The 114,902-nt window shown below is 43.1% G+C and overlaps 3 protein-coding genes across 8 annotated transcripts; 2 read left to right on the top strand and 1 right to left on the bottom strand.

Moving 5' to 3' along the window:
- The first annotated feature begins 44,414 nt into the window (after positions 1–44,414).
- LOC143518339 (uncharacterized) lies at positions 44,415–54,241 on the top strand. The gene is made up of 4 exons (XM_077010775.1): positions 44,415–44,597; positions 44,909–46,402; positions 52,736–52,807; positions 52,911–54,241. Exons 1-4 carry the CDS (start codon positions 44,567–44,569, stop codon positions 54,239–54,241), a joined length of 2,928 nt encoding a protein of 975 aa, XP_076866890.1. The 5' UTR covers positions 44,415–44,566.
- Positions 54,242–64,670: 10,429 nt separating this feature from the next.
- LOC143518411 (uncharacterized) lies at positions 64,671–113,565 on the top strand. 4 transcript variants are annotated; one of them, XM_077010887.1, is made up of 12 exons: positions 64,671–64,832; positions 64,948–64,988; positions 79,871–79,905; positions 97,271–97,285; positions 98,965–98,979; positions 100,641–100,658; positions 105,942–106,046; positions 108,389–108,449; positions 109,307–109,843; positions 110,228–110,299; positions 110,407–110,660; positions 112,446–113,565. In XM_077010887.1, the coding sequence occupies exons 2-12, from the start codon at positions 64,970–64,972 to the stop codon at positions 112,461–112,463; spliced, it is 1,149 nt and encodes a 382-aa protein (XP_076867002.1). In that variant the 5' UTR covers positions 64,671–64,832; positions 64,948–64,969; the 3' UTR covers positions 112,464–113,565. The 4 variants fall into 4 exon arrangements, with proteins under 4 accessions (XP_076867002.1, XP_076867003.1, XP_076867005.1 ...); XM_077010888.1 differs by lacking the exon at positions 98,965–98,979; XM_077010890.1 differs by lacking the exons at positions 98,965–98,979; positions 105,942–106,046 and having other exon boundaries at positions 64,672–64,832.
- Positions 82,346–89,832, bottom strand: LOC143518409 (uncharacterized). 3 transcript variants are annotated; one of them, XM_077010886.1, is made up of 9 exons: positions 89,744–89,812; positions 88,229–89,020; positions 86,612–86,819; positions 86,204–86,303; positions 84,787–85,223; positions 84,082–84,278; positions 83,217–83,376; positions 82,704–82,821; positions 82,346–82,451 (listed from the first exon to the last, which is right to left on the bottom strand). In XM_077010886.1, the coding sequence occupies exons 3-9, from the start codon at positions 86,793–86,795 to the stop codon at positions 82,421–82,423; spliced, it is 1,227 nt and encodes a 408-aa protein (XP_076867001.1). In that variant the 5' UTR covers positions 86,796–86,819; positions 88,229–89,020; positions 89,744–89,812; the 3' UTR covers positions 82,346–82,420. The 3 variants fall into 3 exon arrangements, with proteins under 3 accessions (XP_076867001.1, XP_076866999.1, XP_076867000.1); XM_077010884.1 differs by lacking the exon at positions 88,229–89,020 and having other exon boundaries at positions 89,744–89,832; XM_077010885.1 differs by having other exon boundaries at positions 86,612–89,020.
- Positions 113,566–114,902: the final 1,337 nt, after the last annotated feature.

The raw sequence follows: 114,902 nt of genomic DNA, 5'->3' as shown, positions 1-114,902 counted from the left end.
GAACACATTCAGTAGAGCAAGCCACTAGTTCCAGTCCGGTTAAAAGGTCCATGTCTTCTCCCTGAAGGAGCTTATTTGGAGGGTCTAAAAGCTTCAGCAGCTTTTGTACAACACGTGCAATGAACATAAAGTTTGTTTCAGATATTTCTCGCAGCAGCCCGATAGCCTCCATCCTGATCTCAGCGCAGTACGCCCGGTCTGCTTCAATCTCAGACAAGAAAGTAATAATGTCCTGGTAAGATGCGATGATGGCAGATACTGTGGCGAAATGGCCAGTCCATCTCTGATCAAGCAGTCGCTTTAATCGCTCGCCCTTATACTGTGCTGCAACAGACGGCTTTCTGAAAAATCTGTACATGGTGTTACAGCTATCAAAAAAATCTGTAACTGCCTTTTCTGCTGTCAGTGCATGAACCACTACGAGGTGCAACTGGTGGTTTAAGCAATGCACATAGGGTATTTCTCTGCCAAGTTTTTCTTGTAATAACTTCTGGACGCCACCGTGCTTCCCTGACATTAGGGATGCTCCGTCATATACTTGACTTAGTATCTTTGACGTGCTCAGTCCAGCTTTTGTCAACTCTGTTATTATTGTGTCTGTCAGTGTCTTTGCATCTCCTGCATTGACAGTAGCTACAGTGAGAAGGCACTCTGTTGCTTCATTTGATTCAGACACGAAGTGAAGAACAACGGATATGTTTTCACATCCAGTGGGGTCTCGTGTTCCTTCTACCTTAATGGTGTACCATGATTCCCCTACTTCTTGTACTATGGCCTCCGTCACTACATTACTCAATGTGGCAATCAGTTCGTTCTGTATGTCCAGACTCGTGTATGTTGCGTTACGTGGAATAGTTTTAAATATTTCTGCCAGTTCAGAGTCTTTCTTAATTGTGTAATCTAGGAGAGATAAAAACAGACCACTACCTCCCTCTGCCATGTCATCAAAAGCATCAGCATTTCCTCTTAATGGTAACTGGTTTTCTGCTAGAAATCCCACAACATCAATAAGAGCAGACACGTAGTACCTGTTTTTTCTTAGCTGGTCTGCGTTGAGTAGAGTAGAAATTTCACTGTTATTTTTAATGCGCCTTCCATGCTCCATCCATAGCGTCATGCAAGATATATGCTCTTTCGAAGTGGAGTGTTTATGAAACCCTTTCTTTTTCTCTGTAGCGTGATTCCAGTCACGGTATCCCTTATGAGTGAAAGTTGAGTCAGTAGCACGGGCACCGCTGAACTTTCTGCACGTGTAACCTGGATTTTCTGAGCCCCAGGTTATTTCTGCTTTATTATTATTTTTATTGCTTTACGTAGTTTAAAAGACCATGGCCCTTTAAATATAAATTCATTATTTTTAGAAAAAAAAGGGAATCATTTGAGTAGAGATGCCAGCAGTACATATTAATGTCTACTTTAATTTAGATTTGTAGGTTGTCACGTGGGCATTCAGCGCGCGAATTGATAGGGATGATAGACGTCTGTGAGTTTTTTCTTTCTTTCCCTTCTGTCAGCGCATTGTGGATGCAGTTGCTGAACGCAAGAAAAGTTCAATATAATTTTATAATAGTCCTGAGAATTCGTCACACCTAGGAATTCGGCCATTTATCAGACGCTGACCCAGAGAAGGTGATCGATCTGTGACCAAATAGGACAGCGTAGGATTTTGGATATTTTTTTTTTGAGCTACAGATTTCTCGGTGAGTAATGATAGGCTATATTAGCAAGTTAACTCGCTAGCAAGGTGCTACACACTAAAGAGAGAATTAGAATTGGTTTCATTACTCTCGTTATGAGCATTCTCATTAAAACCAGTCGAGAAAAAAAAAAAAATGATGGAGTGATGGAGTGTGACTGAAGCCTGTGCTTTGTTAATTCTTCAAAGTCAAAGTCAAAGTCAAAGTCAACTTTATTGTCATTCAGACTTTACACAAGTGCACAGCTGAACGAAACTGCGTTTCTCCAGACTCCAGTGTTAAAGCACCAGAGCCCAGAGCAGCCGCTGCAACTAGTGCGCCGCCAGTTACGCAGAATGGGGGGATAAACATAGAGATAACATTAGGAGGAGACAAAAAAATATGACCACAGATTATTCTCGCAAACAGGACAACAGTCTGTGTGCATGCAAAAAATCCCCAGAGCACATACAGCATTGATAACACAGACAGTAAGCAGTGAGAGGCGTGATTCATTCAGAGAGGGAGGGGGGGAGCCAGAGGCCTGGCACACAGTTTTTGTGTCAAAGTTCGCGTTGGAAGGCGAGAGCCATCTCTGACAGTCTCTGTGTGGGGGTAGGAGCAGGTAACCAAGACGACGACCTTCTGGGAGAATTTGTTTGGGCGCCAATGCAGATAAGAAGAATGAAGAATGTAGCAAGGAGCCCGTCCTTGGGAATTTGAGCACGAACTCCTCTTAAAGTCGGCTGTCTCCCAACTGATCCAACTTCGCACGTAGAGCATTGATTCCATCCACGATCGTCTCCAAGCTTTTTCCAACAGTCACAGTCTGTGTTCCAACAGCTCTACCCACCGCATCAATCATGTGGGGCACTTGACGTGGACGCTCAATAGCTGACTCCACTCTTTCAGTTTTCCGATACACCAGGGCAACGCCTAATCCAATCAGCAGAGCCACTGCGATCAAAGTTCCAAATAGGTACACGTCCTCAACATCTTCCAGGGAGAGAGGCGCAAGACACAAACTACGCCAGGTCCCCCATGAGTCATGCACATATCCAGCTGAGGACGTTCCGTCCGGGCATGTGGGTTCTCCCGCACCATGACTCCTCGTGGAAAAAATAGTGTCAATTGCGTTGAGAGACCACCTGATCAAATCCATTTTCTTGTTAATATTCGAAGAGCAGCGTCTGGTTACTTAGACAAGACAGAGAATCTAAGCTGAGCAGGGCAGGAGGAAGGGAGTGCAGGAGCAGAGATAAAGTGCGACCGCCTCTCTTGAAAGCCGGAAGAGAAAAAAAAAAAAAAAAAAAAAACTTCAGTGTGGGTTATCAATTTATTTATGTTTAAACTTCATGTGGCTAAGTTCTAAGTGTATAGAGACCTTGAAATAGCGCTTTGCACTGTCACGGTCCGAGAAGTTAATGTAAGAGCCATGTGCGAAGGGAGAGATTTTATTTTTGAAATGTTAAATGAATCCATGTTCAATGTATAGAGTTATAGCGGACATTAAGAGTTATACGTTAAGTAAAGTGGATGTTGTGAAGCAGCGACTCGTCTGCTTGTGCATATGTAAATGGTATTGTTGTACGGCTTTAGGCTGGTTTTTTTTTAGAGTCCTTTGATTGGGTTCCCGGTTCTTCCGCCATTTTCTGCTTCCTTCAATCTGCATCTTCGCCGTTGCCACTCGCCGTTGGGAGGGAAGAGTCAATCCACACCTTCATATTCTTCCCCATTGCAATACCCATCTCGGACATTCACAGTGGAAAAGGGCGGTAGGAATTTGGGTACCCCAGGTGATTTTTTTTTAACTAAAGGGACTATTTTATTTCATTTTTTATATACCTGAGATCTCAGACATTTTTTTTGTTTCAAGAAAAAATACATTTAATTGGCCAAATAGGATCCAAACATTGTCATTATACAAATATCTGTGTATTGCAAATTTAACATTGGATAGATAATACAAGTGATGTGGTAATTCTGTTTTGTTTATTTACTTTTTTTTGTCCAGTACTCATTCTTAATTTGATTTTTAATTTAATTTTCATTGTGTTGCGAATGCCTTTATTAAGTCAATACATTTCTCTCAGGTTATCAGTCTATTGCGTATGTATGGTATTTGTGGTGGACCTTACAGGCCTAATTCAGTAATTAGGCAGGTAACTCACAGCAGTCTCCTCATTGAACCTACATGTGAAGCCAACCCTTGGTTCTTAGGTGATACTCGACACTGTCTTATAGTGACAGACGCAAGGGTGGGGTTACAAAGTGGTGAGCCAGCCAGGAGCCTGCTGCAGTTAAGCTAGGTCCCACCCCAAATAGATTTTTTCAAAAAATAATAATAATAATAATAATTAATTAATTAATAATAATTAAAAAAATTGATGTGCAGGAACACAGCAGGAGCTTAGACTCAACCCATTGTCAAAATATTATTGAGATAGACCCAAACCATTGTTAAACCTTAACACCTGATAAAATGGATCTGTGCAACCAGTTTGATGTACATGGACCTAGTAGCCTTTACATTACAGGCATAGATGAACAGTACACCGATGGTGAGATAATCGACTTCTTTAAGGTTAATGGAGATGTAAAAAAAATAGTCAGGGTTCCTGACGTGCCAGATCAGCCGAGGGCCAGAGCCCTTGTAGAGTATTCATCAGAACGGTCAATTTTGAGGCTCGATCCTGCAAACCTTGGCCAGGTACCTAGCCCTGGTGATCCCAACATTACCTGGCATGTTAAAACCATTCGCGAGATGTGTCAAGAGGAGCTTGGTAGAGAGTTAGCCCAGAGATGTTTAGCCGAACTGAGCACTCTCGCTGGGAGAAGTAAAGCTGGTTTTTGGCATATGCTTCAGCGGGAGTTAGGACCAGTCCAACCTGACGCTGCCCCCCTCCCGAGCCCTGACACTCACCTCCAGTTGTCAGATACTCCTACACCTAGTAGCGACAATAGAACAACTGATGGGGATCACCCTGACAATGCTGAGCCAAGCCGTTCTGATCCAGCTCCTAATGCTCCCTGTCTCAGCTCCCCTACAAGCTCTCCATTTCTGAATGCAAGTGCCATCAACCCACCTCAAGTCCAGAAAGTTATTGTTGAGCATTTCATTCGTAATGAAGCTTCACCATCTAACTTTAGTCAGAGCAGAGTCAGAACCTTTTCTGGGCGGCTTCCTAAGCCAAATGGCGAGGTTGACTATGATGCCTGGCGCACCCAGGTAGACCTACTCCTCAAGGATGTTTCACTATCGGATTCCCACAAGGTGAGAAGGATTTTGGAGAGTCTGCTTAGCCCTGCAGCTGATGTGGTCAAGCCACTTGGAACAAATGCACCACCTGAAGCTTACCTCGTTCAGCTTGAATCTGCTTTTGGGGTGGTAGAGGATGGTGAAGAACTCTTTGCAACATTTTTGGGTTCAAACCAGAATTCCGGGGAGAAGCCCTCTATCTACCTGAACCGTCTCCAAACGCTTCTTACCAAAGCCATCTCTAGAGGGGGGGTTTCACCTGGTGAATCAGACAAGTATTTACTCAGGCAGTTTTGCAGAGGATGTTGGGACCAGAGTTTGATCATTGGCCTCCAACTAGAGCACAGGAAAACTAGTCCCCCGTCTTTTCCAGAATTGCTGTTGCTATTGAGAACAGAGGAGGATCGGCGGGCTGCCAAGATGGACCGAATGAAAAAGCATCTGGGAAGTACAAAGGCTGCAGCACATGTTCACTCAGTCTTGAGTCTACCAGTGTTTGATGAGGAACCTATTGCCATAATTCCCACAAAGCCTGATGTAAGTTCCAAGATTGAAAGGGAAGTTGCAGAACTTCGGAAACAAGTTGCACAGCTAATACACAAGGAGACTAAAGATTTTAAGCGTGAAGAGCCCCTGAGTGATTCACCAAAGAAGGAAGCACCCTTACGAGGTGAAAGTTTGGCTGGCCATGTCACAAGTCCTTCGACACCCCAAACTCCCACTCAGCCAAAACCATGGTTCTGCTTTAAGTGCGGAGAAGATGGCCACATTGCCGTAAAATGCACCAATGAACCTAACCCTGGCCTTGTTCGTAAAAAGAATGCAGAGCTCCGAGATAAACGTAACAGGTTTTGGGCACGACAAGGAGGCGCCGGATCATCTTTAAACTTGTAGAGGCTCCTGCAGTGGGACGAGCGGGAGCTGAGGACGTCAATCAGACAAGTCCCGCAGCGATGATCCACAGTGTGGAAATTGAAACTGAAGCCTCTGGGAGCGGTAATGAATCTCCCAATGCCTTACCTTCCGGATTGATCGGCCCTCGCTGTGTCTCTACAGTCTCCATAGGGGACATAGAGTGCCGAGCCATTCTTGATACCGGGTCCCAGGTCACAACCGTCTCAGAGACTTTCTGTTCCAGATATCTGTTGTCCTTCCCTATCCAGCCCATCCGTCATCTGCTCGAGATTGAGGGGGCTGGGGGTCAGTCTGTACCGTATTTGGGCTATATTGAGATCCCACTAACTTTCCCACATGGTGTTACTGGTACGGAGGAGCGGCTAACCACCCTAGCGCTTGTTGTCCCCGAGTGCCAGTTTAACAGCCAAGTCCCAATGCTGGTTGGCACAAATGTTCTGCTGCAACTCTATCAGCGTGGGATGAATCATGACAGGCCGAGCCTCCAGAGGAGGTCAGACCAGTTCGCTTTGCTCCTTCATTATGTTGCCAAAATGTGCAAAAGTCTAAATCAACCTCATCCTGTGAAGTTGCATGGGAGAAATCCCGTCACCATCCCAGCAGGGCATAAGCTATGTGTGGTTGGGGATGTCAGGGTTGGGAAAGAGCATCCGAGCACGTGTTTTGTCCTTGAACCCCCCGGGTCTTTTTCCATACCTGGTGGGCTATTTCTTGAGTGTGCACTTATAAACATCACCTGTAAGGCCTCCAGCAAGATTCCTGTTACTTTTAGAAACATAACAGACCACAATGTCACTCTGCCTCCGAGGTGTGTCATTGGTGAGATATCTGCTGCTCAGAGTGCAATGCCCCTAAACTCCATGCAGTGTGTTGCCACTAATTCTCAGACTCCAGGTGAGCAGTTTGCGTTCAATCTTGATGACTCCCCTATGCCTGAGGAATGGAAACGACGAATTTCAGACCTGCTAAATTCAATCCCAGAGGTCTTTGCTGTTGATGAGCTCTCCTTGGGTCATACAACTGCTGTGAAACACCGTATACGCTTGCAGGACCCAACGCCTTTTAAGGAGCGCTCGAGGCCCATACATCCCAGTGATAGGGAGGCTGTGAGACAGCACCTCAGAGAGCTCCTTGATGCTGGAATCATACGTGAGTCAGAGAGTCCCTTCGCCTCACCAGTGGTGTTAGTAAGGAAGAGAAATGGGAAGATTAGGCTGTGTATCGATTATAGGAAGCTGAATACCCGCACTATAAAAGATGCATATGCCCTCCCCAATATTGAGGAGACGTTCTCGGCATTGAGTGGGGCAAAGTGGTTCTCAGTGATGGATCTCAGGTCAGGGTATTATCAGGTGGAGATGGCAGAGGAGGACAAACCAAAAACAGCATTTACATGTCCTTTGGGCTTCTATGAATTCAACCGCATGCCGCAGGGTGTGACCAATGCTCCGAGCACCTTCCAACGCCTCATGGAAAAGTGCGTTGGAGACTTGCATCTGAGTGAGGTTGTTGTGTTCTTAGATGACCTTATAGTCTTTTCAGAAACCCTTGAGGAGCATGAGGAGAGACTCATGAAGATACTACACCGCCTCAAGGACTATGGCCTAAGATTGTCACCTGAGAAGTGCCAGTTCTTTAAGTCATCAGTAAAGTACCTTGGTCACGTGGTGGATGCCCAAGGGGTCCACACTGATCCAGGAAAAATTTCTGCTCTCAAGGACTGGCCTCGTCCTGTGAATAGAGAAGAACTAAAGCGTTTTTTGGGCTTTGCAGGTTATTATAGGCGTTTTGTGGAGGGCTATTCTAAAATCGCCAAGCCCCTCAACTCTCTCACTGTTGGATATTATCCAGCCAAGAAGAGAGGTAAAGTCTACAAGAGGGACCGGCCAAAGAGCTGTGTCCATCCTCGCTCTCCCTTCAGTGCAGAGTGGACACCTGAGTGTGAGTCTGCTTTCAGAACACTTATTGACAAGTTAACATCTGCTCCGGTCCTAGCCTTTGCCAACCCCAAGCTTCCATACGTGCTGCACACGGATGCTTGCCGTGAGGGTCTGGGAGCTGCTCTTTATCAAGAGCAAGGTGGAAAGCTCCGCGTGATAGCCTATGCCAGTAGAGGCTTGTCAAAGAGTGAGCGAAATTATCCAGCTCACAAGCTAGAGTACCTGGCTCTAAAGTGGGCAATCTGTGAAAAGTTTAATGATTACCTCTACGGTACTGATTTCACTGTCCTGACAGATAATCCGCTCACTTATGTCCTTACCTCTGCTAAGCTCGATGCGGCAGGACACCGTTGGTTGGCTGCCCTGTCGACATACAGGTTCAATATCAAGTATCGAGCAGGACATAGTAACAGTGATGCAGATGGTCTGTCTCGACGTCCACAGGCCCCACCTCAAGATGACGAGGACTTCCTACAGGAGAAGGAGAGGATTGAGGCAATGGCGAAGCGCATTTTAGAGGGGGAGAAAAGGGAGATCCCCACAGATGTAATTCCTGCCCTCTGTCAACGTCATACAGTCATCTCACTGCAGCTCCCTGTTCTTGCAGAGTCGCTTGCCACAGATGCTTCGTCTGTGCCTGAAATGTTTACTGGCCAAGGCCAAACAACCCTGCCTGGCATGACAAAGGAATGCTGGTATAAGGCACAGAGGGAGGACCCATCAATTCAGAAGGTCATCACCTTAATGGGCGGTGCACAAAAGCCCAGCTTCAAAGCTGTAAGCGCCGAGCCGCAAGAGGTCAAGTTGCTCCTTAGAGAGTGGAAAAGGCTTGAACTTAGGGATGGCATCCTCCATAGGAAGTGTCTTGATCGAGGAGACGTGGTCTATCAGCTCGTGTTGCCGGCGCAATATAGAGACAGAGCTCTTCATGGGCTACACGATGAAGTTGGTCATCTAGGACCTGAGCGTGTGCTAAGTCTGGCTAGAGCCAGATTTTATTGGCCAAGGATGAAGGAATCCATTGACAAGAAGTGCCAAACCTGTGAAAGATGTTTCAGGAGGAAAGCTCAACCGCAGAGAGCAGCACCGATGGTCAACATTAAAACAACTTACCCATTACAGTTGGTTTGCATGGACTACCTGTCCCTTGAGCCTGACAGCCATGATATGAGGAACATTCTGGTCATAACTGACCATTTCACAAAGTTTGCTGTGGCAGTGCCAACTAAGGACCAGAAGGCCAGGACGGTTGCTAAGGCCCTGTGGGAAAACTTCCTTGTCCACTATGGGTTTCCTAGTCGCCTTCACAGTGACCAGGGAAGGGATTTTGAATCCCACACAATAAAAGAGCTGTGTTTGCTGATTGGGGCAGAGAAGGTGCGTACTACACCCTATCATCCCCAAGGAAACCCTGTGGAGCGCTTTAATAGGACCCTGTTAAGCATGCTCGGAACCTTGGAGGAAAAGAACAAACAACATTGGAGGGATTTTGTCAAACCCCTTGTACATGCGTACAATTGCACAAGGAATGACACAACTGGGTACTCCCCTTACGAGTTGATGTTCGGCAGGCAGCCGACCCTTCCAGTTGATCTCATCTTGGGCATTGGCCCTCCTACCGAGACCCATAAGACACATTCAGAATATGTGCAGAATTTGCGTCGAAACCTCCATGAGAGCTACTCTCTGGCGGCTGAAAACTCAAAGAAAGCAGGGGAAAGGAATAAACTGCGGTTTGATGTCAAAGTCAGAGCTGCTGAGTTAGTCGAAGGTGACCGGGTCCTGGTGAGGAATGTTAGTGTGCGCGGGAAGCATAAGTTGGCCGACAGGTGGGAGCGATCAGTTCACGTTGTTCTGAAACAAATCGATGGTGGCCCTGTGTATGTTGTCAAGCCCGAGAAGGGCAGTGGGCCGCATCGAACTCTCCACAGAGACCTGCTTTTGCCCTGTGGATTTCTGCCTGTTGAGGAAACTCCAGAGCAGGGGCCAGGGCCAAATAAAGCAAAGAGGGTAGGTTCGAGAAGGAATAAGCTAAAAAAACACTTGGCAGAATGTGATGTTTCAGAAGGGGATTTTACAGATGAAGAGGAGGTTGATTGTATTTCTGAGGCACCCACGCAAATTACTTTTCATGACCCTTTTATTCAGGAAATAACATATGTACCCAAGAAACAATTTCCAACCCCATTGAAACCAAATGTCCCTAACTTTAACGCCCCACACTCGTTTACATCTGAACAGTTAAGTCCTGAACAATCCACCGAACTGATTGAGTCACCTTTTGCCCAGTCCGGGGAGTATGTCATTGTAGACATTCCCGAGTGTGACACACCAGAAGGGGACAGGAGTGGAAGCAGTACACTGGGTCATAAGGGAAGTGAGGCAGTCCCCTCTGATCAGCAGCATGACCATGACCTTGTCCCTCGAGGACCTGAAGAGGACACAAGTGTCATTCAAGAACAGCACATCCCCGAGCCCAGGCGTTCTAGCAGAGAAAGACGTGTTCCACATAAGTTCACCTATGATGAACTGGGGAAACCCTTGATCCTTGCCCTTAGTTCATTTTTTGAGAGTCTGCAAGATCTCATTGGTCCAGTGTCTAGTACCCCCCATGAAGTCTCTTGTAGGGTTTAGTGTGCATGCAGGGCCTCATGCAGTAAGAGGGGGAGGGTGTAACCTGGATTTTCTGAGCCCCAGGTTATTTCTGCTTTATTATTATTTTTATTGCTTTACGTAGTTTAAAAGACCATGGCCCTTTAAATATAAATTCATTATTTTTAGAAAAAAAAGGGAATCATTTGAGTAGAGATGCCAGCAGTACATATTAATGTCTACTTTAATTTAGATTTGTAGGTTGTCACGTGGGCATTCAGCGCGCGAATTGATAGGGATGATAGACGTCTGTGAGTTTTTTCTTTCTTTCCCTTCTGTCAGCGCATTGTGGATGCAGTTGCTGAACGCAAGAAAAGTTCAATATAATTTTATAATAGTCCTGAGAATTCGTCACACCTAGGAATTCGGCCATTTATCAGACGCTGACCCAGAGAAGGTGATCGATCTGTGACCAAATAGGACAGCGTAGGATTTTGGATATTTTTTTTTTGAGCTACAGATTTCTCGGTGAGTAATGATAGGCTATATTAGCAAGTTAACTCGCTAGCAAGGTGCTACACACTAAAGAGAGAATTAGAATTGGTTTCATTACTCTCGTTATGAGCATTCTCATTAAAACCAGTCGAGAAAAAAAAAAAATGATGGAGTGATGGAGTGTGACTGAAGCCTGTGCTTTGTTAATTCTTCAGTGTGGGTTATCAATTTATTTATGTTTAAACTTCATGTGGCTAAGTTCTAAGTGTATAGAGACCTTGAAATAGCGCTTTGCACTGTCACGGTCCGAGAAGTTAATGTAAGAGCCATGTGCGAAGGGAGAGATTTTATTTTTGAAATGTTAAATGAATCCATGTTCAATGTATAGAGTTATAGCGGACATTAAGAGTTATACGTTAAGTAAAGTGGATGTTGTGAAGCAGCGACTCGTCTGCTTGTGCATATGTAAATGGTATTGTTGTACGGCTTTAGGCTGGTTTTTTTTAGAGTCCTTTGATTGGGTTCCCGGTTCTTCCGCCATTTTCTGCTTCCTTCAATCTGCATCTTCGCCGTTGCCACTCGCCGTTGGGAGGGAAGAGTCAATCCACACCTTCATATTCTTCCCCATTGCAATACCCATCTCGGACATTCACAGTGGAAAAGGGCGGTAGGAATTTGGGTACCCCAGGTGATTTTTTTTGAACTAAAGGGACTATTTTATTTCATTTTTTATATACCTGAGATCTCAGACATTTTTTTTGTTTCAAGAAAAAATACATTTAATTGGCCAAATAGGATCCAAACATTGTCATTATACAAATATCTGTGTATTGCAAATTTAACATTGGATAGATAATACAAGTGATGTGGTAATTCTGTTTTGTTTATTTATTTACTTTTTTTTGTCCAGTACTCATTCTTAATTTGATTTTTAATTTAATTTTCATTGTGTTGCGAATGCCTTTATTAAGTCAATACATTTCTCTCAGGTTATCAGTCTATTGCGTATGTATGGTATTTGTGGTGGACCTTACAGGCCTAATTCAGTAATTAGGCAGGTAACTCACAGCAGTCTCCTCATTGAACCTACATGTGAAGCCAACCCTTGGTTCTTAGGTGATACTCGACACTGTCTTATAGTGACAGACGCAAGGGTGGGGTTACACACGGATAACAGAAGGCTGCATCAGCGTGGACGCTGTACTCTAGCCATTCTCGATTATGGTACCACGAAGCTACAAAAGAGCGATTCTTACCCTGAAAAAGACGGACGGGGTACTGATGCAGGGCGACCTGGTTGGGTTTTTCGACCCCAAGATCGTTGTTGACTTGCTGTAAATGTCCAGAATTGTCCAAGCTGGATTCTTTACCGGTGATATTGCCTCCGCCTTGAACTTCAGGATTAGCATGACTGGAATTAGCATGTTCACTCCTGTCGAAGTCAAGCACATTTTGTTCAGCTTTAGTTTTTCCTTCGGCTCCTTGGGTAGTGACTGAAGATGGTACTTGAAACCATTTTCTTATATCCATTAGGCTGAAGCTTAAAATCCTAACCTAGCTAGGTTAACTCTCTGGATAAAAAAAAGTAGAGGCATCTGCAAGATTGTTATATGAGCAAGACCGTTGGAGACCGTTCGTTAGAGGCTCGCTTTTTTATTTTTGCCTGTTTCAGAACATACATGAAAATTAAATGTTCGTTTAAATAAAACAGTAAAATATTGCTAGATTAATATGTGTGATTTTTTCACATATAAATTATTTTATATATGAACAAAAATGTTGTGGGGGGGGCACGACATTGTAATTGGACGGGCACTGCCCCCCATGCCCGCCCTTAGCCACGGCCCTGCCCCCCACCACTGTAAAATTTTAGTCATCAAGTATATGTATATCGATGTAGCCTGTAAGAACAAAAATGTAAAATCTGAGAAACAACTGAACCTACCTTTAACATAAGGCTGTGTATCATGAGGACAGACAGGATCAGATGATGTTCCTCCTTCAATTCCCACAATGATGGGGCGTCTGCTGTTTTGCTCCAAAGCAAGGTCTTCTGCAGGAGTGAGGGCTGCTACAGGAGGCCCACCACCAGTAGCAGTTTTCTTTCTGGTTGCTAAAATATTTTATACAATTATTTAATATGGTGTTTTACCTTGGCTGCCACGTTCTCTTAACCCCGCTCATGTTACTTCTAAATCAGGAAATTATTAACCTTATTAATTTACTATAACACTTTTAAAATGCCAATGAATGGATTAAATTATATGCTCACGCATTTAATCTGTCTGCAATATTCTGCCAGGCAGTTTCTCTGGCTTTATTAAATGTTTAAAAATATGATATGATATGCTACATCCACAGCAATTTAATGCATAGAACTGCAGCGGAACCTTGTTCGTCAATTCAGTTTCCCGGATGGCGAGACTGACATCACGCTGCTCAGCCAATAGACGTGGTCCCGCTAAGCTAAGCCTCAACTCTAGCCTGGTACGGAGCAGGTTAGTTCAAACGTATATGTTGCTATAGTAACCAGGGTACTCGCGGGTCCTTAAAAAGTCTTAAAATGTCTTAAATTTAGTTTTCCATATTCAAGGCCTAAAAATGTCTTAAAATGTCTGGAATTTTATGAGGGGAGGCATTAAATTATTATAAGTGTGTGTTGTTCAGTTGTTCTGGCGCGATGTGAACTTTGCCGATTCTAGCGCTAATGCAGAAAATAACCGCTCCAGGGTCCTAGTGCTAGATTCCTAGCGTTGGAGTATACGGCCTCAACAACGTCAACAATTTTCGTTCGCCAACACCAACACCCCCCCCCGTCAACGATGTGGAACACACCTGCATCCCCGGTAATAGTATTATTTTTTCTTGTGAGAGGTATTAAAAAGGTCTTAAAAGTCATTGAATTTGAGATTTAAAAATGTGCAGATACCCTGAGTAACTGAGCGAGGCTCAAGTCTAGCCTCTTTCGTGGAACTGAATTTGAGCAAAATGAGGCAGGCTTGATTTAGCTCGCTTCGTGGAATACACCCCAGTTCTCTTGCATTACGTTAACAAATACAAGCCTCTTGTAATTCCAGGACAAAACATGAGAGAACGTGAAGACGTTAAGATTGGGCGTTTTGAAAATAAAAACCATTAAAATAATGTGATAATAAAGCGAATTATTTCGAGTATATGTATAAATATTTAACTGAAGTTTAACGTGCTGGGAAATATTGAAATGGACCTTGAAAGTGGCATACAAGTGTTTTATTTCCACCTTGTGAAGGTGTTTGAACCTGGCAAACGTGACTTTGTTCATCGCACATAAAGTTACAAAATTCGAGAGGTGCGCGACCTCGCGAATAGACAGCGCGCGAGGCCCTCGTGCACGGGCGGAGCCACTGCGATTACCTCATTTTCGGCACGCGGACCCTCGCTCCGCTCGCGACGCGTCAAGTATAAACCAGGCTTTACAGCAGGGCTGCCCACAAGTTTTCAGCTTGCGAGCTACTTATAAGATGACCAAGTCAGAAAGATCTACCGGGGTGGCGGCGAACGTAATTTGTTGAGGGGGGGGGGGGGGGGGGGTGTGGCGAACGTAATTTGTTGAGTGGATTGCAGATTGGCTACCGTGAATGTCAATCAAAATACAACCGTCAGTGCAGATGTGCGATTCATCTACTACTATTTTATGTGACGCGATCTACGCACATTCCTTCGCGATCGACCGACACTTCCTTCGCGATCGACGTAATGAGCACCCCTGCTTTACAGCAAAGAGCCACATCATAGGCACGCTTAAACATCACCTATCCCTTCCTCTCTCTCTCACACACACACTCGCACACACAGAGACCTCTGCTCAGAGTTATTGTAAATGTCAAACACAAACAGTGTTGAGGCAATCCTGGTGGTTAGGGAACCAGTCGTGTGACCAGAGGGTTCTGGGTTCGCTTCCCAGGCCTGAGGCCATGACTGAGTTGCTCTTAAGCAAGGCACAAGGTGCCGGGCAAGGGCTTCCTACTCTGCCCGCTCTGTTAAACACGTCCACTGTTCATCTTCATATTTTTCCTGCCATTGAAATCAGGATCTTGTCCTGACTGGGAAGCTTGGTGGTGTTTTCATGTCACGCACATGCACATTTGTCAAAGTCAAAAGTCAAAGTTAACTTTATTGTCATTCAGACTTTACCACAGAGTGCATAGCTGAACGAGATTGCATTTCTCCAAACTCCAATGTGCAGATATAAAAACACAACACAAGACATACAACTAACATGACAGAATAACAAAGTGACAGTGCAGATGCAGTAAAATGTATGTAACAGTAGTGAGGTATAGTATACTATAAGAGGTAGATTTGCTATAAAATAAATGCTTTGCAGACATATTGCACTTAGAGGGAATATATATATATATATATATATATATATATATATATATATATATATATATATATATATATTAGGGGTGTAGTCAACTAAGGATTTTCATAGTCGAATCTGATTCGTTAGCTTTTCCCTTTAGTCGACTAATAGTCGAATCGGGTTTATTTTTATTTTTATTTTTAGAGCACCTTAAACGGGATCCCGTTCTCATTCAGGACTTTTTTCCTCTTCACAGTAAAAACTTAAAACACTCAGATAAATGAATAAACACGGTAGGTTAGCTTTATTCAGCTTTTATTTATTTACTTATTTATTTTTTTATGAAATGTTAGAGAACATTAACCGTCAGTGCGCATTGCGCATATCGAACTGTCAGACAGACACTGTGCAAAATGTCAAAAATATTTTAAATAAAATATGCCTGCCTGAAAATATAAAAAAATTGCCACACAACAGCAAAAAAATACAAGGAAAGGTTCAGGTAACGGGGTTTAAAAGCAAACAACAACAAAAAAATGTTTATAGACCTACTTGCCGAGATGCACCGCGACGAGACGAGACAACACGACTGAAGCGACAAACGATTTTTTTTTCGCCTTACGCGTTTTAAATGGTATGCCATGTTGGTTGTTGTCGTGCGAAATGAAAGACGTTGATGACATAATTTGCACTTTACTTTGTTTGATTCATCTTTATGTTTTTCAAAATATTTTTGAAGTTTTTTAGTAGCCATTATAATCTCGGTAGACGCAGCGCGTATTCTGTAGCGTGTTCAGCTCCGCTCGTTTGGATTCTGCAACCGCAGGGTGAGATTTATTAATGTGTAGTAAGGAAGATGCCTATTGTTAATGCGCAAACATCATTTTAAAATATTTATTAACAGAAATTTTATTTGACAAAAGGCTATATATAACGAAAACAAAGACATTTCATGTAACAACTAATGCTTATCTGCATCCTTGGGCACCCCCACGCAGTTAGAATGGTACATTCGACTATGACGTTCATAGTCGACTAGGGGGTATAGTCGACTATAGTCGAATCAGCGACTATTGCAGGTCACTACTATACTATACCCGCCCAATCACAGAACAACAACAATAACACCCTTGCGACGCTACATTACCCCCTCCCCGAGCGTCAATCGTCCCGGTTGAACCACAGTCATGAACACAATTATAACACAAAGTCATTAAAGCGGCGCGGTTTGACCCTGTGCCGTCGCGGCCGTGACGGCGCGCCCGCTCGCCCAGTCCTACCTCCCGAACGTGGAGATCTTCCCCTTGTGTCCCGCAAGTCCTCGGGCAAAGACGCCGCCAGCGCCAAACGGTCCCTGTGGACCACCACAAGGCGCCGTCTAGTGCGGACCCGGTACACAACATCACTTAGCTGCTGAACAATCAGAAAAGGCCCCTCCCAGTCACTCTGAAGTTTCGGGCTCTTTCCTTTCTTGCACTTGGGGTTAAAGAGCCACACCGCTGACCCTGCAGCGAGTGGTTCCCCCCTAGCGCGTGAGTCATATGCCCGCTTTTGTCGAACGCTGGCTCCAGCCTGGTTCTCCCTGGCTGCGCGATGAGCGACTGCCATCTGCCGCTGAAGCTCGTTGATGTAGCCTGGCGCGTCGTGTTCAGGTCGTTCGTCCGGTGCCGTCCCGAATACCAGCTGTGTCGGAGTCCGGAGCTCCCGCCCGAGCATGAGGTGTGCTGGCGTAAACCCACTGGACTCCTGCACTGCCGTCCGACACGCCCAGAGTACAAGCGGCAGCTGTAAGTCCCAGTCGCTCTGATCAGCTTTCACTGTCATCGCCAACTGCGTTGCCAGCGTCCGGTTGAAACGTTCGACCAACCCGTCACTCTGCGGATGGAGGGGAGTCGTGCGTGTCTTCTGGATGCCCAGTAGTTGGCAGACCTCGTGCATGACGTCGGCCTCAAAGTTCCGCCCCTGGTCGCTGTGCAGCTCTTCCGGTGCCCCGAACCGGCTGAAGAACTGGTCGACCAGGCAGCGGGCTGTAGTGACGGCGCTCTGGTCAGGGACCGCGTACGCCTCGGGCCACTTTGTGAAGTAGTCGACCGCCACCAAGATGTATCTGTTCCCGCGCTCCGTAGCGGGAAACGGCCCCAGCACGTCCACGCCCACTCTCTCCATGGGCATGCCAGAGCGCAGTGACTGCAACAGGGAGCGGGAACGTTCCGGCGGCCCTTTCTTCGCAGCGCAGATAGGACAACAGCGCACAAATAGCTCCACGTCCCGATGACAGCCGGGCCAATAAAACGCCTGCCGCAACTTGCCCAGAGTCTTTGCGACGCCGAAGTGCCCCACACCAGCTTGACCATGCACAGAGTCGAACACCGCCTGCCGCAGTTCTCTCGGTACTACCAGCTGTAGCACTGACGCTCCCGGTGTCGGACTCTCCCACCGGCGGTAGAGGACGCCGCCCTGCTCTTTTAGGTGGGACCACTGTGACACTAACGCTTTCGCCACCGGACCGACCGGTGTCACAGCGGTCCACTCTGGGCGGACGCCACTCACCAGCCACTGGAGAACAGGTTGGATCTCGGGATCACTCTCCTGGGTGGTTCGGAGCTGATCGGGACTCCACGGCGTCACTGGATCCGGACGTATGGCAGCACAGGTTTCGGGAGAGCCTTCTAGTCTGTCGCAGTAAGCGCACGACAGCTCAAGGCAAGGGCGGCGGGACATTGCGTCTGCGTTTAAGTGTTTCTTGCCGTCTGGATGTATGGCCGTGAACTGATATTCTTGTAGCGCCGTCAGCCAGCGGGCTACCTGACCCTCAGGTTCTTTAAACCTCATCAGCCAGGTCAGGGAGGAGTGATCTGTACATAGCGTGAAGGGGACGCCGTACAGGTAAGGTCGAAAGTGTTTCAACCCCGCTACCACCGCCAACAGTTCTCGCCGCGTCACACAGTAGTTGCGCTCAGGTTTCGTCAGACCGCGGCTGAAGAAGGCTATCACCCGTTCTTGTCCCTCCTGCACCTGGGACAACACCGCTCCGATGCCGAAGCCGCTCGCGTCAGTGTCTAGGATGAACGGGCAGCCAAACTGTGGGAGCGTCAGTACCGGTGCAGAAACCAGCGCTGCGCGAAGAGATTCGAACGCAGATTCCTGTTCCTCACCCCACATAAACTTCACCTTCTTTTCTGTCAGCCGGTGGAGTGGGGCTGCCTGTGTTGCGAAGCCACGAATGAAACGTCTGTAGTATGAGGCTAGTCCTAAGAAGCTTCTCAGTTGTTCCAAGTTCGTCGGAGTCGGCCAGGGTTGAACAGCGTCGGCTTTCGCTGGGTCCGTAGTCACGCCGTCTGCCGTGACGACATGACCGAGGAACGTTACCCTCCGCTGCATGAGGTTACACTTCTTGGGGTGCAGTTTTAACTTTGCAGCACAGACAGCCTCAAACACTTGTCTCAGACGTTTAAGAGCTTCGTCAAAATCCGGGGCATGCACTAACACATCATCTAGGTACACCACACACCGGTCTTTCGGCACCTCTGCGAGCACGCGTTCCATGAGCCATTCGAATGTCGCTGGAGCGTTGCACAGACCGAACGGCATGACTCGGAACTGCCACAAACCTCCTCCCATGGTGAATGCCGTCTTCTCCCGCGCCTCAGCCGCCAGCGCTACTTGCCAGTAGCCGCTGCGGAGGTATAGCGAGCTGAACCATCGCGCACCCGCAAGTCGGTCAAATGTGTCGTCGATGCGGGGCAGCGGGTACGAGTCCACCTTCGTCATGGCGTTAAGTCGCCGATAGTCTACACAGAACCGCCAGTCACCAGTCTTCTTTTTCACAAGCACCACTGGTGCAGCCCACGGACTACTGGACGGTTCGATGACACCCGCTTGAGCCATTTCTTCTATCTTTTGCTCGGCGATTTGTCGTTTCGACCACGGCAGCCGATGTGGTCGCAGTTTGATTGGCGCAGCGTTGCCCGTGTCGATGCGGTGTTCTACCATGTTCGTTCTGGTGTACTCGGATTCGTCTGCTGCGAAGATGTCTGCGAACTCGTGGGGAAGTCCCCACAGATGTCGCCGTTGTATAGTGTCTAGTCCCTCGCAGCTCGTCGACCACAGCTCATGTATTGCTCTTTTAGTTGAGCTGTGGTCGTCGCTTCATCGCTCGGGTGCGCTGCCGTCAGCGTCTCGAGCCTTCTCCCGCTCACTCAGCGCTGCGTGTTCAGCTCCTCTGAGCGAGCGGAGTCCAGCCCGAGAGTGCTGCCGTGTTGCTCGGCTCGCATCGGGGTCCTCGCCACCACCCGGCGCTGCGTGTTCAGCTCCTCCGGACGGTGAGACTTCCCCTTTGCGAGCCGTGCATTGACACCGGCCGGTGTCATCGCTCAGTTGGTCCGAGGCCTCGTTGCGTCGCCCCCACAGTGGCACCGTCTCAGCTCCAATCTCGAGGGCTGGACATAATGTGCACACCTTGGCTCCAATCGCCGCCAGCAGATCGAGACCGAATATGCACTCCTCCTCCACAGCCGCCAACCAGAACTCATGGTATAACCTCTTCTTCCCCATCCGTACCGACAGCTGCTGTTTGCCGCTGATGGTGACGACCTGCCCGGTGATGGACCGCAACCTCGCCGTCTCGTTGCTGCTGTGGCTGGTTCTCACCACACCAGGCCTAATAATGGACACAGTGGAACCAGTATCGATTAGCGCAGAGAGTGTGTGTCCACCCACCTCACATCGGAGCCACAAGCCGTCACGCTTTCCCAGCCGGCCAGCTACGAACTCGACGTCGAGGGTGGACTTTTTCGGGACCTGGTCACCCCTCACTGACTGGCCCCATCGCCGTTTCCCGCCGGCAGCACCTCCTCGCAGTCGCATGCTCGGTGGCCACGCTTCCGACACCGCCAGCACACCAGTCCGCCGTCTCGCGTTGTCCTCTGTCCGCCGTCTTCTTCGACCTCAGCCGCACGGCACACTGCTTGGGGAGAAGAGGTGGAGAGGATCGGCTCGACGCGTTCGGCTTCTCTGACCGCCTCGTCCAGCGTCAACGGCGCCGTCAGCCGCAAGTGTTGTTGCAGCCGGTCGGGTGTGACGGCATTGATAAATGCCTCGAGCGTCAGCTCGTGTAGCACGTCTTCGGAAAACCGCGGGTATGCTTGGCGAGCCAGCGTCTGTAGCTCGACTGCCAGCACACCTAACCTTTCGCTGCGATGTCGCTTCCTCGCTCTCAATGCTAGTCGCTGCTGCTCGGTGGGTGGTGTCTGGCTGAATCGCCGGCGGAGCGCTGCCTGCAGCGCGACTAGGTTGCCGTGTTGGTATGCCGGGAGATCAATCAGCACCTGGAGTGCTTTGCCCTCCAGGGCGAGGCTCAGTTGTAACGCCGTCTCATCCGCCGGCCATCGGTAGTGCCGTGCCGCCGCGTTGAGTTGCGCCTCGTAGCACTCCCACTGCACATCGCCGTTGAAACGAGGGAGGCGTGCTGGGGGTGGGGTAGCATAGACTTGGTTGCTGCCGTCGCCGTCGCGAGCGAACCGGGGAGCGCCGTCTTCTTCGCGCCGACTGTCGTGCTGGGTCTCGGGGGCCACACCGGCAGGTTCGCGAGATCTCTTCACCCGGGGGGTGCCGCCTTGCCTCCGGCGCTCTTCCGCTTTGATCTCCTCCGCGACTTCGTCTAGGGCGCGTTGGATCTCTCCGGCCGGAGAGGTGCGCCTATCCCACTTCTGACACCAATGTGACGAAGCCAAGAAGGAGGTCGGGTGCGGGTAGCTCATTTTCGTGTCGTTTATTTGGGAAAATCAACAGTGCAGTCTTTTTGCTCTTTTAGTTGCACCAAGCACACACCACAGTACACACACACGCACTCCTACACTCCTACTCTCCTACTATATATATATCTCAGCTGCCTTTGATACTGTGGACCATAACATCTTGCTGCATCGACTCCAAACTACAGTTGGGCTTTCTGGGACCATCCTCCAATGGTTCCAGTCATACCTCACTGACAGAACTGAGTATGTGGCCCTGGGGGAAGCAAGGTCAACTCCCCATACTGTCACCTATGGGGTCCCTCAAGGGTCAGTGCTTGGACCAGCACTGTTTACCGTCTATATGCTCCCTCTGGGCCACATTATCAGGAAACATGGTCTATCATTTCACTCCTATGCGGACGACAGTCAGTTATATCTTAAAACAGATCCCATTTCCACCTCAGCCACACCACCAGTTCTCACTGCATGCCTGGAGGAGATTAAGGTATGGATGTCAAAGAACCTTCTTCAGTTAAATAGTGACAAAACAGAAGCCATTCTAATAGGTACTCCACATCAGACCAAGGCAGCTCTCATCAGTAATATCTCTGTCTCTGGCCATAGCATTCCCCTCTCTTCCTCTGTTACAAATCTAGGTGTCAAATTTGACCCACATTTATCATTTACTGAACACATCCGTCACCTCTCCAAAATCTCCTTCTTTCATCTCAAAAATATAGCAAAACTCCGTCCCTCTCTTTCCCAACTGGATGCTGTAAAACTGGTCCATGCCTTTGTCTCCTCCAGGCAGGACTATTGCAATGCCCTCCTCGCAGGAATCTCTGACAGGAGCCTACAGAAGCTTCAGCAAATTCAGAACTGTGCTGCCAGGATCCTGATGAGGAGACGCAAATATGACCACATCACACCGGTTCTACAAACTTTACACTGGTTACCCATCCATTACAGAATCCAATATAAACTCTGCCTTCTTACTCATCAATGTCTCCATGGAAACGCTCCACTCTACCTCAAAGAGCTTCTTATTCCGCACAACACCGCAAGACATCTCCGATCAACTAATACCTACTGCCTTCAGCAGCCCCGGACCAAACTACGCACTATGGGTGACCGGGCCTTCCAAGCTGTTGCCCCACGTCTCTGGAATGCTCTCCCAGACCCCTTGAGAGCACCACAGAGCGTGGAGTCTTTTAAAAGAAATCTTAAAACGTTTTTATTTTAAAAATCCTACTAGTATTTGTTGTATTATCTCTGATGTGTGAAATTTTTGTTGCTTTTATCTACTTGCTCTTACTTGTTTGTTCTGATTTTAATTACTATGTAGCACTTTGAGGTTTCCTTGAAATGTAAAGTGCACTATAAATAAAATGGATTCTTATTATATATATATATATATATATATATATATATATATATATATATATATATATATATGTGTGTGTGTGTGTGTGTGTGTGTGTGTATTGCACAAGGTCATAATATATAATATTACTTATATAAAATAAGTAAACAACACTGTAAACTTGAAATGTGTAAAGTGGTAAAGTGCTTAATTGTAAAGAACAATCAGTCTATTGCACAAAATTTGCAGCATTAAATGTCTATTGATGGCATTCAAGAGTTTAACAGTCTGCTCGTTGGGAAGTGTTTAGCAGTCTGATGGCCTGCGGAAAGAAGCTTTTGTTCAGTCTGGAAGTCCTGCACCGCATACTGCAGTAACGTTTTCCAGAGGGCAGCAGTCTGAACAGTTTGATGAAAATACCGGAGTGAACTCAAGCTAAGCGAACAGCACATAAAAAAAACAAACACAATCTTCGATATAAACATAAGGCGTGATATGATTCAGGACTTTGGCACGGTTGGAGGAGGTGGGCCACGGCACGGCGAGGTTGCTCATGCATGCGTGCTCACACATTACAAGCGTTATGTACGCAACTGTTGTTTTCTAGGTAAAAAGTGGATAAACTTCGTTATCAACACTCGTTACAATGCCACTGACCTGCGCTCACCTTTAGGAAGAAGAAAACAGACAGTGTCAGTAGTTTTGAAGTCTCTCTAAGTTGTCTGTGGTGCCTTTGCTGCACCTTGTATGTGGTTTATTCCGAAACGTGTTACAGAAGCGTCTCACCAACAAGACTCAAAGCAGAGTCACTTCATGTCACTAGTCTCCCGTTTTCCACTATGCCGGTTTTAAAAGTATTAGCGGCTTGCTAGGTTTGTAAACGAACCGTGCACCCCGAAGATGTAGCAGTGTGTGGCCCTCAGAGCTGATGAGGTAACCGGGCCGTAGCACAGACCGTTTGTGCAGGTGAGAGCACGGGTCGGCTGGGGAGCCGCATAAAAGCAGGCAAAGAGCTGCATGCTGTTAGCCACTCCTGGTGTAGAGGGTGAAAAGGAATGGGGCCAGGACCACAGTCCCTTGTGGAGCCCCTGTGCTGAGAACTGTGTCAGAAACACAGTCCTTAATCCACACGTACTGGGGCCTGTTTGTAAGTTCATGGTCCATGCTGTGATTCTTTGGTCCAGCCCGGCACCCTCCATCTTGTTCCACAGTGGGCCTAACTGTGTTGAATGCACTGAGGTCAAAGAACATCATCCTCACAGTGCTTCCTGCCCTGTGAGGATGAGAGAGGGTTCTTTGAAGAAGGTCAATAATTGCATCATCCACCTCAATGCCTGACTGATATGCAAACTGAAGCGGGTCCATTGATGGTTTAACTACTGGGTGGAGAACTTCTATTTGTGTATTTCCAGACACTGGTCTGTTCTCTCCACATAATCCTTCTCTTTAGAGTATTCTCTTTACAGCTTCCCCTGATGTCTCCTCACTACATGGACTTCTGTGGGGGAGGAGCCAGGGCTTTGTTAGTCAGGCTAGCTCCTCCCTCTCTGTCTGCAGGTGTGAGTGTGGAGGGCGTGGCTGTGGAGGGGGGTGTGGAGGGGGGTGGCTGACACGCCCTTTTGTTCCTGAGGTCACTCCATCTGCACACTTCTTCTCCTGCAGCTGCTCCCTTCAAGTGTGCAGCCCCGCTGGTTCTTGTATATCCTGCTCACCAGAGGGGGTTTGACCCACAAGCTGCTCACTAGAGGGCGCCACCTCCATCATGATCCTGCCAACCTGTGGGTGCTGTTCCTACTGCACCCTGTCCTCCGGAGGGCGCTGTCTCAGGGATGATGTGATCACAGGAGGCAACGCCTGTGCCAACATGTGCAGTTCACACACACACACACACACACACACACACAAACATTAACACTCACAACCAAGTGTTAGTCTAGTGTGGATGTACTGCTTCAGTGAGTTAATCTCTCTGGGTGTCTGAACACTACTGTGTGTATAAGCAGCCAGTGGAAACTGAGGTTGTATTCGATGTTACTGACTAAATTATTTCTAACTCTGAACTCACCCTCATGTTTTGGTCCTTCCTATTTCAGAGAATCTTTGAATAAATACTCATTTTTTGCTGAATTAAGTGGAATAATTAAACAATTTTTGTGTCTGCTATTTTTCAAGTAAAATGTAAATTGTAACGTAACATCTGGTGTCTGCTGCCCCCTTGTGGCTAAAATCTCTAAACGTTTTTTATTTTTATATATCCTAATAGTTCAGCCCCAATCTCGATGTACATTAATGCTACAGATAGAGAAGTATGTTTATCTACTGTTAAACAACAAACACGGGAAGAAAAACATCGTGAAATTGTAACTATTAAAAACAGCAAAGTTATTCTGAGATTTAATATTGTGGCGTAGGAAGGAGAAGCAACAAACAGCTCCATTGCAACACAACAAGGCTCTTTCAATACAATTGAAACATGAAACATGAGGGGAAATGTCATATGCAACAACATTACACACACACTGCAGGAGGTTCAGACAGAGTACAAGTATATAAACTGACACAGGGTAACTTAAACTAACAGCAAACAAACTCAAACACATAATCAATAAATACATGCACAGACAAGCAATACCGGAGCCGCAGGGACTCATGTGAAGTAGCGCCGTCCACCATTTGGGCATTTGGTCCGACGCTACAATATTTATATAAATATCCATCATGATCCTGAGTGACGCTCAAATGCTGCGACTGGAATAAATGTAAAAGTGAAAGTACTTCAGTCTTTCTTCCTGCAGAGCAAAACGGAGATCTGGTTTGTACCATGTGAACGTTTACTATCCTACTGTATACTGTCCTACTATTCATGCTGTTATAAGACAAAGATCCGATTAGAGTCGCTCTGAAATGTCCACACAGTCTACTTGACCTAAAGCAGCAGATGTGTGTGAAGAACCGTGAAGGTAAGAGGAGTTAGCATCATGCTAAAGCGCGCTAGTCACCAACAAGACAAACACGATTAAACAATCCACCATATTACAGAAAATACTAACCATCTCTCTCTCTCTCTCTCTCAGATTTTATGAGTTTGAACCTGTAGGAGATCAAGATGGCATCTGCGTGTATCAGTAAGTCACTTCCAGAGTTCATCATCATTTTGATTCCCAGGCCTGAGTTCGTGACTGAGGTTCCCTTGAGCAAGGCACCCAATCCCAACTGGGCTGCCCACTGCTCGTGTGCACAACATCCCCCTAGTAATCACTATTGTGTGTGTGTGTGTGTGTGTGTGTGTGTGTGTGTGTGTGTGCGTGTTAACTGCACAGATGGGTAAATTCGGAGGACAAATTTTGATTGAGGTGAAAATCACAATTGACAAACATGACACATTGCATTTCATTGTAAAACTATTTCTTTGTGTTTATGTGTGAGGGAGTGTTGTGTCCTACATATGAATTTACACTCAGAGAGAAATCAGAGAATAATCATAATGATCTTAATCAGGAGATAAAAATCACTTGTGTGTGTGTGTGTTTGTGTTTTCCTACAGATGAGTTTAAACTCATTGGCCCACATGATGATGAAGAGCGTCAGTCTGGCTCTACTGTCACTCTCCCCTGTTACCTGTCTCCTGAAACCAGTGCTGTTGCCATGGAGATCAGGTGGTTTAAGGAGACAGACTGTGTTTGTCTCTACAAGAACGGACAGGTGACAGAGGGGAGGGGCTACGAGGGCAGAGTGAGTCTGTTCACGGAGGAGCTGCAGAGAGGAAACGTCTCCTTACAGCTGAGAGACTGCAGAGAGTCTGATGAAGGACATTACCTGTGTCAGGTGACCAGTGGAGACACAACACAGGAGCTCACAGTAGAAGTAGGTGAGTATCCCAGTAGGGGTGCAGGAAATGTGCATTTTTAACATTGAACAATTCAGAATCGATTCTCTTTTTTTTTTTTTACGATTTTTTTCCGGGTGCGTGTGTGCTTTCTCAGCCACCGTAGTGCTAGGCAAAACAAGAAAACCGCTTTGACTATGTGCAGGCATGCTAGTAAAGCTACAGCGGGTTGTGTAGTGTACGGTATTTGTTGTTGCGCCGCTAAAGTATGAAGTCCAAATGGCTCCGCGGTCTTTGAAAGCAACCATTTGGAAACACTTTAGATTTTACTGTCAACCCGGCCCGGGTAAGAATGGGCTTGATCGTTTGCACACGCATAAAGACGCTACAGATGATATTCGGGAGTTAAAATGATTATAACTCCTGGTAAAATAAAGTTAAAATAAAAAATAAAAATAACTTAGTTCATTGAGCACTCTAGTTTTGTCCTAACTAGATATTTAGATATAATACTGCTGTAATACTGCGAAGTCGTGGTCAGAGGTGAACTTCGGTATAGCCGGTGTGTATTTTATTTAAAATAATTAACACCCTCGAGCCAGTGTGGCTTTGGACATAGATAATGCAGTTTGCTGTGATTGATAATTAAAGTCTAGCTCTTATAAACGTAAATCAACAATATAATCTGTAGCGTCTTTATGCAGATAAACGAGGGGAGTCGTAATTCGCCACAACACACAAGCCAAATCTGTCGCACATGAAATGCTACAGGCACCGTTCAGAAACTGATCAGTTCAGTTAAATGTATTCAGTTTAGTAGATATATGCGGCTTATAGAAAATACAGTGCATATACAGTGCTTTTAGCCACTATGGCCCAAAGCTCTGGAATTCTCTTCCTGAAGAGCTCAGAGGCATTTCATCCCTGCATAGTTTTAAGAGCAGTCTCAAAACATTCCTGTTTAGATCCGCTTTTAGTTAAGAAACTCTTATCTTAATAGTTTTATCTTATTTACTTTACTTTTTATTATCTTAGTTCACTTTTTACTTTTTATGTTATTTTAATATTTTTATCTTTAATTTCTTTTAACATTTTCTTTTTGTCTTTTGTCTTTGTCTTATCTCCTTTTAATGTTTCTTTTATTTATACTGTAAAGCACTTTGAGTTACATGTATGTATGAAATATATATATACACTACCGTTCAAAAGTTTGGGGTCACTTAGAAATGTTCTTATTTTGGAAAGAAAAGCAGTTTTTTTTTTCAATTTAGCTAACATTAAATGCATCATTTGTATGCACTCTATACATTATCAATGTGGTAAATGACTATTCTAGCTGTAAACGTCTGGTTTTTAATGCAATATCTACATAGATGTATGGAGGCCCATTTCCAACAACCATCACTCCAGTGTTCTAATGGTACATTGTGTTTGCTAACTGTGTTTGCTAACTAAGAAGGCTATTGGATATTTAGACCCTTGTGCAAGTAGGTTAGCACAGCTGAAAACAGTTTTGCTGATTAGAGAAGCTATAAAACTGACCTTCCTTTAAGCTAGTTGAGAATCTGGAGCATTACAATTGTTGGCCAGAAAAAGACAACTTTCAACTGAAACTCGACAGTCTATTCTTGTTCTGAGAAATGAAGGCTATTCCATGCGAGACATTGCCAAGAAACTGAAGATTTCCTACAATGGTGTGTACTACTCCCTTCAGAGGAGAGCACAGACAGGCTCTAACCAGAGTAGAAGGAGAAGTGGAAGGCCCCGCTGCACAACTGAGCAAGAAGACAAGTACATTACAAGTACATCTCAAGTTTGAGAAATCGATGCCTCACAGGTCCTCAACTGGCAGCTTCATTAAATAGTACCCGCAAAACGCCAGTGTCAACGTCTACAGTGAAGAGGCGACCCCGGGATGCTTCGCCTTCAGGGCAGAGTGGCAAAGAAAAAGCCATATCTGAGACTGGCTAATAAAAGAAAAATATTAATATGGGCAAAAGAACACAAACATTGGACTGATCAGAGCAAGATTGGAAAAAAGTGTTATGGAAAGACGAATCAAAGTTTGAGGTGTTTGGATCACACAGACGAACATTTGTGAGACGCAGAACAACTGAAAAGATGCTGGAAGAGTGCCTGACACCATCTGTCAAACATGGTGGAGGTAATGTGATGGTCTGGGGTTGCTTTGGTGCTGGTAAAGTGGGAGATTTGTACAAGGTAAAAGGGATTTTGAATAAGGAAGGCTATCACTCCATTTTGCAACACCATGCCATACCCTGTGGACAACGCTTGATTGGAGCCAATTTCATCCTACAACAGGAGAATGACCCTAAACACACCTCCAAATTGTGCAAGAACTATTTACAGCAGAAGCAGGCAGCTGGTATTCTATCGGTAATGGAGTGGCCAGCGCAGTCACCAGATCTGAACCCCATTGAGCTGTTGTGGGAGCAGCTTGACCGTATGGTACGCCAGAAGTGCCCATCCAACCTATCCAACTTGTGGGAGCTGCTTCTAGAAGCGTGGGGTGCAATTTCTCCAGCTTACCTCAACAAATTAACAGCTAGAATGCCAAAGGTGTGCAATGCTGTAATTGCTGCAAATGGAGGAGTCTTTGATGAAAGCAAAGTTTGATGTAAAAACAATGTTATTTCAAATACAAATCATTATTTTTAACCTATTAACTATTATTTTATTTTTGGAAGCACTTTCATATATTCTTTATTTTTGTGATTTGTTAAGGAAAAACATGTAATTTTGTTTCTGGAAGTGGCATGTTCTCAGAAATAGGCAGCTAGCCTAAGCCTAATTCTTGTACGAAGCAATTTGTTGTTTTTACAGAAAGAGCAGTATTTTTGTATAATAAAATTTTTTAGTAGCCTACCAATTTTATTTACTTTACTATAGTTGTGCGTGTCAGCCTCAAACAGACATGTTGTCTTGGATTTACCTTTGTGTGTTTACATTATCCCTTATCTTATGTTAGACGGGGTAAATAGTTCTTGGTGTCTCGGGTCGACACGGACCCAAATTAAATTGGCCTGAAAATTCTTGTTTCTCACCTCATAGCTAACTTAGTATGTGTTTAAATCCATGTAACCACAGTTTTCAATTTCAGGGTTTCATCATTTTTTTTGGCTCCATGTGTGCCGATCATTGACCGGGCCGGGGGGGGGGGGGGGGGGGGGGGGGGGGGGGGGGGGGGGGTTGCGTGTGTCAAACCCTAGACGTTAGATGGACGATAGCCTGTCATTCATCCACTACTTTTTACACAGACTTATCAAGTGCAAATTAAACTATAGATTGAACCCTGTAAAACCATAACAATGCCCAGAACAATGCCCAGAACAATGACTATAACAATGATCATAACAATGCCCAGAACAATTACCAGAACAATGCCCAGAACAATGACCATAACAATTACCATAACAATGCCAAGAACAATGACCATAACAATGCCAAGAACAATGACCATAACAATGCCCAGAACAATTACCAGAACAATGACTATAACAATGACCATAACAATGCCCAGAACAATGACAAGAACAATGCCCAGAACAATTACCACAACAATGCCCAGAACAATTACCACAACAATGCCCAGAACAATGACCATAACAATGCCCAGACCAATGACTATAACAATGCCCAGAACAATGACCATAACAATGCCCAGAACAATGACTATAACAATGATCATAACAATGCCCAGAACAATGACAAGAACAATTACCAGAACAATGCCCAGAACAATGACCATAACAATTACCATAACAATGACCATAACAATGCCAAGAACAATGACCATAACAATGACCATCACAATGCCCAGAACAATGACCATAACAACAAGCAGAACAATGCCCAGACCAATGACTATAACAATGCCCAGAACAATGACCATAACAATGACCATCACAATGCCCAGAACAATGACCAGAACAACAAGCAGAACAATGCCCAGACCAATGACTATAACAATGCCCAGAACAATGACCATAACAATGCCCAGAACAATGACCATAACAATGCCCAGAACAGTGACCATACCAATTGTTTGTGTGTGTAAACTATAAACATCGAAAAACAAAATTTTGTATGTGTGCACGTGTGTGTGTACGTATGTATCAATATTCTGCGGAAAAGTTTGTGTTCCAGACGGAGAGGGCTAGGGTAGGGTGTGTCTGTGTGTGTGTGTGTGTGTGTGTGTGTGTGTGTGTGTGTGGTAGGTGTATGTGTGTGGGTATATGTATGTGGTGTGGTGGGTGTGGGTGTATGTGTGTGGGAGTGTGGATTGGTGGGTGGGTGGTTGGGTGTGTGTGGGGGTTTGTGTGTTTGTGTGTGTGTGTGTGTGTGTGTGTGTGTATGTATGTATGTATCAATACTCTGTGGGAAAGTTTGTATTCCAGATGGAGAGGGCTAGGGTAGGGTGGGTGGGTGTGTGTGTGGTAGGTGTATGTGTGTGGGTATATGTGTGTATGTGTGGTGGGTGTAGGTGGGTGGGTGTGTGTGTGTGTGGGAGTGTGGAATGGTGTGTGTGGGTGGGTGGTTGGGTGTGTGTGGGGGTTTGTGTGTGTGTGGGAGGGTTGGTATTTGGCTGTGTGTGGAGGTTTGTGTGTGGGTGTGTGTGTGGGAGTGTGGATGGGTGTGTGTGGGTGGGCTGGTATTTGGGTGTGTGGGAGTGTGGATGGGTGTGTGTGTGTGGGTGTTGGGGTATGTGTGGTGAGTCACACCTTTTATGTGATGGGAGCAACAACAAGTATTCTATGCCGGGTCAGTGGTGACCCGTAACACCATGAAGGGTACTTTTGAAATTTGAGACATTTTAAAATTTACTAAAATTATAAAAATGCCTTTATTGTGTTAAAATAGCTGTTTCTGAAGATCTCATGAAATCCTATTCCAATACAAAAAAGCAAACAGTACTTTTTACACACATGAACTTTGAAAATTATAATATCTTTATGTCAGGGTTCGACCCAGGCGCGTGCCTCCTGCTGCCACTAGGCCGAGCACGCAAGCTAGAACCAGGGGCAATCAAGCCCAATAGATTGCAGCTGTAAGCAGCCTATTTAATACAAGCGACTTCAGCAACTCATTGCTGAAGTTGTTTGTTGTTCTGTGCACTCACAGCCTAAGCCAGTTTCTCTTGCCTTCGTGCTATTTCTACGTTTCTCTCATTCTCTTGTTTCTCTCCTGAGCATTCCCAGGTTTGTTTGTTTTACCTTCTGTCTTTTCCTCTCTGTTCTACGTCGGTTTGTTCTCCAGTGTTCTGGTTGACAGACTGGCAGGTAACCAGGTAGAAGCTGTAGGTCTTGTTACCAAAGCTTCATCTTTTGTTTCTTATTTTTTATCCTCCCTCTCTGACACGTTGAGGCTTTCTCCGTGTGATTTTCGTTTTCCCCGTTTTTTCCTTATTAGACGCGTTGTATTCCGTTCCGCGTGTTTTTTGTTTGTTTACTTACCTGGTCTGTACACACGTCGAGTTTCTCCGTGTCGTTCTTCTGTCTTCTGTCGTTTCCCTCTGGGTTTTTCCCGCATTCGCGGAGGTTTCAGTTGGCTGTTTTTTGCCGTTCGTTTTAGTGGGTCGCGTTTGAGTCCTCATCACGTTTAAACCAACGCGTCACCGCCGCGATCGGTGGCGACGCGTAACACTTTATAAATGTACTCTGCTTTCATGCCAGCAGCTCGTTTTGAATTGAGAATCGTTTTCGAATCGGAAAATAATCGTTTTTGAATCGAATCGTTGGGATCTGAAAGAATCGGGAAAAAATCGAATCGTGACCCCAAGAATCGATTCTGAATCGAATCGTGGGATTCCCAAAGATTAGCAGCCCTATATCCCAGAGCTCCACTCTACATAATCTCAACATCACCATCAGTCTCATCTCAGAATGAACATGAACAGACAGAAATACCAAACCCACATGTTGATAATCCTGTTGTGTTCAGATAAATGAGGTTCAGTGTACAGGGGGTGAATGATGCTCATGTGGAGTGAAGGACTGATGGTTCATTTTAGTGGAACAAACAGTAACAGTTTCTCACTCTGACACAGATCTACACATCATGGTGTAAAGTGTAAATGCAGTAAAACTAACAGATCTGGATTAAAACTAGAGACTAATAATCTGGACTAAATCACAGATTGGATCAGTATCAATCTGAAGTAAAACAATGAGAGATACTTTAACTACATCAGAGAGGTGAAGAGATTACAGTGTCAGTGTGGCCTTATGATATAGAGCAATATTGTTAAATGACCTTCCATAACACAAACTACACCAACTATAGGGAGAACCACAGAGAACTGTGTGAACACTGAGACCAGCACAACACAGCTGGATGTGAACTATGACCCAGCACAACACAGTTAGATGTGAACTATGACCCAGCACAACACAGCTGGATGTGAACTCTGACCCAGCACAACACAGCTGGATGTGAACTATGACCCAGCACAACACAGCTGGATGTGAACTATGACCCAGCACAACATAGCTGGATGTGAACTATGACCCATCACAACATAGCTGGATGTGAACTATGACCCAACACAACACAGCTGGATGTGAACTATGAGCAGAACAACATAAATGTTTTACATTTTACTACGTATTCTCAAAAAGGCCTAAGACACACTGACTGAAATCAAACTGGTGTGACACTATTATAAACATTTACATAAAACTGGTACAGTTGTGATCAAATTTATTCAACCCCCAATGCTGCAAAGGGTTTTATGGAATTCAGTGCACATTTGTAATTGTGTTCATAATGAAATCCTACAAGGACTTGTTAAAGAACTAAATGCAACTAAGATAGCATCAATTTTTTTTGTCATAAAGTATTAAATGGCCTTTTTGTGATTTCTTCATTGACACAATTATTCAACCCCTTTACGACTACCACTCCTAAGAACAGAGGTTCATTCCAGTGTTTTCCATCAGGTATTGAAAACATCTGTGGATGTCAACGAGCAGCAATCAAGCATGATAAGCACCAATTAGGCAGATTTAAAAGGACTGTGATACTCAGCTCCTTCTAGACATCTACTGGTGTGTTTCCAAGCATGGTGAAGGCAAGAGAATGGTCCCAGAAGACAAGAGAAGAGGTTATTGCTCTTCACAAGAATGGCAATGGATATAAAAAGATTGCGAAGTTGTTAAATATTCCAAGAGACACTATCGGAAGTATCATTCGCAAGTTCAAGTTAAAGGGCACAGTGGAAACGTTACCTGGTCGTGGCAGAAAGAAGATCCTGACCGCGACTGCTGTGCGCTACCTGAAGCGTAATGTGGAGAAAAATCCCCGCGTGACTGCTAAGGAACTGAAAAAAGACCTGTCAGATGTGGGCACTGAAGTTTCAGCTCAGACAATAAGGCGCGCACTGCATAACGAAGACCTCCATGTCAGAACGCCCAGACGCACCCCCTTGCTGACTCCAAAGAACAAGAAAAGTCGACTGCAGTATGCCAAAAGTCATGTGGACAAGCCACAAAGGTTTTGGAACAGTGTACTGTGGTCAGATGAAACTAAATTAGAACTGTTTGGGACAATGGACCAGCGCTATGTTTGGAGAAGGAAGAACCAGGCTTATGAACAAAAGAACACCTTGCCTACTGTGAAGCATGGCGGGGGGTCAATTATGCTTTGGGGCTGTTTTGCTTCTAATGGTACAGGAAAGCTTCAACGTGTGCAGGGTACCATGAATTCCCTTCAGTACCAGGAGATCTTGGAGGAAAATGTGATGGAGTCAGTCACAAACCTGCGGCTTGGGAGACGTTGGACCTTCCAACAGGACAATGATCCGAAGCACACATCCAAGTCCACTAGAGCATGGTTGAACATGAAAGGCTGGAACATTCTAGAGTGGCCATCGCAATCACCAGACTTAAATCCAATTGAGAACCTCTGGTGGGACCTAAAGAAGGCAGTTGCAGTGCGCAAGCCTAAGAATGTGACTGAACTGGAGGCTTTTGCCCATGAAGAATGGGCTAAGATACCCATAGGTTGCTGCAAGACACTTGTGTCAAGCTATGCTTCACGCTTGAAAGCTGTCATAACTGGAAAAGGATGTTGTACTAAGTACTAAAAAATAATGTCACTAGGGGGTTGAATAAAACTGATAATGATGTGAGCACAGTAAAGACATTTGTGGTTATTCCATCATAAATATTATGTTATGTTTGTCTAATTTATAAGTGCCTCTTTGATATAATTGTAAATAAGATGACTGAAATGATCAAAATCAATGTCAAACTGGCCAAAACACTTTATTTCAGTGGGGGTTGAATAAATTTGATCACAACTGTATGAATCTCTTCTAAACATTTTCATGTAAACAGTGTGGTAAAATAATCCACTTTGTGAGATGATTGTGAAGCAGAGACACTCTGAATCAGCTTCAGCTCCCAGAGTCTTTACACACAGCTGCATACAAAGCAGACGGGGACTGATGAAAAGACTTTTGATGACCTCAGACTTTAATGGAGACTGACGAACTGAACGTTTCTGGAGATCCCCAATAGCAGCAGATCTCCTCCAACAGAAAGAGAAACCAGGACTGCAGCTCCTTTTCCACAGTTGCTGCACAGTAGTTTAAAATGACTTGGTGTGGAGGCCCAACTCCACTCTTCCATCACACTGCTGGACATCATGAAGAGAAGAATCCAGTGGGCCTCCTTCTCCACACCATACTGGAGTTAAACAGAGAGCAGGTGTGAACGCCAGGACTTAAACTGGTTTATAACAGCTCACTTATGATGAAGTCATGGCCTGGTGGTAGGGAAGTGGTCTTGTGACCGGAGGGTCGTGGATTCAATTCCCAGACCTGAAGGCCATGACTGAGGTGCCCTTGAGCAAGGCACCTAACTCCGACTGCTCCCCGGGTGCCGGGCTAGGGCTGCCCACCGCTCTGGGCACGTGTGATCCACATCCCCCTAGTAATCACTAGTGTGTGTGTTAACTGCACAGATGGGTAAAAAAGCGGAGGACAAATTTCGATTGCGGTGTAAAAAATCACAATTGACAAAATATGGCACTTTTTTTTAAGAAAGGGGCGGAGCTTTGTATCTGGACACACACGTCTCACAGCTGTTTTGTAGCTGTGTGTTTCTGTAACTTAAGGTTTGGCCCCAACGCCATAGCAACACCAGCCACCAGAGGGAGCTAACGGGCTAATCAAGCCAGATGAGCTACACCTGCTTGATAGCCCTTTTAAGCAGCTCACACCAAGATACCAGTTGCTGAATTAATGATGAGTTCTGACCTACAGCTCAGCCGGTATCTTCGTGTAGAGGTTGTGGGACTTGTTCTCTGGTCTCTTATTCTCTTTCTCTCCAGTCTCTCTCTCTCTCTCTGATCTCAGGTCATTTTCCTCTATTAAACTAAAAGCTGTTGCTTTGAAACTGAAGAAGTTTGTTCTTCTCGCTCTTTGTTTTCTTTTGGCTTCTCTTTTGTTGGGACGTTTATTTCTGTTTTTTGCCTCACTGAGTGAGAGAGACAGTCCTTCCCCTGTCTGTTGTTGGCAAGTGTAGTTCTGTTGTAGGGAAGTGTAGTTCTGTTTCTCATAGAATGAGAGAGCCAGTCCTTCCCCTGTTTTCTTCCCGCTCCAACCGTTCAGGGATTTTGTCCTTTGCCTTTTACCCTCTACCTTCTCCTGACTGGTCCCTGTTGCCCCTTTTGTTCTCACTCCCAGTTAAGACCACTCAGTGATTGAGTCCTATCTACCCCAAACCCCGTGGTGGCTCACCCAGTTCACCTCTGGCTAACCATCATGTTACAGGAACTGTTATTGTTATTAGTAGAGGACCACAGTACTGGGTATTTTTGAATATAACCACTTCTATATGTGTTTAGGATGTTGTAGGTGTTTAATTGTGTAACTGAACATCTTCATGGAGCTGAAAGCAGAGGGTGACAGTGCAGCAGTGAAGGATGAAACATTACAGCCCACATGAGTAGAGTCAGTATGGAGATCAGGAAGAGAGCAAGAGGGGGAGAAGTTGTGTTAAAGTATTTATTGTGCTGTTTCATCTAACATTGTGTCCCCTTCTCTTGTTTTACACAGTTCCTGGCGTTAATGTAAGTAAATAACAAAACCTTTTCTTCTCTCTGATGTTAACATATTTTATTCAAATACTCATTACATGTGTAAATGTTTAAAGTTTTACTGAGAACACATCGGCGACGGTTTCTTACATGGTCACTGAGTGAACAGCAAGTAGTGTGTAGTACTGATTAATGACTCTGTGTGAACAGCAGTGGCGTGTGGTACTGAATAATGACTCTGGGTGAACAGCAAGTAGTGTGTAGTACTGATTAATGACTCTCAGTGAACAGCAGTGGTGTGTAGTACTGAATAATGACTGTGTAACAGCAGTAGTGTGTAGTACTGAATAATGACTAAGTGAACATTAGTGGTGTGTAGTACTGAATAATGACTGACTAATCTAGACCTCAGTAAGTTATGAAATGTTGAAATAATATTTATATAAACCATGTTATAGCAGTAATGTTACCATGGTAAACATTGGGGCAGCACGGTGGCTTGGTGGTTAGCACGTTTGCCTCTCAGCACTGGGGTCTTGCGTTCAAGTCCCTATTTGAGTGGAGTTTCCATGTTCTCCCCGTGTCTGCGTGGGTTTCCTCCGGGGTCTCCCGTTTCCTACCACAGTCCAAAAACATGGAGGTTAGGTACATTGGCAGTCCCAGACAAATTCTCCCTGAGTGTGTGTCTGTGGCTCTCCCTGAGTGTGTGTCTGTGTCTTTCTCTGTTCAATAAAAACAAGTTGTTGTCTGAGTGTGTGTGTGTAACGTGCAAGAACTAGGAGAAGGACACAAATGCTGCTGAGAGTCAGATTTATTAGTAGGAGGGGGAGTTTCCTCCTGTCTCCTACTTAGATTGGCTCGAATCGCTCTTGAACGGCGAGGCATTACATTCCCATAAACACTCAGAGCTTTCAGACACCGAAACTCTGTGAATGTAACAGTAAAACTCTTAGCGTGTATAGCCTACTAGTACACAGATTACTCATGTAACACCTCTCAGGCACAGCAGAGAATACACATATGACGAACAGGTTCTTATACAATCAACAGACAAACAAAACACACTCTAGATGGAATAGACAATAAACCGAAACACCGCCAAATAGACCTTACAAAAGAGACTAACCGTACTGACTAACACTCGAAGGACCATAACGAGCGAACTCAATAATGATCACAACACCCAACATGGAACGATCTATAAAGCAACACAAAACAAACCTGATACTATCAACCAAACACTGAACACGCAATATTCAAAGTTTAAATACCAAGGAGAGGTCCAAATATCAAAACACGGGGAGCAGAACATACGAACACTAGCAACAGTACACACCAGAATGACTCACAAGGAAGGACTGGGCACACGGGAATATAAACCAAACAAATCAGGACATTAAACGTAAACAGCTGATTGAGACTAATAATGGGCGGTAGGATCAGGGGGCGTGACAGAAGAACACTACGGAGATGCAACTAAAACCAAAACTAAGGAAAACAGATCTCACCCAGGTTGGGGCGGAGCAAACGTTACAGTGTGCTTGTATGCCCGGTGGTGGATGGTGCTCTGCCACTAGGGTCTGTCCTCTCTCCCCTTCCTGCACCCCATTCAGTCCCCCAGGGGGCTGTGGATCCCGGTAGAGAGTACGCTTTGCGCAATTGGCTGCCGCTTCTCACCGGTGTGTGATTGGTTGTCTGTGACGTAGCTGTGTTAGCAATTGTAAAGCGCCTTGGGTATCCAGATAAGGTGCTATATAAATTGAAACATTCATTAATTTCATTTCATTTCATGGTACCATGTATAACACTATATGAGACTGTTATACACTTCTGTAGTTGTTCTGTGGAAGGCAGCAGGTGACATGCGACCTCATGAATGAAAATCTCACACTGTTATTCACTTTTACAGTTTTACAGTACACAAACATTAGAGCAGAGGAGACAGAGTGGTGAGTATGAGAGAAGCAGGACTGTGATGTTCTGTGGTGTTCTGTGATGTTCTGTGATGTTCTGCATGAATAAACCTTTTATTCTGTAGATTATATATATGTGGCCACACTGTGTGTCCAGGGTAGAGTACAGCTGAGCATCATGTCCATAGTGTAGTGAACACAACACACTGTGATTCTGGGAGAACATTTATCATACTGTCACCTGGTTTGTAAACAGAGACACACAAACAGTTTTCACCCAGTTTGATACTGTGATGCTAAGAATCTAAGTTTATTCACAGATTTACCTGATTATCTCTAATCACACTCACATAACAGTGTGATTCAAATCACTTGTAATGAGACATTTGTGTAAGAGTCATTTACTTTAATATAATATTTAAATAACAGGAGTTTGATCACTCTCATTTGTATACTAGTCCATGAAGGACATGATTTTATAATTATTATTAAAGAGCTAAAGTTACAGGTACATGTTATTGAACCTGAATGTTTCTCTCATTATTTACTTTGTTTCTGACTTTTTCCTGCTCAGAATCTCGTTGTGTGCGTGACATCTTCATCTTTCAGGTAAGCACTGTGATGGTGGGGAGGGAGGGAGGTTTGAGTGATCTAGTGGAGTTTTTTTTTTATGCCTGTGTGTGTGTGTGTGTGTGTGTGTGTGTGTGTGTGTGTGTGTGTGTGCGTGCGTATGTGTGTGTGTGTGAGAATCAGTGGCCGTGTCTGGCTGAGACTGGTGCACCATGACAACCACACTATTCTAAGCACAGCACATTTCCTTAATAGGCCCTAGTCCCGCCTAGCTTCCCCGTTTCCTTGGTTTCCCTCCTGTCTGCCACGCCCCCATCCTCAGTGTTCCACCTGTGTCTCGTTTACTTCCCTGGGTTTTGTGTATTTAGTTTCCCCTGTCTACCCTCGTTGGTCATTGTACGTGAGTCTTCCCTGTTTCTCGATTTGCCTGATTCATGTTCCTAGTTTGATCTCTGGTTGCTACAGTTAGTTTGTGTTTTCTGTTGCCCTTCTGCTCCGCTCCATGTAGTCTGTCTCATTTATCATTTCAGGGTTCCCGCGAGGTATTAAAAAGTCTTAACATGTCTGAAATTCAAAACTTTAAATTTAAGGCATTAAAAGCCAGATTTTCATCCAAGGTCTTTAATTTAGTCAGGTCTTAAAATTTTACCTTAGTTAATTTTAGAGAAATGTAGTTTAATCAGGACGTCCGGAAGTCAGTTCTGTGTTGTCTGTGTTTGTGCGGGGGCTACAGGTGTTGATACTTGTTAATTAAACTACAAAACCATTAATAACCACAGGCAGGAAATGGCCCTTGCCACGAAAAGCCTTCAGCGGGCTCAAGCCATCACGCAATTTTGTGCCTCATCCCCGCCGTCTTCTCTATCGTCAGTGCCGGGTCCCGCCAGACTCCACCGCAATATCACTAGCGCTTCGGCTAATGATATTCGGGGTACATTAGGATCAGGTGATGGCAATGTTCCCTGATTCGAATATCGCGAAAACTTTTTCGTGTGGACTAAACAAAATCGCATATATAGCTAGATTTGGCTTGGCAGACTTTATCAAGAAAGAGTTGATACGCGCTTACCGGGCCGTATGTGTTAATGTTTGATGAAAGCTTTAATTCAACCAAAAATTCCAAACAACTGGATCTTCATGTTCGGTTCTGGAGCAATGGATATGTGCAATCGAGGTACATGGGTTCTCGTTTCATGGGCCATGAAACAGCGCAGAATCTACTCAAACTTATCAAAGTAAGTGATCCTTACTTATGCTCCACAGTCTTCTTTTCAATGTGTTAACCATTTTATACAATTAGGCTACAATACAAATACATCTCAGAACCATGTACTGTCCATGGCATTGAGTTAGAGAAATGTTTCAATGCATACTAAATCCCAGCTAGAGGAAATAAAAATATATTTACTGTGTTAAATCATGTAAAATGTAAAGAAAAAAACAACAACTATGCCCTGTAGATGGGTTATGTCATGTTTTGAAACATGTTCCACTGTCCCATGCTGTTTCATGGATTGCACATGGTTTTATTTACATTGTACTGATGTATTGCCTTTTAGTGGGCATATATACATAGGGTAAAAACAGGTAGTGTGTCCCAACGTTTTCAATGTTAACATTCAAATTCATATTCAGCATGGCTAGACAAAGTAAGTTGGTTTCATCGGGATAATAAATAGAAAAGAAGGTAGGGGGTTAAAAAAAGTTTTGTGTGTTTTAAGATACCAATGGCCTAGGGAAAGAAAATTCTGAGCCTTTATGTAATTAGTTAATTTTATAATTTCATTTATTTCAGTAATTTAACCAAAATGTAACATTTAATACATTTTATCAGCTGCAGGGGGTGAGGATTTTGGTCAAACCATGCCTTAGACATACTTGAAGATGGGCTGAGTCTACATGTTGTTAAATGTATAATGTGTGTATGATTATTTCATTTGATGGTGTACGTCTATCTTTTTATTTCTTATTTTCCAACAAGGAGGTGGAGGCAGAAAACATGCAAGAGGACACAACTGGCACACACAGACTCATATGTGACTGTCACAATGCATGGAGGTGTCACAGGTTCCCCTCACCAAGGAACTCTTAGCATCTGTGGGTGCAGCCTGGTCAAAATACAGACTCTTTCTGGATCAGGAACGAATCAGGAAAGAAAAGGAATCCCAGAGCCAGAAAAGAAAGCTGACTGAGCAGTCTTTAGAGGACCTTAAGAAAAGGAAGAAAAGCTTGGAAGACGTGTCCACCTGTCTTGCTAGAGTGGCAGATTCTCTTGCAGAAGAAGCTGAGGGCAAGGCTGGATCCAAGATGGCTCAGCTCCTTTCCAAGTCAAATGCCCTGAGAAGGGCATACAAAGAAAAGCTTGCCCAAGTCAAAATCCTTGAAACTGAGATTGGTACTGAAAAGGAAGAACTCAGAGGTATAGGTTGAGGTTGTATGTAGATATGCTAGTGTTGTGTTGGTAAGGTTGCTTGGGTTGAAAAATGTTACTATTTTGATTATCTGTTTTAATATTGAATTAATGTAATCCTGTAACTAAATTAATCAAAATAATTTTTAAAAATATTTTCTGGGATCATTGTATTGTTTCTGGTAGTATGTTGTATTGGTCTTAAATTTCACTGAGAATGGTCTTAAAAAAGTCTTAAATTTAACTCACTGAAACCTGCAAGAACCCTGCATTTGTTTTGTGGTTTCCCTATCGCTTTCCCTATCGCTTATCCCTATCGCCTAACTCTAGTTGTATTCCTCAGTATTCTAGTTTGCTTATTCATTTACGTTTACCTTTGTTGTGTTCAGTTGTAGTCTTTTCCTTTGTTGTGTTCAGTTGTAGTCTGGTTAAGTCTCCCGTTCCTTGTCTGGTTTTGTTTCTCTTCTCTCTTTTCCTTTAGTCGCTGCTCCCTTGGTCGTATTTTATGGTTCTCCCCTTAGCCTTTAGTTCTACGTTTAGTTTGTTATGATCCTGTACTTGTCGTCTTTATCTAGTTGTCTCGTACTCCCATCTGATTCTGTTATCCCTCTCTGCCTTCTATGTTGTAGTCTAGCGTTTTGTTGTTTCCTTTTTAATAAATATTCATTAACTTGCATTTGCATAACTCCTGCCTCCGACATACATTACAGGTTGTTTTAGTATTGTTTTTAATAAAAATGTATTATTTTATTTCATTGATGTCAATAGTAAATGTGACGCTCTTTTTTTGTGTGCATCCACCAATCACACAGCAGTAATCACTCACATGTCAATCACAACACTTAACCACACCCCTGCTCTTAAACCATGGGTTAAAGTTCTCCGTCACTACGACGGATTTCCGTCATTTGATTTTTTTGGGGAAAAAATACATCAAGTCATAATAAACCACACACACGCGCGTGCTATCTGTTTTGTGACCGAAATATGATCCCCTCACTGGCTCTCATCAGTGCTGGATAGATGACGGCGGTGTTTATTTGATTGACTTGCGGGTCATCCCGCCTTCTGATTTTCGGACATTACGTAGGAAAGTTGCCTCCCTCCTGCCTGGGTGATTATACTTTCGTGAGTGACCGTAGCGCGCGACTCCGTAAACCTGCGCGAATGGCGGAGGCTACTTGGCGCGTCGCATTCTTTGCAGTGTTGTCCGAAACGATATGTGGTAGTATAAAGAAACATCCCTCAAACACAGGGGAAGGAACATTTACCTGACCAACTCTAATGTTGCTTTGTGTTTCAGGTTTGAAAAGTGCTGGAATTTAGGCTAAAGTACTTGAAAACGCTTGAAATTGTAACTACTTGGTTTCACAACAAATATCTGTCTGACTGAACAGTTCTCTTGTATTAAGTTAACAAATACGAGCCTCTTGTAATTCCAGGACGAAACATGAGAGAACGTGAAGACGTTTTGAAAATAAACAACCATTAAATAATGTGAATAAAACACGAATTATTTTGAATCATTTCGAGTATATGTATAAATATTTAACTTTATTAAGTTTAACTTGCTGGGAAATATTGAAATGGACATTGAAAGTGACGTACAAGTGCTTTAATTCAAGTCAAGTCAAGTAGTTTTTTATTGTCAATTCTGCATATGTACAAGACATACAGAGAATCTAAATTACGTACTCTCCTTCCCAAGTTTCAGCACAAAAAACAAACAAATGTACACTGAAGTAAAAATAAAATTATCAATAATAGGAGAGTGAGACAATAACTGTGCAACAATATCTGTACAGAGTAAACATGTTTGACAAAAGACATGAAATGGGACAATAGTGCAATACAAGGGTACATCCATGGAGAGACTTGTCCTGGAGCAGCTCCGGCCCATGATCCAGCCTCTTCTAGACCCCCTTCAGTTCACCTATCAGCCTCGTCTGGGAGTTGAGGATGCCATCATCTACCTGCTGAACCGAGTCTATGCCCACCTAGATAAGGCAGGCAGCACTGTGAGGGTCATGTTTTTTTTACTTTTCCAGTGCATTTAACACCATTCAGCCTGCTCTTCTGGGTGACAAGCTGAACGTGATGCAGGTAGACGCCCCCCTCGTGTCCTGGATTGTTGACTACCTGACTGGCAGACCACAGTATGCAGCACTGTGTGTCAGACAGAGTAGTCAGCAACACGGGAGCCCCGCAAGGAACTGTTCTGTCTCCCTTCCTCTTCACCTTCTACACCACTGATTTCAACTACTGCACAGAGACCTGCCACCTCCAGAAGTTTTCTGATGATTCTGCACTAGTTGGATGTATCAGCGGGGGTGATGAAGATGAGTACAGGGCGACGGTGAACGACTTTGTTGTGTGGTGTGAGCTGAACCATCTACAGCTCAACATGACAAAGACAAAAGAGCTGGTGGTAGACCTGAGTAGGGACAAACCGCAGGTGACCCCTGTTTTCATTAGAGGGGTCAGTGTGGACACTGTGGAGGATTACAAATATCTGGGCGTGCACATCGACAACAAACTGGCCTTGGCTAAGAACACCGACGCCCTCTACAAGAAGGGCCAAAGTCGTCTCTATTTTCTGAGGCGGCTGAAGTCCTTCAATATCTGCAGGACCATGCTGAGGATCTTTTATGAGTATGTAGTGGCCAGTACCATCCTATACATGGTGGCATGCTGGGGCACCAGGCTGAGGGTGGCAGATGCCAACAGATTCAATAAACTGATCCGAAGAGCCAGTGATGTTGTGGGTGTGGAGCTGGACTCTCTGACGGCAGTGTCTGAGAGGAGGATACTGTCTAAGCTGCGCACCATCATGAACAACGGCTTCCACCCTCTTCATCTCACAGTGATGAGCCACAGGAGCACATTCAGTGCAAGACTCATTCTGCCAAAATGCACTACAGAACGTCACAGGAGGTCTTTCCTACCAGTGGCTATCAAACTTTACAACTCCTCTATTATAACATGACATCGCCCACATGTACAGTCATATTCTATTCTATTCTATAATATAATTTATATATTGTATTATACTTTACTTTATTATTCGTTATTGTATTATAAGCCCTTATAGTTTTAGATAATTTTAAGCAAATTTTTCTTGCTGTAATTTACATCTTGGGAGTGCTTATACCCATTTGGTTTGCTACTGTAATAAGTGCATTTTGCCCCCTGGGATCAATAAAGTATTTCTGATTCTGATTTAATATCACTCACTGTAAATCTGATCAATCTGTACTTTTGCTGACTGTATTCTGACTGTGTGCTACTAAACACAGTATCAGTTTACAGCAGCTACAGTCAGCAGGGTCTCCACTCTTAATAATATCAGCTCTCAATAATCCACACTGGTCCTTCATATAACACACAGTATGATATCATGGACCCTTCACTCTGTTTAATTCACTTCCACAGGAAGACAGAAGATGGACAGAAGAGGAAAGAATGAAAATGGAGGAATCTGCTCTGCTGACTGGTAAGGGGAAGAATAAGAACTTTAGTACAATATGATTTTATTATATGAGTTATAACCATATGTTGAGGGGGGGGGTGTTGTTGACACACCACATAGTACAAATAACAGACAAGGACAAGATACACGCTTAGATACACAGACCACAACAAGTGTAACACTATGAGTTGAATCGAGCCACATGGACACATCTGAAGGGAGGAGTCAGGGGCCATGACAAATAGACTTAATCAATTAAACATTAACAGTTTAAACATACTGACTAAAATTTTACAATGTCAATAATTTTATTTAACATAATCAACCTTTTTCAGAGTTGAAGGTTCAAGGTTTTCTTGGGCCTGTAGTGCAGAACTTAATGTCTGTAATGGATGAACATGAAGCCTCGAGGAACACTGAGAGTGAAGATCAGCTGGAGAAGACAGAGATCTACAGCAGACAGATCCACCAGGAGATCAGACTCCTACAGGAAAGAATCATGAAAGAAAGAATAGAGATGAGAAAAAGGGAAGGAAAAGAACTTAGAGAAAAGATAATATATGGTATAGATTCTGTGAGGAAGACAGAACAGGCTGAGAATCTTAAGAGGAGAGTAACTGATCTTCAAGAAAATGAAAATAAATACCAACAAGAGTTACAAGAGGAGCACAATGAGGAGAGAAGGAAATTCCTAGAGAGACTGGTGCAGAGAGAACATCAACAGAGGGAGACAGCAGAGCAGGAACTGAAGAGCCTCCATGAGGAGAGGAGGCTGAGGGTGAAGAACCTCAGAGTGGAGATGGAGAGCAGAGAGAAGAGTTCAGTAGAGGCAGACGCACACCTCATTAAGACCATCCTGCTTGAGTTCCAGCACCACATTCAAACTCTTATCACACAGAAATGGAAAGACGTTGATGGTAGAATAGATGAAAAAGACAGAGAGATAGCGACACTGAGACTAAATCTGTCACACCTGGAGGAGAAACACTCACAGATGGAGAAGGACAGTAAACAGAAACTAGAGGACATTAAAAAGACCTTAGAAGAGAAAGACAAACAACTAAGAGAAAAAGACACTTCAGTAATAAAGCAGGTGCAAACAATAGAGAACCAAAATAAAACCATCAAAAATAAGAATGAACTACTAAAGGAGAAAGAGACACTACTGGAGAACACAGTCAGAGAGGGAGAAACCAGTAAAACCAAACTGGAGACACTGGGAAAGGAACTAAAGGAGAAAGAGAGACTTCTGAAAGAAAATGCAAATACACTTCAGATGAAGGACAAGACAATAGAAGAGAAGGAGACACAGCTCAGAAACATTAAAGATGAACTGAGACAAGGAAGAAGGACATTAGAGGACAATCAGAGAGAGGAGGAGGAGAAACACTCACAACTGGAGAATATGAGCAAAGTGCTGAGTGAGAGAGAGACACTACTGGAGAACACAGTCAGAGAGGGAGAAACTAGTAAACACCAACTGGAGACACTGGGAAAGGAAATACAGGAGAAGAACAGCCAACTCCAGGAGATGATGATCCTACTGGAACAACAGAAAACTGAACTGGCAGAAAAGAACAAACAGTTTAAAGAGAAAGACAAACAGATTGAGGACAAAGACAGACTTCTAGAGGAGAGAGACAGACTTATAGAGAAGAAAGACAGACTTCTAGAGGAGAAAGATAGACTTCTAGAGGAGAAAGACAAGCAGGTTAAGGACAAAGACAGACTTCTAGAGGAGAGAAGCAGACAGCTGCAGGAGAGGACAGACCCAGATGCACCAGTCCCAGTCAGGAGAAGACTCGGCAAACAAGGGGACCCTCCAAACAGTGAGTAATTTGGTATTTAAACAAAGAATGCTTTAAAAGAAAGGTTGTCATTGTGGTGGATAGTTGTGATCTATTGCCTTGATCAAGAAACACACAAAGTCTTAAGCCCTATCCGGACGGGATTAGTTTCTCAGGGGGTCCTGGGGTAATTTTCACTTTTACGGGGGGTCCTCTGTGATTTTAATCCCGTCCGGAACGAGCATGTCCGTGTTTTTCTCAGACGTCCTCAGAGAAAATTACAGGCGGAATTACCTACTGTTTTTCGCTGTACTCCGTGGTCGTCTGGTAATTTTAGTCCCGTCCGGATCCACATGTCTGAGTTTATACACGCAGACATCACCTCGCGTTTAATAAAACAGCTATATGTCCACTGCCACGCACCGTAGTTACACGTTGGGCGCGCGTTTTCACGGAGATCCACGTAAAGACAGCAGGGAGCGAAAATGGATTTACTGGATTTTTTAATGGATTTATTTTATTTTATTTAACGGATTTATTTAGCTATTTACATTCATTAGCGATTTTTTATAATGTGTTTTCTGTATTGGTTTAACAAAATAGCTTAACTTAAACGGAGATCTTAAATGCTGAACTCAACAGTAGTAAAGTTAAAAGTTAAAAAGGAATCATCAGAGTTGGCAGTGTGACATTATTAAACATGCTATCACGTGACAAGGTGATGTCATGTGACCGAGAAAGCCAAAAACTCACGGGTCCTCCTGTTTTTTCAATTGCTGTCCGGATGCAAGAGTTTTATCACTGAGTACAAGGGTGAAATATTTTTCACAGACGTCCCCCTGAAAAACTAATCCCGTCCGGATAGGGCTTTAGTGAAGTTTTAGCACTCATGGCTGGGGAGCATGTGTTTATTCAGTATAACCTGAATAAGACATTTCAGACATGGCATTTTTTAAAGGTCCTATGTGTCAGGGCTGGCTCGGATGCCATGCCTTCTACCTCCACAAGAGGCACCCGAGTCAGTCCTAGACTGAATTGGCGCAATCAGCAGTGATCCGTTTCACCGGTTGCCATGGCTTCTTAAGGAAGCTTGTGGAGACGGATCACTGCTGATTCGTTTTGGTCTCTTGCCGTTACGTTCTCAGCCTTTCTCTGGTCCCTCAGTCTCTACGGTGTGTTCCCGTTGCCAAGGTGTCTCGCCACCTTGCCTTCTCCCTTTCTCTCATTCTTTCTCTCTTCTCTGCCTTTTCACTATTACTTATTCGACTGTCTATCTCCTGCACCACTTACTGGCCTCCCTCAAGTTTTCCTCCAGCTTTTACTTCCTATCAGTTTATCTTTTATTTTGGGAAGGGATTTGTTTTGTCACGGCGTTTGCCTGCTGTCAGTCTTCTCCTGGCGTCCTTAGTTTAGTTTTCACGCGTTGTATTTTTTCCACGTTCTTTCTGTTGCCTTTGTTATTTTCCTCCCGTGTCTAGACGGTTGAGTTTTGTTTTTTCACGTGTTGAGTATTCTACGTTGTTTTCTGTTGGACTTTCCCCTTGTTCTACGGTTGTGTTTTCTTTTTTCGCATTGAGTTTTCCACGTCCTTTTAAGTTTCGTTTTGCTTGTGTGTGTGGGTGTGTTTTACGTGCATGCAGATTGGTTTGTCTGTTGCAGTTTATGCTTTCTCGTGTGAGTGTTTGTTACACTCACACTGCGTTAGTGATAAGCAAATTTTTCCCTATTGGTTTCATACGGCATTTGGGTTCACTTCTTCCTTCATTTTCTTACGCGGTGTGTACCAGTCTGTACACCCCACGTTACACTATAATTGGTGATGACTGGTGGTCATCAGAGTCATGATACTGGTGAAGGTCAGGCAGACCAGACCTGAAAACTTAACACAGATGTAATATGAACACAAAGTGTAATTGTCACGTTGCGGTCCCCGACCCCTCCCTTTTGGGCGTGTGTTTACATTGTCTGCGTCTACTCGTCTGCGTCTACTTGTCTGTGTCTGTGGATCTCCGTGGGTTTGATTACGTCTTGTGATCGTCCGTCTCACCTGTGGCTCGTCTCGTCATCACGTGGGGTTTATGTGGTTTGTCTATTTAATGTGCGTTCACGCAGTGCCCTGTGCTCATCGTTGTTTGAAGTCTAAGTGTCGTTACATGTTGAGTGTTTTACATGCGCTGTCTGTGCTACTGTATGTATAAATAAACTAGGGGTGGGCATAGATTAATTTTTTTAATCTAGATTAATCTCACTGAAATCTTGAAATTAATCTAGATTAATCTATATTCTATATTAAAATCTAGATTAATCTATATTAAAATGGCTCATATGCATGCTACCCAAGTAATGACTAAAAGTCAGTTTTTGAGATAGGGTTTCTTAATACAGAGGGTGCATTAGACCAGGGGCTCATCTCCTGTTTCCAAAATGCATCAATGACTGCTTGAGAAAGCTGTTCTACTTTGATACTTGAAGAAAAAAAACATGCTCAATAAAATGTAGGCTACTCGTGTTCAACGGTTTATTCAGTTAAACATGAATTTGTAAGCCTACATACTGTACATTAAAAGGGGTAGATAACATGTTTATTCAGCTAAACATGATATTTGAAATGTAAGCCAACATTTAGTACATTTAACCTCACAGACGTAATTTGGAGGGGACTTTTTCAAAAGCAGGTTTTGGTCCTCTGCAGTTTTAACAGTTAAAAAGAAATATTTAAATAGCGACGAATCTAGCGCTAGGACCATGCAGAAAACGACCGCTCCGAGCTCCGCTCTGGTAACACTTTACGTTCCTAAAAATGAATTTTCCATGAAGCAAACCTGGCGACTTCGTGGCTGCATCCATGTAAACACACGTGCGATTTGTAATTCACAGGTTTGAAAACTCGTTCTCGCCCCTACTGTGCAATTTGGTTAGGAATACAGCCGAGCTAAACTATCAAGTTGAAAGTCATCATAGTTTGCTTACCCATTTTGACCCAGTTCCCAACCCAACTTTAAGAATAGATTAACGGCGATAATTTTTATATCACCCAATAAGAGTATCAAATTAACGAATGCCGTTAACGGAGTTAACGGCCCACCACTAAAATAAACGTAACGTCTAGAGCAGGGGTGCACAACATACGGCCGTTGTGGCCCGCCATTGTGGCCCGCCGGTTGATAAATAATTTGGCCCGCCTTCTGGCTTCGTGCCTGAATTTGAACGATGAACCAACAGTGTTGTTTTTTGTGCTACTTTTTAGTTGGGCTACCACGGGAGTAAGTAAACATTAAGAATCGATCGCGACATAATTTGTCTCTATTTTACACTACTCGACTACTCGCCGCCCCCCCACGCTCAACAATTTACATTTAATTTTGGCCCGGCTCCTCCTTCAAGTGCATCCCTGGTCTAGAGAAAACAAGGATTTTCTGTCTCGTCCTTCACCACGCTCCGGACGTTACAGAACGACGAGCCGACCAGAGACGAGATGCCAGGCTATGCCACCCGGGCTAAGAAGGGGAAGAGACCCAGCAGGCACCACCATGCCTCTTCCCCTGCCCAGCACCGTGGAGCCCGAGTATGCCCCGAGGAGATGGAGTAGGACCCCTTGTGTTGATTCATGCTGCTCCGGGCTCAGGAGGCTGAGACCACGGAGAGGGCGGACTTTTTCCGTGAGGCCGCGGTGCAGATGTGACAGGAGCGACACCCATCTCCCACCAGGGAACCCTTGCCCCTGCGGGTAGGCTCCTTCGAACTCTGCTCTACAGAGAAAACCCTGGAGAGCAAGTTTGAGGAGGACTCAGAGGGCGAGGAAGAGGAGGAGGAGGCCTATCCCCCATCTGTATGTTCCGCCCCCACCGTGGATTACGGTGAGGGCGAAGAAGAAGAAGAGGGCGAGGAGGAAGAAGACCAGGCTCTCTCGGTGTGTTCCGCACCCACCGTAGAGTACGGTGAGGGTGAGGAGAAGGAAGAGGAAGAGGACTATTCCCCCTCTGTATGCTCCGCCCCCACCGAATACTACGGTGAGGGCGAGGAGGAAGAAGACAGTCCCCCTTCCGTGTGCTCGGGTTTTACTGAGTACACGGACAGCGAGCTCTTGACAGAGGAAAAGGATGAGAGGAGTTCACTCTACTCGGGGTGCTCCGCCAAGACCGTGAGGGGGAGGAGGAAGCCAGAGGAAGGCATATCTCCCGAGCACTCCGAGGGAGGCACCATGGACTGCTCCAGGGGTGAGAGCCCGGAGGAGCCCATGAGCTGGAGCCTGGGCAGTGAGGAGGAGGAGATGGAGATCGGATATCGGAGGAGGGGGATTCCCCCGACGTTGTTCCCCCGACGTTGTTCCCTGGAGAGAGAGAGAGGGAAGCTGGTAGCATGCCCACCGGGAGGGCTGCAAAAGCATCTGCCAGCCGCGCCGCACCCGGTGAAGGGTTTGCGGTGAGGGCGGGGAGAGGACCGCCCACCGCAGTGCCGGCAGCTCCCGCAGCTCCCGGATTCTCCCCGCTGGCCGCTCTCCTCCTGGCGCGAAGCCTGGCGCCGTGTACATGTTTGTCTGTGCTTGTGTTCGTGTGTATTCCCGTATGTCTGCCTAATCCCCTTTTCCCTCTCGTGCTGCTGTGTGTGAACGTTCCTGTTTGTGTGTTCGTGAACTTTCCTGTGTGTCTGTCTAATATGTTTTCCCCGGTCTTCCCAGGGGGGGGGTGTTCTAGGTTGTTCGTGGCAAACTCTCCACCGAGGGCGGTCATCTCCCAGACGCAGGGCTCAGCGCTCCGGATCCGCCCATCGATGTGGGTTCGGGGCACTTTGTCCTGTTGGCACCCTGGGATAGGTAGAGCCCTTGGTGGGGGAGTCTGTCACGTTGCGGTCCCCAACCCCTCCCTTTTGGGCGTGTGTTTATGTTGTCTGCATCTACTCGTCTGCATCTGTGGATCTCCGTGGGTGCAGTTACGTCTTGTGATCGTCCATCTCACCTGTGGCTCGCCTCGTCATCACGTGGGGTTTATGTGGTTTGTCTATTTCAGTGGTTCCCAAACTTTTTCTGTCGTGCCCCCCTTTAGTAGATGAGAATATTTTTGCGCCCCCCCTACACCCCCCCATATTGACTAGGGCTGCACCGATTCACGTTTTTCACTTCCGATACTGATTCAGATATCTGAGGCTTAGTATTGGTCGATACTGATCCGATACCGATCTGATAGAGTAAAACAGTGCTGAATCGACTTTTTTTTAAAAACACAGACATACTGAATTAAAAGTTTATTGAAAACTCTGCACCAGTACAGCACACTTAAACACACATAAAAACATGTAAAAACAACACAACTTGTATTTGTTCAGTCAGTGCAATTATGAATATTACATCGAATGTAAAATAAATAATACCAAAGAACCTGAAACTGACAAAAACAATAGGTTCACAACTTTGATCAAGCATGAAAAAAATTAACTGCAAGAAACCTTTGAAATGGTTCACGAATTCTAAAAATAATTTAAAATAAATAAGGAGATGAAATAAGAGAAACAGCTATACCTATGCGGCTAGTTTGCTATCGCAGACATCACGCAGAGCACAAAGCATGTAACGGCCATAAATATGTGTACTGTCTCTTTAAGGGAGCGAGTTGAGCGCGCGTAAGGAATATTGTTGTTTTTATTTAGCTTTCTGCCGTAGACCGACTCAGACCACTAGCTCTTTAATTTATCGTTATTTTATTTATGTAAGTAACGCATTCAATGAGCTTTGGACAACTCACCAGTTCATGTATGAACAGTCAAGTAGTGCTGGAGCCCAGGTTTATTTTGGTCAACCAGCAAATAAACGGATTAAGTGTAATACCACCAGCACGAGTACGAGTCAGTGATTCACCTCTCCTCTGTGTGCTTCGTGTTTCACTCGCCTGTTAACTGTCCAAGTTCACTTCTATCCTGGACAGAGTGGATATTTAAGGTTAAACTAACTCCGAAAAGCGTTACAAGCATAGAATTAGACTGAATAGATCTGTTTTTATGGCTCGGTCACATTGTCCCTGATACCCGATCTAGAATTTTTTCAGATATTAATATCAGAATCGGTGCATCCCTAATATTGACACATGTGCACATGTTTTACTTTCAAGCTCCGCACCCCCCCTGCCATAGCTCCGCGCCCCACCTAGGGGGCGCTCCCCCCACTTTGGGAACCACTGGTCTATTTAATGTGCGTCCGCGCAGTGTCCTGTGCTCATCGTTGTTTGAAGTCTACGTGTCGTTACATGTTGAGTGTTTTACGTGCACTGTCTGCGCTACTATATGTAACATAATCTATCACTCATTATTTTAATAATGCCTGTCTGTTAACTCTGCCTTCTGAATAACGTGTTCTCCATTCTGTCTGGTTCTGCTGTATTATAGTGAGTGGAGAGACGCAAGACTCAGCAACTCCACCCAGGAGGAGAAACAGTATTGAGGGACTTCCTCCACAGAGTACGGGATTAATAGAGATACATATAGTACCTTGAGGGTTTATTAACATCTGTTTACCAGGTTGCAGTAAAAAAAAATTGTTGAATTCTTTATTCTTTTCCAGTGGGTGGAGAGTCCTCTAGTCCAGACTCTCCAGTGCTGGTTCCTGTACCAGAACTCAGGCTGGTGCTGCTGGGGAGGACTGGGTGTGGGAAGAGTGCAGCAGGAAACACCATCCTGGGCAGAGAGGAGAGGAGCCAGGCTGCTACATCTACACTCCCCCAGCAGAGTGAGAGCAGACAGGGGGAGGTGGCTGGGAGGAAGGTGACTGTGGTGGACACTGCTGACTGGTTCTGCCCTGAACTCTCTCTGGAGGAGGTGAGACAGGACGTGGGACTCTGTGTCCGTCTATCTGCCCCAGGACCCCACGCCTTCCTCCTAGTCATACCAGTGAAGCAGCCTGCAGGAGAGGAGAGAGGGATGCTGGAGAGAATGGAGAAGATGTTTGGAGAGAGATGTTGGAGGAACACCATGATCCTCTTCACTGTTAGTGAAGAAGAGCAAAACCCTGAACAGTTCATTCAGTCAGGAAGCCAAGAGGTCCAGACACTTGTGGAGAAATGTGGGAACAGGTTTCACTGTCTCAACATTCAGGAGAGTGGGGATGGGTCTCAGATCTCAGAGCTGCTGGAGAAGATAGAGAAGATGGTGGAAGGAAACAGAGAGAGATTCTACAGCAGTGAGATCTACCTGGAAGCAGAATCTCTGATCAGAGAAATGAGGATAAATATTCTTAAGGAAAGTGAAGAAAATAAAGCAAATGATGAAAGAGAAATGAAAGAGAAACTGGAAAAAGAGATGCAAGACTCTCTGAAAAAGATAGAGGGAGTGATACAAGAACACGAAGGAGATATCAGACAACTTAATGATCGAACAACCGAACTGGAGCGAAAGATGACGGAAGAAAGGGATGAAGAAAAAAAGGGAGAACTGAAACGAGAGCTGGACAGAGAGGTAGAGCGAAGGACAGAAATGGAAGAAAAGGTGAAGAGACTGAAAGAAAAACGAGAGATGGAGAGGAGAGAGATGGAGGACAGACACAGACAGGAGATGGAGGAGATCAGGCAGACGTATGAAGGAGAGGCCAGGGTGGAGGCAGAGAGGAATCTCATGAAGATCATCATGCCTGAACTCCAGAGAAACATTTTGGTCTCAAAGTCCAAGATGCAGGAGGAGTTTAACAGGCAGATGGAGGAGAAGGACAGAGAGCTGAAGACACTGAGACAGAGACTCTCAGAGGTCAGAGAAACTCAGTCACTCAGAGAGGAGGTTTACCAGTCAGCTGTGCTGAGAATTACAGAGACAGAGAGAGCAGACACAGCATCAGGAAAAGACTCTCAAGATGGAGAGTCTGGATTGCTGAGATGGAGGTTCTGGAAGAAGGATCATCATTAAAAAAACAAAAAGAGATGTTATGGATGTATGAGCTCTGTCACTTTAATAAAATCTTTTTTAAATTCAAAAATTCAAAATAAGCTTCTGTAAACACAGAAAAATTCCTCAGCTGTTGGAGGTGGAAACTACAGTGTTATAAACACCAGTACGTGGACACAGTGCTGCAGTGAGTCTGTGTGTTAATGAACTGCACTACTGACACACTGTGACGGGCGAGGACTGCTAAAGAAAAAGGAAGTGATCACAACAAGTCTCAGTGAAAAGGAGGATTTAATGTTAACATGCGCCAAACAAAGACCTGTGACATGAGCCGAATTAAGGAAACAATAACAAGCAGTCAACTGGTACAAAGACGAGACATAAATAAATAAATAAATAAACGACCATCGGGTGGTGGCCTAATAATAAGCCCCGCCCATCTGAGGGACGAACTCAATGCAGCAATAACAGGACAGCTGCCGCTGTGGATGGGGGCGACCAGCAGGGGGAGCCCCCCGTATCATGACACACATTCTCCAATAGTCAGATGTGAATGAATCTAAGTGAGTTCTTAGAATAACATACAGATATTTCAGGGTATTTGGGATTTCTGTAAGTATTAAGTTTCTACTTCTAGTAATTGATTATCCAGTTACGTGTACAACACTATTTCTTGCAAAGTACTTTATATTTTAACTAGGTTGTACATATTTTTATTAATTGTGCATTAAGTGCAATTTCTAAATGTTAGTCAAAAAAAATTTAAATACTTCAACATTTTCATGTTTTTATTTCATCCTTAAATGTGTTTTGTATTGTCCAGTGTTTACAGTACAACAGTAGGAAAACGTACGTTTGATGAAGTGATTATTAGTGTAGAGCAGGGGCGGCCAACCTGTCAGAGACCAAGAGCCACTTTTTTTACTGTGCTACAGCAAAGAGCCACATCATACACATGGACATGCTTGAACATCACCCATCCCTTCCTCTCTCTCTCTCTCTCTCTCTCTCTCTCTCTCTTACACACACACACACACACACACACACACACACACACACACACACACACACACACACACACACACATCATACACATGGACACACTTGAACATCACCCATCCCTTCCTCTCTCTCTCTCTCTCTCTCTCTCTCTCTCTCTCTCTCTCTCTCTCTCTCACACACACACACATTATACACATGGGCACGCTTGAACATCAACCATCCCTTACACACACACACACACCATACACTCGGGCACGCTTGAACATCACCCATCCCTTCCTCTCTCTCTCTCTCTCTCTCTCTCTCTCTCTCTCTCTCTCTCACACACACACACACACACACACACAGAGACCTCTGCTCAGATTTATTGTAAATGTCACACAAACAGTGTGGGGGCAGTCATGGTCTGGTGATCTGGTGGTTAGGGAACTGATCTTGTGACCAGAGGGTCCTGGGTTTGATTCCCAGGCCTGAGGCCATGAGTGAAATGCTCTTGAGCAAGGCACAAGGTCCCTGGATGCCGGACAAGGACTTCCTACTCTGCCTCATACAAATTGTTTATTGAAATGATCTTGTCCTTACTGCGAAGCTTGGTGGTGTTTTCATCTCATGCGCGTTTGATGAAAATACCGGAGTGAACTCAAGCTAAGCGAACAGCACATTAAAAAAACAAACACAAACTTCGATATAAACATAAGGCGTGATATGCTTCAGGACTTTGGCACGGTTGGAGGAGGTGGGCCACGGCACAGCGAGGTTACTCATGCATGCGTGCTCACACACTACAAGCGTTATGTACGCAGCTGTTGTTTTCTAGGTAAAAAGTGGATAAACTTCGTTATCAACACTCGTGCACCCAGCCCAATCTCCCAGTTCGTTACACTGACCCTCTACTAGATCTCCTGTTAACACTGCTAACCCTGGACTAAATCTGTTAATCCTGTTAACCCTGTACTAGATCAGGTCCAGCTCGTTTGTATTGTTGATCATCTTTACAGCTGCAGCATGCTACTCTAACCAAGCTGATAATCAGTGTAGAGCAGCTGTGAAAACTATTAGTCACGTGATAAATATCAAAACTATAATTAATAATTTTGCATGCACAGGTCTATACAGTAATAGTGACATTTTTGTTAGGTGTAGTCTACTTACTGTACGTTTAATTTGATTTAAATACAAGGTCAGCCCAAAGGTGTCACTCAGAAGCAACGATTCCAGATAATGGTTAACAGTTTAAGAACATTCACTCTGCAGGTTACAAGGTCAACTGGGTGACTGACTTCAGCAGCACATCACATTTTTGTTCTTGCCCCAGGACACACCTACAAGCCACATCACTTTCATTTCCAGTTTATAATTAGACCTAATAAAATAGTCTGTGATAACACACCTGACACAGAGGAGCAGTGAGGAGCTGCAGCTACATTTACTCTTCATGTCATCTTGTTATCCATGTCCTTGTCTACAAAGGTTTCTCTGTACGTTATGTTTCATGCCATGTTCACGTCACCCTTGTGTTTGGAATACCATGTCTCAGCCTCAGGTTTCCTTTCATGATCCCCTCCCTGTAACCATAGCAACATCTCTGTTTACATCTTCTGTTTATATCATTGTTCATGCTTGATGTGTATTTGTCTCGTTGTTACTTCGATTAATGTCACAGTCACTCATTTACAGTCACAGTCTCACAGTAACAGGCTCACAGTCTTACTGTGTCCCAACTGTACCTGTGTTCAAACGGCTGTGATTACAGCATGGGAAAGTGCGCTGAAACAAACCCAACCTGTAGCAGGACCTCTGACAGAGAGGAGAGATAAACTCATCTAACCAAATACACTTTTACCTGCACTAAAGAGGAGAGGTCAGTTCATCTAACAGAGCACACGTTTACCTGCACTGAAGAGGAAAGATAAGTTCCTCTAACTAAGCACACGTTTACCTGCACTAAAGAGGAGAGATCAGTTCATCTAACAGAGCACACGTTTACCTGCACTAAAGAGGAGAGATCAGCTCATCTAACCAAACACACGTTTATCTGCACTAAAGAGGAGAGATCAGCTCATCTAACAGAGCACACGTTTACCTGCACTAAAGAGGAGAGATCAGTTCATCTAACAGAGCACACGTTTACCTGCACTAAAGAGGAGAGATCAGCTCATCTAACAGAGCACACGTTTATCTGCACTAAAGAGGAGAGATCAGCTCATCTAACAGAGCACACGTTTACCTGCACTAAAGAGGAGAGATCAGCTCATCTAACAGAGCACACGTTTACCTGCACTAAAGAGGAGAGATCAGCTCATCTAACAGAGCACACGTTTACCTGCACTAAAGAGGAGAGATCAGCTGCTGTGGTGGAGGTCACCCTGCTGCAGACTGTGGTGGGGGGACAGTGTGTGAGCGTAGATGGTTCAGTGAGGGAGTCAGAGCAGGTGTGTGTGTGTGAGGGGGAGTCAAAGCAGGTGTCTGTGTGTGAGGGGGTCACGGCAGGTATGTGTGTGAGAGGGGGTCAGAGCAGGTGTGTGTGTGAGGAGGTCAGAGCAGGTGTGTGTGAGAGAGGGGGTCAGAGCAGGTGTGTGTGTGTGTGTGTGTGTGTGTGTGTGTGTGTGTGTGTGTGTGTTTGGTATCTCTGCTTCACCTCCCAGTGCTGCTCCTCCTCCCAGCATCAGCTGACACAAACCCAGCAGCGTCTCTCCTTCCTGATCACTGGAGCGCTGGCCCGGCCCACTGCAGCAGTGTTCTGCTTCTGTGTAGGACACTGGCACTGCAGCATCACCACTGGGGGAACCACACTGGCACTGTGATTGGGCTCAGGAGAGGGACGAGATGCTGCTGATGCTGTTGCCATGGCTACTGTCAGGGGCAGACTGGCATACATTACTACCAGGGATTTCCCTGGTGGGCCGATGGGTTAGTGGGCCGCCGGTAGTTTAACTCAGCCTGTGGAGGAGCCACTACCGCGCACTGCGGCTCCGGCCCGTAGTCACGCTGCTGTTTAACGGTGTCTATTACCTCTCCCGCCAGTTGATGCGGGCTGACGGTATGCAGCACAGATCAGGAAAAAAAAAAAAAAAAAAAAACTTGTCCCAGAAAATCTGGGCCGGACCACGAAAACATACAGCAGCTGCGTCACGTATTAATACAAGTAGTCACGAACTGGAAAAGCCTTGTCCATACTAATGCCACATTAATTATATCTCCCTGTTTGTATCCTACGAGTGACAAGTCAAGAGAGAGACACCAGTTGCACACTGACACTGCTGAGGGTCTAACTCATCATGTGATCCCTCCGCCACACGCCTCACACTACTGAAATGTGAAAAAACAAGTCTGTATTGTAATTTACGTTACCCCCCCCCAGCCAACAATTTACCTTTGCGTATGACAGAGTGTCCTTGTTTTTTGTCAGACCTAGCTGGCAACCCTACCCTGGACCATCCCGACCACAGCAAGAAAACGCTACTGCTACTACACCTAGCGCTAGTGATACTTGTGCCGTTTTCTGTAAACGTGACTCATTTGAATAAAAGCGGTATACTTCCGCAGTTGGATCCCTCTCTGTCTGGTCTATACGTCACAGAAATGTAAATGTGGCGCTGAAAAGCTGAGAGAGAAAAAAGAAAAGCTCTCAAGGATAGTGCAGCAACTAATTAAAAAATTGCTGACTTGTTTGGTGTTCCATCTTCAAGTTCTGGGTTAAGACATGATGAGAGATCAGAGGCTACTGCTAGCAGCAGCACAAGCAAGATTAGCATTGTTTCATATATATATATATATATTTTTGCGTCTGTTTTACACAGCACTTGACATATTAACAGTACTAATGTTTGTACAGACAGTGGGTGATGATAACCCAGGTGAGGAAGGAAATGACAGCCAAAAGGGCCAAAGCTCAGCATTTGATAGGGGCAAAGGGGAAGAGCATCTACAAGAACAAAGACAAAGTACTATGGCCTGGTGGTAGGGAACTGGTCTTGTGACCGGAGGGTTGTGGGTTCGATTCCCAGACCTGCGGCCATGACTGAGGTGCCCCTGAGCAAAGCCCTTAACCCTCAATTGCTCACTTGTATAAAAATGTAAGTCGCTCTGGATAAGGGCGTCTGCCAAATGCCATAAATGTAAATGTACTATGGTTGGAATACTACTAATACTACCACTATTAATAATAATCTTTACTCATTAACTCATGCACTAATACCAGCTACTAATATTATTAATTATTGCTTATGTATTAGTATTATTACTGGTTATGTAGTTGTTCTTTAGGCCTACTAATTCAATTAACAATTACTTATTATTTATAGGCTGAAAGTGATTCTGATGATTCTACAGAGAGAGACGTGACTCATGACGAAGGCCTAGATGCCCATATATAAGAGATTGATTATTTCACCAGACCCAAACCAGAGACAGTAGAACTTTTTCTTCATTTTTACCCCAAACAGAAGGCAGACAAGCCTATAGTACAAAAATAATTTACCCGTAAAGATGGTACAATAAAAAAAATGATAAAAATCAAGCACTCTTCTGCTTTGTCTGCATGGCTTATGCTAAAAGTAGTGACAGTAGTTCCTTCATTTCTGGCATGACCTCCTTCACACACATACACCTGAGAACTGAAGAGCACGAGCAAAGTGAGAACCACAGAGTTTGTGGTGAGTCACACTTTCTTCAGTCCTCCAAGAAGACAGTTAGGGAACTTCTTATTGGACCTCAGATGTCACTTCTCATGCAGCAAGTACGCAGGAAGTGACAAGTTCTTGAGCGCATCATAGATGTTGTAAAACTGATCAGTAAAAGGGGTTTGAGCTTCAGAGGCAAACAGGCACAGGCATCATACACTGGATGATGATACTCTGGATCATGGTAATTTTTTAGAGATGATCATTTTACTGGGCAAATATGATATGTGCCTCAAGGAGCACCTTACACTCAGCGTAGAAAAAAGCTCGCAGATCCACAAATCTGAATTCAAAAAAGGAAGAGGTGCACTTGTTACTTTGTTTTCAAAAACAACAGTTGATTACATAATCAGCACAATCCAATCCCTAATGAAGAACATTATAGCAACAGGAATCCATGAGACTGGTATGTACTCCATTCAAATCGACACCACCCCAGACATCACAGCTCAAGACCAGTGCTCTGTTGTCATACGCTATGTGACAGACATCATTCATGAGCGCCTTGTGGCAGTGAGCAGATGTGAAGCATCCACAGGTCAGTATTTTGTCCAACTTGTAAGCAAGGTGCTGGAGGGAATGAATCTGGAAACAGTGTATTGGGAGTTCTATAGATGGGGCCTCCAACATGCAGGGTCAGTATAATGGCTTCTCTGCCCTTTTGAATCAGAAGTCCCCCAATCAACTCCATGTGTGGTGCAACGCACACATACTAAACCTTGTACTTTCAGACACAACAGAATGTGTTTTGGCAAGTGGCTCTCTATGTACACTGCTAAACAACATTGCTATCTTCATTAAAGAGTCCTACCAGAGGATGAACATTTGGGAAACGCAGAGCAAGGATCTAAAACATAGACGTCTTGCCCCAATAGGGCAAACGTGCTGGTGGTCAAAAGACGTTGCTCTGTCAAAAGTATTTAGCTGGTTTGGAAAGCCAGATGGGGCCCTATATGTTGATGTTCTTCACACTCTGTCTGCTATCAAAGATATGAACACCATCAGTACCACCACGCGTGTCAATGCAATGGAATATACATCACCCAGCTCTTAAAATATGAAACAGTACCTACAGCCCAGGTTTTCATGATAATCTTCCACATTACCACACCAGTATCAAAGTACCTCCAGACAAGTGCAATGGACATACTGACAGCTCATCGGATGATTGTGGGTGCAGAATCGCAGCTGAACAATATTAGCAGAGACATTCAGGAAGTCAAAACAGCAGCAGACACACTTGTCCAGTGGGCCAACAACAACCTAAATGATGAGAATGAGCTGGAGGTTGAAGCATTTCTGCCACAAAAAACGTGGTAGAAAGAAGAAATCTATGCCAGGTGAGATGTGCCGAGATGAGACTCTAAGTGATGCTATCACGTCATACAAGATTGATGTCCATAACAAAATCATGGACACAGTTTTAGAGAGCATACACCAGCGCTTTCTGAGAAATGGCACTTTTGGATCCAAAAACTTTAACCAGGTAACAGCCTATGCTGGCAGATTCCCAGAGTCATCTTTCCAACAGCTGAGCAAGTATCTACTGCCATTTGAAGACAATGCAACAGTTTACAGAATGAGCTCATCAGCCTGGCAGGACAGTGGGACAGGATAAAGACTTCTGTAATGGAGGAGTATCCAAACATGGAAACAAAGGAAGGATCACAGGATGCTGAAGATGAGATGGAGATAGTTTGCAAAAACTGTTCATCTTGCAATGACTGTCCATTTTGCTGCTGTCGGGTTCTGAGGCAATACAATCTCCTTATACATGCATACAGCACCATAGGGCTTGCGTACAAGTTTCTGCTAACCCTGTCTGTAACACAGGTAGCTTGTGAAAGAAGCTTTTCCACTCTAAAGTGAATCAAAAACAGGATTAGGAGCTCTCTTTCACAACAGCACCTTGAGGCTTTCATGCTCATGGCTACTCAGACAGATGTCCTAAAGATGCAGGAGAGTGATAAAATTATAGATGGTGTAGCAGAAAAGAGTCAGTTACTGCAGAGGTTACTCACTGAGTCAACAATGTAGGTTTCAGTAGCTTTCCAGTTGTTTTCCCCTGTATTTTGTCAGGGTCAAGTTGTTAGGTTTGTTAGTTATTTTGTTATGCCACTATGTGGTTTTGTAATCATATTATTGCTGGAATGAATAATGTCCATATGACAATAAAAGCTGTCATATACACTACGTGCCATGTATAGATTCATATACAGATTCATATACATATAGATAGAGGTGGACATTCCAGGTTCAGAAAGTAAAACTCCTTCCCAGGATTTGACTCAAGCTTGCTGGGTTTTCTAATTAGTGCAAGCCAGGTAAAATTAGTGGAATCAACACAATCTAAGAAGCCTGAGCAAAATCTTGGTGAGGACTTTTACTTTCTGAACCAGGAATGTCCACCTCTGCATATAGATTCATACACACACACACACACACACACACACATACATATGGATATATATGGCTACTGTTGCTGCTGTTTATCTGGGTGTTTAGGCTGCAGGAGGGACTGCAGTATCAGCACCATGGACAGAGTCTGAGTGGGCGGAGCTCCGTGGTGAGTGACACTGGCTCAGACTCCTGGTACTGAGAGACAACACACACACACACACGTTAACATTCACAACCATGGATGACCGATGAAGTACGTAGAATGCTGAAAGTTAAGAACTCAGCCTTCAAGTCTGGTGACGAGGATGCACTGAGATCAGTGAGAGCCAAACCGGCTCACGGGACAAAACTCCAGGACCTCTTTCATGACTCCACTAACACCAAGGACATGTGGCACGGCATTCAGACCATTACAAATCACAAGGTAGCCCCCTCTGTGGGTGATGACGATGTGGACTTTTTTAATGGACTACTTTGGGAGATTTGAGGCACTAAATAACACCCCTACAGTAAGAGCTGTTCCCCATCAGGATGAAGAGATGTTCTGCCTTGACCTTGATGATGTACGGAGGACTCTGAGAAGAGTCAACACACGGAAGACCTCCGGCTCTGATAACATACCGGGTCAGGTGCTCAGGGAATGTGCAGACCAGTTGGCGCATGTTCTGACATTTTCAACACCTCACTGGATCTAGCCAAAGTCCCAGCATGTTTAAAAACCCCAGATATCATCTCTAAACGACTACCGGCCTGTTGCACTAACTCCAATTATGATGAAGTGCTTTGAGAGGCTGATTAAGATGCACATCACCTCCAGACTACCCACCACATTTGACCCCTTCCAATTTGCCTAGCGACCAAACCGCTCCACAGAGGACGCCATCTCCTCTGCTCTTCACCTGAGCCTTGCACATCTGGAGGAGAACACCCAAGTGCGGATGCTGTTCCTGGACTTCAGTTCAGGAACTTGCTGCTAGACTTCCTCACTGAAAGATCACAGTCGGTAAGGGTTGGACAGAACATCTCCAGTGTCATCACCCTCAACACAGGAACCCCTCAAGGATGCGTACTGAGCCCCCTGCTGTTCACATTGAAGACACACGACTGTGTCCCTAGGTCTGACACTAACCACATCGTAAAGTTTGTATACCATAGAGATCATTCTGACCAGCTGTATCTCTGTGTGGTGTGGAGGCTGCAGTGCCTCTGACTGGAAGAATGTGAGGAGAGTGGTGAGGACAGTGGAGAAGATCATCGGGTCTTCTCTTCCACCCATCCAGGACCTCGCACCAGTGAGCTGCATATCACGAGCACACATCATCATCAGTGACCCCTCACATCCTCACTGTGGACTGTTCTCACTGCTGGCTTCTGGAAGAAGATTCAGGAGTATTCGATGCAGGACCACCAGGTTCTGTAACAGCTTTTTGCCTCAAGCCATTAGACTGTTGAACTCGACACCTTGGACGAGGTCAGGAAATTGCTGAGCTACATGCCATCTGTACACTACTGCCAAACTGATCAGACTATCTGCTTCCACAATGTCACTTTACTGATATTTATTCGTGCTGCTATTTTATTTTCTTTGTAGATATGTATATACATATAGATGTACATTATATATCTATACCACATATCCATATTTAAATATCTCTGCTGCTACACCTCTACATTTCTATATTTACACTTATTACATATTTGTGTAATCCTGTGATGCCATCCGTCACATTCTTGAAAACCTAAATCTTAAATCTGGGTTACTGAAAAATCTATTGATCTATTTTTATATCTAAATTCTATGTTACTATCAATAACTTTTCTCTGTATACTCTGTGCTAGCCTAAATGCAACAAAATTTTGTTCTGCGTACACCTGTGTACAATGAATGACAATAAAGCTTGTCTAAGTATAAGCAGCTAATGAAAACTGAGTTTGTGTTTGATGTTCCTGACTACAAACCAGTTCTTCCTATTTCACAGAATAAATAAATACTCTTTTTGCTGAATTAGGTGGAATAATTAAACTGTTTTTGTGTCTGCCTGTTCAAGTAAAATGTAAATTGTAACGTAACTTCAGATGTCTGCTGCCCCCTTGTGGCTAAAATCTCTAAACGTTTTTAATTTCCTATCAGTACTTTCGCCCCAATCTCGATGTAGAGGAATGCCACAGATGGAGAAGGTAAACACCACTGTTAAACACCAAACACGATAAGAACTTTAAGAAAACTTTAACTATTAAAAACAGCAAATTTATTCTCAGATTTAATATTTATGTAAATATCCTACCCAACCCCAAGAGTGACGCTCAAATGCTGCGACTGGAATAAAAGTGAAAGTGAAAGTACTTCAGTCTTTCTTCCTGCAGGTCAAAACAGAGACCGGATTGTACCATGTGAACATTTACTGTCCTACTGTATACTGTCCTACTATTCATGCTGTTATAAGACAAAGATCCGATTAGAGTCGCTCTGAAATGTCCACACAGTCTACTTGACCTAAAGCAGCAGATGTGTGTGAAGAACCGTGAAGGTAAGAGGAGTTAGCATCATGATAAAGGGCGCTCACAAACAAGACAAACACGATTAAACAATCCATCATATTACAGAAAATACTAACCCTCTCTCTCTCTCTCTGATTTTATTAGTTTGAACTTGTAGGAGATTAAGATGGCATCTGCGAGTATCAGTAAGTCACTTCCAGAGTTCATCAGTCCAGAACATCACTTCACTTACATTAATGTACAGGGGGGTTACAGTATCAAACACTGTTACACCAGTTTATTATTCTTCATGGAGATACATTGTGAAACTATTTCTGTGTGTTTATGTGTCTGAGGGAGTGTTGTATCCTACATATGAATTTCAACTTGGAGAGAAATCAGAGAACCATCATAATGATCTTAATCAGGAGATAAACATAATTTGTGTGAAATACCAAACCCACATGTTGATAATCCTGTTGTGTTCAGATAAATGAGGTTCAGTGTACAGGGGGTGAATGATGCTCATGTGGAGTGAAGGACTGATGGTTCATTTTAGTGGAACAAACAGTAACAGTTTCTCACTCTGACACATCTACACATCATGGTGTAAAGTGTAAATGCAGGAAAATGGACAGATCTGGATTAAAACTAGAGTCTAATAATCTGGACTAAATCACAGATTAGCTCAGTATCAGTCTGAAGTAAAACAATGAGACACTTTAACTACAAGAGAGAGGTGAAGAGATTAGTGTCAGTGTGACCTTTATGAGTTAGACCAGGAGTGGCCAACCCGCGGCTCTTTGACTGGTTTCATGGGTCTCCCCAGCCGGTCTGCACTCTCACCTGCAAATCAAATTAAATATATTTGTATAGCTCTTTTCACAACACATGTTGTCACAAAGCAGCTTTACAGGATTTACAAGTTATCATATGGGTCCAGATCCATAATGAGCAAGCCAAAGGCGACAGTGGCAAGGAAAAACTCCCTAGATGGTGGGGAATAGGAAGAAACCTTGGGAGGACCAAGACTCAAAAGGGTACCCATCCTCCATTGGGCGGCCCGTTAACACACAAATTACACAAAAAGAAAAACAAATTATACAGACAAATACACAAGTCACAAACAACTCACACAATCAGGCTAAGTACAAGGTAACTAAAATGAAAGTTCTGGGTGTTGATATTGTTAATGTAAATGTCTTGTGATGAACGCCAGGTTTTCATTCCGTGTCGGAGTGATGATACTGGTATTATACCTGCACAAACGGTCTGCGCTGTGGCCCGGTTACCTCATCAACTCTGAGGGCGACACACTGCTACATATTCGTGGTGCGCGGTTTGTTTACAAACCTAGCGAGCCGCTAACACTTTTAATACCTGCGTAGTGGAAAATGGGAGACTAGCGGCATGAGTTGATTGTGCTTTGAGTCTCGTTGGTGAGACACGGTCTTCTGTCACACATTTTGGAATAAACCACATACGAGGTGCAGCAAAGGCACCGCAGACGACTGAGGGAGGCTTCAAAACTACTGCTGCTGCTGTCTGTTCTCTTCTTCCTAAAGGTGAGCGCAGGTCAGTGGTGTTGTAACGAGTGTTGATAACGGAGTTGATCCACTTTTTACTTAGAAAACAGTTGCGTACATAACAGAGCTCGTAGTGTGCTCCAAACATGACAGTCATGAAGCATATCACGCCTTATGTTTATATCGAAGTTTGTGTTTGTTTTTTTTACTTAAGTTTTAAGTTTGAAAAGTTTTTATTTCGGTTATGTGCTCCACAATGAAAAAGAATATATATACACCAACAAACAAACAAAACATGAACACAACCTCAGTTATAAATAAACATGTCAGCAAAATACATATAACCGAAAAGGTATAGGTTGAAGCTTGTAGCTTATTTTACCCAGAGCCGTAGAAAGGTTTTAAAAGTGTTAGCGGGATTATGGATCTGGACCCATATGAATGACGTAATGAGCACCCCTGACCTATTGTGTGGAGATATGGGGAAATGCATATAAAACGAACACACATCCAATTTTCATGCTGCAGAAGGAAGTGTCGGTCGATCGCGAAGGAATGTGCGTAGATTGCGTCACATAAAATAGTAGTAGATGAATCGCACATCTGCACTGACGGTTGTATTTTGATTGACATTCACGGTAGCCAATCTGCAATCCACTCAACAAATTACGTTCGCCACCCCCCCCCCCCCCCCCCCCCCCCCGCTCAACAAATTATCTTTCCAGTTTTTTTAACAATATATCATGATCAATTGTGTCAAATGCTTTTTTTAGGTCTATAAAAACTCCAACTGTATATTCCTTATTGTCTATTGCTGTAGCTATGTCTTCTACTTGTTGCATTACTGCCATTGAAGTGGACCTATTTTCTCTAAAACCATATTGATGATCACTCAATAGGTTGTGCTTTTCTAGAAATCCATCGAGTCTATGAACAAATAGTTTTTCTAAAATTTTTGAAAACTGAGGTAGAAGAGAAACTGGTCTATAATTGGAAAATTGATGTCTGTCTGCAGTGACTGATTACAAATATGTGTAAAAGGTTTCACTATGCATTTTATAATGTTTTTCACCAATGTCATATCCATATCGTTATAATCAGCAGACTTTTTATTTTTACATTTATTAATGATTTCAAGTATTTCATTTTCTTCTGTTCCCCTGATAAAAATGGAGTGAGGGTTTTTAGTAATTATGTCATATGCTATTTCATCCTTTATTTTAGATTCCACAATCTCCCTTGCTAAATTATATCCTACATTAGCAAAATAATCATTAAATTCATTTGAAATTTCTTTTGCCTTATTTACAACCCTGGTGATGTGAACTATGACTCAGCACAACAAGAAGGTTTTACATTTCACTACACATTCTCAACAAGGCCTAAGACACACTGACTTAAATAAAACTGATAAGACACTATTATAAACATTTACATAAAAGTGGTATGAGTCTATTCTAAACATTTCCATGTAAACAGTGTGGTAGAAGAATCCACTTCAGGTGAGATGATTGCGAAGCAGAGACTCTGAATCAGCTTCAGCTCCCAGAGTCTTTACACACAGCTGCATACAAAGCAGGTGGGGACTGATGAAGACTTTTGATGACCTCAGATATTAATGGAGACTGAAGAGCTGAATGTTTCTGTAGATCCACAATAGCAGCAGATCTCCTCCAACAGAAAGATAAACCAGGACTGCAGCTCCTTTTCCACAGTTGCTGCACAGTAGTTTAAAATGACTTGGTGTGGAGGCCCAACTCCACTCTTCCATCACACTGCTGGATATCATGAAGAGAAGAATCCAGTGGGCCTCCTTCTCCACACCATACTGGAGTTAAACAGAGAGCAGGTGTGAACGCCAGGACTTAAACTGGTTTATAACAGCTCACCTATGATAGAGAAAGGGGCGGAGCATCTGGTGCTCCCCAAATCAAATGTTTGACTTGTAAAGCAGTTGTGGATACACTGTGTAGCTAATGAGGCCCTAACAGAGGATTCATGCTCTGGGCGTCTATGACAGGCCAGAATGTAAACTAATCTAAGATACCAGGAGAAGTGAGTCCTGATAACAGATTTATAGGACTTTCGAACCCATAGAGCTGTTTATCTGAACACACTCATATCTCACAGCTGTTTTGTAGCTATATGTTGCTGTAACTCTTAAGGTTTGGCCCCAGCACCATACCGCCACCAGTCACCAGAGGGCTAATCAAGCCAGATGAGCTACACCTGCTTATAAGCAGCTCAGACAAAGATACCAGTTGCTGAATTGTTGATGAGTTCTTACCCACATCTTCGTGTAGATGTTGTGGGACTTATTCTCAGGTCTCTTATTCTCTTTCTGTCCAGTCTCTCTCTCTCTGGTCTCGGGCATTTTCTCTACTCAACAAAAAGCTGTTGCTTTGAAACTGAAAAAGTTTGTTCTCCTCCCTCTTTGTTTCCTTTTGGCTTCTCGTTGTTGGGATGTTTATTTTTGTTTTTTGCACCACTGAGTGAGAGAGCCACCTTCCCCTGACTGTTGTAGGGAAGTGTAGTTCTGTTTCTCACTGAATGAGAGAGACAGTCCTTCCCCTGGCTGTTGTTGGGAAGTGTAGTTCTGTTGTTGGGAAGTGTAGTTTTGTTGTTGGTGTACAAAATACTGTTATTTATTTGTTCTGAGCCTTTAGTTATTGCATTTATTGGTGGGAGTTTCACCTGCATTTCTTATGTCCGACATTAGATGGCAGCGTTACTGCACCAATGTCCAGTTAGAATTTTATGTAACGTCACGAATTAGCAATATGTTACCGAGTGCCATTTCCACTATATCAGGGTGACGGTGTAACATGATCTCTTACCTTGCTATTAATCGTGTGCGTTCATTGAAAGTAAGTGCTATTATTTGTTACTGTTATTTGCTATTTGTTATTGTGCATCTATCTTACAGAGTTTTCTGTCTGATGAGCGTTTAAGTATGCCTTTCTAGTCGTTAAAAGAAGCAAACAACTAGCCCTGTAGCATTGTTCTGCGATGTATAATCTATCTATGGCTCACGTGGTTTGGCTAAATGTGTAGCATAATGCTTAAGCCATGTACTAGTCATGTTTTAACTATACATTTAGTTTACAATTCTGTCTAGTATATTGTAGACATTTATAAAGGAGTGTTAAGTGCAAGACTGGGCCAGCTCTCTCTCTCTCGTCATCTCAACTCACCTGGATGTATACAATTGCGATCCTAACCCGATCCTCTGTAGCGATTACAGCATAGCCTAACTAGTTCACAGTCCTCCTTACAATTTTTGGTCCTTCGAGCTGGATAAGAGTAACCACTACAGTCATTATGTCCAGGCCACATGAGAGAGATGTCAGAGGTGAAGACAGGCCATTGAGATCAAGGCATCCGCCACCTCATCTTCAGGACTATGAGGTTGATTACACCCCAAGTTGTCGCGTTCCAGATGATGAAAAGGCCTTGTCATCTGAAGTGCTTAGATGTCTCCTCAGCATGAGGGAAGAAAGTAATCAACTGCGTTGAGATGTCCAGCGTCTCACAGACATGATCCAACTATCTCCTGGTCAGGCATCTCAGTCTCAGTCACTGTCCAATAATGGAAAGGAGAATACATCTAACTCACCAGCCCCTACCGATAAGCAGACGCCATTCAGAGGTCACAGAGACCCACGTCTGCTAGTAGGTGCCCCGCCGGTGAGCAGTGATGCCCCTTCCTTCCCACAAGATCACCACCATGACACTATGGTAGACCTCGAGTGCCGCTTACAGGAAGCAGGATTAACAACTAGAGACGCAGCTTCTCAAGTAACCTCTAGAAGTTCATCTCCCTGTTCCCAGATTAGGCCTCAAGTTCTAGACATTGATGAGTGTCCAGAGACAGAGCTGACATGTCACAAAGACCGTACATTACGCAGTAAAGCTACTGTCGAATCAGGTGATAGCCAACGGCCACGTCCCAAAGCTGCATCCCGTTCCGATGTCAAGTATCATTCGCAATATGAGGATGATTACGATAGCTATGACAAGCCCTATCGCCACGACAATAGGAATGACCGCTCTTACAGTATTCCTCCACCTAAGGCAAGTCACTCATATTATAATGAGTATGAGCCCGCAAAGTCCTACCACATAAGTAGATCAAGAGCCCGCTGTGACAGCAGCTACTATGTCTATGAGAGAGGATACTCCCCAGATGACAGAGATCATACTGATGACCCTCGTACATCTTGTCATGGATATGACAGAGGGAGACGCATGGGAGGCAGATACTCATCTGACCAGCAGCATTATTTGCCACGCTATGATCCACCCTATAACAAAGCTACTATTCTACACTCCTATCACGGTCCCAAACCAACTATCCCTGATTTTAAATCTGAGGACCCACGTGAATTTGCTAGATTGAAATTAGCTCTGGACAACTTACTCCCGCATTATGCTCCAGAGCACTTCAAGTATCAAATACTCACAGATCATCTCAAGTATGAGGAAGCAATGCTCATAGCAGACTCCTACACTAACAGTCCATTCCCATTTACAGATACTATACGAGCACTCACAGAGATGTATGGTCAACCTCAACAGCTAGCACTGAAGAGAATTTCTGATCTAATGGATGGACCTAACATTCGGAACGGTGACGTTAGAGCTTTTAAATCATTTGCCCTTCAAGTTCGCGCATTAGTGGGAATGCTGCAACCCCTCGGACGCCAAGGATGGACCGAACTGAGGTGTGGCTCTCATGTCTCTCGCTTTTTAGCTAAGTTGCCACACGACCTAAGAGCACACTTCCACAGATTTGTGAATCCCATCAATACTCCAGTTCTAACCCTGCTTGACCTGGCCGACTGGCTTGAGTACGAAGTACGAGTTCAAGTTAGTGGTGACCAGCAGAGTAGTATGTTACTTAAGTTGAGTCGTGTCATCCTCCAGAGTGGCTCAAAAGTACTTGAGACCTATGCAATCCTGGATGATGGGTCAGAGCGCACAATTCTCCTACACGATGCTGCAGTTCACCTGGGCCTTCAAGGGAAGCCTGAAGACCTCACACTCTGTACCGTCCAGCAAGACGTCCGCACTGTTAAGGGAGCTACTGTTTCCTTCTCAGTTGCTCCTGTCTCCAACCTACCAAGTCTTATCATATACACAAGGCCTTTACTGCCAAGGAGCTGAACCTAGTCTGCCATACCTACCCAGTCGAAGCTCTACAGGAGAAATATCGCCACCTCCGGGACCTTCCTCTGCCAATTATGAAGGATGCACAGCCGTTATTGCTGATCGGGTCAGACTATCCCCATCTAATTACGCCAGTGGAACCAGTACGTCTCGGCCCACCAGGTGGACCTGCGGCAATTCATACCAGACTGGGATGGACATTACAAGGCCCTACAAGTCTCTTACGCCGACAAATGTCAGCACAGCAGTGTTTCTTCACTACCTGCTACAGTCCAGAAGCTGAGCTCCTAGGCCATGTGGCGAAGCTTTGGCAGTTATATACGTTACTGTGTAGGAGTGAAAAACTGATCACCAGGTCGAGGCAAGATGTAGAGGCAGTTCGTATATTAGAGGAGAAAACCACCAGAGTAATGGTCGATGATGTGAATAGGTACGCCACTCCACTACTATGGAAAGACAACCTCCCCCCTCTCCATGCTGCTACAGAAACAGTCCTGCCACAACTGCGTAGAATGGAGAGACAGCTAGGCAGAGACTCACAAAAGGCCGCGGTCTACTCCAAAGAAATTCACAAGCTCATTGAGTCTGGTTACGTCAAAGCTATATCCACAGCTAAGGCAAAGGAGAGCACCTATTCATGGTTCATTCCACACCACATTGTTGAGCACAATGGGAAGCACAGAATAGTCTTCAATTGCTCATTTAACCTCAACGGACAAAGCCTCAATGACCATCTTCTACCTGGACCTACGCTCGGAGCCAGCCTTCTGGGAGTCCTTCCCAGGTTCCGAGAATACCCAGTAGCTATCAGTAGTGATGTGAAGGGAATGTTCTATCAGGTTCGCTTACTAGACGAAGACAAACCCTTCCTTCGCTTTCTGTGGCGAGATATTAATGTAGACCAGGAGCCTACTATCTACGAGTGGCAAGTGCTTCCATTTGGCACCACGTGCAGTCCCTGTTGCGCTACCTTCGCACTACAGACTCATGTCCAGAGGCTCACCGCTCCAGAAGATGATGTTCGCCTGTCAGTAGAACGCTGCTTCTACATAGACAACTGTTTGCAGAGCCTCCAGTCAGAAGATCAGGCCAAACAGTTGGTGAGTCGACTGCACAGATTACTTCTAGAAGGTGGATTTGAACTGAGAGAGTGGGCCAGTAATGTTCCTGCTGTCATTGAGAACCTGCCTAATGACTCTAAGTCAAAGAGCAGTACGCTCTGGTTTACGCAGCAGTCAGCTGATCCTCAAGAGTGCACGCTTGGTCTGTTGTGGCAGTGTAAGTCAGACATACTCCGCTACAAGCAGCACTACAGTGAATGTCGCAAACTGACTATGCGTAACATCTATCGCGTTTTCGCCCAACAATATGATCCTCTGGGTTATATAATTCCATACACAACCAGAGCTAAGATCATAGTGCAGCGTCTCTGGGACAAGAAGAGAGGTTGGGACGATCCTAATCTCCCCGAAGATGTGCTTCAAACTTGGAGGACATGGGAACGAGAGCTTCTTCAGTTGTCTCAGATCACACTACTCAGATGCTACACTGATCACAACATAGATTCTAGCACCACCAGTCGGACCATCCATGTGTTCTGTTGTAGGTGCTGGCCAAATTTAATTAGTAATCAGTCTCATAAAATTACCTACGAAATGGTGGGAGTTCAGACCGTGTTAAATTTACCCAAATTTTATATAAACTCATTTAACTAAGGTCGCCACTAATTGTGGTCAACTCCCGTAGCCCAAATTGTTTGATTAACAAACTATAAATCTGAAGGTTACAGTTCAAATAATAGTTCTGGCTTCAGGTTGTAACAGAGAAACAACGACTCGAACGACAGCATTTAAACATAAAACATTTATTAATCACAAAGCATAATAGTTAAAAACCATCACAAACAAAAGGGGGCAACAGGGTAGGCTAGTGTGTGTGTGTGCGTGTGCGTGTGCGTGCGTGTGGATGTGTATTCGAGTGCGCTCGGATGCGCGTGCGTGGGTACGTGCGTGTGGACGTGCGTATAGGGGAGGAGATCCTTTAGACAAAGAGAAACTCGATGGCGCGAAAACCAAACCGAGCTCTCACTACGGTCACGAACACAACGCAAATTTACTCTAACTAAGTAAGGCACGGTTTTGTCAGTCACTATACAGCCCCAACGAGCGTAACGTGGGACACACGTTTAACAAGTACACGAGGAACTGGATATTAACTATGAAATAAAGGAATCAGTGTGAATAACCGAACAAGTTTAAACAGAATACCTATTTAAGCTTTGAACAGAATATCTCTTTAAGCCTTAAACAGAGTACGGTTTAACATGAACGGATTATAAACACCACTGCAAACAAGCCTTCACAAAATATCGGTCTAAGCACACAGAAAAGAGTAAACAAGATATTGTTCTAAGTCTGCCCAGATGCACAGTCTTACTTTGAGTTGTTCAGTCCGCGGCCCGCGCAGTAGGCCAGGTAGCCTCTTGAGGAGGACTCCTTCGTGGTACCTACACTGTGATGCCTCTGAACGTGCTTATGGATCTGTGGTGTACTTGCGTACTGACAGTGGTAATGGACGAGTTCAGGTGGCATTCCTAGTGGCTAGGTCCAGAGTTGCACCAAAGAAGCAATTATCCATACCTCGACTCGAGTTATGTGGAGCTTTAACTCCACAGCACAGTTAGCCTCAGTGTTGCTCAAAGAACTCACCATCCAGATCCAAGAAGTTGTATACTGGACAGATTCCATCACTGTGCTCCACTGGGTCCAATCTGACTCCTGCAGATTTAAAGTGTTTGTAGGTACGAGAGTCGCAGAGATACAGGAATTATCAGACATCAGATCTTGGCACTATGTTTGTTCATCCTCTAAACCAGCAGACGACATCACAAGAGGGAAAACGCTGTCCCAACTCACCGGAGTGAATCGCTGGAGCAATGGACCCCCCTTTCTCCTGCAGCCATCTGGTCAGTGGCCTAAGGCATCATTTGGTCAAACCACAGAAGGAACAGAGGAGCTGAAAGGCACAGTGTTTTGTGGTTTAATGACTGTTACAATGAATCCAGCTATCCCAGATGTTCAGCAGTTTAACACATTCTCTGAGCTACTGGAAGCTACTGCCAAAACGCTCCATGGCGTGGTTGGTGACATGTCTCTCACTGCAGATGACTATCACAATACTGAATTAGCACTCCTCAGAAATGCACAGATGGAGAGCTTCCCTGAAGAGGTGACATTACTCAAAGCTGGTAAGGCTCTCCCATCTACCAGCAGAGTACTTACACTAGCCCCTGAACATGATCAGACTTCCGGTTTGATCTGAGTTGGAGGTAGGCTCCGCAGATGTGACGATCTAAGCCCAGATGTGACGATCTAAGCCCAGATGTGATGATCTAAGCCCAGATGTGATGATCTAAGCCCAGATGTGCTGCATCCCATTCTCCTTTCCTCTGACCACCCAATATCCAGGCTCTTGATTCAGCATTATGACAACCAGCTACATCACCCTGGAGCAGAGCGGGTTTTTGCAGAACTGCGCAGGAAGTATTGGTTATTGAGAGGCAGGGAAGCGGTTAAGAAGTACCAACGTAACTGTGTGGATTGTAGGAAATGGAGAGGCAAACCTCAAGTCCCAAGAATGTCAGATTTACCTCCCTCCAGCTTGCGGCTTTTCAGACCCGCCTTCTATTCAACAGGAGTCGATTGTTTTGGCCCTATGCTAGTGAAGGTGGGACGACGCACTGAGAAAAGGTGGGGTATCCTGTATAAGTGCCTTACAACTCGAGCTGTTCATTTTGACTTGCTTCCAAACATGGACACAGACTCATTCCTATTGTTGCTCAGACGTTTCTTAACTCGCAGAGGAAAGCCTCACGAGATCCTCTCTGATCAGGGCACCAATTTCAAAGGAGGAGGCAAGGAGCTTCATGAAGCCTTCAGTGCCATGGAACCTGCAATCAAGGATCAGCTTGCTTCTCAAAAGATTCGCTTTCGTTTCAATCCCCCCAATGCTCCACACTTTGGCGGATCATGGGAGCGAGAGATAAGATCCGTTAAGAATGCCCTTCATACCACTCTCGGAGCTCAGACAGTGTCAGAAGAGGTGTTAAGGACCGTTCTCATCAAAGTAGAGGGCATACTCAACTCGAGATCTCTGGGCTATGTATCCTCTGACCTCGCCGACCCCGATTCAGTTACACCCAGTTGCCTGTTGATGGGGCAGCCAGATTCTTCCCTTCCACAAGTAATTTATTCAGAGTCTGAGTTGTTAGGTAAGAAAAGGTGGCGTCATTCTCAAGTTTTAGCAGATCATTTCTGGAAGAGCTACATCCACCACTTTCTGCCTACCTTACAAGCCCGACAGAAATGGTGCACAGAAAAGGATGACATTGCTGTGGGCTATCTCACAGAGTTTTCTCTCTGATGAGCGTTTAAGTATGCCTTTCTAGTCGTTAAAAGAAGCTAACAACTAGCCATGTAGCATTGTTCCGCGATGTATAATCTATCTATGGCTCACATGGTTTGGCTAAATGTGTAGCATAATGCTTAAGCAATGTACTAGTCATGTTTAACTATACGTTTAGTTTACAATTATGTCTAGTATATTGTAGACATTTATGTTTCTATTGTTCTTGTTATGCCTTACAGAAAAACCACACACACACGTACAACACACTCACACACAAATTCACCAATTCATATTTGGAGAATAAAGGAGTGTTAAGTGCAAGACTGGGCCAGCTCTCTCTCTCATCATCTCAACTCACCTGGATATATACACTTGCGATCCTAACCCGATCCTCTATAGCGATTACAACATAGCCTAACTAGTTCACAGTCCTCCTTACAGTTGGGATGCGTAGTTCTGTTGTTGGGAAGTGTAGTTTTGTTGTTGGGATGTGTAGTTCTGTTGTTGGGATGTGTAGTTCTGTTGTTGGGATGTGTAGTTCTGTTGTTGGGAAGTGTAGTTTTGTTGTTGGGAATTGTGGTTCTGTTGTTGTGAAGTGTAGTTCTGTTGTTGGGAAGTGTGGTTCTGTTGTTGTGAAGTGTAGTTCTGTTGTTGGGAAGTGTGGTTCTGTTGTTGTGAAGTGTAGTTCTGTTGTTGGGAAGTGTAGTTCTGTTGTTGCCCTTTTCCTTTTACCCTCTACCTTCTCCTGACTGGTCCCTGTTGCCCCTTTTGTTCTCACTCCCAGTTAAGACCACTCAGTGATTGGGTCCTATCTACCCCAAACCCTGTGGTGGCTCACCCAGTTCACCTCTGGCTAAACATCATGTTACAGGAACTGTTATTGATATTAATAGAGGACCATAGTACTGGGTATTAAGTATGAACATTACATATTTAATACATATATTGAATATAACCACTTCTATATGTGTTTAGGATGTTGTAGGTGTTTAATTGTGTAACTGAACATCTTCATGGAGCTGAAAGCAGAGGGTGACAGTGCAGCAGTGAAGGATGAAACATTACAGCCCACATGATTAGAGTCAGTATGGAGATTAGGGCTGCCACAAACGATTATTTTAATAGTCGACTAATCACCGATTAATTTTTACGATTAGTCGACTAGTCGGATTGTACGTTAATTGAATATAAAACATACACTAGAATGCAACTGCTATTATATAACCATCATTAGATTTAAGCTATAACTAAAAATAAAAACAGTTAAGATCATAGTTCATTAAACCTTTAATGAAATATGCAGCTTGTTGCAACAAACAATTATTAAAATAAGGATAAGGCACTGCCTTAAAAAACACAAAAATAAATAGGCCTACATTAATAAAGATTTTTTTTTAGGTTTTTCTTTCTTTCATTAGTCTCTGGCATCAAACTTCGCCACATTTAAATCGAATTAGGTAGGGACCTGAAACTAAGGAGTTATTCACAAAAATAAAGTTTTGGTCTCACTGACGTTACAGAAAATACACAAATGCATGCTAAGCAGGGCTCTCAAGTTTTGGATTCATGTCAGAGTGTGAGAGATGTTGACGGGGGGGGTGGCGAACGTTAATTGTTGAGCGGGGGGGGGGGGGGGGGGAACGCTTATTGTTGTTGAGCGGGGGGGGTGGGGGTGGGGGGGGTTTGTATTTCGCGATCGATCGCCAGTGGAGGGCGACATAGATATGAATCGGAGGTAAATAAACTAGATTTTTTTTTTCTCACCGTGTGAAATCGGAAGTGTGGCGTGTGAGCGTGTGAAGACGGTCAAGTGCGTGTGTCACACGCTCAATGCATGAGACTTGAGAGCCCTGGTGCTAAGGCTAATGAAACAAATCGCCATCACTAATGTTAACTACAGCTACAGCGATAAGCAGGGTGGCCAACTCTCACGCATTGAGAGTGAGACACACGCATTTGACCGTCTTCACACGCTCACACACCCGATTTCTCACGCCGAAAAAAAATCTAGTTTATTTACCTCTGATCCACATCTATGATTCAATGAGTTACTAGTTCGCTCTGGCGACAACCACTGGCAATCGATCGCGATATAATACTTAATTTGTGTCCATTTTACCCCCCCCAAAAGATCAAATCTCACTCCAAGTGATCTTGAAAAGTTGGCAACCCTGCGATAAGTAAGTACTAAGTTAACGCTCTGTTTATGGTAACTTTAGCAGCTAACTAGCAATTTAGATTACAGAGATGACGGTCCCTATTCGTCATTGTTGTCACAATTAGCCACAACATGCTTCAGGTACATGCTCGTACATCGCGGTTGTGCTGCCGTGGAAGGCAAGTTCTGCCTTGCAGATATTGCACGCGTTTCGGAACCCGACTACGGAAAATGATCCCGCACTTTTGAGTTCCGTAGCCGGGTAGCCACGATACCAGAGCCTGTCTGTATAACGTCCTGGGATGTCGTCAACTGTCTACCCCGGTTTCCACTACTGCGCATGTGCGTCAAGGACAGAAACGCAGACGCAGCAGGCGAAACTGTTGCAGCAGTTTGGAGAGGAAAAAAAACGACGCATCGACTAATAAATTAGTCGTCGACTATTTTAGTAGTCGACATAGTCGTGACTAGTCGACTAATCATGGCAGCCCTAATGGAGATCAGGAAGAGAGCAAGATGGGGAGAAGTTGTGTTAAAGTATTTATTGTGCTGTTTCATGAATAATGGCTCTGGGTGAACAGCAGTGGTGTGTAGTACTGAATAATGGCAGTGAATAGCATTGGTGTGTAGTACTGAATAATGACTGAGTGAACAGTAGTAGTGTGTAGTACTGAATAATGACTGAGTGGTCAGCATTGGTGTGTAGTACTGAATAATGACAGTGAACAGCGGTAGTGTGTAGTACTACTGAAAAATGACTCTGGGTGAACAGCAGTGGTGTATAGTACTGAATAATGACTGAGTGAACAGTAGTAGTGTGTAGTACTGAATAATGACTGAGTGGTCAGCATTGGTGTGTAGTACTGAATAATGACAGTGAACAGCGGTAGTGTGTAGTACTACTGAATAATGACTGAGTGAACAGCAGTAGTGTGTAGTACTGAATAATGACTCTGGGTGAACAGCAGTAGTGTGTAGTACTGAATAATGACTGAGTGAACAGTAGTGGTGTGTAGTACTGAATAATGATTGAGTGAACAGTAGTGGTGTGTAGTACTGAATAATGACTGACTAATCTAGACCTCAGTAAATTATGAATTGTAGAAAGAATATTTATATAAACCATGTTATAGAAGTAATGTTACCATGGTACCATGTATAACACCATATGAGACTGTTATACACTGTAGTTGTTCTGTGGAAGGCAGCAGGTGACACACGACCTCATGAATGAAAATCTCACACTGTTATTCACTTTTACAGTTTAGTAGACTAACATTAGAGCAGAGCAGACATAGTGGTGAGTATGAGAGAAGCAGGACTGTGGTGTTCTGTGGTGTTCTGTGATTCTCTGCATGAATAAACCTTCTATTCTGTAGATTAAATATATGTGGCCACACTGTGTGTCCAGAGTAGAGTACAGCTGAGCATCATGTCCATAGTGTAGTGAACACAACACACTGTGATTCTGGGAGAACATTTATCATACTGTCACCTGGTTTGTAAACAGAGTCACACAAACAGTTTTCACCCAGTTTGACACTGTGCTGCTAAGAATCAAAGTTTCTTCACAGATTTACCTGATTATCTCTAATCAGACACGCATGACAGTGTGATTCAGATAACTTGTAATGAGACATTTGTGTAAGAGTCATTTACTTTAATATAATGTTTAAATAACAGGAGTTTGATCACTCTCATTTGTATACTAGTCCATGAAGGACATGATTATATAATTATTATTAAAGAGCTAAAGTTACAGGTACATGTTATTCAACCTGAATGTTTCCCTCATTATTTACTTTGTTTCTGACTTTTTCCTGCTCAGAATCTCATTGGTGGAGTAACATCTTCATCTGGCAGGTAAGCACTGTGATGGTGGGGGAGGGAGGGAGGTTTGAGTGATCTAGTGGAGTTTTTTTTATGTGTGTGCGCGCGTGTGTGTGTGTGAGAGAATCAGTGGGCGTGTCTGGCTGAGACTGGTGCACCATGACAACCACACTATTCTAAGCACAGCACATTTCCTTAATAGGCTGTCAATCAATCAATCAATCAATCAAAGTTTATTTGTATAGCGCTTTTCACAACACATGTTGTCACAAAGCGCCTTACAGGATTTAAAAGGTTAACAATACTACGGGTCCAGAACCCTAATGAGCAAGCCAAGGGCGACAGTGGCGAGGAAAAACTCCCTAAGATAGTGGGGAATAGGAAGAAACCTCGGGAGAACCAAGACTCAAAAGGGGACCCATCCTCCATTGGGCGGCCCGTTAACACACAGATTACACAAAATACAGACAAATACACAAGTCACACACAAATCACACAATCAGACTAAGTAAAGGTAAAAATGAAAGTTCTGGGTTATGATATTGTCACTGTAAATGTCTGTTGATGAACGCCAGGCTTTCATTCCGTGTCGGAGCAGCGATGCTGGTATTGTAGGCTCCGACTGCAATGTTACTCTCCAGGTGAACCTCGGAGAAAAGATACGAGATGTAGTAAATATGTAACAGATTAATCAAAGGCCAAACTAAACAGATGAGTCTTTAATCGAGTTTTAGACATTGAGACTGTGTCTGAGTCCCGAATAGAGGCAGGAAGATTATTCCACAATTGTGGAGCTTTAAAAGAAAAGGCTCTTCCACCTGCTGTGATCTTTTTGATCCCAGGAACAGTTAATAACCCTGCGTCCTGCGAGCGAAGTGAACGCGCTGGGTTATATTGTTCAATAAGTTCACTAAGATAGTCTGGAGCTAAGCCATCAGGCATGAAAATCTGTCACCTTTCGGCGAAATTCGCCGTTTTGAAGTTGAAAAGGGTGACCTGCGTGAATCGTGTAGATCCGAGGAGTTTTTTGTTTGGGGGGGGGTCGGGAGATTATATGTATATATTTTAATTATCATATTGACTTAATAAGCAAACAGAGCACTTCCGAAATCGGCAATTTCAATGACACAGTGGCCAGCAGTTTCCGCCCGAACCATCATAGAGGCCAAATAGCGTTTCAATCATACGAACGTTCTTCATTCATGTTATTCATTTACTGCTAATGAGAAGCAGGACCTAGTGCTACACCGGGGGACAAGTCAGAAGAGCGTACATTTACCACTACATTTACCAGATCGTACATTTCCCAGTGGATTTAATTGGGTTATTAATGGTTTCAATCGTTTTCATATTTTGCGGTAAAACAAAGTTACTGCCGTTCGCTACAGCGTTGAACACAGTCAGAGCCACAAGCTCTTGTGATAAATAGGTAGATAGATAAGCCTATTAAGTTCGCGTCAAACCCGTGTAGTTAACGGTGACATAAAATAAGAAACGAGATTTTTTTTCTAGTGTCTGTAGTTGTAACTGGAGAATCCAGGGACGGGTGAGGATAACATATAAATAGGTAGATAGATAAGCCTATTAAGTTCGCGTCAAACCCGTGTAGTTAACGGTGACATAAAATAAGAAACGAGATTTTTTTTCTAGTGTCTGTAGTTGTAACTGGTGAATCCAGGGACGGGTGAGGATAACATTCGCGCCAGGGCTGAAAAGGTTGAAGATGAAGTTGTAAACACTTGTCGTTTGAGTCTACCCTGTGCTTTAGCCCACGTTAGAAAATAAAAACACGTGAACCCTGGTATTTTTACACTCATTTTCGCTGCTGATGTATTTATTGGTTCATTAAGACGTAATCCCAGATAGCAAATTTTTGTCGGGCCAGATATGGCCCACATACGCCACATTCTTCTGGCCCGGTTGCGGTTTGGAATGACGGGCCAATTCTGGCCCAACTAACATCCGCCATTATCTAGCCAAAGGTCACCCAGAATATGGCCAAAATAAGCCCTAAATTCAGCCAACATTACCAGAACTCAGCCGGATTAGAACCATTTGGCTCATTAATGGCCCAGATGAAAAATATTTGCATTAGTATAATAAATACACTTAAATAACATTTAAGCTGTAACTTAATTTAAGTGCAGTTCATTTTAAGTACTTCACTGTGTAAATAACAGATGTACTGAATCATTAAAAATAACTGAAAAACAAGAATTTTTATTTCATATTTTTATTCTAATGTGTACACATTTAAATGCAAATGAAGAACTGTCAAATATTAAATAAGACTTATAATATAAAATGATAATGAAAATAAAAATAAATGCAATTGTTTTATTCCTATATTGCATCTGTATTCAGTTAAACTTGCTAATGTTAAAAACTAGATTGATAAGAGTATATTAATTTCTTAGGCTAGTGCTTATTTGTTCATTAAACTATATACAAATCATAAGTATGTGTTGATTTATAGTGTATTTTTAAAACTTTTTAAACATTCATAAACAACAACATAACTCCTAACTAGTGGGTTTGCCGGTGTTGCTCATGTCCTCTCACTGGTTCTTTCACTGGATCTAAAAACAAACAAAAATGAAAAATTTATTCAACAAAGAAGCATAGAACATGGTTCATTAGACACACCTAAGAAGAAAATAACAATTTCGGGGGTCCTTATCCATAATATGCAACCTAACAACACTTAACTTTACAGTCACATTGAGTATGATGTGATAGTAATCAATTTAAATTGTAACTTCTGTTTCATGGACTTTTGTTCTTGCCTGACAAGATACACTGGAAGTAATGCACAACTGAAATCCGTGTACCTCATTCGAGCTCGTCTTCCTCCTTCACGGTCCCCTGCAAGTTGAAGCCACCGCTTCATACACCGTTCAACATCCATATCAGTTGCTTTGGCTGTGATAGGATTCCTCCGTACAGCATCTAAAAAATTCAATATCACAAATCAAACAAAGACCACGTTAAATTAAAAAATACAAATTTTTAATGTTCACTGCTTTGCCCTCAGACACAAATCTCATTCTCCCTTTTCAGACTAAGGCATATTAAAATGTACAAACACAAATCCAAAAAAATGCAAATAAAACTAAAATGCAGTTTACTTACATTTACTTTATTTTATGTAAGTAAAATAATTTGTGGCAGATGCCGATATTTTATGATGATGATTATAAACATTAATTCAGCACTGTCTTTGGCTGCAGAGTGATCACACTAATCAATCAAACAAACTGGACATTGATAATCAAAAATGCTCGATCATGGTACAGATTGCCTAGTGTGAGTACACGCTTAAAAATTCAGAAATTAATTCTTACCAATCAGTACTGATTTCAGATGCAGTCTCTGAAGTGCCATTTTCCCATTTACTCCTCGCCAGTTGATCCTTTTGGCCACACTGTTTGAAAATGTTCGCTTCATTACAGCCCAAACAGTCTCCCTGATGTCACCTCCACCAGCAAGACCCAAGGTGCAAATCTGAAAGTACAATGTATAATATACATTTTCATAGTTTTCATTTTCAAAATACCTACCAGACAAATTGTCAGTGCACATCTTGCTGGTGCATCAGTGACCAAAACAGCAAGTCTTTGTGATGTATCACAAGCCACTTTGGGGTGTTTTGGAAGAGCGAGTCAGGAAATGTTTTCCATGTAGTGATCTGGCCACTATCATGCAAGAATGGCTTAAAATCCCTCTGACCACTGTGCAGGACTTCTATATGTCACTCCCAAGACAAATTGACAGTGTATTGGCCGCAAAAGGAGGCCCTACACCAGGTATCACCAAATGGCGGACCGCGGTCCGGATCCGGACCCGAACGCCGTCCTGTCCGGACCCAATTACATTCCTGATTAACTGGATACGGACCCAAATGCCAAAAAAAATTTAACGGGAGACTATATTTTAAACCGGAGACGAGTGTTACGTTCACCACCCATTTGAGTGTTACGTTCAGCCACCCCCCCCCCCCCCCCCCCCCCCCCCCCCTGCTCAACAACTTTCGTTCGCCATCGCGGACCCGGACCTAAGGACTGCGCAATCTGCCAAAAATGGACCGCGGAAAGATTTAATTGATTACCCCTGCCCTACACCATACTAATAAATTTAATTATTACCCTAAAACCAAGTGTTTGTTTCATTGTCCAACCCCTGTGTGTGTGTGTTTTTTACAGGACTTACAATTTTGCTTTTGATGTCTGGAACAGACACTAGTTTTCTTTCCAAACTCTGAAGCGCTTCAAGGTCTTGAACAGGAAGTAATCCCTCCTCTATATCTGCTGTTGTGGATTCTGGGTTCAGATGCTGAATAATCCTGATGATGTTCTTCTGTTGCTCTATTATAATTTGTTGCTTTGTAAGCAATTCATGCAACAATGCTAGACAGAAATAAAATAATAAAATTTAAAAATATATAGGACATCTGTAACACATATCCACAATTTAAAAATTAGTCTTCAACTACAATCAGTAAAATACAAAGAAAATCCTATGTAGCCACCTTTTTGACAGTTTTGCATGATTTTGATGCAACCTCAGAAACTTGAGTATTTAAAGTGTATTTAAACAGCTGTTATTAGAGCTCACAGAGAGATTGAATTTTTCCACAGTCTAGAGCTCATTCAGAGTCCTGTTAGACTGACGTGAAAGTGAATTTATAATTTCAAATCTTATGAAAGTGGCCAAAATCCAACAAAAAATGTCAGATTCAATTTGTTTTTTTCCCCATCCACATAGACAACACGTGTCACAAACAATAAAAAATATTGAATTTGGGTCCCACTTACCAGCTGTGTGAACATAGCCTAAACATAATGTTGAACAAATCATTTAAAACCAGTTTCCAAAACAGCTTAACACTAGAATTTACAATGTTAAGATACTTACGTCCATGAACACTTTCACATCTACAAGAACCAGTGCATGAGGTACTGGGGGCTGAAAAGCTATGTGGCCTTTCAATAAGAGACGCCTGTGACCATGAGGGGACTGAAGAGTTGTTAAATCCATTATCTGCCTGGAATGATGTGGAGGGCCTCTGAGGAGCGTTGCTCCAAGTACGAGCTCCCTGACTGCATGAAATGTCCAGCAAATTATTAAACTCTAAATTAGAAGTTTGCTTCCAAGAAGGATGAATATTTTGTTGCCCATAAGGCCCAGCACTGGGTTGTTTCCACATGTACTCCTCAGTAGTTTTATTCGCTGGTGTCTCTTCTAAGCCTCTGCACAGTGGAGGCTGTATGCGGGGGGGAATGGGTAAATCTATGCTCCTCTGCCCAGGATCTTCATCAGCGCTCTCATTCAAATAGAGCTTCCTGGTTGGTCTATAAAGACAGAAAAAAAACAAATATAATATTACCAAATAATATATACACTTTGCATAGTGCACGTAGCTTAGAGGGAAAGATCATTGATCCTCTTTTTGACTTCAATGCTCGAGACCATGACATAATTTCGATCGAATATACACACACTGGTTGGACAATGAAACTGAAACACCTGGTTTTAGACCACATTACTGTGACCACATTACTGCAGTAATAACTGTCCCGACGGAGAGTACTGGTGGAAACAGGAGAGTTGAGGTGCACATTTATTTCTGACGTGATTTGGGCAGCCGTGGTTTTAGGTTTTTTGGATACAATACGGGTTAGTACCCGGACATCCCTTTCAGCCAGCTTCCTCTTGAGTCCACAGTTAATCCTGTTGGATGTGATTCGTCCTTCTTGGTGGTATGCGGACATTACCCTGGATACTGTGGCTCTTGATACATCACAAAGACTTGTTGTCTTGGTCACAGATGCACCAGCAAGAAATTCACCGACAATTTGTCCTCTTTTGAACTCTGGTATGTCACCCATAATGTTGTGTGCATTGCAATATATTGAACAAATCTGTGCTCTTACCCTGCTAATTGAACCTTCACACTCTGTTCTTATTGGTGCAATGTGCAATTAATTGCACATTGGTGCAATGTGCAATTAATTATTAATGCAAATAATTGCACTTATTGGTGCAATGTGCAATTAATTAATAAATGTGCTCCAATTTAGCCAAGAAACCTCCCACACTAAAATGACAGTTTCATTTCATTTACCCCTGTATATATACCCCCTTCAATTTGAATGTAAGACAATGGAACCCTTCTTTTTTCCAATCTATTTTTGACCACTTCTATTGGTCCATTCATCATGAAATTGTACAAACATGACTATCACATGATGCAAAAAAGTCAAAATCCCCAAAAGTGGAGATACACATTTTGATGCTGGTCACCTCTTGAAACCAACCACGGGTCACTTACCTTCTCCTTCTTTTGGGTCTAGGTTGGTCTTCTTCCTCAGATTGTATATCTGTGTGCTCCACAGCTTCAGGTAGTTTTCTTCTAGCAGCACTGTAATCACCTAATAATTAAAAGACAACTTCAGCCACTATAAACTGTGAGGCTGTATTGTTCTGTAAAGCAGGCTTGCACTTAATGTCTAAGGCACTATCCACATGTACCCAGACATTTTAAAATATATAGGAATTCCTTTAACTATGAAACACTTGCATGAGCACTCCAGCATAGCATAGCTTAAGTGAAGTTTAATCATAAATGTTTCAATAAATATATTGATACTGGATTAATAACATATGACAAATGTTATGTTGCACCATTGTTACTTAAAATCATGAGGACACGATTAATCAAAACACGCTGTATACTTACTTGCTGTGTAGATAACACGAATGCTGTATGGGATCCATGAGTCTTGTGGTTGCTCTTGAGATTTGACTGCTCTCAGTATCATTTCTTTTTTATAAGGAGGCCAGTAGCAAATGCCATCTTTCACCCAAGCAGCTGGAACAACTTCTACCTCATCTGTGTCTTTGAACCCAACTATGTTGTACATTTTGTTTCTGCTGTAGACGTGGTACTAGACAAGTAAAAAAAAGAACAGACTTTACAAGAAACATTTGAACTCAAAACAACCAAGCTCTTACAGGGAAAAGGCCACTACAATTTATTTCAAATGCAAAAGTGGCACAACCACAAACTTGTCCTGAAATGGCATTCTAAAGTATTTTTTAATATTTCCATCTACTTTAATACTTTTGAGTGTGTGTGAAATGTTAGAAACGACAAAAATACCCAGGCTTGTGGAATCTAGTGGATAGTCAAAAAATATTTCTTTGTATTTAAATTCTTTATAGACAATGTACTCACTGTTTTCAAACAAAAAGATATTCTGAACTAAAGCAATATTGTTGTTGATAGACACACAACTGTCTTTTTGTGTACTACTGATAACTGTGCCATTCTCAATCAGTTCTTTAAACTGAGAGACTGGTTCGTTACACCACTGAGGTAAAGGTCCATCATTGTGTTCTGTTTTCAAAGTCCTCTTTGCATGCACTTCGGATTCAATATTGCAACTAGAATTATTTATTTCTGAGAGACGGCGGATCACTTGTGCAAGAGGATTGAAGGGCTTTCTAACCATCTTCTTTAATTTTCTCATGAAATTTTCAAATGGAAACCCAGAAATGTTTTCTAAACTACCATGCCGTTTAACATCATCACAAAGGTGAGTAAGACCGTGAGTGTTGTACACCACAAACTCTGGGCCATACAACTGACTGAAATGTTCAACAAATGATATTAGTAAATTCTTAGCAAAGTCATTCATATAAAAACACAATGCTGGACTTGCTAGAATATGTACAGATACAGATAAAAGCATAAAGTTCTGATACACTTGGGAGCACAGCACATCTCTGAGGACCACAGGACCAGTATAAAGCAGAAATTGTCTAAACTCAGTTGCTTTCCATCTATGCCTTTCAGCCAGAGTCCGTGGTTTCCTTGCAAACTCAACTGGTACATAATCTTTTAAGGAAATTAGCCTGGCTGTTACAAAATTACTTTGAGTAGCAGAAATGCGGCTTCTCAAGGGACCGTCACTACCCAACCAAAGATCCAACAGACGTCGTGTTACACCTAAACATATCAAATGCATGTAATCATGAGGGAAGTCTGCAACCATGTCAATATTTAGATTCATTAGTGGTGAATGCCCTATGTTATGCTCCTCATCAGTTCTCTTCCTAAAGGACTCATTAGTTCTGCATGGTGCATTGCATTGTGGAAAAGTCATTCTGTGTTTAATGTAGACACCTGTTTGAATGCATTTATCACACCCATGATAGCCAGTATGTGATTTAACAGCTTTGATAAAGCTTCTTGCTGGGGCATCACATACAACAGAGCACACAGTGAGGAAATATGTTTTATTACGAATCACAAACCCATTGGCTAATCTATGTAATTCATCAACTAGTTTACCTAAATATTCAGTCAGTGAGCTTGGTTTGGAAGTTCCAGAAAAAAGTGCAATAACAACTGGATCTCTGATGGCAGTCCCCTTTAGCAGCCCAAGTACAGGCCAGAACTGTATAGCAGAACTCTTAAAAAGAGGAAGTCCATCAAAATTTAACTGCAGCCTAAATGTATGTCTGTCTGGAAAATAAGAACACAATTTCTCCAGAGTTCTGCCAAATCCATTTAAAATTCCAAAATAGTAGAATGATCCCCCTGCAATTCTTTCAATGTTATATTGAGTATTAGTTTTAAGAAGTGATCTTGCATCTTTTGGAAGGAAAGGAAAGTGGATTCTAAGAATCGAAAGCAATGTTGTGATTGCCAGCAATGAGACTCCATAGTGTACTGCCCAATTTGACAAGGAATTCATTAAATTGTCAGCTGAAGAGTGCTCTTCATCACTGCAAGAATCTTCATCACTACTATCATGCTCACTTTCTGAAGTCCCAGGCTGGTATTCAGCAACATCACCTGAAACAGGTTCCTCTAGATTTGTTTGTGGGATAATATCATCACTAGTTTGAGAGGCGGTTGTCCTTTTCATTTGTTTAACCGCCTTCTTTCGAAGATTTGACTGAGCGCTATATGGCCATTTATATTTATCCATTTCAACAAGTACTTTTAAAGTATATTCTAAATGCCTGTAAACTAAAAGCTTCAGAATTGATTAAGGCCTTTAGTAAATTGCTTGGCTGAAATGAGTAAAAGTGTTAAATGTGCAGTTCAAGTAGTCAAGGACAACTGGCAACCATCCACCTACAGGAAAACACAATCACAATGGCATTTTATTAATATTTCTTAGAAATAATTATTCTAGTTACTGTTTAACATTCATCAGTTAAAAGAAAATGGTGCAAAGATAGCTGGCAACAGAGATCATGCTCTCCCTGACCAAGTTATATTGTAAATTAGATGATCAAATAAGTGAGGAATATTTTATCAATTTTATCATAGTTCAGAGATTATGTGGCTTAATGGCTACTGCTCACATTTAGCCCAAATACTTTTTTTCTGAGCTAATTACCATACAAATACGTAACTTGCAATAATAATAATAATAAGTTTAATTTATATAGCGTCTTTCACAAACTCAAGGTCGCTTTACAATGTTAAAAACAATATCTCCATAGTATATTGTAATACGCACACGAGCCGCATCTTGTAAAAAAAATCTGCCAAGCACAGCAATAGCCAGCTAGCCATTCAAATGTTCCTTTCCTATGTAAATTATATGGTGCCTTGTTAGAAGAAAAAATTACATTACGCGTTGTTCATCGGACAGGGAAAATATAAAAGTGGAAAATATCGGATAACTTTGCTAATGTTAGCTAGTTCTGAATACGCTAACGTTAGCTAGCACCTTCTGACGCTTTTTACCAACTATTAGTCACATCAACTCAAAGGCACATACAAATATATTTAACCTAAACAAAAAAAAAGAAGCACATATGTTTTTATAAGAAAAAAAACTTTACTTACCATATGAGGTTGGCTTGACTTGGTTTTCCCGCGTTGATGCCTGCTCTCCTCAGGGTGAAACAGGTTCAGACCGGTTCACTCCGTCCCGCTCCACCCCTCCCCCACCCCATATATGCCACGCCCCCATGTTGCTTCTTTGAGAACCACAAGACAGCTTCACTACTGTATTACTATAATACAGAGTAAAAATGGGCAACTTTCGGAAACATAAATTATACATATATAAATTATGCATCTTACAATGTGATTACATACCTATTATTTATTTACTATTGCAGTAATAATATCTAATGAGTGTCAGAGTGACATTAATGAGCAGGGAGGACTAAATAGTTGTAATTAGGAACTGGACTGGAATATTTAATTTAATATTTGATTCAGTACAATATTTAATTCAGTATTTAATTCAGAATATTTAATTCAGTACATTAATAAACTAACATTAACAAAATGTGAACATTTCTGAGCTGGTACATGGAGATCAATGTCTAAATAGTTCCACAAGGATTTAACCTAGTCCCTATTTATGTGTTTGATTCCCACAGGAATAATTTTAGCTTTTTGACAAACTAGTGGATGTAAATAGCAACCATTTGGTTCATAACAATGAATTAAAACACTGAAAATACACTTTCTCTATAAACAGTAACACTTAATGAACAGTACCCAAGACAACACAAGGTAAATTATTATATTAGGGAACCGTTAAGCAATTTTGCCATTCATTATTTGTCTTAATGTAAGATATTTACATAAATGTACCTAATTTGGTCATAGATACAGATGGGTCTTGCCAATAAATTTATATATATATATAAGTAAGTGTCTACTGCAAGCAACAGATTCATTTATGCAGATCTGCTTGCTTAATGTCAGACTGAAACAGCACAACTGAAAAATTCCGGTAGACCGGCAGTGGGCCAGAAGTAGCCCAACTGTGGTGCAGTTGCTGACGTTTATGCAGATCTGCCAGCTTAATGCCGTAACTGGGCCAAAATAAAACTGCACTTCTGAAAAATTCCGGTAGACCAGCAGTGGGCCACAAATGGCCCAATACCGTGTTGCCTTTGCTGACATTCAGCCAGATCTGCCGGCATACTGCCACATTTGGCCCAGAATCGTATGCTATCTGGGCGTTTTGACTGAGCCATCTGGAATGGCGAAAGCAGCTTCTCGCGTTTAAGGATCTGGCTCCATACATTGAATCCATTGACAAGACAGTCAAAAAAAAATTTTTAATGTATTTTACGATATTTTACGGAGCCCGTAAGGTGACATCATGTAAAAAAAATAATAACGCGTGGCCACGACTTACTAACGCGTGGGAACGGTCGCCTTTCACACGCGGCAACAAAGTTGATTTTTTCACAGCAAAGCAAGCAGATACCAGGGATGTTCGCGAACTGACTGCCCAAGGAAGGTAAACCTGGCTTTATATAAAGTAATACTTAATAATCTTGTTCGCACGCATTAATTATCTCGTTCTCACGCGTTAGTAAGTCGTTCGCACGCGTTATTATTTTTTTTACATGTATCACCTGTCGCTGTATCCTCGTACACCAGCAGCCACACCCCCCCCCCCCCCGCCGCCGTATACCCATGACGTCACATGTCAACGCCCCGTCGCCGTATCCCCATGACGTCACATGCCCCGCCCCCCGGTCTTCTCACCTTTTTAACCCCTGACCCATTTTCATGCCTGGCCATGCAGCGTTTTATATGTTAATAAAAGTATTTTATAGTCAATACGGAATCTAATTGGCAGCCAGTGTAATGACGATAGTACGGGACTAATGTGATCAAACTTTTTAGTTTTTGTTAAAACTCGTGCTGCTGCGTTCTGAACCAGCTGGAGTTTGTTTATCGATTTACCAGAACATCCAGCTAGGAGACTGTTGCAATAATCTAAACGAGAGGATATGAATGCATGGATTAGTTTTTCTGCATCACTAATATTTAATATGTTTCTAATTTTGGCAATGTTGCGCAAGTGAAAGAACGCTACCCTAGTTATATTATTAATATGTGTATCGAACGAGAGATCTGGGTCTATTGTGACGCCCAAGTTCTTTACCTCTGCGCTGGGGGTTATATTAAAAGAATGTAGATTCAATGCTGCATTATGTATCTTGTCTCTCGCAGCCCTAGACCCAACTATTATCAATTCTGTTTTATCGGCATTTAGTGCTAGAAAGTTACATGCCATCCAATGTTTTATCTCTTCTACACATTTCTCAATCTTACTGTTTGCGCCTAAATCATCGGGTTTTGCCGATAAATATAGCTGAGTGTCGTCTGCGTAGGAATGGAAACTGATGTCATGCTTATGCATAATTTCGCCTAAGGGTAACATGTACAGTGTGAATAGAAGTGGTCCTAGGACTGTCCCTTGTGGGACACCATATTTAACCTGCACAGATTTAGAGGTTTTATTATTAACACTTACACATTGGAAGCGGTCAGTTAAATATGATCTAAACCAGGAGAGTGCGACTCCTTTAATACCTACTGTGTTTTCTAGTCTATCCAGCAAAATGTTGTGGTCTACAGTATCAAAAGCTGCACTAAGATCCAACAGTATAAGGAACGAGACGAGCCCATTATCGGCCGATATTAGTAGATCATTCACTACCCTGAGTAAAGCTGTTTCAGTGCTGTGGTTTGGTCTAAATCCTGATTGGAACTTTTCATGGATACTATTTGATTGGAGATAGTGGTTTAACTGATTGGAAACTGCTTTTTCTAAAATTTTAGAGATAAATGGGAGATTAGAAATGGGTCTATAGTTGGCTAAAATCTGCGGATCGAGATTCTGTTTTTTAATCAAGGGTCTAATTACGGCGCATTTTAATTGTTTGGGCATGTAACCTAGGTTAAGGGAGGAGTTAATCATATTAAGTAAGGGCCCTGCAGGCTGTCACGTCCAGCTCCGCCCTCCACATTTTGTGTTGCTGCATCTGCATCTGGCTCCTCCTTCAAAATGTAAATGTACAAAAGCATTATTCTGTAGTGAATGAAATGCAGAAGGTTGTATAAATAGATCAGGATGTGACATCATTTCCTCTTTCGTCTGGGTGGTGTTGGTGAGTGTTGTGGTGATACTGGTAAACAGGGCCACACTCCTGAACTCTCTCCTTTCTCTCTCTGATCTCACTAATGTCCCTTCAGCTCTACTGCAGCTGCTGGAGATCATGAGCTGCTGTATGACCACGAGGCTTTTAGTTCACGTCCCTCTGCCCTGATGGCAGAAGCTTGTAGTTACCATGACTACCACAGTCTGGGTGTGTCAGTGAAGCTGTTCCCATTGTACATACAGGCCCTTTATAACAGGTACAGCAGTAGGAATGATGGGGTAACAGTAGGAGCCCCTTTAGCCCCCAGTCTGGACACAACTGCCCCCTCTGCCCCTGCAGTAGCTCCACCCCTGGCTGCCTCCATCAGTCCTTTATTCTGTTAGAGGTTCAGTTTATCAGGGAAACAGCTCAACTCACACACCAGAGTGTCATGGACCTACACTCAGAAACTACAGTCTCACACACACAGTACAAACCAGAGTATCACACAGGGGGATGATTTAATCTGGTTATTTACACCTGTTTAATACACCCACATTACCACAGAACTGTGTGATTTATTACAGGTTTAATACACCCACATTACCACAGAGCTGTGTGATTTATTACAGGTTTAGTACACCCACATTACCACAGTGCTGTGTGATTTATTACAGGTTTAATACACTCACATTACCACAGTGCTGTTTGATTTATTACAGGTTTAATATCACTTATTGTAAATCTGATCAGTCTGTACTTTGACTGTGTTCCTCAGCTGACTGTATTCTGACTGTGTGCTACCAAACACAGTATCAGTTTACAGCAGCTACAGCATGGGTTAAAGTTCTCCGTCACTACGACGGATTTCCGCGGGCTAGGGAGCAGCCCCAAGGGCCTCCTGGTCACCCCGGGCAGGAGGGAGGATCTCCTCCCTCAGCAGGAGCTTTTCAGACCGGAGCCCCATGGTCCCCAAACATCCGGGGGCCCCAGCCCTCTAGGGAGGGGCTCTTCACGACCGGGCTCCGGTCACCCAACAACACAAGGGGGCTCCTGCCAGGTGGAGACCCCCACAAGGTCCAGGAACACCGCCAAGGAGAAGCACCTGCACAAAGAACACAACCTCACACACACACACACACACACACACACAAACATACAAACACAAAACACAAACGCGCCTTACCCTATTCAGGGCCTCCCTTGGGAGAGACGCCCTCCGTGCCACACCCCATGGCACGGGACCACAGCCGGTCCCCCCCCAAACACACATTGCGGGGGAGGAGCATGCGTGGAATTACATGTAACAGTTGACAACACGCTAGGACAAAACACACACGCAACTACTAGACCAGGGATGTCAAAGTCAAATACACCGAGGGCCAAAAAAACTAATTTGCTACAAGCCGAGGGCCGGACTGGTTCAATGTTTATTAAAACATATTAAAATGATTGCACATAGCCTATTGAACCAAGACCTAACACAGTGTATATTATTTAATGCTTAAATGAATAAAGCAATATTTTCTTATGGATCTGTCAGTAATTTCAAGTGAAAATATTTTTCAACAAGCAAACATGAATAAAGTAATAAAGGTTTGAAAAGTGCTGGAATTTAAGCTAAAGTACTTGAAAATGCTTGAAATTGTAACTATTTCGTTTCACAACAAATAGCTATCTGACTGAACAGAGAACGTGAAGACGTTAATATTGGGAGTTTTGAAAATAAACAACCATTAAATAATGTGAATAAAAAGCGAATTATTTCAAATCATTTTGAGTATATGTATAAATATTTACCTTAAGTTTAACGTGCTGGGAAATATTGAAATGGACCTTGAAAGTGACGTACAAGTGCATTAATTCCACCTTATAAAGGTGTATGAACCCTGCAAACATGACTCTATTCATTGCGCTGAGGCGCGGCGCGCGCAAAGTACAAAATTCGAGAGATGCACGACCTCGCGAATCGACAGCGCGCGAGACGCTCGCGCACAAGCTGAGCCACTGCGATTACGTTATTTTCGCCGCGCTGACCCTCGCCGCTTGTGCGCGCTGCAGTGACTTCGCGGGCTACCGTTGCATTGTGGGGAATGTAGTGTTTATGCGTGCAAAACACCAGCGGGCGGCTGTGGCCTGCGGGCCGGTTCTAATAGTAATTAAATATCATCCAGGGGGCCATAGATAATCAATTCACGGGCCGGATCTGGCCCGCGGGCCTTGACTTTGACATATGTGTACTAGACAAACAAAACAGTGTACAAACAGACAGACGGGACCCACACATGCGCGCTCTACATACACATACACAATAGTGACGCGCCGCTCCGAGTCGCAGTCGCTCCCCACATAAAACACAAGACACACGGGGAGCGAGGCGACAGTGACGAGCGGCGACCGCGTCACACATGAAACATTTAACACGAAACAACGAGCACGCACACGGATCCACACGTCCGTCAACATGTACACATTTTTCCCACACAAAACATGAAGAGCGCTCCCAGGGAAGACGTCCTGGTCCTCGCCGCGCCACAAACACAAACACGGCGGAGCTCTTCAAACAAACAAACAACAAAAACGAAGAGTATTTCCAGGGCGAGAGCCCTGTCCCTCGCCGTGCCACAAACAACACAAAAGCACGGCGGATCTCTTCAAACAAACACCACGCAGACAAACACTTACCACGAGACATGACCACGAACGAAGGAGAAAGAAAAAGAGACTCGGCGGCTTCCGAAGAGTGGCTGGTCATTCTGTGACGGGCAGGTGTGAGCAACGAAAAGGAAGCGATCACGCCAAGTCTCAGGGAAAAAGGATGGTTTAATAGAAAGTGTGCAAACCTAAAACCCGTGCAATAGATCCAAATTAAGGATACAATGACCAGCGGTCAACTGGTACGACGACAAAACATATATAGACAGACAAACGACCATCAGGTGGGAACGGATCACGGGCTCCGCCCACCTGAGGGGCGTACACGACATAACAAAACAACAACAACACAGCCGCTGTGGACGGAGGTGACCGGTAGGGGGCCGCCTCACCGTGACAGCAGTGTGCATCTCAAACTTTGTCAGACAGGCACTGTGCAAAATGTCAAAAATATTTTAAATAAAATATGCCTGAAAGTATAAAAACAATTTGCCACACAACGGCAAAAAAATTATAAGTAAAGTTTCAAGTAACGGGGTTTAAAAAGCAAACAACAATAAAAGATGTTTATAGGCCTACTTGCCGAGACGCGACGAGACGAGACGAGACGACTGAAATGACAAACTGCTGAACTGTTTTTTTTTTGTGTGTGTTCAGCTCCACTCATTTGGATTGTGCAACTGCAAGGTGTGATTTATTAATGTGTAGTAAGGAAGAAGCCTATTGTTAATACGCACACATCATTTAAAAATATTTATTAACAGAAATTAGGATGATTTTATTTGACAAAAGGCTATATATAACGAAATCAAAGACATTTCATGTAACAACTAATGCTTAGCAGCATCCTTGGGCACCCCCATGCAGTCAGAATGGTACATTTAACTATGACGTTCATAGTCCACTAGGGGTCCTCCAATCGATTAGTCGAATCAACGACTATTGCAGTTCATCCCTAATTCAAATACTCATTACATATGTAAATGTTTAATCCATTAATGAGAGAGTGAACTCACACACACTGTAATGTAATATTCATGTGGTGTGTAAACACTCTGATAATCTTACTGAGGGGCTTCTGACTTCCATCTGTTTACCATTGCAACCAGTTTACCATGGCAACCAGAAGACAGTGTAAAGCTGTGTAGGTTTTTCCTGGGAGTGATGTCAGTGTTAGACTGGATACTGTGTTATTTTAATGGATAATGTGTTATTGAATCATCATCATTATTGAATCATCATCACTGGAGTCATTACCACTGCCAGATGTGGTCAGTAAGAATCTCTCATCTCCTGTAGAGACATTCAGGAGAACTGGACTATTAGAGCTGTGACAGAGGGATTAAGAGTAGGGAATTATGAGCAGAACAACATAAATGTTTTACATTTTACTACACATTCTCAACAAGACCTAAGATACACTGACTGAAATTAAACTAGTATGAGACTATTCTAAATATTTCCATGTAAACAGTGTGGTAGAAGAATCCACTTCAGGTGAGGTGATTGTGAAGCAGAGACTCTCTGAATCAGCTTCAGCTCCCAGAGTCTTTACACACAGCTGCATACAAAGCAGATGGGGACTGATGAAAAGACTTTTGATGACCTCAGACATTAATGGAGACTGACGAGCTGAATGTTTCTGGAGATCCACAATAGCAGCAGATCTCCTCCAACAGAAAGAGAAACCAGGACTGCAGCTATTTCTCCACAGTTTTTTCTTGTGAAGAGTTGGAGAATGTCTTACTCTAGTGTCATAGTTTAAAACACATTTACTGCTGTCAAAACCCTTTATCATTAACCACTTTGTCCTTTACAGGAATCTCTCAGGAAGGTGAGTACACTATTTTAATGGCTTATTCATATTTCTAGTTGTTGGACACATGTGGTTTAAAGTCTTAATCAGAAGAGAACAGACGTTACCAGATCATCCACATTAAGTGACATAATTAAATGTCTTGGTCTGATGGGAGTGATGTCACTGTTCACTACCTTTATTACTGAATTCATGTGTAAAAGGACCCACGATACGTTAATCAGGACATTTACATTAATATTAATGTAGTCATGGCAACAAGGAGAAAACCAAACAAGGCCATTGTCATGGTGATGGGATAATTCTACCCCATCACACAACTAATCACTCATGTGTGACTCATCTGAAGTTTGTTCAGAGTCACTGGACACTAGGACACCTTATAATAATAATAATATTTTAATACATTCATACAACTCAAAGTGCTTTACAGAATAAATAAAACAACATAAAAACAAACCAATCATAAAAAATAAGGTAATAATACAATGACAATTATAAAAATAATAGAAGAAAACAACAATAAATAATGTAATAAAATTAATAAGACGGCAAAATTATTTAAATAATTAGGACATAAAATGTAGTTTAGTATAGTAAAATAATAAAGTAATAAAATAATTAACCATTGAAGTCCCTTAACAAAATGCAAATCTAAACAGGTTTTGAGTCTCTTCTTGAAGCTGTACAGGGATGAAATGTCTCTGAGCTCCTCAGGAAGAGAGTTCCAGAGCTTTAGGCCATGGTGGCTATAAAGCCTCATCAATCTTTAATGGGCTTTTAGGAATCACCAGAAGATGCTGTTTGATTGCTGTTATCAGTCAACAGTGAGTGACACGCAGTTCATAACATCATGAAATACAACATACAGGGAAAATCTGGAGCCCGTAACAACTGAACTGTAAATATCAGACTGTAAGATTGTCATACACAGTTTTAAGGTTTACCACCTTTATTCTCATGGTCTGTGTAAGACCCACAGACTGCATACAGTCTTTGGTTAGGACACACGTCCTTACACCAACAGTCTGTACAAACATGAACAACACAGGCTGTCTACGTGATGCATGTGTTCCCATGTCAGTGACTTTCATAAATAACAAATGGTGACCAGTTACTAACCAGTAACCAGTTACCACTGCCAGATGTGGTCAGTAAGAATCTCTCATCTTCTGTAGAGACATTCAGGAGAACTGGACTATTAGAGCTGTGACAGAGGGATTAAGAGTAGGGAATTATGAGCATACAACATAAATGTTTTACATTTTACTACACATTCTCAACAAGACCTAAGATACACTGACTGAAATTAAACTGGTATGAGACTATTCTAAGCATTTCCATGTAAACAGTGTGGTAGAAGAATCCACTTCAGGTGAGGTGATTGTGAAGCAGAGACTCTCTGAATCAGCTTCAGCTCCCAGAGTCTTTACACACAGCTGCATACAAAGCAGATGGGGACTGATGAAAAGACTTTTGATGACCTCAGACATTAATGGAGACTGACGAGCTGAATGTTTCTGGAGATCCACAATAGCAGCAGATCTCCTCCAACAGAAAGAGAAACCAGGACTTCAGCTCTTTCTCCAGTTTTTTTCTTGTGAAGAGTTGGAGAATGTCTTACTCTAGTGTCATAGTTTAAAAACACATTTACTGCTGTCAAAACCCTTTATCATTAACCACTTTGTCCTTTACAGGAATTTCTCAGGAAGGTGAGTACACTATTTTAATGGCTTATTAATATTTCTAGTTGTTGGACACATGTGGTTTAAAGTCTTAATCAGAAGAGAACAGACATTACCAGATCATCCACATTAGGTGACATAATTAATTGTCTTGGTCTGATGGGAGTGATGTCACTGTTCACTACCTTTATTACTGAATTCATGTGTAAAAGGACCCACGATACATTAATCAGGACATTTACATTAACATTAATGTAGTCATGGCAACAAGGAGAAAACCAAACAAGGCTATTGTCATGGTGATGGGATAATTCTACCCCATCACACAACTAATCACTCATGTGTGACTCATCTGGAGTTTGTTCAGAGTCACTGGACACTAGGACACCTTATAATAATAATATTTTAATACATTCATACAACTCAAAGTGCTTTACAGAATAAATAAAACAACATAAAAACAAACCAATCATAAAAAATAAGGTAATAATACAATGACAATTATTAAAATAATAGAAGAAAACAATAATAAATAATGTAATAAAATTAATAAGACAGCAAAATTATTTAAATAATTAGGACATCAAATGTAGTTTAGTGTAGTAAAATAATAAAGTAATAAAATAATTATCCATCGAAGTTCCTTAACTAAATGCAGCTCTAAACAGGTTTTGAGTCTCTTCTTAAAGCTGTACAGGGATGAAATGTCTCTGAGCTCCTCAGGAAGAGAGTTCCAGAGCTTTGGGCCATGGTGGCTATAAAGCCTCATCAATCTTTAATGGGCTTTTAGGAGTCACCAGTAGATGCTGTTTGATTGCTGTTATCAGTCAACAATGAGTGACACATTTCATGACATCATGAAATACAACATACACGGAAAATCTGGACAACTGAACTGTAAACATCAGACTGTAAGATGGTCATACACAGTTTAAAAGGTTTAACACCTTTATTCTCATGGTCTATGTTAGACTCACAGACTATATACAGTCTTTGGTTAGGAGACACGTCCTTACACCAACAGTCTGTACAAACATGAACAACACAGGCTGTCTACCTGTTGCATGTGTTCCCATGTCAGTTAATTTCATAAATAACAAATGGTGACCAGTTACTAACCAGTTACCACTGCCAGATGTGGTCAGTAAGAATCTCTCATCTCCTGTAGAGACATTCAGGAGAACTGGACTATTAGAGCTGTGACAGAGGGATTAAGAGTAGGGAATTATGAGCAGAACAACATAAATGTTTTACATTTTACTACACATTCTCAACAAGACCTAAGATACACTGACTGAAATTAAACTAGTATGAGACTATTCTAAATATTTCCATGTAAACAGTGTGGTAGAAGAATCCACTTCAGGTGAGGTGATTGTGAAGCAGAGACTCTCTGAATCAGCTTCAGCTCCCAGAGTCTTTACACACAGCTGCATACAAAGCAGATGGGGACTGATAAAAAGACTTTTGATGACCTCAGACATTAATGGAGACTGACGAGCTGAATGTTTCTGGAGATCCACAATAGCAGCAGATCTCCTCCAACAGAAAGAGAAACCAGGACTGCAGCTCTTTCTCCAGTTTTTTTCTTGTGAAGAGTTGGAGAATGTCTTACTCTAGTGTCATAGTTTAAAAACACATTTACTGCTGTCAAAACCCTTTATCATTAACCACTTTGTCCTTTACAGGAATATCTGAGAGTGATGGTGAGTACACTATTTTAATGACTTATTCATATTTCTTGTTGTTGGACACATGTGGTTTAAAGTCTTAATCAGAAGAGAACAGACGTTACCAGATCATCCACATTAAGTGACATAATTAAATGTCTTGGTCTGATGGGAGTGATGTCACTGTTCACTACCTTTATTACTGAATTCATGTGTAAAAGGACCCACTATACGTTAATCAGGACATTTACATTAACATTAATGTAGTCATGGCAACAAGGAGAAAACCAAACAAGGCCATTGTCATGGTGATGGGATAATTCTACCCCATCACACAATTAATCACTCATGTGTGACTCATCTGAAGTTTGTTCAGAGTCACTGGACACTAGGACACCTTATAATAATAATAATATTTTAATACATTCATACAACTCAAAGTGCTTTACAGAATAAATAAAACAACATAAAAACAAACCAATCATAAAAAATAAGGTAATAATACAATGACAATTATTAAAATAATAGACGAAAACAACAATAAATAATGTAATAAAATTAATAAGACGGCAAAATTATTTAAATAATTAGGACATAAAATGTAGTTTAGTATAGTAAAATAATAAAGCAATAAAATAATTAACCATTGAAGTCCCTTAACAAAATGCAAATCTAAACAGGTTTTGAGTCTCTTCTTGAAGCTGTACAGGGATGAAATGTCTCTGAGCTCCTCAGGAAGAGAGTTCCAGAGCTTTGGGCCATGGTGGCTATAAAGCCTCATCAATCTTTAATGGGCTTTTAGGAGTCACCAGTAGATGCTGTTTGATTGCTGTTATCAGTCAACAGTGAGTGACACATTTCATGACATCATGAAATACAACATACAGGGAAAATCTGGACAACTGAACTGTAAACATCAGACTGTAAGATGGTCAATCCAAAACTTTATGCCAAACTTGTCAGGTTTTGTAGCGATGTATTGCAGGAAAGGACAGCGGACCTTGGTTGGAAAGAGCTGCTCATCAACGGTGATGTGTTGTCCTGGCGTGTAATACAGAGTGCAGTTACGTACAAAACATTGCCAGATGTCCGAGATTGCAGCAAATCTGTCGCTCTTTACACGTTCCGCACGGGTGTCCTTGTCATCGAAGCGCAAGTACCGGCTTATTCATGGCTTATTCATATTTCTAGTTGTTGAACACATGTGGTTTAAAGTCTTAATCAGAAGAGAACAGACGTTACCAGATCATCCACATTAAGTGACATAATTAATTAATTGTCTTGGTCTGATGGGAGTGATGTCACTGTTCACTACCTTTATTACTGAATTCATGTGTAAAAGGACCCAGGATACGTTAATCAGGACATTTACATTAACATTAATGTAGTTATGGCAACAAAGACAAAACCAAACAATGTCAGGGTGATGATTCTATATGTCAGCTTCCTTCCCATAATGCACCTGTGCACTGTAGAAATGTAGAGACAGTGGGGTTTACCATGGCAACCAGAACACACAACAGTGTGAAGCTGTGTAGGTTGTTGATGTTGATGACAGTGTTACACTGGATAATGTGTTATCTGAACGGTTAATGTGTTATTGATTACTTGAGTCATCAGTGAATTATCATCACTGGAGTCACACACACACACACACCTTCATCCACTGTATTGTTTGTGGAAAAACAAAAGACATGGAGTGTGTGAAGTCTTCTCCATTTATTACAATGGTCATGTGATGTTCAGATTCTGCACTGAATGTGATTAGTTATTATGTCAATAATAATATTATGTCATGTTTGATTTGTCCAGGTTTATATTTGTGGGAGAAACAGGTCAGTAGAGCAGACAGCCTTCTTGTGAAGAGCTGGAGAATGTCTCTAAGTTTCTCAAAGTGTGGGGCACATGGGTATTGCAGGTGGGGCGCAAGCAATTGGAAGAAATGAACCTTTCTAAAGCCTGGTTTATACTTTCGCGAGTGACCGTAACGCGTGACTCCGCCCACCTCGCGCGGCCCTGCGCGAACGGTGGAAGCGTTTATACTTTCCGCGTGCAGTGTTCTCCGAACCGATATGTGGTAGTATAAAGAAACACTCCTCAAAAACAGGGGAAGGAACATTTACCTGATGAATTTTAATGTTGCTTTGTGTTTCATGTTTGAAAGTGCTGAAATTTAGGCTAAAGTACTTGAAAATGCCTGAAATTGTAACTACTACGTTTCACAACAAATATCTGTCTGACTGAACAGTTCTTTTGTATTACGTTAACAAATACGAGCCTCTTGTAATTCCAGGACGAAACATGAGAGAACGTGAAGACGTTAAGATTGGCGTTTTGAAAATAAACAACCATTAAATAATGTGATAAAAAAGCGAATTATTTCGAATCATTTCGAGTATATGTATAAATATTTAACTTATTTAAGTTTAACGTGCTGGGAAATATTGAAATGGACATTGAAAATGACGTACAAGTGCTTGGAATGGTTTAGTATTTAGTATTGTACGATTGTTGAATTCGTACAACAATCAAACAACAACAGACGGGATAGAAGATAAGCTGGTCTGAGTCCGAAACCAAGCGCCCCAATCCCATCCCAGATACTCAGTTCAGTGGTAGAGAGGTGGTGTGCCCTTATGATTTCTTAAAGAAATACACTAAGCAAACAAATCCAAACAGGAGAATCCAAATCACAGAATCCAGAAATACAAAAGATAATTCATACACAGGGATGTAAAATACACAATAGAAACACTCAGTATGCTCATAAAACAGAGGCAACACTTCACAAAGTCATAGAACATGAACAGGGGTTTATAAGGAAGAGAAATGAGGAGCAGGTGGATCTAATCAGTGATCTGGGGATGATGATCTCAATAAGACATTCTGATTGGATGATTACTGACCTGGGGATTCTGGGAAGTAGTGTGTGGTAACAGAGATTCAGAGACTGTGCAAGGCCCGATTTAAGGTGCTGAGTCACATGACCAGGCATCGGCTCACACACACGGACATAAAGCCGTTCCCTTGCCCTGTGTGTGAGGTCACCTTCAGGACCAAAGCCAACATGAAGGCTCATCTAAAGACTCACACTAATGACACAATGAGAAAGAGACAGATGATGAGAAGAGGAAAGAGGAAGAGAAAGGTGCAGCTCTCAGAGTCTGAGGAGGAAGACGAGGAATGGCAAGAGGAAGAGTCTGAGGATGAAGAGAATGTATGGCAGGAGGAAGATGATGAGGAAGAGGAGGGGAGGCAGGAGGAAGATGATGAGGAAGAATGATGATATGAAGAGGAAGTGCACAGGAATAGCAGGAGGAACTAGAAAAAAGTGCAGGTGGAACAGAAGTGGGACAAGAGGGTCAAAGGTCACCAGCATGGAACCATAGTGGAAATTTCCTCATTTTGTTTATGGGGGTCATGTGTGTGTACAACAGCTGGTCTGGGATCATGTGACTCATAACACAGACAGTCCAACGGACTTTTGACTGTGAGCTTGTAAAGCAAGTGACCAGTTGCCTCCAGTTGAGGACGTGTGCTGGTAGGTGTTTGATGAGCTAGTCTGAACTCTACTAGCAGGATTTGTAACTGACATTACGGGTGTCCAGCCTGGATAAACAGCTGATCCAGCTCTGATATATCTGAGTGAGTCCATGTCCACCAGAGACCACATAGCTCCACAGACCCTCCAACACTCATTCACGGAAAATGCTAATTTCAGGATGCATGGCTTGAAATATGACATTCAGGCTTTTACATTTGCATTGTATTAACATGGTTTTTTGATAACATATTCAGGGGTAACAGTAGGTAAATGGTGCCAGGTGCAGTCCTTGAATTTGAGGAAGTTGGTCCTGGAAAGTAATTTAAAGGTCCTTGAATTTGATGTTAAACAAGGTGTGGGAACCTTTGATTTCTTTCTCTGATTCCAGTTATTAGTCTTTATTTCCTCTGAAGAGTTCAGGAGGTTCTGGGTTTTCAAGACCAGTCATCATATCTGTATTCACTTATGTACACATGAAACGTGTTGAGTGAACCGTGGGTCTCCAAGAAACTTGCTCGTGTTGAGAAATTTGAGAAAGTTTTAGGAAAGTTGCAACACTTTTTGCTCTGATCTGCAGAAGGCTGGAGAAATTCGTGTGAAACAGGAGCTGGACCGATGTACTGGGAGGAGCTGGAATGATGTACTGGGAGACGCTGGTTCTTATTTTCTTATTGACCAGGACGGGTTGTGTGTGTGTGTGTGTGTGTGTGTGTGTGTGGTTGGGGGGGGGGGGGGGGTTGCCATATGTGGTGCCATAGATGAGATTTTTGGTAGTGCCCCATCACTTTACCCCTCAGTACTCACACCTGTTCCTCGTAACACGTGGCAGGACTAAAGGTCCACAGGTCACAGATCACGTGTTCATCCCGGATCTTCACCTCGTTGGAAGATGCCTGCACTTACTCACAAGCCTCCTGTTACCTGTGGACTCCTTCATTTATTCCCTTAAGTATTCAATTGTGTTACATTTGCCAAGTGGCCTGAGTTCCTGTGTTTAATTCTGTGATGGATAATAAAAGCTTTATATTGCAGACTCTGTCTCCTGCAGCCTCTGTCCCAGTGTCAGAGTATCAGTATTAAAGAAACAAATAAAAAGCAAATGAATTATAAATATTACCGTATAAGAAGAATTAAATATAAAGGTGTTGCACCAAAATATTTTAAAACTAGTTTACATAGTAGTGCAGAGAACAACTTTTAAATATTAAGATAAATTTAAATAAAAAAATAAAATAAAAAACAACAACTACCACCAGTGCAAATCAGGGCAATTTGCCTACTGCAACATTATTATTATTATTTCAAAAGTGCATCTGAAATGAACAGAGGAGCATAAGTGTTTTAATATACATTTATTTTAAAATTTGCTGAGCTAAGCTAATCATAGCACCTACAAGGATTGGGCAGTATGATTAACTTAATTTGTTTTTCCCCTATAACATGTTGTTCACTGCTTTTTTTACAGTTTCAATTTAGATCACATTTCCCACACATTCTAAAGCATTACATAACAAATAAGTAATCTCAAGAAAAACCTTTAATTAAAATGAACAGCTTTTAGTCAGTGGTTGCATGAAATCACAGCAAATATATTTAACAGGCACTCTAGTTGCTTAATTTTACTCAAACATTTGGAAAAGATTTTAGTAAACTAGACCAGCATGTTAATCTAAAGTTTGTTTATGTAGGAGTCTTGGAAGTTTTTAATATAGGCTAGCCTTTTCACTGCAGTTGAGTGTGAACATTTTAACCCTATGAACTTAATGTATTTAAAGGATCTGGCTGGTACTGTTACTGTGGAGGACAGAGAAGTGCTTGAGACTTCAGAGGAGCTGGGGGAAAATTCTACAGAAACTGAGCTTCCCGAAAGCAGCCATGGGGTAATATTGTCTGATTATTTGTGTTGTTAATTTCATTGTAAATACCTCTTATGTGTATTTTTGTATTGTATCTATTTCTGTGCAGATATGTCCTATATGCCAGAAGGAGTTCCCCATGTCAATACTTCCTTAAAACACGTCCAAACGACAAAGTTGTAAATCCCGTCTTTATCCTGATACACGGAGCATTTCCCCTGTCTCCTTACACATACATACATACATACGCACACACACGCACACACATATCCCTGGTCACATAATTAGCCATGGTCCCATATGTGTAAAAATACACATATACAAAAAAGCCACACAAGGGGGAAAAAAACATACAAAACTGAAAATTCTTGTTAGGTGTTATGTAAACGGTCTTCAGCAGTTGACCACATGTTTTCATCCACATCACATCTGATGCTGATCCTTGCCATGCACCTGGGATAGAAAAGCTTGGTATGCCTTATTCACCCCTGACAGTCTTCAGCTGAAATGTCTCTGCAGCCGGGATCCATTGCATCCAGGAGGGACATTTGGTCATGGGGCCGATGATCATACACCTTCCACCTCCAGACTGAAAAAAGTTCCTTAGTGGGGTTGAGGAAAGGCGAGTAGGGCGGGAGGAAAAGGGACATCACTCTTGGATGGTCTATAAACCAGTTTGTGATGACATGAGAATGACAGAATGCTACATCGTCCCATCACAAATGTCCTCGTGTTTCCTCTCACCTATTCCCTTTCTGCTTCTGGAACCAGTTGTTGGTAGAGTTCATTCAAAAACTAAAGAAGGTGGACACTGTTATAGGGACCAATCTGGCATTTGTGAAGGACCAAACCAGCACTTGAGATTGCAGGACAAATTGTTATATTTGCTCCTCTCTGACCCGGTACATTACTGTACTTCATTTTATTTCATTGATCTATATGTGCAAAAAAATATGTATTACAGTAATAGCTTTTCAGTTGCCTTTGTTTTTGCAGAACTTTGCATTTTATACAATAATTAAGGTTTTGAACCTTAAGTTTTCATTTTTGACATGCTGTGTACAAGCAATTGTAAATAAGACAAAAATGATCCAGAATATTGTTATTGTAACACTCGAGGGAGGAGGCACGACGAGTGTCGAATGGTGCAACAAAGAACGTTTAATGAACAAAAACACGTTAAGCTCCGTGCGGAGGTCAAGAACATGTAGACCACTCTCACACAGGCACGAAACTTTAGACAAAGATGAGCACAAGACATTGCGCGAACGCACATTAAATAGGTGATTGACACGTACCCTCGTGATCTCGAGACAAGGCACAGGTGAGACTGCGAACACGCTCACAGACAACCCACACCCACGGAACTACGAATATGGACATAACTGCACGCAGACGACATAACGGCACGCCCACAGGGAAGGGTCCGGAGCCGTGACCGTGACAGTAATACAACTTCTTTGGTGGTCTTAGATGGACCGTTTAGAAGCTGAAATTATTGCAAAAAACAGAATGCGCAGTGCTCTGGGGCCTTTACAACGGCCACTTGCATCCGTGTCAAGGTCATTTGTAGACGGTGCCTTAGATTTGCAGTGGTGACAGGAGTATATTTAAAATAACATGTTTTTAAAATACATCTATTCCTGACGTAAACAATGTTGTAGATGTTCGTTTTGGTTGCCAGAAATAAGAATTTGCATATTTTGGCACTTTTAACTTGAAGGTATTGAAGAAAGAATATGTGTACATGAAATGAACTTTACCAAGTTTCTTAGTATGCATATGAGTGTCTTTTGATCCCATTAAAATTAACTTAAAACTGTCAGGGCTCTCTCGGATGCCTCGCCTTCTACATCCACAAGAGGCACCCGAGTCAGTCCTAGACTCTCTGGGCGCAATCAGCGGTTATCCGTTTCATGGACCTAGCCTCAGAAACTACAGTCACACACACACAGTACAAATGAGTGTAACGCACAGGAGGTTGATTTAATCTGTTTATTTACTCCTGTTTAATATACCCACATTACCACAGAGCTGTGTGATTTATTACAGGTTTAATACACCCACATTAAGACAGAGCTGTGTGATTTATTACAGGTTTTTTACACCCACATTACCACAGAGCTATGTGATTTATTACAGGTTTAATATCACTTGTAAATCTGATCAGTCTGTACTTTGACTGTGTTCCTCAGCTGACTGTATTCTGACTGTGTGCTACCAAACACAGTATCAGTTTACAGCAGCTACAGTCAGCAGGGTCTCCACTCTTAATAATATCAACTCTCTATAATCCACACTGGTCCTTCATATAACACACAGTATAACATCATGGATCCTTCACTCTGTTTAATTCACTTCCACAGGGAGACAGAAGATGGACAGAAGAGGAGAGAATGAAAATGGAGGAATCTTCTCTGCTGAATGGTGAGGAGGAAAATAAGAACTTAAGTACCATTTAATTTTATTATAAGAGTTATAACCACATGTTGAGGGGTGGGGGTGGTGACAGCCACACCACATAGTACAAATAACAGACAAGGACAAGATACGCTTAGATACACAGACCACAACAAGTGTAACACTATGAGACGAGAGACAGGTGATACAGATTACACACACACACGGTGTAACAAACTGTGTGACGCAGAACAGGGAGGCAACACAAACGCTGAGGAGAGCGAGAGTTATTAAGTGGAATTCCATAGACAGAGTCGAAATAGCAGGCGGGGGTCATATTGGGCAGGCAGTCCGAACACGAAATATAGACCGGCATGACGACACAGGGGCACGAAAACAACAAGGCAGGAAGACCAGGACATAAACGCACAATACTCACAAAACTACAAAATCCACACAGGCATGAACGGGCACGAGAACTGAATGAACAAAATAACCGATACAGACATGGGAGACACATGGACTATAAATACACAGAACTTAAACAGACACAGCTGGAAACACTGAGGACAAGGGCGTGACAGACAATGGGAAACCAGGGCAACAGACAAGCAGGGCGGGACTAACGGGCAAGGAACAACACAGACACGAGGGAACAGGAAAACCGGAGTGACAGCTAGGAGAGGGGGCGTAGCCCTACGTGACATACAGAAACAAACACCTACAAAAATGAATACAGACACATGGACACATCTGAAGGGAGAAATCAGGGACCGTGACAAATGGACTTCATCGATTAAACATTAACAGTTTAAACATGAATACTGACAAATTTTACAATGCCAAATAATAATATTAATCTAACATAATTAACCTTTTTTCAGAGTTAAATGATCAAGGTTTTCCAAGGCATGTAGTGCAGATGTTGCCCAAAATAGTTAAATATAAAGCTATTTGGAACACTGAGAGTGAAGACCCAGACCCTAGACAGAAATTAAAGGACATAAGAGAAAAAGAAACTTCAGTAATTGAGCAGGCACAAACAATAGAGAACCAAAATAAAACCATCAAAAATAAGAATGAACAACAGGACAAGACCAGAAAAACTGAGAGACTACTGGAGAACACAGTCAGAGAGGGAGAAACCAGTAAACACCAACTGGAGACACTGGGAAAAGAACTACAGGACAAGACCAGCCAACTCCAGGAGATGATGATCCTACTGGAACAACAGAAAACTGAACTGACAGAAAAGAACAAACAGCTTGAGAAGAAAGACAAGCAGATTGAGGAGAAAGGCAGACTTCTAGAGGAGAGAGACAGACTTATAGGGGAGAGAAGCAGACAACTGCAGAAGAGGACAGACCCAGACCCACTAGTCCAAGTCATAAGAAGACTCTCCAAGTTGGACTCTCCAAAGAGTGAGTAATTTGGTATAAAAAAGAGAATGATTTAAAATAAGGCTTATTGTTATTGTGGTGGATTTATTTCATTTTGTTCAAGAAACACACAGTCTTAGTGAATTTTTCACAATCATGGCCAGAGAGCATGGGTTTATTCAGTATAAACCAACTAAGATGCTTCAGACGTGACATTTAAAGGTCCTGTCATTGGTGTTGTCACCCTTCATTGGTCATCAGACACAATGTGACCCACTGGCCACACAATTACAATAAAATGCAAGTTATACAAGTGATCCTTTGAAAATAGCTAATTATAGTCTATCATAAATTACTTCAATAATAATTAACGGTTAACTTCTGAATAATGTGTTCTCTGTTCTGTCTGATTCTGCTGTATTATAGTGAGTGGAGAGACTCCAGACTCAGTAGCTCCACCCAGGAGGAGAAACAGTATTGAGGGACGTCGTCCACAGAGTAAGAGTTTAAATATAGTTTCATATAGTACAGGATTTATTAACAATATATATTCCAGGTTGCATTAAATATTCTGTGTTAAAGGATTTATTCATATTCCTTTCCAGTGGGTGGAGAATCCTCCAGTCCAGACTCTCCAGTGCTGGTTCCTGTACCAGAACTCAGGCTGGTGCTGCTGGGGAGGACTGGGTCTGGGAAGAGTGAAGCAGGAAGCACCATCCTGGGCAGAGAGGAGAGGAGCCAGGCTGCTACATCTACACTCCCCCAGCAGAGTGAGAGCAGACAGGGGGAGGTGGCTGGGAGGAAGGTGACTGTGGTGGACACTCCTGACTGGTTCTGCCCTGAACTCTCTCTGGAGGAGGTGAGACAGGACAGGGATTTTGTGTCCGTCTGTCTGCCCCAGGACCCCATGTCTTCCTCTTAGTCATACCAGTGAAGCAGCCTGTAGGAGAGGAGAGAGGGATGCTGGAGAGAATGGAGGAGATGTTTGGAGAGAGATGTTGTAGGAACACCATGATCCTCTTCACTGTTACTGAGGAAGAGCAGTATTCGCTTACCTTTCTTGACTCACATATGGGCTTAAGTGACATCCCCTGTCACTTCCCCTGGATGTTGGTCCACCCTTTGCAGCTAGAACAGCTTCACCTCTTCTGGGAAGGCTGTTGTAGTAGAGAAAGCAAAGACTTTTCTAATGCAGGGACAATGAAACTGAAACATCTGGTTTTAGACCACAATAATTTATTAGTATGATGTAGGGCCTCCTTGTGCGGTCAATTCATCTTTGGAATGACATATACAAGATCTGCACAGTGGTCAGAGAGATTTTAAGCCATTCTTCTTGCAGGATAGTGGCCAGGTCACTATGTGATGCTGGTGGAGGAAAATGTTTCCTCACTCGCTCCTCCAAAACACCCCAAAGTGGCTCAATAATATTTAGATTTGGTGACTGTGCAGGCCATGGGAGATGTTCAACTTCACTTTCATGTTCATCAAACCAATCTTTCACCAGTCTTGCTGTGTGTATTGGTGCATTGTCACCCTGATACATGACACTGCCTTCGGGATACAATGTTTGAACCATTGGATGCACATGGTCCTCCAGAATGGTTCGGTAGTCCTTGGCAGTGACGCAGCCATCTAGCACAAGTATTGGGCCAAGGGAATGCCATGAATGTCTTGTCCACAGGCCAAGATTTGTGCTCCTTGCACCATTGAAACAGATTTTTGGCATTGGCACGAGTGACCAAAGGTTTGGCTATAGCAACCCAGCTGCGTATATTGACCCTGTGGAGCTCACGACAGTTTTGGTGGAAACAGGAGAGTTGAGGTGCACATTTAATTCTGCCATGATTTGGGCATGATTTTGGTTTTATGTTTTTTGGATACAATCCGGGTTAGCACCTGAACATTCCTTTCAGACAGCTTCGTCCTGCGTCCACAGTTAATCCTGTTGGATGTGGTTCGTCCTTCTTGGTGGTATGCTGACATTACCCTGGATACTGTGGCTCTTGATACATCACAAAGACTTGCTATCTTGGTCACAGATGCACCAGCAAGACGTGCACCAACAATTTGTCATCTTTTGAACTCTGGTGTCACCCATAATATTTTGTGCATTGCAGTATTTTGAGCAAAACTGTGCTCTTACCCTGCTAATTGAACACACTCTGCTCTTACTTGTCATTAATGAAGATTGGCCACCAGGCTGATCCAATTTAGCCATGAAACCTCCCACACTAAAATGACAGAGGTGTTTCAGTTTCATTGTCCAACCCCTGTACTTCACCAATCACAACACAGAGATGACCTTCACTCACAAAGTGTGAGAAACTGACCCCTTATCTTATCCTTTAAAGTACTTGGGAAAGGCAACAAGGAATGCAAGAAGGTTTTCTCCCCATCACCTCTGCTCTGAGGAACTCATAGATTAAAACCACAACAATGATCTCCCGCTATTTTAGATAGGCATTGTAAGGAATGCCACCTGATCTTCCCTAATCAGCCTCACCTGCCTCTCATTACCACGCCCCCTTTCAGTCACACTTATACACCTTCCCCAGCACGTCTCAGTCGCAAAGTATTGTTGACTCATGCCACATACCGAGCGTTTCTCTCTCCCGTTTGACCTCCCTTGTTTGCTCCCTAGACCTCGCCTCCTGCCTAGCCCTTCTGTACCTCCTGGATTCTGCTCTCCCGTTACGACCCTGGACCGTCCCGACCACCCCAAGAGAACGTTACCATTGCTAAGCATTATGCTAGTGATCTACTGGTCATTCTCTGTGTGTGTGATTTAAGTGACCTACTTCCGCATTTGGATTCCTCTCCGCCTGGTCAATTCGTAACAGGCATTTGACTGCTATTTTAGATATGCATGTCCATGTATTCTTGTGTGGTAGTATCATAGACACATGCTGTGAGGGAAATTATGCCATTTTGCTTTGTTTAAGATTACAAAAGAATATTATGATTTAGTACATGTCATTCTGATTAGCAGATTTAGTGATTCAGTATGTAATCATGTGTGTATGTGTGTGTATATTGTAACCTGCATAAGAGGAAGGTGCAGAGACAGGAAGCTTGTGTGCAACCAATACGTCGGTTTATTCCGCTAAAAACAGGAAAGCTCCATATTAGGAGGAATACACATGTGAGACAAAAACTGTCCAATGTGCATTCTCCTCCCTCAGTTTCTCAGTGTGCCCAAATGTAAACATGTGATAACAGAATAAAGGAGATTGGACTGGCCTCTCTCCTCAGAGTTCTTGTTCTAGATGAGACTCTCATGCTTTTTTACTTTTGTAATAAAACCCAAAAGAGGGTCTGAGACCTCATATATTTTCAAGACATTTTCACGACAAATGCATATCCATGTCTTCCTGTGCTGTGCTATTTTAGACATATATATAACCTTGTATTTGTGTGTGGTAATATTTTAGATTAATGCATAACAAGGTATCAATGTGTAATGTGTTATTTTAGATGTATGCATGTCTGTATTTTTAAATTTTTTAAAATCATCTTAAAATCAATTTTTTTCCTTGGCTTTTAACACAGCATCTGACCTTATATCTGGTTTTAATGGTTTTTTATTATTATTTTTATGTTTATCTAGTTTTTATACTGTATTATTTCTTAACATGTTATATTCATGGATTGTTACATACCTTGTGATATGCTCGTTTAACTGATTGTATCCTCTATACAGCACTTTGGCATGGCCATAGCTGTTTTTAATGTGCTATACAAATAAAGTTGAGTTAAGTTGAGATGTATTAATGTGTGTTGTTAAAAACGGACTGTAAATGGACAAATACCCATATGATGATGACGACAGATGCCGTGACGCTCTCATTTTTGCTCAGTTAGGTCATTCAACTAGAATGGCTCAAATTGGACTTTGACATTTTAATTTTTTTTGCTTAGATGTATAATTTCTATGTATACCTCACAGTATTAAGGATATATATATTTTTTATACATATTTTTATTGAACATTGTATAAAATTACAGTACACAAACTGACATAACCAGTGTTAACATCCATTTTTTCATGGAAAGGAAAAAAAAGTTGGGGGGGGGGGGCGGTAATAATAATACTGAAAGTGAAAGTGATTATGAGTACGGTAGGTACAAAATGTGTTGAATTAACTAAATGAGTAAGGATAGGGGCCCTTAAGAGTTAGTCCAGTTTTAGATTGGTCAAACTAGTAAAGAAGAGGTTGCCAAGATTGGTAAAAATTGTGAGTTGAACCTTTTAGTGTGAATTTAAATTTCTCCAGGTTTAGAAAGGACATTAAATCAGATAACCACATGAGGTCTGAGGGGGGCAATGGAGATTTCCAGTGTACGAGTGTTACGGTGACAGTCCCGGACCCTTCCCTGTGGGCGTGCCGTTATGTTGTCTGCGTGCTGTTATGTCCATATAAGTAGTTCCGTGGGTGTGGGTTGTCCGTGAGCGTGTTCGTAGTATCACCTGTGCCTTGTCTCGAGATCACGAGGGTCTGTGTTAATCACCTATATAATGTGCGTTCGCGCAGTGTCTTGTGCTCGTCTTTGTCTAAAGTTTCGTGTCTGCGTGAGTGTGAACTGCGTGCTGCTCGCGCTCCGCCCGGAGCTTCACGTCAGTATTAATAAATCGTTGTATGTTCACCTTCAACGTCGTGGTGCCTGCCTCCTTCACCCCGTCGTTACAGAAAGACGAGCCATAAAGATGCCGGGTTACACATCTGCGCGCAAGAAAAAGAAGAAGGCGAAACGCCACCACTCTTCTTCCCCTGCACGCCACCTCGACACCCCCGTCCCAGTAGGGGTGAAGCAGCAGGGTCCGGTTTGTGAGTACCTGCTGCGTCAGGCTCTGGCGGCCGAAAGCGAGGAAGGGGCCGAAGTTTTCCGGCTGGCCGCACAGAGGGTGTGGGAGGGGAGTCACTACTCTCCACCTCCGGCGTACCCTGAGGAGGATTTGAGAGAGGACCCCTTCTTTGAAGCTGCGTGGCGAGAGGGTCTCCGCGCATTGAGAAGGGAGTCCTCCCCCCCGGTAAGCGGTGATGAGGGCGAAGAGGGCCCTCTGGTGGAGTATGCGGGTATGGTAGCGGCGACCCCTCCT

Source organism: Brachyhypopomus gauderio, chromosome 7 (assembly GCF_052324685.1).
Source record: "Brachyhypopomus gauderio isolate BG-103 chromosome 7, BGAUD_0.2, whole genome shotgun sequence".
NCBI classification, from domain to species: domain Eukaryota; kingdom Metazoa; phylum Chordata; class Actinopteri; order Gymnotiformes; family Hypopomidae; genus Brachyhypopomus; species Brachyhypopomus gauderio.
The sequence above is the reverse complement of the archived record's forward strand: the minus strand, read 5'-3'. Positions and strand labels throughout refer to the sequence as shown.

Coding starts and splice junctions, on each gene's coding strand:
- LOC143518409 (XM_077010884.1), bottom strand. Junction 86,304..86,611: donor TCGTGTTATCTACACAGCAA/GTAAGTATACAG, acceptor TTTAATTATTAG/GTGATTACAGTGCTGCTAGA. Junction 84,279..84,786: donor ATGTGAAAGTGTTCATGGAC/GTAAGTATCTTA, acceptor ATTTCTGTCTAG/CATTGTTGCATGAATTGCTT.
- LOC143518339 (XM_077010775.1), top strand. CDS start 44,567: ATGAAAATGGAGGAATCTGCTCTGCTGACTG. Junction 44,598..44,908: donor GGAATCTGCTCTGCTGACTG/GTAAGGGGAAGA, acceptor AACCTTTTTCAG/AGTTGAAGGTTCAAGGTTTT. Junction 52,808..52,910: donor TGAGGGACTTCCTCCACAGA/GTACGGGATTAA, acceptor ATTCTTTTCCAG/TGGGTGGAGAGTCCTCTAGT.
- LOC143518411 (XM_077010887.1), top strand. Junction 108,450..109,306: donor GGAATCTTCTCTGCTGAATG/GTGAGGAGGAAA, acceptor ACCTTTTTTCAG/AGTTAAATGATCAAGGTTTT. Junction 109,844..110,227: donor CAAGTTGGACTCTCCAAAGA/GTGAGTAATTTG, acceptor GCTGTATTATAG/TGAGTGGAGAGACTCCAGAC.